General features: G+C 43.5%; 2 protein-coding genes across 2 annotated transcripts in view; one reads left to right on the top strand and one right to left on the bottom strand.

The window, feature by feature from the left end:
- Positions 1–27628: 27628 nt before the first annotated feature.
- LOC124026368 (alpha-1-syntrophin-like) lies at positions 27629–95746 on the bottom strand. The gene is made up of 8 exons (XM_046339394.1): positions 95379–95746; positions 75072–75257; positions 41292–41484; positions 34770–34959; positions 32304–32434; positions 30340–30536; positions 28917–29104; positions 27629–28460 (listed from the first exon to the last, which is right to left on the bottom strand). The coding sequence occupies exons 1-8, from the start codon at positions 95659–95661 to the stop codon at positions 28368–28370; spliced, it is 1461 nt and encodes a 486-aa protein (XP_046195350.1). The 5' UTR covers positions 95662–95746; the 3' UTR covers positions 27629–28367.
- A 20617-nt stretch (positions 95747–116363) lies between these two features.
- Positions 116364–144179, top strand: part of LOC124026358 (protein CBFA2T2-like) — an 88964-nt gene continuing 61148 nt past the window's right edge. Inside the window, 1 exon segment of the mRNA XM_046339384.1 lies at positions 116364–116746. Within this exon segment, the coding sequence (XP_046195340.1) occupies positions 116719–116746 (28 nt within the window). The 5' untranslated portion in view covers positions 116364–116718.

Genomic DNA, 144179 nt, shown 5'->3' with positions numbered 1-144179 from the left:
CCATAGTGGTTCTGATCAGTAGAGACACAGAGACCCCTAGTGGTTCTGATCAGTAGAGACACAGAGACCCCTAGTGGTTCTGATCAGTAGAGACACAGAGACCCATAGTGGTTCTGATCAGTAGAGACACAGAGACCCCTAGTGGTTCTGATCAGTAGAGACACAGAGACCCATAGTGGTTCTGATCAGTAGAGACACAGAGACCCATAGTGGTTCTGATCAGTAGAGACACAGAGACCCCTAGTGGTTCTGATCAGTAGAGACACAGAGACCCATAGTGGTTCTGATCAGTAGAGACACAGAGACCCATAGTGGTTCTGATCAGTAGAGACACAGAGACCCATAGTGGTTCTGATCAGTAGAGACACAGAGACCCCTAGTGGTTCTGATCAGTAGAGACACAGAGACCCATAGTGGTTCTGATCAGTAGAGACACAGAGACCCCTAGTGGTTCTGATCAGTAGAGACACAGAGACCCATTGTGGTTCTGATCAGTAGAGACACAGAGACCCATAGTGGTTCTGATCAGTAGAGACACAGAGACCCCTAGTGGTTCTGATCAGTAGAGACACAGAGACCCATAGTGGTACATTTCATAAACCAAAAGGGGGCATTACTAGCATTGAAGTTCTCTCTCCCTCTCTCTCTATCTCTCATCAAACACTAATACCCTCTTTGTGAGGCAACATGAATAGAGACAGAGACCCATAGTGGTACATTTCATAAACCAAAAGGGGGCATTACTAGCATTGAAGTTCTCTCTCCCTCTCTTTCTAATCAAACACATGAATAGAGACAGAGACACCTTGTGGTTCTGATCAGTAGAGACACAGAGACCCCTAGTGGTTCTAATCAGTAGAGACACAAAGATGCCTAGTGCAGGGCTCCCCAAGTGGTTCTGATCAGTAGATTTGACACAAGACCCCCCCAAGTGGTTTTGAGCAAAAAAAACAAAACATATAGTATTTTCATTGTTGGACATAAACGACTGTAAAAACACCAGTAAATCAGCTGCAAGTTATTTTTATTGAAGAAATCTGTTCCCAACTATTTCTACTCATAGTAGAGAGACACGTGATCGTATACAAATGTAAGCAAGGTTTGAGATGATTATGTTTTAGTCAAACAATGTATCTGTTTTGGCTTCTTGCTGGCAATTTGAAGTCTACGCAGCTGAATCTAGTTGATGATTCCTGCCTTAGTGGTTCTGATCAGTAGAGACGCAGAGACCCACAGTGGTACATTTCATAAACCAAAAGGGGGCATTACTAGCATTGAAGTTTTCTCACTTTATATAGTGTCGTACGTGATCATACTGTATCTATCCAATCATGAACAAATGTGTCCATAGAGGTCATTGTATCTCTACTGCACCTGTTGCAGCTGGTCAGCACTACAGTCGTAAAGATTACCAAAATAGATTCCACTGTCGGTATCACTAGTCCCTTGGTAAACATTGCCAATATTCCATCTACTCTCCATTTTCCACTTGAATCCCAAAATGATTAACCTCAGAGCACATTCACCTTTGAACCAACATTACTGAATCATGACACCTTCAGGAGGTCAACAAAGTGGCTAAACGTAAACAAAGAGAGAGCATGAGAAAACTGTCACTGACTCTGCCTCTTGGGCTTCAGACTGACCCAGTTCTGTCTAAGGTCAGCAAGACATACAATCAAATGATCAAAAGTATGTGGACACCTACTCGATGAACATCTCTTTCCAAAATCATGGGCATTAATATAGAGTTAGTACCCCTTTGCTGCTACAGTATAAAATGTGAATCAAGATCTTCCACCCCTATCTCAAAAAAACATTTCTGTATGGACCACTCTTTAGACAGTCTATTATAGACAGGTAGAGAGGTTAGTATAGACAGGATGAGAGGTTAGTATAGACAGGTAGAGAGGTTAGAATAGACAGGATGAGAGGTTAGTATAGACAGGTAGAGAGGTTAGTATAGGCAGGTAGAGAGGTTAGTATAGACAGGTAGAGAGGTTAGTATAGGCAGGTAGAGAGGTTGGTATAGACAGGTAGAGAGGTTAGTATAAACAGGATGAGAGGTTAGTATAGACAGGTAGAGAGGCTAGTGTTGACAGGTAGAGATGTCAATATAGAAAGGCAGAGAGGTTAGTATTTAGTATTGACAGGTAGAGAGACTAGTATAGACAGGTAGAGAGGTTAGTATAGGCAGGTAGAGAGGTTAGTATAGGCCGGTAGAGAGGTTAGTATAGACAGGTAGAGAGGTTAGAATAGACAGGTAGAGAGGTTAGTATAGACAGGATGAGAGGTTAGTATAGGCCGGTAGAGAGGTTAGTATAGGCAGGTAGAGAGGTTAGTATAGACAGGTAGAGAGGTTAGTATAGGCAGGTAGAGAGGTTGGTATAGACAGGTAGAGAGGTTAGTATAAACAGGATGAGAGGTTAGTATAGACAGGTAGAGAGGCTAGTGTTGACAGGTAGAGATGTCAATATAGAAAGGCAGAGAGGTTAGTATTTAGTATTGACAGGTAGAGAGACTAGTATAGACAGGTAGAGAGGTTAGTATAGGCAGGTAGAGAGGTTAGTATAGGCCGGTAGAGAGGTTAGTATAGACAGGTAGAGAGGTTAGAATAGACAGGTAGAGAGGTTAGTATAGACAGGATGAGAGGTTAGTATAGGCAGGTAGAGAGGTTAGTATAGGCAGGTAGAGAGGTTAGTATTGACAGGTAGAGAGGTTAGTATAGACAGGTAGAGAGGTTAGTATAGGCAGGTAGAGAGGTTAGTATAGGCCGGTAGAGAGGTTAGTATAGGCAGGTAGAGAGGTTGGTATTTAGTATTGACAGGTACAGAGATTAGTATAGGCAGGTAGAGAGGTTATTATAGACAGGCTGAGAGGTTATTATAGACAGGTAGAGAGGTTAGTATAGAAAGGTAGAGAGGTTAGTATAGACAGGTAGAGAGGTTAGTATAGACAGTTAGAGAGGCTAGTGTTGACAGGTAGAGATGTCAATATAGAAAGGCAGAGAGGTTAGTATTTAGTATTGACAGGTAGAGAGACTAGTATAGACAGGTAGAGAGGTTAGTATAGGCAGGTAGAGAGGTTAGTATAGGCCGGTAGAGAGGTTAGTATAGACAGGTAGAGAGGTTAGAATAGACAGGTAGAGAGGTTAGTATAGACAGGATGAGAGGTTAGTATAGGCAGGTAGAGAGGTTAGTATAGGCAGGTAGAGAGGTTAGTATTGACAGGTAGAGAGGTTAGTATAGACAGGTAGAGAGGTTAGTATAGGCAGGTAGAGAGGTTAGTATAGGCCGGTAGAGAGGTTAGTATAGGCAGGTAGAGAGGTTGGTATTTAGTATTGACAGGTACAGAGATTAGTATAGGCAGGTAGAGAGGTTATTATAGACAGGCTGAGAGGTTATTATAGACAGGTAGAGAGGTTAGTATAGAAAGGTAGAGAGGTTAGTATAGACAGGTAGAGAGGTTAGTATAGACAGGTAGAGAGGTTAGTATAGACAGGATGAGAGGTTAGTATTTAGTATTGACAGGTACAGAGGTTAGTATAGACAGGTAGAGAGGTTAGTACAGACAAGTAGAGAGGTTAGTATTTAGTATTGACAAGTAGAGAGGTTAGTATAGACAGGTAGAGAGGTTAGTATAGAAAGGTAGAGAGGTTAGTATAGACAAATAGAGGTTAGTATGGACAGGCAGAGAGGTTGGTATAGACAGGTAGAGAGGTTAGTATAGACAGGTAGAGAGGTTAGTATTTAGTATTGACAGGTAGAGAGGTTAGTATAGACAAATAGAGGTTAGTACGGACAGGTAGAGAGGTTAGTATAGACAGGTAGAGAGGTTAGTATTTAGTATTGACAGGTACAGAGGTTGGTATAGACAGGTAGAGAGGTTAGTATTTAGTATTGACAGGTACAGAGGTTAGTATAGACAGGTAGAGAGGTTAGTATTTAGTATTGACAGGTACAGAGGTTAGTATAGACAGGTAGAGAGGTTAGTATTTAGTATTGACAGGTACAGAGGTTAGTATTGACAGGTAGAGAGGTTAGTATAGACAGGTAGAGAGGTTAGTATAGAAAGGTAGAGAGGTTAGTATAGACAAATAGAGGTTAGTATGGACAGGCAGAGAGGTTGGTATAGACAGGTAGAGAGGTTAGTATAGACAGGTAGAGAGGTTAGAATAGACAGGTAGAGAGGTTAGTATAGACAGGATGAGAGGTTAGTATAGGCCGGTAGAGAGGTTAGTATAGACAGGTAGAGAGGTGAGAATAGACAGGTAGAGAGACTAGTATAGACAGGTAGAGAGGTTAGTATAGAAAGGTAGAGAGGTTAGTATAGACAAATAGAGGTTAGTATGGACAGGCAGAGAGGTTGGTATAGACAGGTAGAGAGGTTAGTATAGACAGGTAGAGAGGTTAGTATAGACAGGATGAGAGGTTAGTACAGACAAGTAGAGAGATTAGTATTTAGTATTGACAAGTAGAGAGGTTAGTATAGACAGGTAGAGAGGTTAGTATTTAGTATTGACAGGTACAGAGGTTGGTATAGACAGGTAGAGAGGTTAGTATTTAGTATTGACAGGTACAGAGGTTAGTATAGACAGGTAGAGAGGTTAGTATTTAGTATTGACAGGTACAGAGGTTAGTATAGACAGGTAGAGAGGTTAGTATTTAGTATTGACAGGTACAGAGGTTAGTATAGACAGGTAGAGAGGTTAGTATTTAGTATTGACAGGTACAGAGGTTAGTATTGACAGGTAGAGAGGTTAGTATAGACAGGTTATAGAGGTTAGTATAGAAAGGTAGAGAGGTTAGTATAGACAAATAGAGGTTAGTATGGACTGGCAGAGAGGTTGGTATAGACAGGTAGAGAGGTTAGTATAGACAGGTAGAGAGGTTAGAATAGACAGGTAGAGAGGTTAGTATAGACAGGATGAGAGGTTAGTATAGGCCGGTAGAGAGGTTAGTATAGACAGGTAGAGAGGTTAGAATAGACAGGTAGAGAGACTAGTATAGACAGGTAGAGAGGTTAGTATAGAAAGGTAGAGAGGTTAGTATAGACAAATAGAGGTTAGTACAGACAAGTAGAGAGATTAGTATTTAGTATTGACAAGTAGAGAGGTTAGTATAGACAGGTAGAGAGGTTAGTATTTAGTATTGACAGGTACAGAGGTTGGTATAGACAGGTAGAGAGGTTAGTATTTAGTATTGACAGGTACAGAGGTTAGTATAGACAGGTAGAGAGGTTAGTATTTAGTATTGACAGGTACAGAGGTTAGTATAGACAGGTAGAGAGGTTAGTATTTAGTATTGACAGGTACAGAGGTTAGTATTGTCAGGTAGAGAGGTTAGTATAGACAGGTAGAGAGGTTAGTATAGAAAGGTAGAGAGGTTAGTATAGACACATAGAGGTTAGTATGGACAGGCAGAGAGGTTGGTATAGACAGGTGGAGAGGTTAATATAGACAGGTAGAGAGGTTAGTATAGACAGGTAGAGAGGTTAGAATAGACAGGTAGAGAGGTTAGTATAGACAGGATGAGAGGTTAGTATAGACAGGTAGAGAGGTTAGTATAGACAGGTAGAGAGGTTAGTATAGACAGGTAGAGAGGTTAGTAGAGACAAGTAGAGAGGTTAGTATTTAGTATTGACAAGTAGAGAGGTTAGTATAGACAGGTAGAGAGGTTAGTATAGAAAGGTAGAGAGGTTAGTATAGACAAATAGAGATTAGTATGGACAGGCAGAGAGGTTGGTATAGACAGGTAGAGAGGTTTGTATAGACCGTTAGAGAGGTTAGTATAGAAAGGTAGAGAGGTTAGTATAGACAAATAGAGGTTAGTATGGACAGGCAGAGAGGTTGGTATAGACAGGTAGAGAGGTTAGTATAGACAGGTAGAGAGGTTAGTATAGACAGGTAGAGAGGTTAGAATAGACAGGTAGAGAGGTTAGTATAGACAGGATGAGAGGTTAGTATAGGCCGGTAGAGAGGTTAGTATAGACAGGTAGAGAGGTTAGAATAGACAGGTAGAGAGACTAGTATAGACAGGTAGAGAGGTTAGTATAGAAAGGTAGAGCGGTTAGTATAGACAAATAGAGGTTAGTATGGACAGGCAGAGAGGTTAGTATAGACAGGTAGAGAGGTTAGTATAGACAGGATGAGAGGTTAGTATAGGCCGGTAGAGAGGTTAGTATAGGCAGGTAGAGAGGTTAGTATAGACAGGTAGAGAGGTTAGTATAGGCAGGTAGAGAGGTTAGTATAGGCAGGTAGAGAGGTTGGTATAGGCAGGTAGAGAGGTTAGTATAGACAGGTAGAGAGACTAGTATAGACAGGTAGAGAGGTTAGTATAGGCAGGTAGAGAGGTTAGTATAGGCAGGTAGAGAGGTTAGTATAGACAAATAGAGAGGTTAGTATAGACAGGTAGAGAGGTTAGTATAGACAGGATGAGAGGTTAGTATAGACAGTTATAGAGGCAAGTGTTGACAGGTAGAGATGTCAATATAGAAAGGCAGAGAGGTTAGTATTTAGTATTGACAGGTAGAGAGACTAGTATAGACAGGTAGAGAGGTTAGTATAGGCAGGTAGAGAGGTTGGTATTTAGTATTGACAGGTACAGAGATTAGTATAGGCAGGTAGAGAGGTTATTATAGACAGGCTGAGAGGTTATTATAGACAGGTAGAGAGGTTAGTATAGAAAGGTAGAGAGGTTAGTATAGACAGGTAGAGAGGATAGTATAGACAGGTAGAGAGGTTAGTATAGACAGGATGAGAGGTTAGTATTTAGTATTGACAGGTACAGAGGTTAGTATAGACAGGTAGAGAGGTTAGTATTTAGTATTGACAGGTAGAGAGGTTAGTATAGACAGGTAGAGAGGTTAGTACAGACAAGTAGAGAGGTTAGTATTTAGTATTGACAAGTAGAGAGGTTAGTATAGACAGGTAGAGAGGTTAGTACAGACAAGTAGAGAGGTTAGTATTTAGTATTGACAGGTAGAGAGGTTAGTATAGACAGGTAGAGAGGTTAGTATAGAAAGGTATAGAGGTTAGTATAGACAAATAGAGGTTAGTATGGACAGGTAGAGAGGTTAGTATAGGCCGGTAGAGAGGTTAGTATAGACAGGTAGAGAGGTTAGAATAGACAGGTAGAGAGGTTAGTATAGACAGGATGAGAGGTTAGTATAGACCGGTAGAGAGGTTAGTATAGGTAGAGAGGTTAGTATAGACAGGTAGAGAGGTTAGTATAGACAGGATGAGAGGTTAGTATAGACAGGTAGAGAGGTTAGTATAGACAGTTAGAGAGGCTAGTGTTGACAGGTAGAGATGTCAATATAGAAAGGCAGAGAGGTTAGTATTTAGTATTGACAGGTAGAGAGGTTAGTATAGACAGGTAGAGAGGTTAGTATAGGCAGGTAGAGAGGTTATTATAGGCCGGAAGAGAGGTTAGTATAGACAGGTAGAGAGGTTAGAATAGACAGGTAGAGAGGTTAGTAGACAGGATGAGAGGTTAGTATAGGCAGGTAGAGAGGTTAGTATAGGCAGGTAGAGAGGTTTATTTAGTATTGACAGGTACAGAGATTAGTATTTAGAGAGGTTATTATAGACAGGTAGAGAGGTTAGTATAGACAGGTAGAGGAGGTTAGTATAGACAGGTAGAGGTTAGTATAGACAGGTAGAGAGGTTAGTATAGACAGGAGAGAGGTTACTATTTAGTATTGACAGGTACAGAGGTTAGTATAGACAGGTAGAGAGGTTAGTATTTAGTATTGACAGGTACAGAGGTTAGTATAGACAGGTAGAGAGGTTAGTATTTAGTATTGACAGGTAGAGAGTTAGTATAGACAGGTAGAGAGGTTAGTACAGACAAATAGAGGTTAGTATTTATGACAGGTAGAGAGGTTAGTATAGACAGTTAGTATAGAGTTAGAGGTTAGTATAGAAAGGTAGAGAGGTTAGTATAGACAAATAGAGGTTAGTATGGACAGGCAGAGAGGTTGGTATAGACAGGTAGAGAGGTTAGTATAGACAGGTAGAGAGGTTAGTATAGACAGGTAGAGAGGTTAGAATAGACAGGTATAGAGGTTAGTATAGACAGGATAGAGAGGTTAGTATAGGACAGGTAGAGAGGTTAGTATAGACAGGTAGAGAGGTTAGAATAGACAGGTAGAGAGACTAGTATAGACAGGTAGAGAGGTTAGTATAGAAAGGTAGAGAGGTTAGTATAGACAAATAGAGGTTAGTATGGACAGTTAGAGAGGCTAGTGTTGACAGGTAGAGATGTCAATATAGAAAGGCAGAGAGGTTAGTATTTAGTATTGACAGGTAGAGAGATTAGTATAGACAGGTAGAGAGGTTAGTATAGGCAGGTAGAGAGGTTAGTATAGGCCGGTAGAGAGGTTAGTATTTAGTATTGACAGGTACAGAGGTTAGTATAGACAGGTAGAGAGGTTAGTATAGAAAGGTAGAGAGGTTAGTATAGACAAATAAAGGTTAGTATGGACAGGTAGAGAGGTTAGAATAGACAGGTAGAGAGGTTAGTATAGACAGGATGAGAGGTTAGTATAGGCCGGTAGAGAGGTTAGTATAGGCAGGTAGAGAGGTTAGTATAGACAGGTAGAGAGGTTAGTATAGGCAGGTAGAGAGGTTAGTATAGGCAGGTAGAGAGGTTGGTATAGGCAGGTAGAGAGGTTAGTATAGACAGGTAGAGAGACTAGTATAGACAGGTAGAGAGTTTAGTATAGGCAGGTAGAGAGGTTAGTATAGGCAGGTAGAGAGGTTAGTATAGACAAGTAGAGAGGTTAGTATAGACAGGTAGAGAGGTTAGTATAGACAGGATGAGAGGTTAGTATAGACAGGTAGAGAGGTTAGTATAGACAGTTAGAGAGGCTAGTGTTGACAGGTAGAGATGTCAATATAGAAAGGCAGAGAGGTTAGTATTTAGTATTGACAGGTAGAGAGACTAGTATAGACAGGTAGAGAGGTTAGTATAGGCAGGTAGAGAGGTTAGTATAGGCCGGTAGAGAGGTTAGTATAGACAGGTAGAGAGGTTAGAATAGACAGGTAGAGAGGTTAGTATAGACAGGATGAGAGGTTAGTATAGGCAGGTAGAGAGGTTAGTATAGGCAGGTAGAGAGGTTAGTATTGACAGGTAGAGAGGTTAGTATAGGCAGGTAGAGAGGTTATTATAGACAGGCTGAGAGGTTATTATAGACAGGTAGAGAGGTTAGTATAGAAAGGTAGAGAGGTTAGTATAGACAGGTAGAGAGGTTAGAATAGACAGGTAGAGAGGTTAGTATAGGCAGGTAGAGAGGTTAGTATAGGCAGGTAGAGAGGTTAGTATAGGTCGGTAGAGAGGTTAGTATAGGCAGGTAGAGAGGTTGGTATTTAGTATTGACAGGTATAGAGATTAGTATAGGCAGGTAGAGAGGTTATTATAGACAGGCTGAGAGGTTATTATAGACAGGTAGAGAGGTTAGTATAGAAAGGTAGAGAGGTTAGTATAGACAGGTAGAGAGGATAGTATAGACAGGTAGAGAGATTAGTATAGACAGGATGAGAGGTTAGTATTTAGTATTGACAGGTACAGAGGTTAGTATAGACAGGTAGAGAGGTTAGTATTTAGTATTGACAGGTAGAGAGGTTAGTATAGACAGGTAGAGAGGTTAGTACAGACAAGTAGAGAGATAAGTATTTAGTATTGACAAGTAGAGAGGTTAGTATAGACAGGTAGAGAGGTTAGTATAGAAAGGTAGAGAGGTTAGTATAGACAAATAGAGGTTAGTATGGACAGGCAGAGAGGTTGGTATAGACAGGTAGAGAGGTTAGTATAGACAGGTAGAGAGGTTAGTATTTAGTGTTGACAGGTAGAGAGTTTAGTATAGACAGGTAGAGTGGTTAGTATTTAGTATTGACAGGTACAGAGGTTAATATAGACAGGTAGAGAGGTTAGTATTTAGTATTGACAGGTACAGAGGTTAGTATTGACAGGTAGAGAGGTTAGTATAGACATTGACAGGTACAGAGGTTAGTATAGAAAGGTAGAGAGGTTAGTATAGACAAATAGAGGTTAGTATGGACAGGCAGAGAGGTTGGTATAGACAGGTAGAGAGGTTAGTATAGACCGTTAGAGAGGTTAGTATAGACAGGTAGAGAGGTTAGTATAGACAGGTAGAGAGGTTAGTATAGAAAGGTAGAGAGGTTAGTATAGACCATTAGAGAGGTTAGTACAGACAGGTAGAGAGGTTAGTACAGACAAGTAGAGAGCTTAGTATAGACAGTTAGAGAGGTTAGTATAGACAGGTAGAGAGGTTGGTATAGACAGGTAGAGAGGTTAGTATTTAGTATTGACAGGTAGAGAGGTTAGTATAGACAGGTAGAGAGGTTAGTATAGACAGGTAGAGAGGTTAGTATAGACAGGTAGAGAGGTTAGTACAGACAAGTAGAGAGCTTAGTATAGACAGTTAGAGAGGTTAGTATAGACAGGTAAAGAGGTTAGTATAGACAAATAGAGGTTACTATGGACAGGCAGAGAGGTTACTATAGACAGGTAGAGAGGTTAAGTCGCTCTGGATAAGAGCATCTGCTAAATGACTTAAATGTAAATGTAAATGTAGTATAGACAGGATGAGAGGTTAGTATAGGCAGGTAGAGAAGTTAGCATTGACAGGTAGAGAGGTTAGTATTTAGTATAGACAGGTAGAGAGGTTCGTATAGCTTCTGCCTGGGCCTTTGAAGCCTAGCAGTGTTTGGCTGGTGGTGGACATGGCTGTACAGCTATTAGCCTGACAAGGATAGTGCATGAGTCTGTCCAACTGTCTATAGCGGCAACAGTTTCAACTCTCTACGTTATCCTCCCTTATTCAGTGTAAGGTATTTATTACATACATTTCTATATTCATCGCATGAAGAGTAGCTAATAATATCGGCAAATTAAGTGACAAATACATTGGGAGAATCTCTATAGACATAGAAATATATTAATATCAATATATCAATATCCTAATCCTTTGTCTGACTGTATTTTTTTCAAGTGCTCCAGACAACGTCTAGCTATAATTGTAAAAAGCCCGATGTGACCTTTGCTGAATACTGATGTGGATTCCACCGCTGCCACCATTTTCCTCTTCTTCTCACTCTCTTGTAAGTGGCCTCCCATTTTTTAATAAAAATATATTTACACAATCTTCCGCGGCCTTCCTTTCAGATGGCGGATCTAACGGGATGATTGGCAATTTTTCCAGCTAACCGATAGAACACTGAGGCCGCTGCCAATCTCCTAGACTCCCAGTTGCCATGGCAACCTCTCAACCACAGCTAGGGGGGCTAATATGGATTCTCCATTCTGATTTAGTCTTATATACAGTATTATTATTATTCTCTCTCTTTGTTGTGCCATGGAGCTAGTGAAGCCACTGAGACTAGATTCACTGGCATGCGCAGCCTGTCCTTCACTGACATTGTGCCATTACTGTAAAAATCTAAAAGGAGATGTTATTTGCAATACTGATTTACAATGGCAAGGGTTATTACACTTCATAGATATCCTACTGTTCCATCAGCAGTAGACTGTAAAGCCATCATGTTCGTCCTAAATGGCAATACATATCTTTACACATGGACTACTTTTGACCACTACACATCCTTACATCGTGGACTACTTTTGACCACTACACATCCTTACATCGTGGACTCCTTTTGACCACTACACATCCTTACATCGTGGACTACTTTTGACCACTACACATCCTTACATGGTGGACTACTTTTGACCACTACACATCCTTACATCGTGGACTACTTTTGACCACTACACATCCTTACATCGTGGACTACTTTTGACCACTACACATCCTTACATCGTGGACTACTTTTGACCACTACACATCCTTACATCGTGGACTACTTTTGACCACTACACATCCTTACATCGTGGACTACTTTTGACCACTACACATCCTTACATCGTGGACTACTTTTGACCACTACACATCCTTACATCGTGGACTACGTTTGACCACAGGCCTACACATACTTACATCGTGGACTACTTTTGACCACAGGCCTATAGTACACTACACATACTTACATCGTGGACTACTTTTGACCTATAGTGCACACTACATATCCTTACACCGTGGACTACTTTTGACCACAGGCCTATAGTACACTACACATACTTACATCGTGGACTACTTTTGACCACAGGCCTATAGTACACTACACATACTTACATCGTGGACTACTTTTGACCACAGGCCTATAGTACACTACACATCCTTACATCGTGGACTACTTTTGACCACAGGCCTATAGTACACTACACATACTTACATCGTGGACTACTTTTGACCACAGGCCTATATACTTACATCGTGGACTACTTTTGACCACAGGCATATAGTACACTACACATCCTTACATCGTGGACTACTTTTGACCACAGGCCTATAGTACACTACACATCCTTACATCGTGGACTACTTTTGACCACAGGCCTATAGTACACTACACATCCTTACATCGTGGACTACTTTTGACCACAGGCCTATAGTACACTACACATCCTTACATTGTGGACTACTTTTGACCACAGGCCTATAGTACACTACACATCCTTATATCGTGGACTACTTTTGACCTATAGTGCACACTACACATCCTTATATCGTGGACTACTTTTGACCTATAGTGCACACTACACATCCTTACATCGTGGACTACTTTTGACCTATAGTACACTACACATCCTTACATCGTGGACTACTTTTGACCACAGGCCTATAGTACACTACACATCCTTACATCGTGGACTACTTTTGACCTATAGTGCACACTACATATCCTTACATCGTGGACTACTTTTGACCACAGGCCTATAGTACACTACACATCCTTACATCGTGGACTACTTTTGACCACAGGCCTATAGTACACTACACATCCTTACATCGTGGACTACTTTTGACCTATAGTGCACACTACACATCCTTACATCGTGGACTACTTTTGACCTATAGTACACTACACATCCTTACATCGTGGACTACTTTTGACCACAGGCCTATAGTACACTACACATCCTTACATCGTGGACTACTTTTGACCACAGGCCTATAGTACACTACACATCCTTACATCGTGGACTACTTTTGACCTATAGTGCACACTACATATCCTTACATCGTGGACTACTTTTGACCACAGGCCTATAGTACACTACACATCCTTACATCGTGGACTACTTTTGACCTATAGTGCACACTACATATCCTTACATCGGGGACTACTTTTGACCTATAGTGCACACTACACATCCTTATATCGTGGACTACTTTTGACCACAGGCCTATAGTACACTACACATCCTTATATCGTGGACTACTTTTGACCACAGGCCTATAGTACACTACAAATCCTTACATCGTGGACTACTTTTGACCACAGGCCTATAGTACACTACACATCCTTATATCGTGGACTACTTTTGACCACAGGCCTATAGTACACTACACATCCTTACATCGTGGACTACTTTTGACCACAGGCCTATAGTACACTACACATCCTTATATCGTGGACTACGTTTGACCACAGGCCTATAGTACACTACACATCCTTACATCGTGGACTACTTTTGACCTATAGTGCACACTACATATCCTTACATAGTGGACTACATATCCTTACATAGTGCACTACATATCCTTACATAGTGAACTACATAGGGAATAGGGTGCCATTTGGAATGCAATCACCACCTTAGCTGTTGTGGCTGGGGCCAATTTGATTTGAGTTAATAAACTGTCAGACTACCCACTGGTTCTGAGACTGCACACGTCTGTTGTATAAGCAAAGCAATTTTGTGAATGTCTTTGACCGTGAAGCACAGTATTGAATTGGAAGAAGACTAAATTACTGGTGAGGAAAGGAATAAAAGAGCCTTGTCCATCCAATGAGAACTCAGTCGATCGTTACTTTGTTTGACGCCACGAGCAAATCTTGCCTATGATTTTAAGAGGATTATCCCATACAGTAAAAAGCTCTCCGTTTTGGTGATTTTGAATCAGCATTTTCACTGTTCGTTTTGGTAAACACACTGGTTTGTAGATTTGATCATAAACGTGAGATGGCGCCGACAGAGATGGTCACCTCGCTTCTGAAACTATGCAGTTATTTCTTTTTTTTGTTTCTTACATTGTTAGCCTAGAACATCTCAAGTGTTATTACATACAGCCAGGAAGAACTATTAAATATAAAAGCGATGTCAATTTACCAACATTACGACCAAGAATACGTCTTTCCTGAAGTGGATCCTCTGTTCGGACCTCCACCCTGGACATTGGATCTAATTCCAGAGGCCGACCCAAAACAACGTGGTCGCCGCAGGAGAGGCAGACGGAGCGGTCTACTGGTCAGACTCTGAAGGCGAGCACACCATCCACCGCTTCCGAGCATATTACTCGCCAATGTCCAATCTCTAGATAACAAGGTCGATGAAATTAGGGCACGGGTTACCTTCCAGAGAGACATCAGAGATTGTAACATTCTCTGTTTCACGGAAACATGGCTCACTCGGGACATGTTGTTAGAGTCGGTATAGCCACCCGGTTTATTCACGGATCGCACCGACAGAAACAAACATCTCTCTGGTAAGAATGGCGGGGGTGTATGCCTCATGATTAACGACTCATGGTGTAAGCATAACAACATACAGGAACTCAAGTCCTTTTGTTCACCTGACCTAGAATTCCTTACAAATGCTGACCGCATTATCTTCCAAGAGCAGATACCTTGTCGGCCTTAAAAGAACTTCACTGGCCTCTATGTAAACTGGAAACCATACATCCTGAGGCCGCATTTATTGTAGTTGGGGATTTTAACAAAGCTAACCTGAGAATGAGACTCCCTAAATTCTATCAGCATATCGAATGCACTACACGAGCTGGTAGCATTCTGGTTCATTGCTACTCTAACTTCCACAATGCATACAAAGCCCTCTCCTTGCACTGCCTTAGCAAATCTGACCATGACTCCATTTTGCTGCTCCCAGCCTATAGACAGAAAATAAAACAGGAAACGCCCATGCTCAGGTCTATCCAACGCTAGTCTGACCAATCAGATTCCACGCTTCAAGATTGCTTCGATCACGTGGTCTGGGATATGTTCCGGATAAACACGGACTCGGTGAGAGAGTTTATTGTCAAGTGCATCGGAGATCTCGTACCCACTGTGACTATTAAAACCTTTTCTAACCAGAAACAGTGGATTGATGACAGTATTCACACAAAACTGAAAGCACGAACCACCACTTTTAATCATGGCAAGGCAACTGGAAACATGACCGAGTACAAACAGTGCAGCTATTCCCTCCGCAAGGCAATCAAACAAGCAAAGCGTCAGTATAGAGACAAAGTAGAGTCACAATTCAACAGCTCAAACACGAGAGGTATGTGGCAGGGTCTACAGTCAATCACGGATTACAAAAAGAAAACCAGCCCCGTCGCGCACATAGACGTCTTGCTCCCAGACAAAATAAACAAATTCTTTGCTCGCTTTGAGGACAATACAGCGCCACTGTCACGGCCCGCTACCAAAGCATATGGGGTCTCGTTCTCCGTGACCAACGTGAGTAAAACGTTTAAACGTATTAACCCTTGCAAGGCTGCCAGCCCAGACGGCATCCATAGTCGCGTCCTCAGGGCATGCGCAAACCAGCTGGCTGGTGTGTTTACAGACATATTCAGTCAATCCTTATCCCAGTCTGCTGTTCCCACATGCTTCAAGATGGCCATCATTGTTCCAGTTCCCAAGAAAGCTAAGGTAACTGAACGAAATGACTATCGCCCCGTTGCACTCACTTCTGTCATCATGAAGTGCATTGAGAGACTAGTCAAGGATCATATCACCTCCACCCACATCGACGGGACAGTAGTGGAGAAAGTGTAAAGTTTTAAGTTCCTCTGCATACACATCACGGACAAACTGAAATGGTCCACCACACAGACAGCGTGGTGAAGAAGGTGCAAGAGCGCCTCTTCAACTTCAGGAGGCTGACATTTTTGGGGGCTTGACACCTAAAACACTCACAAACCTTTACAGATACACAATCGAGAGCATCCTGTTGGGCTGTATCACCGCCTGGAACGGCAACTACACGCCTGGTAACACAACGTCCTCAACCTCAAGACTCTCCAGAGGGTAGTGCGGTCTGCACAACGCATCACAGGGGGCAGGCTACCTTCCCTCCAGGACACCTACAGCACCTACAGCTTCTACCTCAAGGCTCTCCAGAGGGTAGTGCGGTGCAACGCATCCCGGGGGCAGGCTGCCTGCCCTCCAGGACACCTACAGAACCTACAGCTTCTATCTCAAGGCCATCAGACTGTTAAACAGCCACCACTAACATAGAGAGGCTACTGTCAACATACAGACTCAAATCTCTGGCCAATTTAATAAATGGACTTAATAAAGGTATCACTAGTCACTTTAAATATCGCCACTTTAATGTTTACATATCCTACATTACTCATCTCATATGTATATACTGTATTCTACCTCATTTACTGCATCTTGCCTATGCCGCACGGCTATCGCTCATACATATATTTATATGAAATCAAATCAAATCAAATTTTATTTGTCACATACACATGGTTAGCAGATGTTAATGCGAGTGTAGCGAAATGCTTGTGCTTCTAGTTCCGACAATGCAGTAATAACCAACAAGTAATCTAACTAACAACTCCAAAACTTAAGCGTCTGCTAAATGACTTAAATGTCAATGTAATGTAAATGTCTTATACAAGGATATATGAATGAGTGATGGTACAGAGCAGCATAGGCAAGATACAGTAGATGGTATCGAGTACAGTATATACATATGAGATGAGTATGTAAACAAAGTGGCATAGTTGAAGTGGCTAGTGATACATGTATTACATAAGGATGCAGTCGATGACATAGAGTACAGTATATACGTATGCATATGAGATGAATAATGTAGGGTAAGTAACATTATATAAGGTAGCATTGTTTAAAGTGGCCAGTGATATATTTACATCATTTCCCATCAATTCCCATTATTAAAGTGGCTGGAGTTGAGTCAGTGTCAGTGTCAGTGTGTTGGCAGCAGCCACTCAATGTTAGTGGTGGCTGTTTAACAGTCTGATGGCCTTGAGATAGAAGCTGTTTTTCAGTCTCTCGGTCCCAGCTTTGATGCACCTGTACTGACCTCGCCTTCTGGATGATAGCGGGGTGAACAGGCAGTGGCTCGGGTGGTTGATGTCCTTGATGATCTTAATGGCCTTCCTGTAACATCGGGTGGTGTAGGTGTCCTGGAGGGCAGGTAGTTTGCCCCCGGTGATGCGTTGTGCAGACCTCACTACCCTCTGGAGAGCCTTACGGTTGAGGGCGGAGCAGTTGCCGTACCAGGCGGTGATACAGCCCGCCAGGATGCTCTCGATTGTGCATCTGTAGAAGTTTGTGAGTGCTTTTGGTGACAAGCTAAATTTCTTCAGCCTCCCGAGGTTGAAGAGGCGCTGCTGCACCTTCTTCACGATGCTATCTGTGTGAGTGGACCAATTCAGTTTGTCTGTGATGTGTATGCCGAGGAACTTAAAACTTGCTACCCTCTCCACTACTGTTCCATCGATGTGGATAGGGGGGTGTTCCCTCTGCTGTTTCCTGAAGTCCACAATCATCTCCTTAGTTTTGTTGACATTTAGTGTGAGGTTATTTTCCTGACACCACACTCCGACATTGACTCAGAGACAGACCAAGCCCCGCTCAGGTAATACTTCCCATCCAAGCATTATCGTCGTACTGTTGTCTATATTGTACTTGTCAGTTGTAATCTTGTTCCCATTCTTTTGAACTCCTCTTTAAGATCTGCTGTTGTAAAGCTCAAAATAAAAGCCCACTGTGGGCTGCTCACCCAGTGCTTTTAGTTCAAACGTTGAATTCCATAAACTTGAATACTCCCTCGGTTTTCAAATCACATAGAAGGTTTGGGATGTTGCACGATAGCAACCAAAGCCAATGTATGAAAGTCAGTTTATAACATCCCATCATTGGTTACTCTGAGAGTTCCTATTGACATTGGCTGCAGCCTCAGGCCCTATGATGCTAACGGGGGAAAAGTCATTCCCATTTCTACTCCTTCTATTACTAATAGGGATAGACCAAATGGTGCAGTTCTATACAAGCAATATCAACCATCAGGCAGGGCCTGTTATGCAGGTGAATGAGGACCCAAAAGCAATTAACAGAAACAGAGTTTATTCCAGTCTTTAACAAAAACGATAATCCTGGATACTATCACAGGTAAAGTCAAAACAGGAAAACTGAAACCCTCTAGTCAGTAGAGGGGAACAACTGGAGATGCGACCACAGACTGCAGGTCGCTTTCCGGGAAGGCGCAGGCCGTAGCTGATATAGACACCTGCTCACACGCAGCATCTGAAGAAGGCAAAAACACGACAGGACGGAACTAGGATACAGAACAGCAAACAAGGATCCGACAAGGACAGAAGCGAAAACAGAGAGAGAAATAGGGACTTAATCAGAGGGCAAAATAGGGAACAGGTGTGAAAGAGTAAATGAGGTAGTTAGGAGAATGAGGAACAGCTGGGAGCAGGAACGGAACGATAGAGAGAGAGAGAGAGAGAGAGAGAGAGAGAGAGAGAGAGAGAGAGAGAGAGAGAGAGAGAGAGAGAGAGAGAGAGAGAGAGAGAGAGAGGGAGAGAGGGAGGGGGAGAGAGAGGGATAGAAAGAGGGAAAGAACCTAATAAGACCAGCAGGGGGAAACGAATAGAAGGGGAAGCACAGGGACAAGACATGACAATCTATGACAAAACATGACAGTACCCCCCCACTCACCGAGCGCCTCCTGGCGCACTCGAGGAGGAACCCTGGCGGCAACGGAGGAAATCATCAATCAATGAACGGTCCAGCACGTCCCGAGATGGAACCCAACTCCTCTCCTCAGGACCGTAACCCTCCCAATCCACTAAGTACTGGTGGCCACGTCCCCGAGAACGCATGTCCATGATCTTCCGTACCCTGTAAATAGGTGCGCCCTCAACAAGGACGGGGGGAGGGAAGACGAACGGGGGCGCGAAGAAAAGGCTTGACACAGGAGACATGGAAGACTGGGTGGACGCGACGAAGATGTCGCGGAAGAAGCCTGCAGAATCTCGAAGGCTGACGACATAAGGGGAAGTGGATAACGATTCTTAACCGTTATGTCATTCAGCCCTCGATAATCCACGCAGGGGCGCAGGGTACCGTCCTTCTTCTTAACAAAAAAAAACCCCGCTCCGGCGGGAGAGGAAGAAGGCACAACGGTACCGGCGTCGAGAGAAACAGACAGATAATCTTCGAGAGCCTTACGTTCGGGAGCTGACAGAGAGTATAGTCTACCCCGAGGGGGAGTGGTCCCCGGAAGGAGATCAATACAACAATCATACGACCGGTGAGGAGGAAGGGAGTTGGCTCTGGACCGACTGAAGACCGTGCGCAGATCATGATATTCCTCCGGCACTCCTGTCAAATCACCAGGTTCCTCCTGAGAAGAGGGGACAGAAGAAACAGGAGGGATAGGAGACATAAAACACTTCACATGACAAGAAACGTTCCAGGATAGGATAGAATTACTAGACCAATTAATAGAAGGATTATGACATACTAGCCAGGGATGACCCAAAACAACAGGTGTAAAAGGTGAACGAAAAATCAAAAAGGAAATGGTCTCACTGTGGTTACCAGATACTGTGAGGGTTAAAGGTAGTGTCTCACATATGATACTGGGGAGAAGACTACCATCTAAGGCGAACATGGGCGTGGGCTCCCCTAACTGTCTGAGAGGAATGTCATGTTTCCGAGCCCATGCTTCGTCCATAAAACAACCCTCAGCCCCAGAGTCTATCAAGGCACTGCAGGAAGCTGCCGAACTGGTCCAGCGTAGATGGACCGACAAGGTAGTACAGGATCTTGATGGAGAGACCTGAGTAGTAGCGCTCACCAGTAGCCCTCCGCTTACTGATGAGCTCTGGCTTTTACTGGACATGAAATGACAAAATGTCCAGCAGAACCGCAATAGAAGCAAAGGCGGTTGGTGATTCTCCGTTCCCTCTCCTTAGTCGAGATGCGAATACCTCCCAGCTGCATGGGCTCAATCTCTGAGCCAGTGGGAGGAGATGGTTGAGATGCGGAGAGGGGGAACACCGTTAACGCGAGCTCTCTTCCACGAGCTCGGTGACGAAGATCTACCCGTCGTTCTATGCGGATGGCGAGTGCAATCAAAGAATCCACGCTGGAAGGAACCTCCCGGGAGAGAATCTCATCCTTAACCTCAGCGTGGAGTCCCTCCAGAAAACGAGCGAGCAACGCCGGCTCGTTCCAGTCACTGGAGGCAGCCAGAGTGCGAAACTCTATAGAGTAATCCGTTATGGATCGATCACCTTGACATAGGGAAGCCAGGGCCCTGGAAGCCTCCCTCCCAAAAACTGAATGATCAAAAACCCGTATCATCTCCTCTTTAAAGTTCTGATACTCGTTAGTACACTCAGCCCTTGCCTCCCAGATAGCTGTGCCCCACTCCCGAGCCCGTCCAGTAAGGAGTGATATGACGTAGGCGATCTGAGCTCTCTCTCTTGAGTATGAGTTGGGCTGGAGAGAGAACACAATATCACACTGGGTGAGAAAGGAGCGGCACTCAGTGGGCTGCCCAGAGTAACATGGTGGGTTATTAACCCTAGGTTCCGGAGACTCGGAAGACCAGGAAGTAGCTGGTGGTTCGAGACGGAGACTCTGAAACTGTCTTGAGATGTCGGAGACCTGAGCGGACAGGGTCTCAACGGCATGACGAGCAGCAGACAATTCCTGCTCGTGTCTGCCGAGCATCGCTCCCTGGATCTCGACGGCTGAGTTGCGAGAATCCGTAGTCGCTGGGTCCATTCTTGGTCGGATCCTTCTGTTATGCAGGTGAATGAGGACCCAAAAGCGACTTAACAGAAACAGAGTTTATTCCAGTCTTTAACAAAAACGATAATCCTGGATACTATCACAGGTAAAGTCAAAACAGGAAAACTGAAACCCTCTAGTCAGTAGAGGGGAACAACTGGAGATGCGACCACAGACTGCAGGTCGCTTTCCGGGAAGGCGCAGGCCGTAGCTGATATAGACACCTGCTCACACGCAGCATCTGAAGAAGGCAAAAACACGACAGGACGGAACTAGGACACAGAACAGCAAACAAGGATCCGACAAGGACAGAAGCGAAAACAGAGAGAGAAATAGGGACTTAATCAGAGGGCAAAATAGGGAACAGGTGTGAAAGAGTAAATGAGGTAGTTAGGAGAATGAGGAACAGCTGGGAGCAGGAACGGAACGATAGAGAGAGAGAGAGAGAGAGAGAGGGAGAGAGGGAAGGGGAGAGAGAGGGATAGAAAGAGGGAAATAACCTAATAAGACCAGCAGGGGGAAACGAATAGAAGGGGAAGCACAGGGACAAGACATGACAATCTATGACAAAACATGACAGGGCCTGCAACCACCTATTGAACATAGCTTGTTTGAGTTGGAGACTCCATATTAGAGGTCGACCGATTAATCGGAATGGCCGATAAATTATGGCCGATTTCTTTTTTTCACTTTATTTAACTAGGCAAGTCAGTAAATTAAGAACACATTCTTATTTTCAATGACAGCCTAGGAACAGTGGGTTAAATGCCTTGTTCAGGGGCAGAACAACAGATTTTTACCTTGTCAGCTCGGGGATTCGATCTTGCAACCTTTCGGTTACAAGTCCAACCTTCTAACCACCTGCCTTACATTGCACTCCACGAGGAGCCTGAGTGGCAGGCTGACTACCTGTTACGCGAGGGCAGCAAGAAGCCAAGGTAAGTTGCAAGTAGCATTGAACTTGTCTTATAAAAACCAATCAATCTTAACATAATCACTTCACCAAATGGGTGATGATTTAACAAGCACTTTCGCGAAAAAAAGCAGTGTCGTTGCACCAATGTGTACCTAACCATAAACATCAATGCCTTTCTTTAAAATCAATACACAATAATATATTTTGAATGCAAATTAATCAGGGTTTAGTCCTGGGCATAGTACAGTACTATTACAGTGCCCACTTTAGTTGTTAATGATCTTGTCAAAGGTTTAGACACTAACAATGAAATGTTCTGCTTTGTATGTGGACCTGTCAAAAGCTTTTGATACTGTTGATCATGTTGTTTTATTGAATAAGTTGTCCTCGATAGGCCTGAGCTCTGACTCCTACTTGGTTTCACGATTATCTTAGTGACAGAACTCGGGCCATCATGATTGATGGGGTTAAGTGTACATTTCTTGAAGTACATAAAGGTGTACCAGAGGGGTTGATTTTGGGACCTGTTCTGTTCACTATTTACAAAAAAACCATTGGTAAATCTGTTTTGAATTGTAAACCTGATCTATATTCGGATGATAGTATTATGTCTGCTATTGCCCCGACTGTTGATCTGGCTGTGTCAAAACTACAGTCAGATTTTATAGCAATGCAGGAATCCCTTGCTGATTTAAAACACGTTGTTTTTAAACTCTCGTAAAAAGGTTTCAGATGAACTACATGTTCACTCATTAGATGCTTCTCCAATCTAACATGTTCCCTGCTGTCATGTGTACTACCGCTCCCCTGCTCAACGTCACCGGTCTACTATCCACCAGTCCTGGCAATCATCATTACCTTGATTACTCTCCCTTTATGTAGCCCTCAGTTATCAGGCAGTATTGGTTTTGTTCATGTTCAGTACGCTTCTCCTGTTTTGTTTATCTGCCTTTTCTTATCATTAACCTCTATTGGTGTCCCTAAACCGGAACGGTTGTTGCTAACGTGCGCTAATGTGACTAGAATGTAAAAAAGTAACAGCAAACTTTCCAGGACATAGACATGTCTTATATGGGCAGAAAACTTAAATGATTGTTAATCAACCTGCCCTGTCCAATTTACAGTAGCTATTACAGTGTGAAAATACCATGCAACTGTTTGAGGAGACTGCACAACAACAAAATGCTTTTATCACAGCAACTGGTTAATTACCTTCAGAGGTGAATGTAATCAATGTAAACATAACAGGATTCAACAACTGAGACAGACTCAACAAGTTCCACAGACATGTGACTAGCAGAAATTGAATAATGTGTCCCCGAACAAAGGGGGAGTCAAAATCAAAAGTAACAGTATCTGGTGTGGCCACCAGCTGCATTAAGTACTGCAGTGCATCTCCTCCTTATGGACTGCACCAGATTTGCCAGTTCCTGCTATGAGATGTTACCCCACTCTTCCACCAAGGCACCTGCAAGTTCCCAGACATTTCTGGGGGGAATGGCCCCAGCACTCACCCTCCGATCCAATAGGTCCCAGACGTTCTCAATAGGATTGAGATCCGGGCTCTTCGCTGGCCATGGCAGTTCACTGACATTCCTGTCTTGCAGGAAATCACACACAGAACGAGCAGTATGGCTGGTGGCATTGTCATGCTGGAAGGTCATGTCAGGATGAGCCTGCAGAAAGGGTTCCACATGAGGGAAGAGGATGTCTTCCCTGTAACACAGAGCATTGAGATTGCCTGCGATGATAACAAGCTCAGTCCGATGATGCTGTGACACACCGCCCCAGTTCATGACGGATGCTCCACCTCGATCCTGCTGTAACGCTCATTCCTTCGATGATAAACGTGAATCCGACCATCACCCCTGGTGAGACAAAACCGCGACTCGTCAGCGAAGAGCCCTTTTTGCCAGTCCTGTCTGGTCCAGCGATGGTGGGTTTGTACCCATAGGCGACGTTGTTGCTGGTGATGTCTGGTAAGGACCTGCCTTACAACAGGCCTACAAACCCTCAGTTCAGCCTCTCTCAGCCTATTGAGGACAGTCTGAGCACTGATGGAGGGATTGTGCATTCATGGTGTAACTTAGGCAGTTGTTGCCATCCTGTACCTGTCCCGTAGGTGTGCTGTTCGGATGTACCGGTCCTGTGCAGGTGTTGTGACACGTGGTCTGCCACTGTGAGGACGATCAGCTGTCCATCCTGTCTCCCTGTAGCGCTGTCTTAGGCGTCTCACAGTACAGACATTGCAATTTATTGCCCTGGCCACATCTGCAGTCCTCATGCCTTCTTGCAGCATGCCTAAAGCACGTTCATGCAGATGAGCAGGGACCCTGGGCATCTTTCCTTTGGTGTTTTTCAGAGTCAGTAGAAAGGACAATTTAGTGTCCTTAGTTTTCATAACTCTGACCTTAATTGCCCACCGTCTGTAAGCTGTTATTGTCTTATTGACCGTTCCACAAGTACATGTTTATAAATTGTTTATTGAACAAGCATGGGAAACAGTGTTTAAACCCTTTACAATGAAGATCTGTGAAGTTATTTGGATTTTTACAAATTATCTTTGAAAGACAGAATCCTGAAAAGGGGACGTTTTTTTTTTTTGTCTGTTTACTTACATTCAAAAATCTTGCTCTGATTTGTCATCCTGAGGCTCCCAGAGATAAAAGGTAGCATAGTTTTGTTTGATAAAATCAATTTTTATATTCAAATGTAGGAACTTGGTTCTACAGTTTGAAACCCTGCTGTCTCGTTGTCCTGCTGGAAGGTGAACCTTCATCCCAGTCTGAGGTCCTAAGTGCTTTGGAGCAGGTTTCTGTCAAGGAACTCTCTGTACTTTGCTCCGTTCATCTTTCCCCTCAATCCTAACTAATCTCCCAGTCCCTGCCGCTGAAAAACATCCCCACAGCATGATGCTGCCACCACCATGCTTCACCATAGGCATTGTGCCAGGATTCCTCCAGACATGACAGTTGGCATTCAGGCCAAAGTGTTCAATTTCAGTTTCATCAGACTAGAGAATCTTGTTTCTCATGGTCTGAGAGTCCTTTATGTGCCCTTTGCTGAGGAGTGGCTTCCTGTCTTGCCACTCTACCATAAAGACCTGTTTGGTGGAGTGCTGCAGAGAGGGTTCTCCTTCTGGAAGGTTCTGCCATCTCCACAGAGGAACTCTGGAGCTCTGTCAGAGCTCTTGGTCACCTCCTTGACCAAGGCCCTTCTCCCTCGGTTGCTCAGTTTGGCCAGGTGACCAGCTCTAGGAAGAGTCTTAGTGGTTCCAAACTTCTTCCATTTAAGAATGATGGAGGCCACTGTGTTCTTGGGGACCTTGAATCCTATCTCGGAGCTCTACGGACAATTCCTTTGGCCTTATGGTTTGATTTTTGCTCTGACATGCACTGTCAACTGTGGGACCTTATATAGACAGTGTGTGCCTTTCCAAATCATGTCCCATCATGCCTGGTCAATTTCCAGTCTCATATCAAAGGGTCTGAATACTTCTGTTTAATAAGGTATTTCATTTTTTTGTGTTTTTTGCAAAAATGTTAGAACAGGTTTTCACGTTGTCATTATGGGGTATTGTGTATAGATTGATGAGGAAATGATTTTATTTAATGCGTTTTAGAATAAGGCTGTAACGTAAAAAGATGTGGATGAAGTGAAGGGGTCTGAATATGTTCCGAATGTATGTATGTATGTATGTATGTATATATATATATATATATATATATATATATGTGTGTGTATGTATATTTAGGTTTTATTAAACAGTGCGCATTTGAAGAGACCTAGTTCTCAATTTGTCTTCACTGTTAAAATAAAGGTTAAATAAAAAATAATCTAAATATCTACCAATAAAGAACAGTAAAAGTTAACAAAGTTTATTACACTTTTATATACAAACAACCCTGCAAGGCACACCTTTTGTTTAAATAAGAATATACAATACATTTGTATTCGTGAAAGCAAAAAAGTTTTAGTTTTGAAATATATTAATATAGGTTTGTTTAGCATTGTAGAGAGAAGGCCACGAATTGTGGATATCCCATTGACACAAAAGAAATGGGGTCAATTGAACACATTGTCATGTAAAATATAGATGCCATTTTTGTTCATTTTCAGTTGTTTGCTATGATTTCTGTAAATACACACACTAACAAAAAGCCTAAAGCTGTATGAAAACCGCACCATTACGCCACAACAAGCTGATTTCTCTCAAATGCATCTGTGATTTTGGCTGTAGTCGTTAAGACAAATTCAACTAGCTTTGTAAGGATGGTTTCAATATATCATCTCAGTACCTGCTGCATATATTCTGAGAACTTCATTTTGAAACACTATCAATGTATTAATTGATAATGTTATACCCAGACCTAAATATATACATACAGTTCCTTCAGAAAGTACTCACACCCCTTGACTTTTTCCACATTTTGTTGTGTTACAGCCTGAATTTAAAATGGATTAAATTGAGATTTTGTGTCACTGACCTACATACAATACCCCATAATGTCAAAGTGGAATTGTTTTTAGAAATGTTCACAAATTTGTTGAAAATGAAAAGCTGAAATGTCTTGAGTCAATAAGTATTCAACCCCTTTGTGCATAATTAACAGTCACATAATAAGTTGAATGGACTCACTCTGTGTGCTGTAATAATGTTTAACATGATTTTTGAATGATGACCTCATCTCTGTACCCCACACATACAATGTATTATCTGTAAGGTCCCTCAGTCGAGCAGTGAATTTCAAAAACATATTCAACCACAAAGACCTGAGGTTTTCCAATGCCTCGCAAAGAAGGGCACCTATTGGTAGATGGGTAAAAATAAAAAGCTGAAATTTTACATCCCTTTGAGCCTGGTGAAGTTATTAATTACACTTTGGATGGTGTACAAACACCCAGTCACTACAAAGATAAAGGTTTCCTTCCTAACTCAGTTGCCGGAGAAGAAGGAAACCGCTCAGGGTTTTCACCATGAGGCCAATGGTGACTTTAAAACAGTTTCAGAGTTGAATGGCTGTGATAGGAGAAAACTGAGGATGGATCAACAACATTATAGTTACTCCACAATACTAACCTAAATGACAGAGTGAAAAGAAGGAAGCCTGTACAGAATAAAGATATTCCAAAACATGCATCCTGTTCGCAATAAGGCACTAAAGTAATACTGCAAAACACTTGGAAAATAAATTAATGTTATGTTCTATATACAAAGCGTTATGTTTGGGGCAAATACACACCTCACTGAGTACCACTTTTCACATCTTCAAGCATGGTGGTGGCTGAATTATATTATGGGTATGCTTGTCCTCTGCAATGGAGCTACTAAGCACAGGCAAAATCCTAAAGGAAACCCTGGTTCAGTCTGCTTTCCAACAGACACTGGGAGACAAATTCATCTTTCAGCAGGACAACAAAATAAAAGGCCAAATATAAACTGTTGCTGTTGAGTTGCTTAACAAGACAACATGGAATGATCCTGAGTGGCCTGGTTAAAGTTAGGTCAAGACTTGAAAATGGCTGTCTAGCAATGATCAACAACCAACTTGACAGAGCTTGTAGAATTTTAAAAATAATGATGTGCAAATACTGTACAATCCAGGTGTGCACAGCTCTTAGAGACTTTACCCAGAAAGACTCTGTAATCACTGACAAAGATGATTCTAACATATCTCATGGGTGTGAATACTTATGTAAATTAGATATTTCTGCATTTCAATTCATTTGCAAACATTTCTAAAAACATGTTTTCACTTTGTCATTATGGGGTATTGTGTGTAGATGGATGAGAAAAAAATATTTAATCCATGTTTAATGTAGGCTGTAACACAACACAATGTGGAACAAGTTTTTAAAAAATGTTATACTTTATGAAGGCACTGTAGGTTTCTAGGTCCAAACACCTACAGCTATAAGGCTATATGTATATATTGTATCGATACAAAGGCATAGTACTCTTATGCATAAGGTCATTCAAGTTAGTTGGAGAGTGGGGTTTTTGTTTAGTAATTTCACTTAACAGTGGCAATAATCCATTTAGGGGTTAAGTTTAAAATCAGCTTTATGACATATAGTTTATCTTCATGTTGATATTGGCTATGGGAAACATTTATGAATCTACTGAAGAAATGCAGGGAGCCTCAAAATGTCTCTGAATCAGCACTTGGAAAACATCCTTAATAGCAGACATAAAATAATGTTTCTCAAAATGGCGGCCAAAACAAAAAAGTAACGTACATTTAGGATGATAAAACACAAACCTCTCTGAATAATTCAATCAGTAAACAGTGCAGGTAACATTTGAAAATTCTGTAACAAATTTAGAAGCCGTCATGAATTTTGATGCTGTCTGTTGTAACCCCTTGGTGGCGGTTTAAAACAGAGTGGTGACATGTCCTCTGTAGTGATATCACATCCTCCTAATGTTAGAGTCATGGCTTCGTGTAAATACGCTTCCGTGGTTTTTCAGGGTGGGCAGAGGGGTTGCAGGTCAATCTGTTATCATGCTAACAGGCCTAGCCGCTTGACCTTAGCAGAAAGGAAGGAGTGGATAATGAACACCATGGTCTTGGGGCAGGAATGGAGGTCCAGTTGCTGCAAGGGAGGAAGAGGAAAGGAGGAAGAGAGAGGGAGAGAGGAAGGGGGAGGCAGAGGGAAGGAGGAAGAGAGAGTGAGAGGAAGGGGGAGGCAGAGGGAAGGAGGAAGAGAGAGGGAGAGGAAGGGGGAGGCAGAGGGATGTTAATTACCTTTGACATTGTTATAGTTGAGTATGTTAGCAGAGCAGTATGTTAGCATAGCAAACAATGACTACTCTGTTAAAAACACACAGAGAGAGAGAGAGAGAGAGAGAGAGAGAGAGAGAGAGAGAGAGAGAGAGAGAGAGAGAGAGAGAGAGAGAGAGAGAGAGAGAGAGAGAGAGAGAGAGAGAGAGAAGAGAAAGAGAGTAAAAGCAAGATAAAGAAAGAGTAAACAAAAGAGAAAGGAGAAAGAGAGAGAGACAAACCAACCAACCAACACCAAGCAAAACACTCAGTCAACAATCCAACTCACAATCTCCGCCTCTGGCCCTCCAAAGTCGAGGAAGATCATGTGTACACCGTCATCGGAGGACATGCGCAGACGCTCGAACGGTTGCTGGAGGAGCACCGTTTTTCTGATGCCCATCTCCTCAGTGAACAGGCTAAAGCCCTCGTCGATGTGCACTCCCAGGTTGCACTCCTTCCCGTTCCAGCTACAGGCTGCCAGGGATCACAGATATAGGCATTAGGAAGGTTGGTCATTAAGGCCCGGTTTTTCCAGACATACACTAGGCCTAAGTGCTCGACCAAAAAGCATTCTCAATGGAGATTCTCTTGCTTTTTAGTCCAGGATCAGGAAAACCAGGAAACTGCCCCTAAAGGTTCTGATTATAGGTTGCTCTGTGTTTCTGTAACACTCCATTTACAAAACTGAATACTGAAGGTATAGTAGTTGATTGACTGAGTATAGTAGTTGATTGACTGAGTATAGTAGTTGATTGACTGAGTATAGTAGTTGATTGACTGAGTATAGTAGTTGATTGACTGAGTATAGTAGTTGATTGACTGATCTGTTCCATCACAGTGAATATGAATGCAATGAGTGGCTTTTTATTGTTTTTATGGTTTAACACACCCCAACGCCAGCAGAGGGCAGTACTACCCTATATAAAACAGCCAGACCTGCATACTTGCTGAAGGTCTTTGCTGCTGCTGTCTTGCAGCCATTCATGATGATTTATTGGAGCCGTAAAATGTAACTTTTCAACATTTTTTTATTTTATTTGTATTTTATTTAACAAGGCACGTCAGTTAAGAACAAATTCTTATTTACAATGATGGCTCCGAGTCCAGCAGGGGAGGTTGCCTTGTTCAAGGGCAGAACGACAGATTTTTACCTGGTCAGCTCAGGGATTCGATCCAGCAACCGTTTGGTTACTGGCCCAACACTCTAACCACCTGCTGCCCCAAAAAGTAGTTGTGCTGCAGCAACGATTCATTGCTATAGTGACACACTCTTGTAGGTGACACCATGCACTAACTTGATTATCAATCAATTAACAATGTTTTTGAAAGTACAGGTTGACTTTTGAATGCCCTGTATGTAGTATTTGTAGCTGTTTCTTTTGATTAAGTGGGACCTGGCATATTATTTGACATTAGAGATGGGTTGAATTCCTTCTCAGGGAGGGAATTAACATTCATTGAATTAATGGAAAAGTCCACATAGACCTAATGCAAGTCCTCCAGTCTCAGACCCCTCATCACGCGAAAATGGTTCTGTATTGAAACCCTGTCAGAGACTTGAAAACTTGTGTTAGCATCCCGAGCTCATGAATTAGCTCAGGGGGCTTGGCAGAGGCTCCTCATTCCCCAACTGGAACCTTGTCTGAGATCTGAAGACTCGCATTAACTCCCCAGTGGGCTAACTTAATCTGCTACTCCTGTATCTATACCTGTGGTGACCTCCTGGATGAGCTCGGCAGCGTTGTGGCAGCCGTCCACCAGCATGTGGGTCCAGGCTGAAAGCTCCTTGGCCGAGTCCACCCGGAACAAGTGGGTCTCCACGCCCTGCTTGGTGCCGGTGCGCAGCCCAAAGGAGAGCTCCGAGTCCAGCAGGGGAGAGCTTTTCCCCGGTCCTGAGTGGACCAGTCTGGAGGAGACAGGAAGGAATAGAGGGGAAAGGTGGTAAGAGGTTGGAAGAGAGAACAGTGTGCAAAGAAGAATCTCAAATATAAAATATATTTTGTTTTAACACTTTATTGGTTAAAACATGATCCCATATGTGTTATTTCATAGTTTTGATGTCTTCACTATTATTCTACAATGTAGAAAATAGTAAAAATCTAGAAAAACCCTGGAATGAGAAGGTGTGTCTAAACTTTGGACTTGTGCTGTATATTTCCTGAGCTTTCTTATATCTCCTAGATAAAGGACAAACACTGCAAAACCTTGCTTATTATTATTTATTTTTTGACTGTCTTTTTTTCATGTTATTCAATGCTTTTCTCTGGGCTAGTAAGTAAAGGCCAAATTCAATATTTTATACCTAAAGGGGTCCTAAAATTCTAAATCAAATAGCTATATGATCCATAGTAAGACCATCTTAAAACAATTCCATATGTCAGCTAAGAACCCCACCTGCCCAACGGCTTAGACTTAAAGTTAGAAAACCTTATAGGGTTAAACCTTTCTACGTGTCTTTTCGTTAATATTTGTATGATGTATCTGCAAGTTCTGACTGCATTATTTGCACTGGAAAATCAATGGGGCGGCAGGGTAGCCTAGTGGTTAGTGCATTGGGCTAGGAACTGGAAGGTTGCAAGTTCAAATCCCTGAGCTGACAAGGTACAAATCTGTCGTTCTGCCCCTGAACAGGCAGTTAACCCACTGTTCCAAGGCCGTCATTGAAAATAAGAATTTGTTCTTAACTGACTTGCCTGGTTAAATAAAGATCAAATAAAAAATTAAACTATAGCAACCATAGCCATTTCCATTGCTCACCCCTTTAAGAGAGCATTAAAGCAGTGTTCACATTGGAAGTGATTGGAATCTGTTCTTTTTCCTGCAGCCAAATCTATGGAATCTGATATTTGAAGCCACATTTCAAACCATCTTCGTAGGTGGTTTGAAGTTAGAAACAAATCTGATTCCTGGCCGTGTGATTTGTGTCTGAACAGTCATATTTGATTTATTTGCCCTCAAGTGGTTTTTAGACTGATATTTGACATACAGTATATTGTTGCTTGCTAGCTACTCTGCTGACAGTTTTACAGGAACATGATTAGCTTGTTAATTGTTAACAAACAAATGAGTGAATGTGCTAGAAATCTGAACAGCTACCTAGCTAGCTAGTTGACTGCCTTGGCCAAAATGACTTGTTTTGAAAGTTGAATCATCTTTTCCTTTGAGGCTTTAAACGTTTTCTTACACTATGATTTTGAACATTCAATGAATGGGAAAAATCCATGACAGGCGTTGTTAGCATGCTACATAACTTCTGAGTGATAGGAAGCAGGAGCACTACCACCAATCAGCCTACACCACTGCACACACCCGATGTTACTATGACAACTAGCATAGCCATGTCAGCAAATGACTTGCTGTTTGGACAGTCCGTATTCCAAAACGGATTGGAAAAACAAAAGTGATTTGAGCATTAAGGCCTGCAGTGTGAACAAGGCTTAAGAGCTTTACGAAAAGGCTGCTTTTGGGGGACTGGGGGTGAGGTTGTATAGGCTAAAAAGCATTTAGTAGTCCAGAAATAGGTAATATTAGATATACTGCTCATTTTCATGGACTAAACTCAGCCATCAATGGAGACAGTTTTGTGAAAATGGCTATTTGACTAAATGCTTTTGAAAGATATTCAACCGCGTGGTCTAAGTGCAGTGCATCGTTTTTATTGTGTCGATCCTACCGAGTTGTGATGAGCGGGTGGCTCTTGGCTGGGCTGTTGATGCCGTCTTTACTGTCAGGAAGGGTGGGGTACAGCAGCAGGTCTCTCTCAGTCAGCAGAGCCAGCACCGGTCTCTCTGGACCCTGGGTCGCCTTGAGGGAGAGGAGGACAAACAGACAACACACACACACACACTTTTCATGACTCATATCACAACATATGTACAGATCCCTATGAATGTAATGCACACACTGTCAAATATTTAAATACCTCCTTGACAAAAGGTTAACATCAAATATTAACATCAAATATTAATTTGAATTCCATACTGAAGTACAAGCAGGGAAAATGTGTAACATAATTTCTCCTGAAGCATACCAATGGGTGTCTTGTTAGTGACTATTTGATCAGTAGGTTCACATTTGTCTCTTTTCATTCCAAAGAATGTCTATTTGTCGGAATTCACAGTGGGCAAGGACAATTAAAAACATGAACAGAAATATTTTCTTGGAAAATTCAATGTCTTGTAGGTCTATAATGATCCTGTTCCATCCATCAAAGGGTTTTAGACATTGTTGTCTTTGTTGTTGGGTTTTCAACAATATGCGTTGTACATTTGAAGTCGGAAGTTTACATACACTTAGGTTGGAGTCATTAAAACTTGTTTTTAACCACTCCATACATTTCTTGTTAACAAACTATAGTTTTGGCAATTTATTTTAGGACATTTACTTTGTGCATGACACAAGTCATTTTTCAACAATTGTTTACAGACAGATTATTTCACTTATAATTCACTGTATCACAATTCCAGTTTTGTCAGAAGTTTACATACACTAAGTTGACTGTGCATTTATACAGCTTGGAAAATTCCAGAAAATGATGTCATGGCTTTAGAAGCTTCTGATAGGCTAATTGACATCATTTGAGTCAATTGTAGGTGTAAATGTGGATGTATTTCAACAGCCGTCATACCGCTCAGGAAGCAGAAGCGTTCTGTCTCCGAGAGATGAACATACTTTGGTGCCCAAAAAGTGCAAATAAATCCCAGAACAACAACAAAGGACCTTGTGAAGATGCTGGAGGAAACAGGTACAAAAGTATCTATATCCACAGTAAAACAAGTCCTATATCGACTTAACCTAAAAGGCCGCTCAGCAAGGAAGAAGCCACTGCTCCAAAACCACCATAAAAAAGCCAGACTACGGTTTGCAACTGCACATGGGGACAAAGATCGTACTTTTTAGAGAAATGTCCTCTGGTCTGATGAAACAAAAATAGAACTGTTTGGCCATAATGACCATAATTATGTTTGGAGGAAAACAGGGGAGGCTTGCAAGCCGAACAACACCATACCAACCGTGAAGCACGAGGGTGGCAGCATCAATTTGTGGGGGTGCTTTGCTGCAGGAGGGACTGGTGCACTTCACAAAATAGATGGCATCATGAGGGAGGAAAATGATGTGGATATATTGAAGCAACATCTCAAGAATATTGCTCAAGAAAGTTGAAGCTTGGTCGCAAATGGGTCTTCCAAATGGACAATGACCTCAAGCATACTTCCTAAGTTGTGGAAAATGGCTTCAGGACAAGAAAGTCAAGGTATTGGAGTGGCCATCACAAAGCCCTAACCTCAATCCCATAGAAGATTTGTGGGCAGAACTGAAAAAGTGTGTGCGAGCAAGGAGGCCTACAAACCTGACTCAGTTATACCAGCTCTGTCAGAAGGAATGGGCCAAAATTCACCCAACATATTGTGGGAAGCTTGTGGAAGGCTAACAGAAATGTTTGACCCAAGTTAAACAATTCAAAGGCAATGCTACCAAATACTGATTGAGTGTATGTAAACTTCTGACCCACTTCAACTGTATATGTTTCATTCTTTTGCCTTTTCAAGGCACATATGACTTTCTAATTGGCAGCTCCTCAGCACAAGGCTAGCGCAAACAATCTTCTCAGAAAGTCACTTAACAGACTAAACAGACACTAGACTAGTCGCTAATGCACTTAATGCACTTAATGCACACAGTGTTTGAGTCAGACATTCTTTTGAGTCAGACATTGCTAATCTGGCCTTCGCATCACTAAAATGCCAAGATATAAACCAGATGACATTTTCAGTCACAACAACTGATGTTACAGACAATGTTTATTGGAACGCACTCAGGAGACACATTAGCTGACTAGCCAATAGAGAGGCCTGTCTTAGTTCGGTTTTTACCATTTGTCATCACTAACAAGTAAAGAAATAATTGTGCCAAGACCTGGGATCAAATACTATTTAAAATAATTTCAAATACTTTATCAGTGCTTGATTGAGTTTGTCTGTTGCGAAATGTCCCGAGAATACAAAGACCCGCCCACCTGGGACTCCAGGAAGTCTAAAGCAAATGTTCAAAGTTATTATTTGGACCCAGGGCAGGCTGCCATAAATAGAAATACATAAAGCCTAACACAAACTCACATTTGACCTTTGACTCTTTGTACCTGCTCAGTGATCCATCCCATGTGTTTGACCTCCAGGCCCGCCTGCATGGCCCTCAGCTCATCCCTGACTCGGGGCACCAGGGCCGAAACCCCGGCTTGGATGGCGTTATACCAGGACTGGGCCATGGCAGGGTCCTTGGCCCTCAGGAACACGGAGCTCTTTCTGCTGGACGAGATCACCTCAAAGTACCTGTGTGGAGGGGAGAGAGGGAGTGGAAAAGGGGGAGAGAGAGGGGACAGAAAGAGAGAGAGGGAGGGGGTGAAGTGAGAGACATGGAGAAAGAAAAGAGGTAAGGAGAGAAAGGGGAGACGCACACAAGAAAACAGTGTTAGCTGTGGTCAGGTCCCTGGAGAATGCACTAAAATCCATTTTGATGACCCTTGAAGTTGAGGAGGGTCAATTAGCTTGCCTCCTGTGACAAATACATTTACATCCTATTAAAACTCTCCTCTCCTTTACCTCTGGACAAAGCTGGTTTTAGCAGTAACCCAGTTGGTTATGACATGGATTTTGACAATGTAAGCGCAGCCTATCCAGCTGCGATGCTTCTGTTGTTATTGAGGATGTATGTAAAAACCCTGCATGTCGGCTATATGCCCAACATGCAACGAGAGATGAGATAATCCAGTGACTCTCATATTTACAAACATTTAAGTTATTTTCCTGTAACAATTTTTCTTCTCTGTTTTATTTGATTAATAAACTACCCTTACCCTACTATAATGAAGGCTGGTTCAACAGCAATGTGTTGGGTGTCTTCCTTATCCTGGCCATGCATTAACCAAGAAGCCCGTCCATAGAAGGATTCTAAATGATCTACTCATGAAGCTTTTTCCGTCATGCTTTTGCATTATTCACAATTCACATAGGTCTACCTACAGTGCATTACTACATTATTCACAATTCACATAGGCCTACCTACAGTGCATTACTACATTATTCACAATTCACATAGGCCTACCTACAGTGCATTACTACATTATTCACAATTCACATAGGCCTACCTACAGTGCATTACTACATTATTCACAATTCACATAGGCCTACCTACAGTGCATTACTACATTATTCACAATTCACATAGGTCTACCTACAGTGCATTACTACATTATTCACAATTCACATAGGTCTACCTACAGTGCATTACTACATTATTCACAATTCACATAGGTCTACCTACAGTGCATTACTACATTATTCACAATTCACATAGGTCTACCTACAGTGCATTACTACATTATTCACAATTCACATAGGTCTACCTACAGTGCATTACTACATTATTCACAATTCACATAGGTCTACCTACAGTGCATTACTACATTATTCACAATTCACATAGGTCTACCTACAGTGCATTACTACATTATTCACAACTCACATAGGCCTACCTACAGTGCATTACTACATTATTCACAATTCACATAGGTCTACCTACAGTGCATTACTACATTATTCACAATTCACATAGGTCTACCTACAGTGCATTACTACATTATTCACAATTCACATAGGTCTACCTACAGTGCATTACTACATTATTCACAATTCACATAGGTCTACCTACAGTGCATTACTACATTATTCACAACTCACATAGGTCTACCTACAGTGCATTACTACATTATTCACAACTCACATAGGTCTACCTACAGTGCATTACTACATTATTCACAACTCACATAGGTCTACCTACAGTGCATTACTACATTCACAATTCACATAGGCCTACCTACAGTGCATTACTACATTATTCACAACTCACATAGGCCTACCTACAGTGCATTACTACATTATTCACAATTCACATAGGCATTACTACATTATTCACAATTCACATAGGCCTACCTACAGTGCATTACTACATTATTCACAATTCACATAGGCCTACCTACAGTGCATTACTACATTATTCACAATTCACATAGGTCTACCTACAGTGCATTACTACATTATTCACAATTCACATAGGCCTACCTACAGTGCATTACTACATTATTCACAATTCACATAGGTCTACCTACAGTGCATTACTACATTATTCACAATTCACATAGGTCTACCTACAGTGCATTACTACATTATTCACAATTCACATAGGTCTACCTACAGTGCATTACTACATTATTCACATTATTCACATAGGTCTACCTACAGTGCATTACTACATTATTCACAATTCACATAGGTCTACCTACAGTGCATTACTACATTATTCACAATTCACATAGGTCTACCTACAGTGCATTACTACATTATTCACAATTCACATAGGCCTACCTACAGTGCATTACTACATTATTCACAACTCACATAGGCCTACCTACAGTGCATTACTACATTATTCACAATTCACATAGGCCTACCTACAGTGCATTACTACATTATTCACAATTCACATAGGTCTACCTACAGTGCATTACTACATTATTCACAATTCACATAGGTCTACCTACAGTGCATTACTACATTCACAACTCACATAGGTCTACCTACAGTGCATTACTACATGATTCACAACTCACATAGGTCTACCTACAGTGCATTACTACATGATTCACAACTCACATAGGTCTACCTACAGTGCATTACTACATGATTCACAACTCACATAGGTCTACCTACAGTGCATTACTACATGATTCACAACTCACATAGGCCTACCTACAGTGCATTACTACATGATTCACAACTCACATAGGTCTACCTACAGTGCATTACTACATTCACAATTCACATAGGCCTACCTACAGTGCATTACTACATTATTCACAACTCACATAGGCCTACCTACAGTGCATTACTACATTCACAACTCACATAGGCCTACCTACAGTGCATTACTACATTATTCACAACTCACATAGGCCTACCTACAGTGCATTACTACATTCACAACTCACATAGGTCTACCTACAGTGCATTACTACATTCACAACTCACATAGGTCTACCTACAGTGCATTACTACATTATTCACAATTCACATATGCCTACCTACAGTGCATTACTACATTATTCACAACTCACATAGGCCTACCTGCAGTCCATTACTACATTATTCACAACTCCCATAGGCCTACCTGCAGTGCATTACTACATTTGGCTTCTATCCCTCTCCATTTCCAAAAGAGCGCCAAAGACACACTCCTCCAAACATAGGCTTTTCAAAATGGTTAAAGGGAAGGTGGTTAAAATTGATGGGAAGATGGATGGAGCCAAATACAGGACCATTCTGGAAGAAAACCTGATGGAGTCTGCAAAAGACCTGAGACTGGGACGGAGATTTGTCTTCCAACAAGCCAATGATCCAAAACATAAAGCAAAATCTACAATGGAATGGTTCAAAAATAAACATATCCAGGTGTTAGAATGGCCAAGTCAAAGTCCAGACCTGAATCCAATCGAGAATATGTGGAAAGAACTGAAAACTGCTGTTCACAAATGCTCTCCATCCAACCTCACTGAGCTCGAGCTGTTTTGCAAGGAGGAATGGGAAAACATGTCAGTCTCTAAGATGTGCAAAACTGATAGAGACATACCCCAAGCGACTTACAGCTGTAATCGCAGCAAAAGGTGGTGCTACAAAGTATTAACTTAAGGGGGCTGAATAATTTTGCACGCCCAATTTTTCAGTTTTTGATTTGTTAAAAAAGTTTGAAATATCCAATAAATGTCGTTCCACTTCATGATTGTGTCCCACTTGTTGTTGATTCTTCACAAAAAAATACAGTTTTATATCTTTATGTTTGAAGCCTGAAATGTGGCAAAAGGTCGCAAAGTTCAAGGGGGCCGAATACTTTCACAAGGCACTGTATATGGGTACTCAACCAATAAAATTAGATTTTGATTTGAACCAGCGACATTTCGGTTACTGGCCCAAAGCTCTTAACTGATACAACATGTGTTGCAAGTACAGCCAACTAGCGCAAAAAATAATATTGTTATATTGTCAAACCGATACAATATATTAGTCCAAAATAATATCTCGATATGTAACTGTATCAATTTTTGCCCCCATCACTAGTCAATAACCAACAGAACTTGAGACGAACGCATGCAGTATCACTCCTACAACTTGCCTACTCATCAAAACCCAGTCATTTTGCGCCAGCGATTGCGCTCATAATAACGGCTGTGAAAATAGCAAAAATATTTCTGACACACCCCCAGACCTATAGCACTACAGCAAGTGCTTAGGTTTACCATGGCGTTGGGTCTGCTCACATAGAGCGCTAATAAAGCTCATTGTGGAGCGTACAAGGTAACCCAATACCAGTGTGCTGTAGATTCTCGTTGAAATATTTCAACGTTTTCACCTGGAACAAGCCATAAGGGGTGAAATATGAAGAGAGATGAAGCAGGACCCATACACACTATTGTTCCTGTCGTGTCTTTGGCTATGCCGGATTAAGTGACATGCTATTCTATAAAATAATTTCTCCATAATTAATATTACCTGATTGAGCTAATCATGTAAATGTAATTAACTAGAGAGTCGGGGCACCACAAAATAATATTTATAGAGCTGTTATCTTCCGAATAAACTATTAAAGACCTAGTAATATTTTATATCAATAGCAGTCAATATTAATCGGCATCTTAATTCAGTCTCATCTGAAAGTTGTAAATTCTTGGTTATCTGCACGAACCCTGGCTAACAGGTTGAATCAGCAATTCAAAATTGGGTTTAATTATTTATTTACTAAATACCCAACTAATCACACAGAATTACACGTAATTAAATCATAACTTAATTACAAATTACGTCATAAAGGAAAACGCCCCTAGCGGGCGGAACATATATGACAGCTGGTTACACAGAAGAAAAGGGCCTGGGTTTGAGTGAAAGAGCGGAAAGACTGAGGAACAAAGGGCGAAGCTGTGCTATCATAAATACAGAATCTTATGCGTTCTAAATTACCGGCCATTTGGAAAAGGAAAATGCAATAAATATTTACTCTGAGCTGCGCTTCGGTAGGTTGGTGGTAGATGGAAGGCCGTGTTGCCCAAACGAGTCCTTTGAAGAATGTCTCTGCTGGTTAATTGGATACGTTGTAGTAACGTCGTTGTCTGATAGACGCAATACTCTTGTCTGTTCCTTCCTAACCTGCGTATGCAGCTGCTGTTGCTAGGTGTCACTTCTGTAGTGAATAAGAGTTGAAAGTTCATACCATTCGCAACCAAAGCTCACGCTGATGTTGGCTTCGTTCTGTAGTTATTATCTGAACCCTTCTGACATCGGACCGTCGTCCTCACATCCTTGGAACAGGAGGTTATATTGTCGTCAATGCTTTATATAGGAAGGGAGAGGAGGGCGTGTTTGAAAAGTTTTATAGCCCATGTCCCTTCACAGGGACGGGCCACTGATTGAGCAGAGCCCTACCTTATGAAAACCCAAATCTCACATTTTAGAAGCTTAAAATCACGTTTCATCCCATCACAAATAATTTCATATTCAAACATTTAAATTGAACAACAATTCCATGTGAATCCAATAACTCTGATGTGTAGACTTTCCACTGTAGAGTTTATGTCATCTTATCATTGATAAGAATGTCTCAGATGACAACCAAACTGACATCATATTCATTAAGTACCACCACATATGTTCAATTGGTCGGATTAGCAGAATATAGTTCACCCCCCCCCCCACCTTCTGATGTTCCCAGAATCTCTATGTTAACCAAGGGTTTTGCAAATGTAACATCAGTAGGGTAGAGAGAAGAAAAAGGGGGGAAGAGGTATTTATGACTGTCATAAACCTATCCCCAGTCCAACGTCATACACGGCCTTACTTAGGATTAGCATAACAACGTTTGGTTCCAAGAGAGGACTTTGTCTGGCCATAGGCTACGAAAAGTTTAACCAGAGACAGCTGGAGCTCAAAGAGCCTCAGAGTAGGAGTGCTGATTTAGGATCAGTTTTGTATTTTAGATCATGTTGATTAAGATTACATGGACAGACCATAGATCAGTTCTCCTACTTGAAGATTCTTTGTGGATACAGGACCAGACCTTTTGTGGGTACAGGCCCAGACCTTTTGTGGGTACAGGCCCAGATCTTTCGTGGGTACAGGCCCAGATCTTTCGTGGGTACAGGCCCAGACCTTTTGTGTGTACAGGCCCAGACCTTTTGTGGGTACAGGCCCAGACCTTTTGTGGGTACAGGCCCAGACCTTTTGTGGGTACAGGCCCAGACCTTGGTGAGAAAAAGGAGTGTTACTTTGCATCAGGTAAATATTCAAATGTAGAGTGCTCGTTATATTCAAGGAGACTTGATTTAGATTCCAAAAGGAGTGCCTTGTGAGTCATCTGACTTCATGAACATCTTACTGAATTCAAGATACAAGCTATCGTACCCAGTTTCTCCCTCTCTCCGTCCGTCTCCCTCTCTCTGTCTCTCCGTCCGCCTCTCCGTCCGTCTCCCGCTCTCTCTCTCTTTTTTTCCTCTCTCTCTGTCTCGCTCTCTCTCTGATCATGTAACTCAGTTCCCCATTGAACTGGGTTCCACCCACAGTACCTGTTCTCTGTGTCCGGGGGGCACTGCTTCCTGGTCACCTGGCACATTTTCAGGGGGATGGTCCTTGCCTCCTTCAGCTCAGTAGGGGGGGCATCTGCGCCCTTCTGTGGCGTGGCATGAGGGGAGTCCCAGGGTAGGGGTGCACCGGGCAAGGTGTTCTTAAAGAAGGCTGACATCTCCTTGATGTATTTCACTGAGATAGGAAACAAGAGATGGGGAGAGTTGTATTAAGGAGGATTCATATTGAGAGGGAGAAGGAAGGTATGTAAGGTATCATATCAGGTGAATTGGAAGCAGTGAGAGTAAGAACAACTATTTCGACTTTGATACTATAAGGGTCGGTTTCCTAGACACAGATTAAGCCTGTAAACCAAGACTAAAAATCTCCATTGAGAATCATTTTTAATTCAGAACTACGCCTGATTCGTGTCCGGCAAACCACCCCTCAATGTTTAGCGAATGGAGTGTGCATTAGAAGGTTGATTAGTCAAATGAACTTGGAGTTTGGAGTATAGCCTGGTATCTTATCAATGTTGTGAACTTCATAAGTATTCTCTTTCACTGCTGTGACTTATGAAGTCACTGAGTCAAATCCTGATCCTCTGTTCACCCTGCACACCACGCATCCCTTCTCTCTTATATGGCCTCCTATTCCTACACGTGGCCTCCTATTCCTACACGTGGCCTCCTATTCCTACACGTGGCCTCCTATTCCTACACGTGGCCTCCTATTCCTACACGTGGCCTCCTATTCCTACACGTGGCCTCCTATTCCTACACGTGGCCTCCTATTCCTACACGTGGCCTCCTATTCCTACACGTGGCCTCCTATTCCTACACGTGGCCTCCTATTCCTACACGTGGCCTCCTATTCCTACACGTGGCCTCCTATTCCTACGTGGCCTCCTATTCCACACGTGGCCTCCTATTCCTACACGTGGCCTCCTATTCCACGTGGCCTCCTATTCCTACACGTGGCCTCCTATTCCTACACGTGGCCTCCTATTCCTACACGTGGCCTCCTATTCCTACACGTGGCCTCCTATTCCTACACGTGGCCTCCTATTCCTACACGTGGCCTCCTATTCCTACACGTGGCCTCCTATTCCTACACGTGGCCTCCTATTCCTACACGTGGCCTCCTATTCCTACACGTGGCCTCCTATTCCTACACGTGGCCTCCTATTCCTACACGTGGCCTCCTATTCCTACACGTGGCCTCCTATTCCTACACGTGGCCTCCTATTCCTACACGTGGCCTCCTATTCCTACACGTGGCCTCCTATTCCTACACGTGGCCTCCTATTCCTACACGTGGCCTCCTATTCCTACACGTGGCCTCCTATTCCTACACGTGGCCTCCTATTCCTACACGTGGCCTCCTATTCCTACACGTGGCCTCCTATTCCTACACGTGGCCTCCTATTCCTACACGTGGCCTCCTATTGGGCCTATTCCTACACGTGGCCTCCTATTCCTACACGTGGCCTCCTATTCCTACACGTGGCCTCCTATTCCTACACGTGGCCTCCTATTCCTACACGTGGCCTCCTATTCCTACACGTGGCCTCCTACACGTGGCCTCCTATTCCTACACGTGGCCTCCTATTCCTACACGTGGCCTCCTATTCCTACACGTGGCCTCCTATTCCTACACGTGGCCTCCTATTCCTACACGTGGCCTCCTATTCCTACACGTGGCCTCCTATTCCTACACGTGGCCTCCTATTCCTACACGTGGCCTCCTATTCCTACACGTGGCCTCCTATTCCTACACGTGGCCTCCTATTCCTACACGTGGCCTCCTATTCCTACACGTGGCCTCCTATTCCTACACATGGATTTTATAACACACTTCATGCAATTCCACACATTTTGCCATAGAGCACAGAGAAATGTTTTTAATATGATATCTGAGTGACACTAACAACAATCAGTGGACCATGATTACTAAGTTTAGATAGCTGGCCGCTAGACTAACACCAATCTAAAAAAGGTTTGCTGACATGGGCTAATTGACTGACTTTCAGTGACTGACATGATACACAACCAAATGTAGAAATTGGACCTTGTGTATTCTTCTATTCAATAGTCATTTGAGACCCCGACTGAGTTGAAAAAAATATATACAAATTGATCTGATGGCTTTCAAAAGGGAGGCCGCGGGCCGTCAGTTGCCCATCCCTGCCCCGGTCGGTCAGTCAGGGAGTCAGTCAGTGTCAGCTAGTCAGCCAGTGAGTCAGTCAGCGTCAGTGAGTCAGTCAGCGTCAGTGAGTCAGTCAGCGTCAGTGAGTCAGTCAGCGTCAGTGAGTCAGTCAGCGTCAGTGAGTCAGTCAGTGTGTCAGTGAGTCAGTCAGTGTCAGTGAGAATGAGTCAGTCAGCAAGTCAGTCAGTGAGTGATTCAGTCAGTCAGTGATTCAATCAGTCAGTGACTCAGTGTCAGCTAGTCAGCCAGTGAGTCAGTCAGTAAGTTAGTCATTCAATCAGTGAGTCAGTCTCTTACCCAGACCCCAGTCAGCATTATTCTCGCTCACTCACTCACTCACTCACTCACTCACTCACTCACTCACTCACTCACTCACTCACTCACACTCACTCACTCACTCACTCACACTCACTCACTGATGTTTGTCCATTAAGATTTGGTATAGGGTTAAAACACGTGATTCTCGGAGCCGGAGACTCCTAGTAAAACCAAGCCTACTGGATAGTAGCGGTCACCGTTGCCCCTAGTGGCTGTTTGTCAAGTCATCTCCCGACGTCCTACTTCGCAGTGGATCTTGCACGACCTGGCTGCTGTCTCTGTGGTCTCAAACACGCTGGTTTAACACCCCTCACACTTGCAAAAGCCCAAACATGGTTGACTAGGCAACACTTTCACACAACAAACTCTGACCTACATATACGCACATACACGCACACACACAAGCACCTGATAGCCCTACACTGTTTCAAACCTCAGTGACTCCTGGATACTTTGCTTCTACAGATGAAGTCGGAAGTTTCCATACACTTAGGTTGGAGTCATTAAAACTTGTTTTTCAATCAATGTTTCCAACAATTGTTAAATGACTGATTATTACACGTATAATTCATTGTATCACAATTCCAGTGGGTCAGAAGTTTACATAAACTAAGTTGACTGTGCCTTTAAACAGCTTGGAAAATTCCAGAAAATTATGTCATGGCTTTAGAAGCTTCTGATAAGCTAATTGACATCATTTGAGTCAATAGGAGGTGTACCTGTGGATGTATTTCAGGGCCTACCTTCAAACTTAATTTGCTTGACATCATGGGGAAATCAAAAGAAATCCGTCAAGACCTCACAAAAATAATTAGAGACCTCCACAAGTCTGGTTCATCCTTGGGAGCAATTTCCAAACGCCTGAAGGTACCACGTTCATCTTTACAAACAATAGTACACAGGTAAGAACACCATGGGACCACACAGCCGTCATACCACTCAGGAAGGAGACGTGTTCTGTCTCCTAGAACGTACTTGAACGTACTTTGGTGCGAAAAGTATGCAAATCAATCCCAGAACAACAGTAAAGGACCTTGTGAAGATGCTGGAGGAAAAACAGCCATAAAAAAACTGCAAATGGGGATAAAGATTATACTTTTTGGAGAAATGTCCTCTGGTCTGAGGTCGATCGATTAATCGGAATGGCCGATTAATTAGGGCTGATTTCAAGTTTTCATAACAATCGTAAACCTTTATTGAATCTTTATTTAACGAGGCAAGTCAGTTAACATCACATTCTTATTTTCAATGACTGCCTAGGAACAGTGGGTTAACTGCCTTGTTCAGGGGCAGAACGACAAATTCAATCTTGGTATTCAATCTTGCAACCTTACGGTTAACTAGTTCAAAGCTCTAACCACCTGCCTCACGAGGAGCCTGCCTGTTACGCGAATGCAGTAAGAAGCCAAGGTAAGTTGCTAGCTGGCATTAAACTTAATCAATCATAATCACTAATTATAACTACACATGGTTGATGATATTACTAGTTTATCTAGAGTGTCCTGCGTTGCATATAGTCGATGCAGTGCGCATTCACAAAAAAGGATTTTTTATTTTTTAAACCTGTATATTTAGCTAAAAGAAACCCAGGTTAGCAGGCAATATTAACCAGGTGAAAGTGTGTCACTTCTCTTGCGTTCATTGCACGCAGAGTCAGGGTATATGCAACAGTTTGGGCTGCCTGGCTCATTGCGAACCAATTTGCCAGAATTTTACATAATTATGACATAACATTGAAGGTTGTGCAATGTAACAGGAATATTTAGACTGATGGATGCCACCCGTTAGATAAAATATGGAACGGTTCTGTATTTCACTGAACGAATAAACGTCTTGTTTTCGATATGATCGTTTCCGGATTCGGCCATATTAATGACCTAAGGCTCGCTTTTCTGTGTGTTATTATGTTATAATTAAGTCTATGATTTGATAGAGCAGTCTGACTAAGCGATGGTAGGCACCAGCAGGCTCATTAGCATTCATTCAAACAGCACTTTGGTGCGTTTTGCCAGCAGCTCTGCTATTTATGACTTCAAGCCTAGATTAGGCTGGTGTAACGATGTGATGTGAAAATGGCTAGCTAGTTAGCGGGGTGCGCGCTAATAGCGTTTCAAATGTCACTCGCTCTGAGACTTGGAGAAGTTGTTCCCCTTGCTCTGCTGCTTCGAGGGTGGCTGTTGTTGTTGTGTTCCTGGTTCGAGTCCAGGTAGGAGCGAGGAGAGGGACGGAACCTATACTGTTACACTGGCAATACTAAAGTGCCTTATAAGAACATCCAATAGTCAAAGGTACATGAAATACAAATGGTATAGAGAGAAATACTCCTATAATTCCTATAATAACTACAACCTAAAACTTCTTACCTGGGAATATTTAAGAGTCATGTTAAAAGGAACCACCAACTTTCATATGTTCTGAGCAAAGAACTTAACCGTTAGCTTTCTTACATGGCACATATTGCTTTCTTCTCCAACACTTTGTTTTTGCATTATTTAAAAAAAATTGAACATGTTTCATTATTTATTTGAGGCTAAATTGATTTTATTGATGTATTATATTAAGTTAAAATAAGTGTTTGTTCAGTATTGTTGTAGTTGTCATTATTACAAAAGTCGGCCAATTAAATCGGTAGTGGCCTTTTTTGTCCTCCAATAATCGGTATCGGCGTTGAAAAACCATAAATCGGTCGACCTCTACTGTTTGGCCATAATGACCATCGTTATGTTTGGAGGAAAAAGGGGGAGGCTTGCAAGCAGATAGATAATAAACAGCAAGTAGTAACAGTGTAAAAACAAAATCAAAGGTGGGGGGGGGGTATTATATTAATTGTTCAGCATGGCTTGGTGGTAGAAGCTGTTAAGGAGCCTTTTGGACTCTGGTTTAGATTCTGGTTTAGACCAGAGGACGCTACGGAGGAACCAGAGGAGCTCCATTCTGGTTTAGACCAGAGGACGCTACGGAGGAACCAGAGGAGCTCCATTCTGGTTTAGACCAGAGGACGCTACGGAGGAACCTGAGGAGATCCATTCTGGTAGCACCACCTGGGTATCACTGTGTGGGGGGGGGGGGGGTGAAGTTGTACTCTCAGGGGACAACAGGGGCTTCCTCTGTCCCCCACAATAGACCCCCTAGTCCAGGGATGGGTAACTTGGATGGGGGTGGGGGCCACAGAAAAAATCTGACCTCATCATGAGGGGTCTGCGTACTCCCCACTCCCCAACACATTGGGAGCAAAAGGAAATTGCAACCCCCCTCTTGACAGCCAAGACATATTTTAGCTGACATGGCTAATTGAGTGACTATCAGTGACTGACATGACCAGAGAAAACTGCTGATGCACTACCACATTTTGAGACATTTTTTTATTCTACTATTCTAGCTTGCAGCAGTTGAGACCTGAACTGAGTTGAAAATTGATCCGAGGGCCTTCAAATGGGAAAACAGGAAGCAGACTTAAAAACCTTCAAAAACCTACTGTACGTAAATATTGTGTGCTATAGGCTGGAAAATTAATACATGTGTCTCGATGACAACATATTGACACTTGTTTCCAACATTAGTGCTGTTTTCTTAAAGAGTTAAATCCGCTTTGTGTTTTGTTTCCTTGCAACGATACTAATGATTATTGCGATACTGGTATTGTCAAGGCCCTATTATATACAGTATAACCCCTAGGTGCATTGTGGGTACTGAGTGAATGGACTTGCATGATAAATGAAAAGGTACGTAGAGTTACATAAGTTTAGATGATTTCCCAAAAAACTGGGAGCATTTTCTAGATTAATAATATGAGGTATTTTCAATTTCCATACATCACTAATGGCAAATATATAATTGAAAGCGAGCAGGACAAATGGAAAGGGAAGGGAGGAGGGCATTGCTGAATAGCTTGGCGCTTTAGAGAGTGAAAACATCCTGGGGTGGAACATATGACTAAGCTCGATTCAACCAGAGGCAAAAGATGTTTAACAGAATCCAGAAGTTTCCATGAATACCAGTTATCTTCCCCATTATTAATGGGGAAGATGCTATTCTCAAAGGGGGAGAAACTATAGGGGTAAACCATGTCACGCACACTTTGTGTGTCCATGTCACAATGTGTGTCCACTGGCGACTGGGGGGTGAAGACTGGTATCGTCAGTCAGCACAGTGGTGGTCATTAGTTTCACGTCCTAACTTGGCAAACACAACTCTCCGTTGCCAAGTCAAAGACAAAAATCCTCTGTGGTCAAGCCCCCCTGCTTCCTTGTTGCCGTGGGAGCGACTGGAATTCCATTTCATTAGCTACATTGGGACATTTGAAGCATGCTGTATGCCCCAGTAGCCACTGGAATGTCCCTTTACCTCCCTCGCAAAATGTTCCTGGCAGACAAAACATAATACAGTCCCTACACCCTAATACAGCCCAGGAATATACCAGAGACAGTACTATACCAGACACACGGTACTATAGCAGACACACGGTACTATAGCAGACACACGGTACTATAGCAAACACACTGTACTATACCAGACCCACGGTACTATACCAGGCCCACGGTACTATACCAGGCCCACGGTACTATACCAGACACACGGTACTATAGCAGACACACGGTACTATAGCAGACACACGGTACTATAGCAGACACACGGTACTATAGCAGACACACGGCACTATAGCAGACACACGGTACTATAGCAGACACACGGTACTATACCAGGCCCACGGTACTATACCAGGCCCACGGTACTATACCAGACACACGGTACTATACCAGACACACGGTACTATAGCAGACACACGGTACTATAGCAGACACACGGTACTATACCAGACACACGGTACTATACCAGACACACGGTACTATAGCAGACACACGGTACTATAGCAGACACACGGTACTATACCAGACACACGGTACTATAGCAGACACACGGTACTATAGCAGACACACGGTACTATAGCAGACACACGGTACTATAGCAGACACACGGTACTATAGCAGACACACGGTACTATAGCAGACACACGGTACTATACCAGACACACGGTACTATAGCAGACACACGGTACTATAGCAGACACAAGGTACTATAGCAGACACACTGTACTATACCAGACACACTGTACTATAGCAGACACACGGTAATATAGCAGACACACGGTACTATAGCAGACACACGGTACTATACCAGACACACGGTACTATAGCAGACACACGGTACTATAGCAGACACACGGTACTATAGCAGACACACGGTACTATAGCAGACACACGGTACTATAGCAGACACACGGTACTATAGCAGACACACGGTACTATACCAGAGACACGGTACTATACCAGAGACAGTGCTATACCAGACACACAGCGCTATACCAGACACACAGCGCTATACCAGACACACGGCGCTATACCAGAGACACAGCGCTACACCAGACACACAGAAGTCAAAGCCACATGTGATGTGGAGTGAGTGTATATTCCTGAACTTAATGGGGTAAGATTGATAAGAGGCAGGCCTGTAATGTGGACCGACTCACTTGGCTAGAATGGGTAAGGAAGTTAGGTATTCCCATCGCCGGATATGATTTAGAGCGAAGTGGGATAGGCCAATCATCCACACAGTCCATCTCACTACAATCATGGGCTTTGTCCTAAAGGGCATCCGATTCCTTATGTAGTGCACTACTTTTGACCAGGACTCATAGGGGTAGATAGTAGGGAATAGGGTGCCATTTGGGATGCGAACAGGGAGTAAATCATTCTTCATAACTAATTCAGATATATGACATAACTTAAAAACTTGATTGCTTTGCATAAAATGTCAAGGGGTAATTATATACATTTTCACCAAAGTAGAGAAAGTGAATTCAGCAGCAGAGGACAAAATGAAGAACTCGACCAGGTTCCACTTAATCTTCCACTTTTCCAAAAGAATCTGGCGATTCTGTCAGTCTTCCAATTTCCATTGTAGCAGTTATTTATTATTCTTTATTTATTTTTACCACAGATAACCTGTTGGAGGAAATTATAGTTGAAATGATTAATTATGTATACATTTATTTAAGAACCATTTATTTTAATACTATTATGTTATGGTATGAAATGTATGGGTTCTTGGTTAAGCTGTTACTGAAAATGTAAGTAAAACAAATTAATTGTCTGTACCTTGCGGGAAAGGGAGGAGGGCATATATATTTTCAGACAGATAAGAATGTTTGTTTGATGTTCCATTAGTGGAGAAAAGTATATATTTTAGACAGATTGGAAAGTTTGTTTTATGAGGGGAGTAGAAGACAATTTCCAGACCTGAAGACACTGCGCTATTGTGTGGATCAGAGAGGGTGTGAGAAACTGATGACGTCATTTTATGTTCTCTCTTTAAAATGTAAGGTTCTTTGTATTTTTCGGGAGTACTCTCTTGAATTAAACGCTGTTACCTGACTTTTAAGACTAGTCTCGATCTATTTCATGCATAATTAATAAATGTACAACTTATTAATGAAATAGAGAGTGCGAATTTGGTTTTGGCTACAAAACATATAGGAATTTAGAATTCCTCTAACATAACCATATCAATATTTGCCTATTGCAAGTGGCCATTGCAAGGTGTAATTTCCCGGCAAAGGAATTAAATAGTTAATTTTACTCTATTTTGCTATTCAGAACTAGACAAAGGTGATGTGAAAGGCAATGTAAATACTATCAATCTATGTAAACCCCCCCCCCCCTGGCACAATGTAAATACTATCAATCTATGTAACCCCCTGGCACAATGTAAATACTATCAATCTATGTAAACCACCCCCTGGCACAATGTAAATACTATAAATCTATGTAAATTACCCCTGGCACAATGTAAATACTATCAATCTATGTAAACTACCCCTGGCACAATGTAAATACTATCAATCTATGTAAACTACCCCTGGCACATTGTGAATACTATCAAGCTATGTAAACTACCCCTGGCACAATGTAAATACTATCAATCTATGTAAACTACCCCTGGCACAATGTAAATACTATAAATCTATGTAAATTACCCCTGGCACAATGTAAATACTATCAATCTATGTAAACTACCCCTGGCACAATGTAAATACTATAAATCTATGTAAATTACCCCTGGCACAATGTAAATACTATCAATCTATGTAAACTACCCCTGGCACAATGTAAATACTATCAATCTATGTAAACTACCCCTGGCACAATGTAAATACTATCAATCTATGTAAACTACCCCTGGCACAATGTAAATACTATCAATCTATGTAAACTACCCCTGGCACAATGTAAATACTATCAATCTATGTAAACTACCCCTGGCACATTGTGAATACTATCAAGCTATGTAAACTACCCCTGGCACAATGTAAATACTATCAATCTATGTAAACCCCCCCTGGCGCAATGTAAATACTATCAATCTATGTAAACTACCCCTGGCACAATGTAAATACTATCAATCCATGTAACCCCCCGGCACAATGTAAACACTATCAATCTATGTAAACCCCCCCGGCACAATGTAAATACTATCAATCTATGTAAACTGCCCCTGGCACAATGTAAATACTATCAATCTATGTAAACTACCCTGGCACAATGTAAATACTATCAATCTATGTAAACTACCCCTGGCACAATGTAAATACTATCAATCTATGTAAACTACCCCTGGCACAATGTAAATACTATCAATCTATGTAAACTACCCCTGGCACAATGTAAATACTATCAATCTATGTAAACTACCCCTGGCACAATGTAAATACTATCAATCTATGTAAACCACCCCTGGCACAATGTCAATACTATCAATCTATGTAAACTACCCCTGGTACAATGTCAATACTATCAATCTATGTAAACTACCCCTGGCACAATGTAAATACTATCAATCTATGTAAACTACCCCTGGCACAATGTAAATACTATCAATCTATGTAAACTACCCCTGGCACAATGTAAATACTATCAATCTATGTAAACTACCCCTGGCACAATGTAAATACTATCAATCTATGTAAACCCCCCTGGCACAATGTAAATACTATCAATCTATGTAAACTACCCCTGGCACAATGTAAATACTATCAAGCTATGTAAACTACCCCTGGCACAATGTAAATACTATCAATCTATGTAAACTACCCCTGGCACAATGTAAATACTATCAATCTATGTAAACTACCCCTGGCACAATGTAAATACTATCAATCTATGTAAACCACCCCTGGCACAATGTAAATACTATCAATCTATGTAAACCCCCCTGGTGCCAGAGGTGGTTCTTGTTGCGCCCATAGCAGGTTGCTGTGGCGACATGGCTACAGCAATGGGCCTCTTTATACTACACTACTTTCAGGACAAACTCGGTCCACGAGAGATACAGTACTTGTGTAGTGTAACGAGCAGGGATGCAAACTGCTGAGGTCACAAAAAGGTGACACTTTTTCTTTGCACTGAACCATGCAAAAAGTACCTTGCAAGGGGGAAATGCAGGTTTTAACTAATTAAAGAACAAAGAATATGATCTACATGATCAGTCTGTGTGTAAAATAAAAAGTGGTTCATGTGAACCTAACTCACACATAAAACATGTAAAGAAAGCAATCCAATGTTATTTGTTACCTAGACTTTACTGCAAATGACACTCAAGTCTTGAGGAAAAACAATACACTAATATTGTAGTTAGCCATGACAGCCTTTATAATAGAACGCTTGTGACCACACACACATCTAAATATTGCACTTGGGAAAAAAACTTATTCAAGGAGAAATAGAATGAAACAAACAGGCATTCTATTTTTGCTCTATTATAGTGGCCACTATATTAGACATGATCAAGTGCACAAGTCTACATGTTTGCAAAAACAACCCGGATCCGGGAGCGTAATCATCGCCTGACACAAATTAGCATAACGCAACGGACATAAATCTTCTTAGAAAATCTTCCTATTCATGAAAATCACAAGTGAAATATATTGGAACACAGCTTAGCCTTTTGTTAATCACCTTGTCATCTCAGAATTTCAAAATATGCTTTACATCCAATGCTAGACAAGCATTTGTGTAAGTTTATCATAGCCTAGCATAGCATTATGCCTTGCTAGCAGCAGGCAACCTTGTCATGGAAATCAGAAAAGCAATCAAATTAAATCGTTTACCTTTGATGAACTTCGGATGTTTTCGCTCACGAGACTCCCAGGTAGACAGCCAAAGTTAAATATAATTTGTGTAGGCGAAATAGCTCCGTTTGTACTTCACATTTGGCTGAGAAATCGCCCGGAAATTGCGGTCACCACAACCCGAAAAAATATTCCAAATGAGCTCCATAATATCAACAGAAACATGGCAAACGTTGTTTAGAATCGATCCTCAAGGTGTTTTTCTAATATCTATTCGATAATATATCCGTTGGGAGAATTCGTTTTTCACTAGGACCGATTGGAGTAATGGCTACGTCTGTATTTTACACGAGAATCTCTCTCGGAGCCACCATGTGAACACTTACGCAATGTGGGCGCCTACGGCTATTCTTCAACAGAAATGCGTAAAAGTACGTCACAATGCTGTAGACACCTTGGGGAATACGTAGAAAGCGTAAGCTCGTTGATGGTACATTCACAGCTGAATAGGGAGTCATTGGAACGCAGCGCTTTCAAAAACCTGGGGCACTTCCGGATTGGATTTTTCTCAGGCTTTCGCCTGCAACATCAGTTCTGTTATACTCACAGACAATATCTTTACAGTTTTGGAAACGATAGAGTGTTTTCTATCCAAAGCTGTCAATTATATGCATATTCTAGCATATTTTCCTGACAAAATATCCCGTTTAAAAACGGGAACGTTTTTTCCCCAAAAATTAAAATACTGCCCCCTAACACCAAGAGGTTTTAAAGGAGAAATAGAATGAAAAAAAAACAGGCATTCTATTTTTGCTCTATTACAGTGGCCACTATATTAGACATGATCAAGTGCACAAGGCTACATGTGTGCAAAAATAACATTCACTGAGTAAAAAAATATATAATCCCCCTCACTCACACACGTGTTACTGTCAAGTTCAACACAACAAAAACAGTATCTTTGGCTACACTGCACATTATTATGCTGTACACTTTCTGCCTGTGGACATCTTTTCTTCAATGTGCCAGCAAAAGTAAGAAAGAGGGAAAGTGTGTGGTGTTCCTTTCACCTCTATAGTGGCATCCAGCGTAAGCCAGGCCCAGCTACACTTGATCCCTGAATCCACTTCTTTAACAAGCAACGCCTCATTTTCACCTAATTCTCTCATTCTGAAAATTAACCACATACTGTAGAAGGAAAACATTTGTTAACAGATAGTGGTTAGTTCGTTAGCTAGTTAACATTACACAGAGATTGCCAGGGTAGGGTAAGCAACTAACGCATTATAACTTGAGCAACATGCTGACCAGACCGGACACATCGTGTGTTGCCAAGGTCTAAAACAGAAGTCATTTCTATTTCTGACGCAGATCACGCTGCAAGTCCTGGATCTCCCATCTCCTCATTGGTTTATAGAAGCAGGTACCCATGTGCCATCTCCTCATTGGTTATACCCACATGGGTGATTGAAAGACTAAATGTTTTGCCGGTTGTCATGGTAATACTATGAAAGTGTAGATGCCAATCACCATATAAGTTGAAAGATGAAAAGGCATGGAAGGAGGAGAGATGACGAGAAACGATTCAGTTGGTCGTTTAATATGTGGATTAATTGTCGGAGTAGAGGACCTTGTGCATTTCAGGTAAAATAACAACTCAATGTTTAAATCCCAGGACAAATTAGCTAGCAACAGCAAGCTAGCTAAATAGGACAAATTAGCTAGCAAGTGCAAGCTAACTAGCTAAATTGCCATACATGTTTAATGCTTTTCGACCGGTCCCCAAATTAATGCCATCGGTTCAGTTTGTTTTGATATTTTAACCTGCGTGTCGGGATCGCGTTTGGTGTAGGGGGACAAAATAAATGTATGCACGATGGTGCATGATGGCGCTCTCGCACAGCCGGTTTGGGTTCCGTGTAACGGCAAGGAGTTGTATACCCGTTAATACTATAGCGAATTGGTTAGGTTACTAACTTTAGCTCATCTGATGCTGTAACGTTAGCTAGCTCATGTTAGCTGTCTGACTTTATTGGCAAGCTAATTTTAACACCATGAACTCAATTATTTGATCAGATAAATTGGATAATGTTGCTCAACATTTCTCTGGCTAGCTAACAGAGAACTTGATACAGCTAGCAAGATACTTAACGCTAATACTTGTTCCACCACACTTTCTCCCTCACCTCAAACTTTCCAAAGACAGTAGTTTTTCAGTTCCAGCTCATGAAGTATGCTTCATCACCTTCTCAGCTCAGTCTCTGTGGTCAGGCTCCTCACCTAACATTACATCTCATCGTTCAGGCAAGCTGCCTTTCCAGAGCGCGCGCTGATGCTGTAACTAGTAAGTTGGTTGTCTCTTCTTTCCTCAGTCACGTTCTGCGCTGCATTCTGTTGTTATGTAAATGATTGACTGCGCCTTGGATACAGCCAGTATTCCTCCAAACGGAGCATCACTCGTTCGCTTACAGCCAGTAGTGATCCGGGGGTAGTGTGGGAGACATCTATTTTGCCCTGTTAATCAAAAAATATGTCTATAGTATTCTCTCTGGTATGCAATCTGGTTTCTGCTCAGATTATGGATGTGTCACTGCAACCTTAAAGGTCCTCAGTGATGTCACCAATGCCCTTGTTTCTAAGCAATGTTGTACTGCTATTTTTATTGACTTGCCCAAAGCTTTTGATACGGTAGACCATTCCATTCTTGTGGGCCGGCTATGGAGTGTTGGTGTCTCTGAAGTGTCTTTGGCCTGGTTTGCTAAAGACACAACAAAAACAATATCTTGTCTCTCAAAGAGTGCAGTGTATAAAGTCAGAAAATCTGGAGTCTCAGCCACTGCCTGCCACCAAGGGAGTACCCCAAGGCTCAATCCTAGAATACTTTCTGAAGGCACTGTACATGGTATATTTATAAATAACTATTTCACAAAATGTTTACATTCTGTCAAAGAGCACATGTTCAACTTTATAACAAACTTCATGTTTTCCCATTCAAGATGTTTTCCCATCTCAAGAGTTAAGGAGTTATTGTGGGGAACTAGGCCTCTGTTAAGATGTCCGCATGCTTCCCATCAAACAGTTTGCGCATATATTAAAACAACATTTTGTGATGTTTTTGCTCGTTTTGGTCTTCGGCAAGGGTTTTTTTCGTCTGTTTGCGAACATTTTTTTCTACAGCAAGCTGATGTTCGGGAAGCCGAAGTCTATGCCTCTTTGTCGATCTCATTCAACTAGAGTTAATTGCTTTTGTGCAAATTTTTTCTTAGTTAGATGCAAAATTGCACGACTAAGATCTCCTCAGCAAAAACATCAAAATTAATGACAGATTTCTTTAATTCTGACTATTTTGTGGAAGCGTATACTGGCTACGGCATCTCAAAATGGATAAACAGTACTATTGCCAATTTTTTTCTCGTTTTTCAAGCGAAAGTATAGAGCCGAAGCGAAGCATGCGGCAGGCTTTAGGGGGTCGGTTAGGGGCACTGATCTTCAGGGGGCTTTGCCTAGTTGGAGGTGGGTGTGGGGGTTCAGGGGCCCTGGAAGAGAAAAAGGGTCAGGGAGGAGTTGTGATTTAATTGAAACGTTCTCTTTTGTGGTACTAATCTCCCCTTGAGCCTGGCCAGAATGTCTTTGGGAATAGGACACACATATTTTCCTCCGGGCCGGTCGTTCAGTCAATGGAAAACACAAACTGTAGTTGAAAGCCCAAGCCATCCCAACCCCAATAAGGTTTTGGAGATAGTTATTTTTGTCAGTGGCACAACATTAGTAGAATTATGCAATGTATTTCTACAAATTATTTTTCATAAGAATTACTTTAACTCTCTGAAGCAGGTTAAGGTTATGAGAAAGAATACAGTTTCATGTTTTAGCTTGTTTTGGTGTTTTATTCCGGGGGAAAACGTGGTGCAAAGTGCAAACGCTGAGTAAATCTGCGTGTATCTCATTCAGCATTGACTTCTAAGTTTCAACTTTAGCCAACTCCTGGCCGTGTTGTAACAATACAAAAGTGTGGCTATAGCCAAAACAGACTCCAAACTAAGCCTCTGCTACATATGGCCTATATGAATAGATGCTCATTACAAATTGACATTCTGGTGTATACTCTAAGTGGACCAAAGCCCTGTTGCCCAAGACAGCTTATACTTTGTGTAAGAGTCTCAGCGAACATAGACAAATTCCAATTTCATTTATGGACTGAGTTGAAATGGCATTGACCCTCACCTTGCAAATAGCAACCAACCAACCAAACATCAGACTAAAAGGTGGCTAAGAGAAAAGTCTGGATCACTTTACAGCAAAGTAAGTCGCGTGGGGCAAGAGACGAGTCGAGACTTGAGACCCTGGAAGTTGGCGCTAAAATGGAATGTGGTACAAATAAAGAGCCAGTTATAAAAGGTAGAGGTTTGTTTATATTGAAAGTGATAATTATATTGTCATGGATGTTTTAATAAGGCGATAGATATGCGCTTTGGCACTTTGTTCTTTATTGTAGCCATTCTATTTTTCTATGCTGAGGATTGTGTTGAGTAACTTAATATTCATTTGAAATAAGGTGCTGTAGAAATACATAGACGCTGAATGGTTCCCGAGAAGGTTATTATTGATCATAACATATGTCTAGTCATAGTTGTGAAAAGTGTTATGAAATGTAATGTCATGTAAAATGTTTTATTTGATGCCTTAATGTTGCTGGACACCAGGAAGAGGAGCTGGAATGGGGATCCTTATGAAACACAACAAATACAATACACTGGAAGCGTAACGTTTGACAGTGAGAGAGCGCAAGCCACATTATCAAGTGTCAAAATCTTGAAAATAGAACCAGAGCAGTGTAAGAAATGAATAGGAGCATCTCACGGTCAGCAGAAATTACACGTCTATTGTAGCAGACCTGTTAGGCGAACTGACATTGTTCACAGGCCTTTTAAATTCACCAAGTTTGAAACAAAAGAGCCTTTGTAGCTAGGTTTCCATCCAATTTGTGATAGATTTCCATGTGAATATTCTAAAAATCTGCATAAAACAATATGCACACTTTCCCACAGAGATGTTTTTCCATCAAACTGACTTTTTGCAGATGAAAGACCATGTGTGATGAAGTAGTGCACATAAAATAACTTAAGTTAAATTCCCATGTACTGAATGAAAAATACAAGTTAAATGGGTTTCCGTTGCATTTTCAACTCTACTGAAAAATGTTATGTTATATAGTGAATGTACCCACTCTGGTCTTGGCAATATGTGCTCTAGCTAAAAGCTAGTAGATACAGTGTGTGTAGGCTACCAACATTGAGATTATTAGGGTAGGCTACCAACATTGAGATTATTAGGGTAGGCTACCTACATTGAGATTATTAGGGTAGGCTACCAACATTGAGATTATTAGGGTAGGCTACCTACATTGAGATTATTAGGGTAGGCTACCTACATTGAGATTATTAGGGTAGGCTACCAACATTGAGATTATTAGGGTAGGCTACCTACATTGAGATTATTAGGGTAGGCTACCAACATTGAGATTATTAGGGTAGGCTACCAACATTGAGATTATTAGGGTAGGCTACCAACATTGAGATTATTAGGGTAGGCTACCTACATTGAGATTATTAGGGTAGGCTACCAACATTGAGATTATTAGGGTAGGCTACCAACATTGAGATTATTAGGGTAGGCTACCAACATTGAGATTATTAGGGTAGGCTACCTACATTGAGATTATTAGGGTAGGCTACCTACATTGAGATTATTATGGATAAGAGTGATATTATTTGTATTTGTCAAATGGCAGGCAAGCATTGATCATGTCACCAGAATAAGATCCTCAATATTTATTTGAAAGGAGCATCAAGCTCATCACCTTGCACATTCACCACCCTATGAAGTTCATCATAATGTATTTCATCTCTAGCCTTAATGAACTCCATGCTTTCCGTAGTGAGGAGGACCACACAACATACCATCGTGTGACTCAGAGTTTAGGCTACATCGATATGAAGGTTATTATATCAATATTTGCACATAAAGGCGTTTCCATCGCCATTTCTCGCATAATACATTTTACAGACACAAAAAGATCCCACCCATGTCGAACAAACAATTTATCTGTTGGCATTGTACCGGCATTTCATGTTTCCATCAGCCCGGTCGTGACTTTTTTCATGCGTCAGGTAATTAATTCATCCTCATGAAATAGTTGGATGGAAACGTGGTTTGTGTTGTCATAGGTTGTTTTATGTGTACGCTGTTGAAAGACAGTTGGACATTCAAGTATTCAAGTATTAACAGCTTGGGTGCTACTAGGCATAGGTGGTCTGGACCGTCGGATCTTTAGGGCACCATCATAGGGCTAGTTCAGCATGCCTTTTCGCTTGTGCCTGCGGTTATTGGGTCTGATGACCTCTATGAGCTGTGGTTCTGGCACTTCTGTTGATGCGTCCGTTTCAGCTCTGGCTGATTGCTACGTGGTGGAAAAAGTACCCAATTCTCATACTTGAGTAAAAGTAAAGCTACCTTAATAGAAAATGACTCAAGTAAAAGTGAAAGTTACTACTAAATGTAATTGCGAAAATATACTAAAGTATCAAAAGTAAAAGTGTAAACCATTTCAAATTCCTTATATTAAGCAAACCAGACGGCATCATTTTGTTTATTTTAATTTACAGATAGCCAGGGGCTCCAACACTATACAGTCGGCACGTGCGCCCTCTACGAGAGGGTTGTATACATATAAGTGGCATGCGTTTTAGTGTTGGTGGCAGCTTGGAGTTTCTCCTTTTCAGAGCTCTTTGGTGGACATTTTGATGTTCTATGCAAGAGGTTTTGAAGTACGGGTTTTCTTTTTCCACATTTCGCCGTGTTCTGTAGGGGTGACGGCTCTACTCCAGGGTCTCATCCTCTGGTGGTGCAGTTCCTGAAAGGCGTCAGCTCCGAACAGTGTCTAAGCCTATGGCATCAACCTGGGACCTGGAGTTGGTCCTGGAGAATTTGTTGAAGCCTCCATTTGGACCATTGGAGTCTGTGGACCTGAGGGTCCTTTCCTATAAGACTGTCCTGCTCATGGCCTTGGTGACCACCAAGTGTGTTGGGGTGCTCCACACGCTATCAGTGCACCCTTCCTGTGTGGAGTTTGTGCCTGGCGACTCCAAAGTAAAGTTACGTTCTAATGCAGTTTGCTCCCAAGGTTATGCCTATGTTTTACAGGTCCCTGGCTTTCAAAGTGTTCCCTTTCTCATGGCCTGTGTCCGGTGCACGCTTTACGCGCTTATATGGATAAAAACAAGAATGTCCGTGTTTATGACCAGCTTTTTGTCTGTTTCACTAATCCAGCTTGGGGTAGTCTTTCATATTTGGATTGTGGAGGCTATTTCCCGGGCATATGACAGCAAATGACAACGGTTGCCTTATCCTGGTTACCACAGTCCCCCCCCCCACCGTGGGATTGAGCCTTGGGCTGCTTTGGTATCCGGCAGTGCACAGATTGTGCATTTATCCAGGTTACCACAGTTTCACTGTGGGTTTGAGCCTAGGGCTGCCGTGGTTCGTCGCTGATTTGGTGCGCGAGTGCACATTATCAAGTCACAGCAGGTGCCCTGTTGTTTTGGACTTGCAGTTCCTTGTGCGATTCCTGGCATTCCCGAAGCATTGGTCTATGTACGTAGGGCTCCGTGGTTGATGATAGGCAGCATTTCTCTGGGTTACCACAGTTACCTGTGGGTTAGAGCCTTGGGTTGCCATGGTTCATCGACTCTGGTTGATGCTATGCAGTGTACGTGTGCACTTTACCAAGTCAAGGCAGGTGATCTGTTGTTTTGGACCGGCGATTCCTTGTACGAATTCTGACATTTCAGGCTCGCAAGGTAAGCATCGTTCATGGAACCGTATGTTCTATGGATATGGGCTGCAGTTACATTGTGCACAGCAAAGTTGCAACAGGTTCTGGTTCCCTATATGGGGCTCTAACAGTTCAGTCCTCATGAGGTTCTGACAGTTCAGCCTTCTCGGGTAAGTATTGGGGAAAGGGTGGCTTCTGTAACCCCTTTTTGGAATTGGTAGAACCTGTGTGTGCTTGTGCTGCCATGGGCCTCCTAGTTTGGTACGCTCTGTGCTAGATGGGGCGTGATTGTCTGTCCCATAGTATGTTATACCAAGTTACCTACTGAAACGGAACATATGGTTCTGATATAACTACTGTTCCCTGAAGGAGGGAACCAGGTGTAATATATTTTGGCCCGGCGCAGTCAGGGGGTTTGGGTTCGCTCAAGAGCGGTACTGAAATTGAGGAAATGGATACGAGCACCGGTATTGTAGCCAGGAAGGCGGGGCTTAAGAGGGCGGATTTGGCATCCATTGAGCCGTTGGGCGTAATTTTAGTTTGCTTTAGGTGAATAGGATTGGTCGTTGACTCTCGATAGTATGTTATACCTCAGTCCCTTCTTCAGGGAACTTCTTCAGTAATCAGTGTGGTGTTGCCAGAGAGGAAGAGGTGAAACTAGAGGGTTTATGTCCACGAAAATAAGACCATGAAGTCAGGAATTTTTCAATCTATGAGTGCTGAATTTGGTAAACAAATGTTGTTGTTTTTTATTGCTAATTTGCTATGTGAGGCATATTTGATCGAACATACGTTTCGTAATGTTTAGATTGTTATGAATGCACTGATAAAAGTGGACACACATGGCATTTCACACGTATCTGCCCCTCTCATTGGCTAGAATGGTCCCACCTGATCTTTCGTCCTCCTGCCTGCCTTCCATCTTTGAGGACATTTGTTTCCATTGTTAGAGCGGTCACTCAACTGTCTTGCCAATATAATATAATATAATAACATCTTTGGCATTGCTTACCAGGGAGGTAACATTTCATTTGATATTTTTAACCCTTTTAGAAACAGCTCTGAAGATGGTTTTAGCAACTCTCAACCGAATTCATGTCTATGTATTCTTGCTGTTGGACCAGCCAGTTACTAAGCTTACAGTAAAGCTACAAGCCTTGCTAAGTTGCTAGGCTAACATGTTACCAAGGCTAGTCCTGCCGCACGAGAGCTTTAGGGTCAGGTTAGCTCCGGCTGCTACCTCACACATTGCTGACTGGGAAAGGCTGCGTGGGCACAAAACTGGCACCCAACTGCCAATTAATCCAAATGCACTGCCTCACTGGCAGCTTCACTGGCAACCTAAAAAGGGAGAAAAAGAAGTAGGACAGCTGCTTGTGCCAAGACAAGGAGGCTCAATTACTTTAGGAAAAACATAAATATTGTCTGTAGCTCATTTTTTATTTTACCTTTATTTAATCTAGGCAAGTCAGTTAAGAACAAATTCTTATTTTCAATGACGGCCTAGGAACAGTGGGTTCAGGGGCAGAACGACAGATTTGTACCTTGTCAGCTCGGGGGTTTGAACTTGCAACCTTCCGGTTGCTAGTCCAAGTCTCTAACCACTAGGCTACCCTGCCGCCCCTCATGTCATAAGTCCTGGGGAGTTACGCCTTTTCTTACTTCGGCCATGGGAAAGAACAGGAATTGTGGGATGAGAGGAGTTTACCACGAATCCAACAGTACTTCCCAGTTTCCTAGCCTTTCCCAATTCCAAGGCCTTGCACTTTTTTGTTTGGCCGATCTACAGATCAGCAGGGAAGGCTGGTATTGGGATATGCAGGGAAGGGGAAGTGAGATGTGGACATAGTTGCTCGCCATCACCTGTTGCTTCAGTGACGGAAGTCTGGCTCTGGCTCCAGCTGGAGAACTCTGGGAAGCGTGGCCTGCGGCTGCAGAACTCTGGGAACTCTATTGGCACATTATTCGTTGGACCAAACACAATCGGCCAGGACATATTAGCATCATTGTCATGTAGACTGAGAAATACATGCACAGACACACACAAATAAACACAGAGGGATTTTCAAGTACCTGATTAGTTCGAGGAGCACAGAGTTGTGGTTGTAATAGCTCCAGAGCTACTTGTCATTGCCTTGTCAGTGTAATGCTGAAATGGTCTACATTTCACTGCCTGCCCTACACTGTCCTCAGAGCCCTATTAGCTAAGGGGTGTTAGTTCTTACTTGAAATGCTGACAAGAAACCCTGGAGCCAATACAGGCAGAAATTAACGCCTTTAATATCCTATTTAATATCCAATATCCAACAGGCAGTTAACCCACTGTTCCTAGGCCGACATTGAAAATAAGAATTTGTTCTTAACTGACCTAGTTAAATAGAGGTAAAAAAATAATAAAAAATAAAATTTAAAAATTCCGACTCAGACATTCCTGAGTACTGACACATTTTCATGACATTCAGAAAGGATTCCCACCCCTTGACTTAGTCCACATTTTATTGTTACAGCCTGAATTTAAAAAGATTCCTTTTGGATTTGTTTGTCAGTGGCCTACACACAATACCCCATAATGTCAAAGTGGAATTATGGTTTTAGATTTTTGTTTACAAATGAAGAGCTGAAATGTTTTAAGTCAATAAGTATTCAACCCCTTTGTTATGTACGTTTAGGAGTAAAAATGTGCTTAACAAATCACATAGTAAGTTGTATGGACTCACTCCGTGTGCAATAATAGTGTTTAACATGATTTCTGAATGACTACCTCATCTCAGTACCCCACACATATAGATAATTGTAAGGTCCCTCAGTTGAGCAGTGAATTTGAAATAGATATTCAACCACAAAAGACCGGGGAGATTTTCCAATGCCTTGCAAAGAGGGGCGCCTATGGGTAGATGGGGAAAAAATAAAACGAATCCGCTCAGGGATTTCACCATGAGGCCAATGGTGACGTTAAAACAGTTTAATGGCCGTGATGGGAGAAAACTGAGGATGGACCAAGAACACTGTAATTACTCCATAATAGTAGCCTAATTGACAGAGTGAAAAGAAGGAAGCCTGTACAGAATACAAATATTACAAAACATGTATCCTGTTTGCAACACGGCACTAAAGTAATAATGCAAATAAATGAACTGTATGTCCAGAATACAAAGTGGTATGTTTGTGGAAAATCCAGTACAACACATTACTGAGTACCACTCTCAATATTTTCAAGCATAGCGGTGGCTGCATCATGTTATGGGTATGCTTGTAATCGTTAAGGTCTGGGGAGTTTTTCAGGATTAAACATAAACAGAATGGAGCTAAGCACAGGCAAAATCCTAGAGGAAAACCTGGTTTAGTCTGCTTTCCATCAGACACTGGGAGATGATTTCACCTTTCAGTAGGACAATAACCTAAAACACAAGGCCAAATCTACACTGGAGTTGCTTACCAAGTAGAAAGTAAATGTTCCTGAGTGGCCGAGTTACAGTTTTGACTAACACTACCGGTCATACCTTTTAGAAACACTTAGTCATTCAAGGCTTTTCTTTATTTTTACTATTTTCTACATTGTAGAATAATAGTGGAGATATCAAAACTATGAAATAACACATATGGAATCATGGAGTAACCAAAAAAGTGTTCAACAAATCAAAATACATTTTAGATTCTTCAAAACAGCCACCCATTGCCTTGATCACAGCTTTGCACACTCTTGGCATTCTCTCAACCAGCTTCACCTGGAATGCTTTTCCAACTATCTTGAAGGAGTTCCCACATATGCTGAACCAAACCATCTAAATTTAGTTGAGGTCAGGGGTTTGTGGATGCCAGGTAATCTGATGCAGCACTCCATCACTCTCCTTCTTGGTAAAATAGCCCTTACACAACCTGGAGGTGTGTTGAGTCATTGTCCTGTTGAAAAACAAATGATAGTGGTACTAAGCTCAAACCAGATGGGATGGCCTATCGCTGCAGAATGCTGTGGTAGCCATGCTGGTTAAGTGTTACTTGAATTCTAAATAAATCACACAGACAGTGTCACTAGCAAAGCAACCCCACACCATAGCACCTCCTCCTCCATGCTTTACAGTGGAACACACACATCATCCGTTCACCCACACCGGTGGTTGGAACCAAAAATCTCCAATTTGGACTCCAGACCAAAGGACAAATGTACACCGGTGTAATGTCCATTGCTCGTGTTTCTTGGCCCAAGCAAGTCTCTTCTTGCTATTGGTGTCCTTTAGTAGTGGTTTCTTTACAGCAATTTGACCATGAAGGCCTGATTCACACAGTCTCCTCTGAATAGTTGATGCTGAGATGTGTCTGTTACTTGAACTCCGTGAAGCATTTATTTGGGCCCCAATTTCTGAGGCTGGTAACTCCAATGAACTTATCCTCTGCATCAGAGGAAACTCTGGGTCTTCCTTTCCTGTGGCTGTCCTCATTAGAGCCAGTTTAATCATAGCGCTTGATGGTTTTTGCCACTACACTTGAAGAAACTTTCCAAGTTCTTGACATTTTCCGTATTGACTGAACTTCATGCCTTAAAGTAATGATAAGACTGTCGTTTCTCTTTGCTTATTTGAGCTGTTCTTGCCATAATTGAAATGGCAAGACTTGAAAATGGTTGTCTAGCAATGATCAATCACCCATTTGACAGAGCTTGAAGAATTTTACAAGAATGATCAGCACAAGTTGCACAATCCAGGTGTGGAAAGCTCCAGCTGTAATCGCTGCCAAAGGTGCTTCTACAAAGTATTGACTCAGGGGTGTGAATAACCATGTAAATAAGATATTTCTGTATTACATTTTTTATATATTTGCAGACATTTCTAAAAACACATTTCACTTATGGGCTATTGTGTGTAGATGGGTGAGAAAAAAAATCTATTGAATCCATTTTGAATTCAGGCTGTAAGACAACAAAATGTGGAATACTTCAAGGGTATGAAAACTTTCTGAAGGTACTTTGTGTATATGTTCAATTGTATAGACTTTTTATGGCACGGAAACAGTTCAAGTCAGGAACTGATCCCCTGTAGAAAAACCCTATAACTAAAGAGGTTGCTTAGCTCACAAAGAAGAGAAATGCAGTTGTAAGTTTGATCTTGGAATGATGCACTTCAATTTGATGTTCATCAATAGTCGTAATACATCTACTGTAACATTAAGAAGCAACAAGAGACTGACATGCTTTTACATACACCACAACCAGAAAATGCTTTAAAACATGGAGGAACCGGTAAAAAGCTAGTCCAATCAGTAATGCTTATTTTCGTTGTCTGTTTCAAACCGATTGGCTACAGTGCTCGCTACTGAACATTGACCTGATTGTCTCAGTAGTGTATTCAACAACGATACATCATAAGACCACAAAAAGTTGTCTCTGGCAATAAGAGTCTGGCAACCAGGCTACAATGTAACTACTCTAAACCCTGCAGCATCAGTGCACTATAGGGCCCTTAGCTCTGTGTGCAGGCAGGCAGGCTGGGCCGCTCTGTCAGTCGTGACCAGTGTCCCTCGTTAAATGTCTTGGCAATGGGCACCAGCACATTTCAGCCATGGATTTACTGCCGTTGGCCAGTCTCTCTCAGTAAAATTCAACCAAAAGTTAGCCTGACATTAAGAAAATACCCTTGCTTATAGTTGAGGAACGGTGCTGCAATAGCAGCACTTTCTCACACTTTCTCTCGCTACAATGTAACCTTCCCCATCTGTTGGTCTCTACTGAATACATGTAAGACTGTGTCCCACATGGCATTCTATTGCCTACATAAGACACTACTTTTGACCAGAATAGGGTACAATTAAGGAGGCAGCCCTATTCTCTCATTAGCACATACAGTAGAGTGTACTTTTCAGACGGTAGACCATGTAGATACCACATGTAGTGGAGCAAAAGATTCCTGGTGTGGTGGGGTTTAGGAAGAGCTACTTCCTGCTCATCACCTTTCCCTAGAGACCTTCCATTCTGCCCCACATCACAGCACATGGTGCACTGCCGGTACTCTTACCCCCCCAAGACACATCAAACACTGCACATACCGTATGTACACAGCGTGCATGTAAGCTGCATGTATGCTGCAAACAGAATGTATGCATGGACACAAAAACATGCTTGCACACACACTCGCACAGGCGCACACACACACACAGTTTCTCTCTCCTGTCCATGTCATGGTGTCACCTCTACTCCAACCAGCCACCCTCTGTGACACCCTGTTAGGCTTGGTTGCCCTGGGGAGCATGCTGCCACCCGGTTCCCTCTCACTGTGTGGGAATGCTGCATGTTTGGCCAGGGGCAGTGATGAGTGCAGTCTCAGGGCAGAATCCAAATGAGGTCCAGGCTGAGATATGTGTCAGCGGCAGTGTTGCCTTAACCAGGTCGAAGTTGGTCCAGTGCTTTGTGTACCTCTCCTCTAAGCCAGAGGTTAGAGGAATGAACAGGACAAACTGCTATTATACAGTATTAAAGTAAACTATAATATATAACAGTATGAATTATTCTCTATATTGTATTATGTTATATATACATCCAATATACAGTACCAGTCAAAAGTTTGCACAAACCTACTCATTCAATGGTTTTTCTTTATTTTTTTACTGTTTTCTACATTGTAGAATAATAGTGAAGACATCAAAACTATGAAATAACACATGGAATAATTTAGTAACCAAAAAATAGATTATTCAAAGTAGTAACACTTTGCTTTGATGACAGCTTTGCACACTCTTGGTATTCTCTCAACCACCTTCATGAGGTAGTCATTTCAATTAACAAGTGTGCCTTGTTAAAAGTTAATTTGTGGAATTCTTAATGTGTTTGTGCCAATCAGTTGTCTTGTGACACGGTAGGGGTGGTATACAGAAGATAGCCCTATTTGGTAAAATATCAAGTCCATATTACATCAAGAACAGCTCAAATAAGCAAAGAGAAACAACACGCCATCATTACTTTAAGACATGAAGGTCAGTCAATATGGAACATTTCAAGAACTTTGAAAGTTTTCTCAAGTGCAGTCGCAAAGAAACCACTTCTAAAGGACACCAATGAGAAGAGCCAAGAAACATGAGCAATGGACATTAGACAGGTGGAAATTTGTCCTTTGGTCTGATGAGTCCAAATTTGAGATTTTTGGTTCCAACCGCCGTGTCTTTGTGAGACGCAGAGTAGGTGAACGGATGGTCTCTGCTTGTGTGGTTACCACCGTGAAGCATGGAAGACGAAGTGTGATGGTGCTTTGCTGGTGACACAGACAGTGATTTATTTACAATTCAAGGCACACTTAACCAACATGGCTCCCACAGTATTCTGCAGCTATACGCCATCCCATCTGGTTTGCGCTTAGTGGGACTATCATTTGTTTTTCAACAGGACAATGACCCTAAACACACCTCTAGGCTGTGTAAGGGCTATTTTACCAAGAAGGAGAGTGATGGATTGTTGCAGTAGATGACATGGCCTACACAATTACCCGACCTCAACCCAATTAAAATGGTTTGGGATGAGTTGAACTGCAGAGTGAAGGAAAAGCAGCCAACAAGTGCTCAGCATGTGGGAACTCCTTCAAGACAGTTGGAAAAGCTGGTTGAGAGAAAGCTTTGCACACACTTGGCAGTCATCAAGGCAAAGGGTGGCTACTTTGAAGAATCTAAAATATATTTTGAATTCTTTAACACTTTTTTGGTTACTACATGATTCCATATGTGTTATTTATTTCAAATGATGTTTTCACCATTATTCTACAATGTAGAAAATAGTCCAAAAAATTAAGAAAAAGCCTTGAATGAGTAAGTGTGTCCAAACTTTTGACTGGTACAGACACATTATGTAAAGTATGACCATATCAGGTGCAGCCCACCTTCTCGATCTTGTTCACTCTCTCTCTCTCTCTCTCTCTCTCTCTCTCTCTCTCTCTTCTCTCTCTCTCTCTCTGTGTCACACACGCACACACAAACAGTAAGCTCAGATAAGAAATGAAAGCCTGCTGCAGTTTTACGATTTAAGCGGTGATGTTTTTCTGTTATATGTATCTGACCTTCTCAGGTGTCTGTGTCACCCAGTTGGAGATTGATTATTCCATTGGAGGGATGCCAGGAATACTGAAGAGCCTTTCCCTCTACACTCCTTAAATATGTTCATGTCCATTATGCCCTGCACTATCATTCAATATTATTATGAACATAAAGTGCAATAATCTAAAGTAACATACCACAGGCTCGAGGGATATCTGTTGTAACTTAAAGGGATAGTTCCCCCAAATTACAAAATGACTTATTGGTTTCATTACCCTGAAAGCAGTCAATCGACAAGGTATGACATGCTTTGCTTTAGTTCCCTGGCACTGTTTCCTCATGCTAAGATTTTTGCATTTGTGGCAAAAATCCCATTCAAGTCATTTTGGGTGAATTAGGCCTGGCTCGCAGCTGGCGTTACAATTCATCCCAAAGGTTTTCAATGGAGTTGAGGTCAGGGTTTTGTGCAGGCCAGTCAAGTTCTTCCACACAAATCTCAACAAACCATTTCTGTACGGACCTTGCACGGGGGCATTGTCATGCTGAAACAGGAATTGTCTAGAATGTCTATGTATGCGTTAAAATTTCCCTTCACTAGAACTAAGGAGCCAAGCCCGAAACCATGAAATACAGCCCCAAACCATTATTCCTCCTCCACCAAACTTTAGTTGTCACTATGCATTCGGACAGGTAGCATTCTCCTGGCATCCACCAAACCCAGATTCGTCCTTCAGACTGCCAGATGGTGAAGCGTAATTCATCACTCCAGAGAACGCGTTTCCACTGCTCCAGAGTCCAATGGCGGCAAGCTTTACACCACTCCAGCCGAAGTTTGGTATTGCACATGGTGATCTTAGTCTTGTGTTAGGCTGCTCAGCCATGGAAACCCATTTCATGAAACTCCCGATGAACAGTTATTGTGCTGATGTTGCTTCCAGAGGCAGTTTGGAACTCGGTAGTGAGTGTTGTAACCAAGGACAGACATTTTTACACGCTACACACTTCAGCACTTGACGGTCCCGTTCTGTGAACTTGCGTGGCCTATCACTTCAAGGCTGAGCCTTTGTTGCTCCTAGCCGATCACATACTTTTGGCCATGGCCATGTTGTGTGTCTTGAATTGGCTACCTAGTTATTTGTCTAATCTCATATTTTATAGGCCTACCTGCTGCTGCAATGTCCGAATGTCTCTCTCTTTAAGCTGGCCCCTAGCTAGAAGCTAGAACTCGGCCAGGCAAACCAAATGAGTGCTCTCGCACACTCCCTTAAAAGATTACGACTAATTTGAAGGGGTGTCCACATACTACTGTATATACAATGTACATTTGATGACTGACAGGGGGCGCTGTTTTGAAACCACACGCCTCCATCTTGCCACTCCCCCACCATTGTAACAAATACTTTGTAAGAGAAGCATTTAGAAACGTCTACATTTGTTTTTCCCACATGTATTCTATTACAGACACATTAATGCATAATTGTAAATTGTATTAAAACACACACACACTTCGGAAAGTATTCAGAACCCTTGACTTTTTCCACATTTTGTTACGTTACAGCCCAATTCTAAAATTGAATTTAAAAAATACAACTCATCAATCTACACACAATACCTCACAATGACAAAAAAAACGTTGTTTGTTTGTTTATTTTAATTTTTTTTAAATTAAAAAACAGAAATACCTTATTTACATAATTATTCAGTCCCTTTGCATTGAGACTAGAAAATTGAGCTCAGGTATATCTTATTTCCATTGATCATCCTTGAGATGTTTCTACAACTTGATTGGAGTCCACCTGTGGTAAATTCAATTGATTGGACATGATTTGGAAAGGCACACACCTGTCTATATAAGGTCACACAATTGACAGTGCAAAAACCAAGCCATGAGGTCGAAGGAATTGTCCGTAGAGCTCAGAGACCGGATTGTGACGAGGCACAGATCTGAGGAAGGGTACCAAAACATTTCTGCAGAATTGAAGGTCCCTAAGAACACAGTGGCCTCCATCATTCTTAAATGGAAGAAGTTTGGAACCACCAAGACTCTTCCAAGAGCTGGTCTCCCGGCCAAACTGAGCAATCGTGGGAGAAGGTCCTTTGTCAGGGAGGTGACCAAGAGCCCAGTGGTTACTCTGACAGAGCTCCAGAGTTACTCTGTGGAGGTGGGTGAACCTTCCAGAAGGACAACCATCTCTGCAGCCCTCCACCAATCAGGCCATTATAGTAGAGTGGCCAGATGGAAGACACTCCTCAGTAAAAGGCACGTCACAGCCCGCTTGGAGTTTGCCAAAAGGCACCTAAAGACTCTCAGACCATCTTTGGCCTGAATGCCAAGCGCCACGTCTGGAGGACTGTGAAGTATGATGGTGGCAACATGAGATTGTGGGGATGTTTTTCAGCGGCATGGACTGGGAGACTAGTCAGGACCGAGGGAAAGATGAATAGAGCAAAACATGTATATTTTTTCAATTATAGAATGAGGCAAAACATAACAAAATGTGTAAAAAGTCAAGGCTTCTGAGTAATTTCCCGAATGCACTGTGTGTATACAGTTGAAGTCGGAAGCTTACATACACTTAGGTTGGAGTCATTAAAACTCTTTTTTCAACCACTCCACAAATATCTTGTTAACAAACAAAAGTTTTGGCAAGTCAGTTAGGACATCTACTTTCATGGCTTTAGAAGCTTCTGATAGGCTAGTTGACATAATTTGAGTCAATTGGAGGTGTACCTGTGGCTGTATTTCAAGGCATACCTTCAAACTCAGTGCCTCTATGCTTGACATCATGGGAAAATCAAAAGAAATCAGCCAAGACCTCAGAAAAAAATGGTAGACCTCCACAAGTCTGTTTCATGCTTGGGAGTAATATCCAAATGCCTGAAGGTACCACGTTCATCTGTACAAACAATAGTATGCAAGTATAAACACCATGGGACCACACAGCCGTCATACCGCTCAGGAAGGAAACGCGTTCGGTCTCCTAGAGATGAACATACTTTGGTGAGAAAAGTGCAAATCAATCCCAGAACAACAGTAAAGGACCCTGTGAAGATGCTGGGGGAAACAGGTACAAAAGTATCTTTATCCACAGTAAAATTGAGTCCTATATGGACATAACCTGAAAGGCCGCTCAGCAAGGAAGAAGCCACTGCTCTAAAAACTGCCTTAAAGCCAGACTACGGTTTGCCAGACGACTACGGTTTGCAACTGCACATGGGGACAAAAGATGGTACTGGTCCTCTGATCTGATGAAACAAAAATAGAACTGTTTGGCCATAATGACCATAGTCATGTTTGGAGGAAAAAGAGGGAGGCTTGCAAGCCAAAAAACACCATCCCATCCGTGAAGCACGGGGGTGGCAGCATCATGTTGTGGGGGTGCTTGCTGCAGGAGGGACTGTTGCACTTCACAAAATAGATGGCATCATGAGGAATGAAAATGACAAAATTAATTAATTATAAAATTATAAGCAACATCTGAAGTCATCAGTCAGGAAGTTAAAGCTTGGTTGCAAATGGGTCTTCCAAATGGACAATGACCCCAAGCATACTTCCAAAGTTGTGGCAAAATGGCATAAGGACAACAAAGTCAAGGTAATGGAGTGGCCATCACAAAGCCCACAAATCCTATAGAAAATGTGTGGGTAGAACTAGAAAAAAAGTGTCTGCGAGCAAGGAGATCTACAAACCTGACTCAGTTACACCAGCTCTGTCAGGAGCAATGGGCCAAAATTCACCCAACTTACTGTGGGACGCTTTTGGAAGGCTACCCAAAACATTTGACCCAAGTTAAACAATTTAAAGGCAATGCTAATAAATACATATTGAGTGTATGTAAACTTCTGACCCACTGGGAATGTGATAAAAGAAATAAAAGCTGAAATAAATAATTCTCTCTACTATTATTCTGACATTTCACATTATTAAAATAAAGTGGTCATCCTAACTGACCTAAAACATGGAATTTTTACTAGGATTAAATGTCAGGAATTGAGTTTAAACCTATTTGGCTAAGGTGTATGTAAACTTCCGACTTCAACTGTGTGTGTGTGTGTAGATATATATATATATATTATTATTATTATTATATATATTAGGAAGTACTAATGTTATTGTCCCCACCACAATCAAAAAATACTTCAATACATGTAATTTTTTCCTTCAAACATTTCAATAAAATACTGTAGAATTCCATTCATTCCTATGGAAGACTGCTTTTCTGAAGAGCGCCAACATGGCTGACTGGTGGATTCAAAGCGTCTCAATACATAACATCAACAATCCAGGGTTTATATACATCATTGGCTGCACTCTCGTCTTTCTCGTTGAATGACAGCAAACACTTCATTGAAGAATCCCGTCCATATTTCCCACCCCTACTGTTAACCAATCACTGATGAAGGGGCGTAGACTTTGGCTACCGAACTTCGACTTGCCTCAAGAAAAATGTTGTGTGTGCAATGGAAGACAACACATAAAGATTCAAAATGCAATCAATTTTTAATAGAAAATAAAGAAAAATACTCACACATCTTCAACTAAGTTGCTAAGACAGGAGCACAGAGACAGTGTGAGACTACTTCTCTTTTCCAAGTTCTGGAAGTCATAAGGTTATCACAGGTGTTACTATGGACAAAGTAGTGAATACAATGCCATGTTGCCTTGAGATCAGACAACCAAACTACCTCAGGCTTAGCGCGGTTGTTTATAAACTGTTGGAGCAACTCCTAGACACAACAGAAGCCTCTCAATAACCTCCCCCTCAGCAAAGTCCCAAAGCCTCTCAACTTTTTTCCTGCCAAATCCACTCCTCAGGATGAGTAACCCATGAAATGATTTCTGACATTATGGATCACAGGTCTGTTGGATGAGCTGCCTGATCCTTTTCTGCTCCGGTGTTGACAGGGCAGAGGGATTTAGAGGGATTTCCCTTGCCTAGCTGGCTGTGGAGCGCTGTGGAGTTGTGTGCCAGCAAGCTAACCCGCCTCACATTAATAAACTTGTGTATCCGTCTACTGTATGCATGTCTCAGAGGACCATCTGGACAGTACTGGAGAAGTTGGTGGTCAACAGCCTAACTTAATTCTACAGAAATTCACTGTGGATATGTGCTTCCTTCTAGAGCACAGCATAAGTCCCTTTTGTAGAGGGTAGAATAACAGACCGGATTGTGCTTCCTTCTAGAGCACAGCATAAGTCCCTTTTGTAGAGGGTAGAATAACAGACCGGATTGTGCTTCCTTCTAGAGCACAGCATAAGTCCCTTTTGTAGAGGGTAGAATAACAGACCGGATTGTGCTTCCTTCTAGAGCACAGCATAAGTCCCTTTTGTAGAGGGTAGAATAACAGACCGGATTGTGCTTCCTTCTAGAGCACAGCATAAGTCCCTTTTGTAGAGGGTAGAATAACAGACCGGTCCAATGATGTGCACATTCATTACGCACATAAAATATTGGGAGTCACAGAACACCTGTGATGCAATCGATGGACAACATGCAAGCCTTCTATTGATCTCAGTTAAAGACCTCGTCTCCAATTCAACACTGTCCGTTTCCCTTCGCCTGCTGCTGGAGCTGCCTGGCTGACAGACAGAGAGCAGTGAGCCTACATGACCACCTCCAAGACTTTCTCCACATTGATCCCCTGCAGTGCCAACCGGCAGCCCAGAAGTTCTCATTTGAGCTATTTTCAATGGGGCGTTTGATGGGTTCTGATGGGATTTGCTGCAGCCATTATTTTTGGTTAAATAGGATCGACTCTGTTACAGATGTAGGATTTTAATTTGAGCCATTTTGCTGCTGCAGGAAATTAATCCTGCAGCAACAGAAAATGTGAATTATTATGTGGATTATAATTCATGGACATTTTTATAGGGGTTGATAAATATGACATTTACAAACTTCAGAAGCCTTTTAAAACCTCAAATACACTACAAAATGTAACACTACAAGTCATCCTGCAACAAACAGGGTGATCAAATGAAGATCCTACATCTGTAACCCCCCCTCTGCAGCCCCGGCTCGATCTCAGTGTGCTAAGAGGCTTTTCCTCGAGGTGAGACATTTTTATTTCTTGGCAGTTGTTCGCTACTTCTATCCAAAGTTACTTACTGTTCACTTACTCACAGTTCATCTTGCTTCTAATCCACTGAAGGAGAAGCAATCTACCTCATGGCATGCAATGCTGGGTTTGAACCTCTACACCAGCGACCTTTTGGTCGATAATCGACTTGGTCATGCTAGAACATTTCTTGGAACCCCGGCCTGGCAGAAATGTCCTGGTGGTGCTTACCCTCTAGGATGACCTCCTTGCCCGTCTTCTTTAGAGCCTGCACGGCATCATCGTGTGTGGCCTCCCGGAGGTCAGAGCCGTTGACCGAAAGGATGGCGTCACCCACGTACAGGGCCTCCGTCTGGTCAGCAGCCAACCCTTTGAAGATCTTCGAGATGAGAATAGGCATTTTATTCTCTTTCCCACCTGCAAAGTAAAGCATATGGCATCGGTTCAGTTCATCTTAAAGGAACCTGGTGCGCTTCTCATACAAAGTATAAACCAGATGGTTACCAGTCTAAGTGTGTGCCCCTCTCTTAATGGAGAAGGGATGTGAATATGAAATATGGTGGTCTACAGGAATACCGTACATATGCTTTTTCCTAGGGCTTAAAAAGTTGACATTAAAAGTTTTTTTGCTGTTTTTCCAAACCTTTCATTATACAACAGCTAAATATATCATCAAATGATCTGCAATAATATGTTGGTAAGGTTAGATTTTGTATCCTTGATATAACACTAAAGAAGGGAACCAGTCAACATCCTCCTTTGGAATGCTTGGAAATGATGTCATTTGAGGGCATTGTGAAAATTCCATAATTTGATTTTAGTGCACAATTTCACATCTCTGAGCTCACATGCTCGATATTGTACAGTGGAGAACACAATCAGAACTCTATTTCCCGTTTTACATTTGATCCAGCTATTCCAGTCAGGAAAAAAAACCCGGTGCCGGGATTTCAAAGTAGTTTTCATGTTTCACTGATGCTCCACTGTGACAGTAGGTGGTCTGTCAGATTTATGCTGCAGAACAGGAAAGTAAGACGCTGATCTCCTTCTAGCTACCTATAATAAATCGCTTGAGACTACATTACTGTTTACAGGGATCTGTATTTATGGACAGTTCAAAGTGGTATGAATATTTGTGATTGAGAAAATGCTTTTCATATGTACCGAACCATCCAGTGATGGGATTTATAAATACATTATCTGGGCTCCCAATAAGGACAATTACCTGGGCTCCCAAAAAGGACTGATCTGATGGAACAGAATATGGAGAAATATGACCTTGGCATCCTGTAATTCCAACCATCAACGTATGCATTTTAAGTTTGTTCACAGACTGTATTTAACAGCAAGTAAACATTTTACGATTAAATTGGCCCCTACTCCCAACTGTTGACTGTGTCTGCTAAATAAGGTAGGCACATTCCTTCATATGACGTGGGATGCCCTGCAGTTAAATGCTTCTAACACAAAGTGTTCAAAATGAATTTCAATGTGCATGAATGTAAATATTCAAATGCTTTGCATCTACTATGTTATTTAACCTCTTGGTCCTATCTAGACATCAGGCGTCCCATCTAGACATCTGGAAATGCAAATGCGCTACGCTAAATGCTAATAGTACTAGTTAAAACTCAAACGTTCATTAAAATACACATGCAGGGTATTGAATTAAAGCTACACGGGTTGTGAATCCAGGCAACGAGTCAGATTTTTAAATTGCTTTTCGGCGGAAGCATGAGAAGCTATTATCTGATAGCATGTAACACCCCAAAAGACCCGCAGGGGACGTAAACAAAATAATTAGCATAGTCGTCGCTACACAAACCGCACAAATAAAATATAAAACATTCATTACCTTTGACCATCTTCTTTGTTGGCACTCCTAGATGTCCCATAATCACTATTGGGTCTTTTTTTAAATAAAAAAAGTTGACGATAAACTTTCACAAAACACTTCGAAATACTTTTGTAATGCAACTTTAGGTATCATTAAACGTTAATAAGTGATCAAATGGATCACGAGGCGAAGTATATTCTTTAGCTGTCCGTCTGAAATAATGTCCGGGTAATTCTCAATCAAAATATCCGGTCGGAGACCGGAAGAAATGCGTTGCCTTGAGTCTGTTTGACCAAGAAACAAAGCCTAGGCAAGTGACAAGACTCTAGACAACGTGTGGAAGCTGTAGGTATTGCAACCTCAGCCCCATTTAAATGTGGTTCACCTTTATCAATGGGTTCAAGTCGCGCATGGATATATATTTCCATTTTCAGTGATCAGATTTTCCTGCGCTTTTCGATGAAACGCACGTTCTGTTATAGTCACAGCCGTGATTTAACCAGTTTTATAAACGTCTGAGTGTTTTCTATCCACACATACTAATCATATGCATATACTATATTCCTGGCATGAGTAGCAGGGCGCTGAAATGTTGCGCGATTTTTAACAGAATGTTCGAAAAAGTAGGGGGTAGGATTAACAGGTTAATGATGATTACTACTGGCAGCACCGCTGCAGAAAAGATGTTGGACACCCGACTCTCTCCCAATACTCCAGTGGATACACTTCCTGTTCAAAGTTATACCATCATACTAATAATATATACTGTGCCCTCCTGAAATATTGGCACCATAGGTAAATACAGAATGAACAAAAAAGGCTGTGAAAAAATGTAATCTTTCAAATTGTTAAAATAAATGATTGGCAACCTAGAAATTCTTATGAACAAAATCTAATTGATGTATATTCTGATTCATATTTTACTTTTTAAAGTTCATCTGAGTATTAGGAAATCTTAAGTGGTAATCCATGACTTCCTGTTTCACTGGGGTATAAATATGAGGTGACACACTAAACTCTCTTAGTCATCCATCAACATGGGAACACACAAGTGAAAGGAGACAAAATGTTGTTGACCTTCACAAATCAGGCAATGGCTATATAGGAGATAGCAACACGCCTGAAAATACCCATCTCCACTATGAGGAAAATAATGAAGACATTTAAAACAACTGGACCTGTGATGAAGCAAGAGTATTTTGCCTCCATGCACAATGAGAAGGATGGTTCAAGTGGCAAAACAAATCTCCAAAGATCACAGTTGGAGAATTGTATAAGTTGATTACATCTTGGGGTCACCAAGTCTCCAAAACTACTGACCCTATAATCTAGCTTTTGCAATGGCCATCCCAGTCCCCTGACCTAAACCCCATTGAAAATGTGCGGGGTAAGCTTAAGAGGAGTCCACAAGTGAGTATATGATTTATTTATTTCACCTTTATTTAACCAGGTAAGCCAGTTGAGAACAAGTTCTCATTTACAACTGCGACCTGGCCAAGATAAAGCAAAGCAGTGTGTCACAAACAAAACAGAGTTACACATTGAATAAACAAACACACAGTCCATAATACAATAGAAAAAGTTTATATACAGTGTGGGAATGAGGTAGGATAAGGGAGGTAAGGCAATAAATAGGCCATAGTGGCAGAATAATTCAAATATAGCAATTAAATAAGAGTGATAGATGTGCAGAAGATTATTGTGCAAGTAAAGATACTGGGGTGCAAAGGAGCAACATAAATAACAGTATGGGGATGAGGTAGTTGGATGGTTGGATGGGCTATGAACATGTGCAATGATCTGTGAGCTGCTCTGACGCCTGGTGCTTAAAGTTCGTGAGGGAGATATGAGTCTCCAGCTTCAGTGATTTTTGCAGTTCGTTCCAGTCATTGGCAGCAGAGAACTGGAAGGAAAAGTGGCCAAAAAAGGAATTGGCTTTTGGGGGTGACCTGTGAAATATACCTGCTGTAGTGCGTGCTACAGGTGGGTGCTGGTATGGTGACCAGTGAGCTGAGATAAGGCGGGGCTTTACCAAGCAAAGACTTATAGATGACCTGGAGCCAGTGGGTTTGGCGATGAATATGAAGTGAGGGCCAGCCAACAAGAGCATTCAAGTCACAGTGGTGGGTAGTATATGGAGCTTTGGTGAAAAAACAGATGGCACTGTAATAGATAGACTACATTCAGTTTGCTGAGAAGAGTGTTGGAGGCTATTTTGTAAATCGCCGAAGTCAAGGATCGGGAGGATAGTCAGTTTTACGAGAGTGTATGGCAGCATGAGTGAAGGATGCTTTGTTGCGAAATAGGAAGCCGACTCTAGATTTAATTTTGGATTGGAGATGCTTAATGTGACTCTGGAAGGAGAGTTTACAGTCTAACCAGACACCTAGGTATTTGTAGTTGTCCACATATTCTAAGTCAGAACTGTCCAGGGTAGTGATGCTGGACAGCCGGGCAGGTGTGGGCAGCGATCGGTTGAAGAGCATGCATTTAGTTTTACTTGCATTTAAGAGCAGTTGGAGGCCACGGAAGGAGAGTTGTATGGCATTGAAGCTCGTCTGGAGGTTAGTTAGCACAGTGTCCAAAGGAGGGCCAGAGGTATACAGAATGGTGTCATCTGCGTAGAGGTGGACCAGAGAATCACCAGCAGCAAGAGCGACATCATTGATGTATACAGAGAAGAGAGTCGGCCCGAGAATTGAACCCTGTGACACCCCCATAGAGACTGCCAGAGGTCCGGACAACAGGCCCTCTGATTTGACACACTGAACTCTATCAGAGAAGTAGTTGGTGAACCAGGCGAGGCAGTCATTTGAAAGCTAGGCTGTTGAGTCTGCCGATAAGAATGTGGTGATTGATAAAATCGAAAGCCTTGGCCAGGTCGATGAATACAGCTGCACAGTATTGTCTCTTATCGATGGCAGTTATGATACCGTTTACAACCTTGAGCGTGGCTGATGACCAGCTCAGAAACCAGATTGCATAGCGGAGAAGGTACGGTGGGATTCGAAATGGTCGGTAATCGGTGATGATGTCATGGCTTTAGAAGCTTCTGATAGGCAAATTGACATCATTTGAGTCAATTTGAGGTGTCACTGTGGATGTATTTCAAGGCCTACCTTCGAACTCAGTGCCTCTTTGCTTGACATCATGGGAAAATTCAACCTTCCCAAGTTCTCTCACGTCACCCCGCTCCTCCGCTCTCTCCACTGGCTTCCAGTTGAAGCTCGCATCCGCTACAAGACCATGGTGCTTGCCTACGGAGCTGTGAGGGGAACGGCACCTCAGTACCTCCAGGCTCTGATCAGGCCCTACACCCAAATAAGGGCACTGCGTTCATCCACCTCTGGCCTGCTCGCCTCCCTACCACTGAGGAAGTACAGTTCCCGCTCAGCCCAGTCAAAACTGTTCGCTGCTCTGGCTCCCCAATGGTGGAACAAACATCTGACCGTGAGAAGAGTTACGCCCTCGTCTCATGCCTCACCGGGAGAGCTCTGGAATGGGCCAGCGCTGTGTGTAGTAGGGAGGATGCGGCGCTGGACCATTTTGAGGAGTTCCCCCGCCAATTCCGGATAGTATTCGATCACCCACCTGAAGGCAAAGCGGCGGGTGAGCTTCTCTATCATCTGAGGCAGGAGACGAGGAGTGCACAGGATTTTGCTTTGGAGTTTAGGACCTTGGCTGCCGGCGCTGGATGGAGCGACAGGGCCCTGATCGACCATTACCGTTGTAGTCTACGCGAGGACGTCCATCGGGAGCTGGCCTGTAGAGACACCACCCTCACCTTCGACCAGCTGGTGGACATGTCCATCAAGCTGGACAACATGCTGGCTACTCGTGGACGTCTAGATTGGGGTCTGGTTGTTCCATCCTCCCGCACCCTCTCTCCCGAACCTATGGAATTGGGAGGGATGGTGCGCAGGGAGAACGGAGGGGGTTCCCGCTCGAGCACCATTCAAGGTCGCAGAGAGCACACTGCTGGTCGGTGCCAGGTTGGTTCCTCTGGGAATAGAGAGGGCAGGCAGGGCATTCTGGTGTCACCCCAGGTAAGTAGGCACCATTCTCATCCAGAGCCCTCTGCTGCACTAATGTTTGTCTCTGTCTCTTTTCCTGATTTTTCACTGCATTCCCAGTATAAGGCGCTAGTAGATTCAGGTGCGGCTGGGAATTTCATTAATAAAAGTCTAGCTCATAGTTTAGGGATCCCTATTGTTCCTGTGGATATGCCTTTCCCTATTCATGCCTTAGATAGTCAACCATTAGGGTCAGGGTTTATCAGGGAGGTAACCACACCTTTGTGTATGATAACGCAGGAGGGTCACAAGGAGAAGATGAGGCTTTTTCTTATTGATTCTCCTGCGTATTCTGTGGTGCTAGGCCTACCCTGGTTAGTTTGTCATAACCCCACTGTTTCTTGGCCACAGAGGGCTCTCACGGGGTGGTCGCGAGAATGCTCAGGTAGGTGTTTAGGGGTTTCCGTTGGTGCTACTACGGTGGAAAGTCCAGACCAGGTCTCCACCGTGCGCATTCCCCCCGAATATGCCGATTTGGCTCTCGCCTTCTGTAAAAAGAAGGCGACTCAATTACCACCCCATCGACGGGGGGATTGTGCGATAGATCTCCTGGTAGACGCTGCATATCCCAAGAGTCACGTGTATCCCCTGTCGCAAGCGGATACGGAGGCTATGGAGACATATGTATCTGAATCCCTGCATCAGGGGTTCATTCAGCCATCCATTTCACCCGTCTCTTCGAGTTTCTTTTTTGTGAAAAAAAGGATGGCGGTTTACGCCCGTGCGTTGATTATCGAGGTCTTAATAAAATCACAGTGAAATATAGTTACCCGCTACCTCTGATCAATACGGTTATTGAGTTAATGCACGGGGCACGTTTTTTCAAAAAAATGGATCTCAGGAGTGCGTACAATCTGGTGCGTATTAAGAAGGGTGATGAGTGGAAGACGGCATTTAGCACCACCTCAGGTCATTATGAGTACCTGGTCATGCCATATGGGTTGATGAATGCTCCATCAGTTTTCCAATCATTTGTAGATGAGATATTCAGGGACCTGCACGGGCAGGGTGTAGTGGTGTATATCGATGATATTCTGATATACTCTGCTACACTCGCCGAGCATGTGTCCCTGGTACGCAGGGTGCTTGGTCGCCTGTTGGAGCATGATCTATATGTCAAGTCTAAGAAATGCTTGTTTTTCCAACAATCCATCTCCTTCCTAGGGCATCGGATTTCCACTTCAGGAGTGGAGATGGAGAGCGACCGCATTACAGCCGTGCGTAATTGGCCGACTCCAACCACGGTAAAGGAGTTGCAGCGTTTTTGGGGGTTTTCCAATTACTACCGGAGGTTTATCTGGGGTTTTGGTCAGGTGGCAGCTCCCATTACCACACTGCTAAAGGGGGGCCCGGTGTGCTTGCAGTGGTCGGCTGAGGCGAACAGGGCTTTTGAGCACCTGAAGACTCTGTTTACCTCGGTGCCTGTGCTGGCTCATCCGGATCCCTCTTTGCCATTTATAGTGGAGGTGGACGCATCCGAAGCTGGGATAGGAGCAGTGCTCTCTCAGCGTTCGGGTACGCCACTGAAGCTCAGCCCGGCGGAGCGAAACTATGATGTGGGGAACCAAGAGCTGTTAGCTGTCGTAGAAGCTTTGAAGGTGTGGAGGCATTGGCTAGAGGGGGCTAAACACCCTTTTCTCATCTGGACTGACCACCGCAATCTGGAGTATATCCGGCAGGCGAAGAGATTGAATCCTCGCCAGGCAAGGTGGGCCATGTTTTTCACTCGTTTTGTGTTTACTCTTTCTTACAGACCAGGCTCCCAGAACGTTAAGGAAGACGCATTGTCTCGGCTGTATGACACAGAGGAGCGGTCCATGGATCCCACTCCCATACTCCCAGCTTCGTGTCCGGTGGCGCCTGTAGTGTGGGAGCTGGACGTGGACTTTGAGCGGGCGTCACATGCAGAGCCTTCTCCCCCTGAGTGTCCAGCTGGTCTTGACGGGAGATACTGGTGGCCCACTTTAGCTAAGGACGTGAGGATTTATGTTTCTTCCTGCTCGGTGTGCGCCCAGTGCAAGGCTCCTAGACACCTGCCCAGAGGTAAGCTACAACCTCTACCCGTTCCTCAACGGTCGTGGTCACACCTGTCGGTGGATTTTTTGACTGATCTTCCACCTTCACAGGGTTACACCATGATCCTGGTCGTTGTGGATCGGTTTTCAAAGTCCTGTATTCTCCTCCCTTTGCCAGGTCTCATAACGGCCTTACAAACTGCAGAGGCCCTGTTTACACACGTTTTCCGGCACTATGGGATGCCTGAGGATATAGTGTCTGATCGGGGTCCCCAGTTCACATCAAGGGTCTGGAAGGCGTTCATGGAGCGTCTGGGGATCTCGGTTAGTCTTACCTCAGGTTTTCACCCCGAGAGTAATGGGCAGGTGGAGAGAGTTAACGAGGATGTGGGTAGGTTTCAACGGTCTTAGTGCCAAGATTGGCCGGGGGAGTGGGCGAAGTTCGTGCCCTGGGCAGAGATGGCTCAGAACTCGCTACGTCACTCCTCCACTAACCTTACTCCCTTTCAATGTGTATTAGGGTATCAGCCGGTTCTGGCTCCTTGGCATCAGAGCCAGACCGAGGCCCCTGCGGTGGACAATTGGTTTCGGCACACTGAGGAGACCTGGGAGGCAGCCCACGTCCACCTTCAGCGTGCCATAAGGCGCCAGAAAATTGGCGCAGACCGTCGCCGCAGTGAGGCCCCAGTGTTCGCACCAGGGGACTGGGTCTGGCTCTCGACCCGAAACCTGCCCCTTCGACGCGTGCGTAATGTTCCTCCGCCTCCTCTAGACATCGAGGGGGTTCCGGCGTACTCTGTTCGATCCATTTTGGATTTGAGACGTCGGGCGAGGGGCCTTCAGTACCTCGTGGACTGGTAAGGGGTACGGGCCGGAGGAGAGATGCTGGGTTCCGGTGGAGGACGTGTTAGATCCTTCCATGTTATCAGAATTCCGTCGTCTCCATCCGGATCGCCCTGCACCTCGCCCTCCGGGTCTTCCCTGAGGCCGGTGTCGACGCAGGGGGGGGGTTGTTGCCTCTCTTTGTTCGGGCGGTGCTCGGTGCTCGGCGTTCGACGTCACCGGTCTTCTAGCCATCATTGATCCTTTTTTCATTTTCCATTGGTTTTGTCTCGTCTTCCCACACACCTGTTTTCAATCCCATTCATTACCTGTTGTGTATTTAACCCTCTGTTTCCCCTCATGTCTTTGTCAGAGATTGTTTTATTGTCAGTGTAGTGTGATTGTTGTATAGGTGCGCGTCGGGTCCTCGTACCCATGTTTGTTTGTTTGTTTATGTACATTTAGTGTTATGGAACACACTCTGTGGACTTTATTAAAAGACTCCATTTTACACTCCATTTGACTCTCCTGCGCCTTACTTCCCTGCCACCTATTACACCTATGCATGACAAACGGTGCCAATAATTCAGGTGGGCACTTCAGAAACTATTCACACCCCTTGACTAATTCCACATTTTGTTGTGTTACAGCCTGAATTTAAAATGGATTAAATATATATTTTTTGGTCACTGGCCTGTACCCAATACCCCATAATGTCAAAGGGGAATTATGTTTTTCTAAATATTTACAAATTCATTAAAAATGAAAAGCTGAAATGTCTTGAGTCAAGTATTCAACCCCGTTCTTATGGCAAGACTAAATAAGTTCAGGAGAAAAACATGTGCTTAACAAGTCACAAGTTGCATTGACTCACTGTGTGCAATAAGTGTTTAACATGATTTTTGAATGACTACCTCATCTCAATTATCTTTGAGGTCCCTCAGTAGAGCAGTGAATTTCAAACACAGATTCAACCACAAAGACCAGGGAGGTTTTCCAATGCCTCGCAAAGAAGGGCACCTATTGGTAGATGGGTAAAAATAAAATTAACAGACATTGAATATCCCTTTGAGCATGGTGAAGTTATTCATTACACTTTGGATGGTGTATCAATACACCCAGTCACTAAAACAATACAGGCGTTCTTCCTAACTCAGTTGCCAGAGAGAAACAAACATATTGAGTTGACATTTATTCAATTTTGAGTTTGCATCCCACTATTACACTTTGCATACATCACATAAGACTGAAATATAACAAAACTGTTTGACATAGAAATACCACAATTTCATCAGGTTTTCTAAATCATCTTTAATTATTACATTCAGATAAATATAAATAACATTCCACCCAAAAGGCCAAAGAGGCTTTTGCTCATTGACTGCTTGAAAAACTATGGCAAGATCTGAAAATGACTGTCTAGCGATGATCAACAACCAATTTAACAGAGATTGAAGAGTTTTGAAAATAATAAATGGGAAAATGTTGCACAATACAGGTGTGGAAAGCTCTTAGGGACATATCCAGAAAAACTCACAGCTGTAATCTCCGCTGAAGGTGCTTCTACAAAGCATTGACTCAGGGGTGGGAGTACTTATGTAAATTAGATATAATAAATTTGCAAACATTTCTAAAAACATGTTTTCACTTTGTCATTATGGGGTATTGTTTGTAGATGGGTGGGCAAAAAAATATATTTCATCCATTTTGAATTCGGTCTGTAACACAACAAAATGTGGATTTAGTCAAGGGGTTTGAATACTTTCTGAAGGCAAAGCCGTGCTCAAGCAGTTCTTTCGAAAAGCTGAGCAAGGGATAAGTTCCCCATTAAGACTGCAGTTTTAGAACATACGAGGACACCAGTCATCCACTTTGCCCTGCTGCAGTCTCTTCTCTCTAACAGGATAATGAAGCTCAGTTCATAGACTGATGAATCTGCTACTTCCAAGGGGCCCTTTCTTGGTAAATATTGTCAAGGCCAGTTAGGTCTCGTCCTTAAAACGGCTGAGAAATGTACAGAAAGAGGATTAAATCAAATTCATTCAGAATATATCTTTCACAGGTTGGCTCATACGTGCGATTCCACAGATTTACATTGTGCATCATCTTTCTGAGACTAGAGCCAGGTGCCTTCAATAAAAAATGCCCATGCATCTCAATCCCAGTGGTATAGACGGTGACTCCCTCCGCTGTCAACATGATCTATGCCTTTTATGTCTGTCTAGGTCTAGCGGTGCACGCTAGAGTGACATTTGATGTTTGTTTGTTTGGTGATTGAGGTGCAGAAATAATGCCCACCAAGTTGAGATTCTGCCCTCTGATGAATTGTGTGAGAGGCATTTGAGGCGAGAGACAGCAGGAAAAAATATCCTCAGTGATTCAACTGATAAAAACAGAAATTGCAGAAAAATGTATCCAGACTAATATCACCAGGTGATCAAATAGAAATCACCAAGGAACAAACTCCAAATAGACTTTTAGATTAGATCATGAACCAATCATAAGCTTCTGGGGCAATATTTCATTGACTACATTCTTGGCAATCAAGTTGAATGTGAAATTCTAAACAAAGAAATCACACTGAATATTGCGCAATACTTAAATAGCAAGAATTCATACCCCAAGGAGTTTATTAAATGTGATTTTCACCAAAGAAATATAATCAGATGTCATTGTTCTGATTTTAACATAATTTCCACGCTATTTATTTGACCATGCGTCATATTAGTTATAAGGGAAAATAATCACACTTAAAAGGACATCTTACATGTTTTTTGAATTACAACACCTGGAGCAGGACTTGACGTGTGTGATGTTTGGAATTCAGCCTTTGTTAGGAATTCGGCTCCTGAGGCCTACATTAACTCAGATCTTTGTAATGCTGAGGCCTACATTAACTCAGATCTTTGTAATGCTGAGGCCTACATTAACTCAGATCTTTGTAATTCTGAGGCCTACATTAACTCAGATCTTTTGTAATGCTGAGACCTACATTAACTCAGATCTTTTGTAATGCTGAGACCTACATTAACTCAGATCTTTTGTAATGCTGAGGCCTACATTAACTCAGATCTTTGTAATGCTGAGGCCTACATTAACTCAGATCTTTTTAATGCTGAGGCCTACATTAACTCAGATCTTTGTAATGCTGAGGCCTACATTAACTCAGATCTTTGTAATGCTGAGGCCTACATTAACTCAAATCTTTTGTAATGCTGAGGCCTACATTAACTCAGATCTTTTGTAATGCTGAGGCCTACATTAACTCAGATCTTTTGTAATGCTGAGGCCTACATTAACTCAGATCTTTTGTAATGCTGAGGCCTACATTAACTCAGATCTTTTGTAATGCTGAGGCCTACATTAACTCAGATCTTTTGTAATGCTGAGGCCTACATTAACTCAGATCTTTTTAATGCTGAGGCCTACATTAACTCAGATCTTTGTAATGCTGAGGCCTACATTAACTCAGATCTTTTTAATGCTGAGGCCTACATTAACTCAGATCTTTGTAATGCTGAGGCCTACATTAACTCAGATCTTTGTAATGCTGAGGCCTACATTAACTCAAATCTTTTGTAATGCTGAGGCCTACATTAACTCAGATCTTTTGTAATGCTGAGGCCTACATTAACTCAGATCTTTTGTAATGCTGAGGCCTACATTAACTCAGATCTTTTGTAATGCTGAGGCCTACATTAACTCAGATCTTTTGTAATGCTGAGGCCTACATTAACTCAGATCTTTTGTAATGCTGAGGCCTACATTAACTCAGTTCTTTTGTAATGCTGAGGCCTACATTAACTCAGATCTTTGTAATGCTGAGGCCTACATTAACTCAGATCTTTGTAATGCTGAGGCCTACATTAACTCAGATCTTTGTAATGCTGAGGCCTACATTAACTCAGATCTTTGTAATGCTGAGGCCTACATTAACATAGATCTTTTGTAAAGCTTGCATGTGAGAGTGTAGAGGACAATAAGTGTCTGAATATTTTATGCACAGACTTGAGCCACCTCTTAACCGTATAAGTCTCAAAGGTCCAAGGGCCCACACCGTGAATCTTAAAATAATATCTTAAGCTTTTTCATTGAGCATTTGTACCAGAGAAACTATAGCCAATTATCACGTAAGCTTCTTTCACTGTAATTACACAAAACACTCTGGACCTCTTACCCTGCCCCCAGGACAGTGCAAATACAAGCCATTGGATGCCAATAATCACCCCAGGACCTGGTCAGTACACTTTCACCCATATAATGCTTAACTGGCTGGGACAGCTGCCAAAACCCCTGGACGGACACGCTAACATACTACAGTATATCATCTGCATAGTACAGTATAGACCACCAGACGAGTGCTCTTCAGAATTCCCCTTAAGTCAGCTGTAGAGTCTGGTCCCTGTATCTGGGCAAACTACAACCTTTCAGGAGGACATCACTCCTTTGTTCCCACAGTGTGAATAGACGGTTTGACTAACAATTCAATGAGGAACGCAAAACACTTTATTGATTCTGACTATATTCTTATTAAATACTTTTTTCTTTACATAGTTGAATGTGTTGACAACAAAATCACACAAAAATGATCAATGGAAATCAAATTTATCAACCCATGGAGGTCTGGGTTTGGAGTCACACTCAAAATTAAAGTGGAAAACCACACTACAGGCTGATCCAACTTTGATGTAATGTCCTTAAAACAAGTCAAAATGAGGCTCAGTAGTGTGTGTGGCCTCCACGTGCCTGTATGACTTCCCTACAATACCTGAGCATGCTCCTGATGAGGTGGCGGATGGTCTCCTGAGGGATCTCCTCCCAGACCTGGACTAAAGCATCCGCCAACTCCTGGACAGTCAGTGGTGCAACGTGGCGTTGGTGGATGGAGTGAGACATGATTTCCCAGATGTGCTCAATTGGATTCAGGTCTGGGGAACGGGCGGGCCAGTCCATAGCATCAATGCCTTCATCTTGCAGGAACTGCTGACACACTCCAGCCACATGAGGTCTAGCATTGTCTTGCATTAGGAGGAACCCAGGGCCAACCGCATCAGCATATGGTCTCACAAGGGGTCTGAGGCTCTCATCTCGGTACCTAATGGCAGTCAGGCTACCTCTGGCGAGCACAAGGAGGGCTGTGCGGCCCCCCAAAGAAATGCCACCCTACACCATGACTGACCCACCGCCAAACCAGTTATGCTGGAGGATGTTGCAGGCAGCAGAACGTTCTCCACAGCGTCTACAGACTCTGTCACGTCTGTCAGATGTACTCAGTGTGAACCTGCTTTCATCTGTGAAGAGCACAGGGCGCCAGTGGCGAATTTGCCAATCTTGGTGTTCTCTGGCAAATGCCAAACGTCCTGCACGGTGTTGGGCTGTAAGCTCAACACCCACCTGTGGACGTCAGGCCCTCATACCACCCTCATGGAGTCTGTTTCTGACCGTTTGAGCAGACACATGCACATGTATGTGGAAAGGTCAAGGGGTCTGAATACTTTGCGAATGCACTGTACAGGGAGTACTAGTACCAGATAAATGTGCAGAGGTACGAAGTATTTGAGGTATATACAGTTGAAGTTGAAAGTTTACATAACTCGTTTTTCAACCACTCCACAAATTTCTCGTCAACAAACTATAGTTTTGGCAAGTCAGTTAGGACATCTACTTTGTGCATGACACAAGTAAGTTTTCCAACAATTGTTTACAGACAGATTATTTCACTGTATCACAATTCCAGTGGGTCAGAGGTTTAAATACACTAAGTTGACTGTGCCTTTAAACAGCTTGGAAAATTCCAGAAAATGATGTTGTGGCTTTAGAAGCTCCTGATAGACTAATTGACATAATTTGAGTCAATTGGAGGTGTACCTGTGGATGTATTTCAAGGCCTACCTTCAAACTCAGTGCCTCTTTGCTTGGCATCATGGGAAAATCAAAAGAAATCAGCCAAGACCTCCACAAGTCTGCTTCATCCTTGGGAGCAATTTCCAAACGCCTGAAGGTACCACGTTCATCTGTACAAACAATAGTACGCAAGTATAAACCCCATGGGAAAAAGCAGCTGTCATACCACTCAGGAAGGAGACGCGCTCTGTCTCTTAGAGATGAACGAACTTTGGTGCAAAAAGTGCAAATCAATCCCAGAACAACAGCAAAGGACCTTGTGAAGATGCTGGAGGAAACAGGTACAAAAGTATCTACATCCACAGTAAAATGAGTCCTGGAAGGGCTCATTGAGATTTTAAATCTCTTTTTTAAGAGCGTCCAAGATAGGCAGCACCAAGTCATTACAACAATTACAGACAAACATGAAAAACTACAAGTAATCTAGTCAACACCATAGAATTCACAAGAGTATAACAAAATCAAACACAGCAAATTAAAAACATTGACAGGTCAGGGAATCAGTCCCAAGATCATTCATCAGTGATTTAAAAACACCAATCGGGACAAGTTCTTCCAGTTTAAAAGTATTTTGTAAGGTGTTCCAAGACGATAGCTCAGAGTACATAAAAGCCCTTTTACCAAATTCAGTTCGGACATTTGGAACAGTTAGCAGGATAAAGTCCAGCGAACGAAGAGAGTACCCACCACATCTCTGAACAATAAAAATGCCCAAATAAAAAGGTAGTAAACCCCAAATGGCTTTTTAAAGAAAAGTATACCAGTGCCTGAGCCTACGAGTGACTAGAGAAGGCCAGCCAACCCTGGTATACAAAGTGCAGTGTTGGTAAGGGTTTTGCAGTTTAAAATAAATCTCAAAGTGCCATGGTAAAGGGTGCCAATTGATCTCAAACACTGAGCGGAAGCATTCATATATAAAATATCCCCATAGTCTAGTAAAGGCATAAATGTAGCTGATACTAGCCTCCTTCTGGCTTCAAAAGAAAAACAGGCCTTATTGTAAAATGAAATCCCAATTTCAGCTTCAATTTTTTTGTAAGTTGTTGAATATGCAATTGAAAAGAGAGGCCTTCATCAATTAAAATGCCAAGATATTTATATGAGGTTACAACCTCAATCTCCTTGCCCTGACAGGTAGTTAAAGGTGAAAGGTTGAGGTATATTTCTTGCTTTAGAAAACACCATTAGTTTAGTTGTCAGTATTGAGGATAAGCTTCAATTGACACAAGGTATGTTGAACAGTATAAAAAGCAGTTTGCATGTTCTGGAAAGCTTTTGTAAGAGACGAGGCACAACAGTAAATAACAGTATCATCAGCATAAAAATGAAGTTGCGCATTTTGGAAATGTTTGTCAAAATAATTTATATACATTGTAAATAAGAGAGGACCAAGTACAGAGCAGAGCCTTGGGGCACACCATTAAAGACAGCCAATTTAACAGACATAAGCCCATCAAATTGAGTGCACTGAGTTCTATCAAAACAGATAGTTAGCAAACCATGCAACTGCATGCTCTGAAAGACCTACACTCTCTGCCTTAGTATAGCACGATCAACTGTATCAAAAGCCTTAGCGAGATCAATAAAAAGTGAGACACAGTGATGTTTTTTGTCAAGGGCTTCAGTGGTATCATTTAAAACCTTCATGGCTGCTGTAATTGTGCTATGCTTCTTCCTGAACCCCGATTGGTACATTGATAAAATATAGTTACTAAATAAAAACTCTTTTAGCTGTTCACTCACAAGGGTTTCAAGTATTTTCACCAGGGGTGATAGCTTTGAGATTGGCCTATAATTATTTAAAATAGTTTGATCTCCCCCTTTTAAAAATTGGTAGGACAAATGCTGATTTCCCGATGTTCAGAAATTCCTTACATTCCAGGGTTAGATTGAACAGATATGTAAGTGGTCCTATATTGACATAACCTGAAAGGCCACTCAGCAAGGAAGAAGCCACTGCTCCAAAACTGCCATAAAAAAGCCAGACTACGGTTTGAACAGTTTTGATGCGATAACAAAGATTGTACTTTTTGGAGAAATGTCCTTTCACCCAAATTATTGTGGGAAGCTTGTGGAAGGCTACCCGAAACATTTGACCCAAGTTGAACAATTTAAAGGCAATGCTACCAAATACTAATTGAGTGTATGTAAACTTCTGAAACACTGGGAATGTGATTATTCTGACATTTCACATTCTTAAAATAAAGTGGTGATCCTAACTGACCTAAGACAGGGAATTTCTACTAGGATTAAATGTCAGGAATTGTGAAAAATTTAATTTAAATTTATTTGGCTAAGGTGTATGTAAACTTCAACTGTATGTACTGTGCCTTCAGAAAGTATTCACACCCCTTGACTTTTTCCACATTTTGTTGTGTTACTAAGTGGGATTAAAATGTATTTAATTGTCTTTTTTTGTGTGAATTATCTACACAAAATACTCTATCAAAGTGGAAGAAAAATTCTAACATTTTTTTTATTAATAAAAAATAAACCACTAATATACAGTATCTTGATTAGAGAAGTATTCAACCCCCAGAATCAATACATGTTAAAATCATCTTCGGCAGTGATTACAGCTGTGACTCTTTCTGGGTAAGTCTCTAAGAGCTTTCCACACCTGGATTGTACAATATGTTCCCATTATTATTTAAACAGATTCTTCAAGCTCTGTCAAGATGGTTGTTGATTATTGTTAGAAAGACATTTTCAAGTCTTTTGGGCAGTGTCAATTTAGTGTCTATATATAGTCTAGTGAGTGTGTGTAGGGTCAGTGCAGATCATTCCGGTACCATTAATTGACTACTTAGCAGTCTGGCTATTTAGCTGTCTTATGGCTTAGGGGTAGAAGCTGTCTCTGAGCCTGTTGGTCTAAGAGCCAATGCTCTGGTACCGTTTTTGAGACGGTAGCAGAGCGAACAGTCTATGGATTGGATGGCTGGAGTCTTTGGTCATTTTTTGTCTCTTCCTCTGACACCACCTGATAGAGGTCCTGGATGACAGTAGTTTAAAGAATTAAAAAAATATATATATATAAAATAAACTGTGGTGCAAATGAATGTTATAAACTTTTCATTCTATTTGCAGTTATCGCATCAATTCAGGTCATTTATCGCAATATGGATTTCTGCACATATCGCCCAGCTCCCTGCCATAGCGTCTCTCCATGATAAGCATTATTCACAACAGTCATGATAAACAAAGCCATTGATGTTTGATGACGGTGCCTTATTTTATATGATAGAAGTTAATACAATTTTAAAAACATTACAATACATTTGCAGATTTCACAACACACTGTGTGCCCTCAGGCCCCTACTCTACCACATATCTACAGTACTAAATCCATGTGTATGTGTGTGTATAGTGCATATGTTCATGTGTGTGTCATTGACTAGACTGAGAGGTATTTTACTAACCAGCTCTGCTGCCGTTTTAAACATCAAAAGGAATGCGAGGCTATAGGCCACCACACCATGTTGGGAGATCTGAGTGACAGCATGTTGGGAGACCTGAGTGACAGCTGAGGCTATAGCCCACCACACCATGTTGGGAGATCTGAGTGACAGCATGTTGGGAGATCTGAGTGACAGCTGAGGCTATAGCCCACCACACCATGTTGGGAGATCTGAGTGACAGCTGAGGCTATAGCCCACCACACCATGTTGGGAGATCTGAGTGACAGTTGAGGCTATAGCCCACCACACCATGTTGGGAGATCTGAGTGACAGCTGAGGCTATAGCCCACCACACCATGTTGGGAGATCTGAGTGACAGCTGAGGCTATAGCCCACCACACCATTGTTGGGAGATCTGAGTGACAGCTGAGGCTATAGCCCACCACACCATGTTGGGAGATCTGAGTGACAGCTGAGGCTATAGGCCACCACACCATGTTGGGAGATCTGAGTGACAGCTGAGGCTATAGGCCCCACACCATGTTGGCAGATCTGAGTGACAGCTGAGGCTATAGGCCACCACACCATGTTGGGAGATCTGAGTGACAGCTGAGGCTATAGCCCACCACACCATGTTGGGAGATCTGAGTGACAGCTGAGGCTATAGCCCACGACACCATGTTGGGAGATCTGAGTGACAGCTGAGGCTATAGCCCACCACACCATGTTGGGAGATCTGAGTGACAGCTGAGGCTATAGGCCATCACACCATGTTGGGAGATCTGAGTGACAGCTGAGGCTATAGGCCATCACACCATGTTGGGAGATCTGAGTGACAGCTGAGGCTATAGGCCACCACACCATGTTGGGAGATCTGAGTGACAGCTGAGGCTATAGGCCACCACACCATGTTGGGAGATTTGAGTGACAGCTGAGGCTATAGGCCACCACACCATGTTGGGAGATCTGAGACACCATGTTGGGAGATCTGAGTGGCAGCTGCCTGTTCTTACAGGTGGGCAGAAGCTTGTGGAGGAAAATAGTTTATCAGCCTGGGCGCTACTAAACATAACTGAGCACAGGAATGTTATTCTCTTGATCAAGTGATTTTGAAGAGGTTGAACTCCCCTCACCCCCTTCACACACACACACACACACACACACACACACACACACACACACACACACACACACACACACACACACACACACACACACACACACACACACACACACACACACACACACACACACACACACACACACACACCCTCTCAAGCTCAAACAAGAGTAGAGTAGTATTCTTAGAAATACTGTATTTTCTGCTTGAGACCTGAAAAGTCTTGCTCTTCCTACAAGCATGTTTCTTCAATGCATCCAATTGCATGTGCACGCTACAGTTAAAACATATATATATATATATATATATATATATATATACAGATGTTTTATTAACTTGTATTGAATCAAGGGGAGCCCAATTGAGAGCAGGATCTCATTTCCAATGGTGCGCTGGGTGGTGTACAATAGATGATCCAGTAGCCTACATGAAAAGGGTGTCTCAAATGTTTTTATTTATTTCCTTTTCGATTTCGATGACGCAGTAAGCAGGTAGATCATTGCCTCCCAATCACATGTTTGAGCCATAACTTTGATTGAGGAATACTTGAAAAAGACAATGGACTATTCTGAGACATTTTGATGTTGGGAGTAATAACTTGTAAACACAGTATTTGAAAGAAAAATCATGTAATAAATAGATGTTCTAATTCAATATGACATATGGACCTTAGCCTACTTGTTTGATGTAGTAGACTGCCATATCATCTTAAATGTCAGCTTTTGGTATGGATTTCAGACTATGGCTCCAAATCCCCACAGGACTACATTAGACATTTCACTCCCATGACATCATGGAACTGTTTCACAGCGGTGCTTGCATAACATCAGCTTTTATTTCTATATGAAGAGTTTACTATATGCCATGACTGCATGGCAGATAGACTAGCTTTCACTAAAAGTTACCATTACAACCTTACCAACTTCGAACGTTCCTAGTCGTCGATCTTTACCCTGTCATATAACGTGTTTACAGAGAGAAGAATCAGGTCATCAAAATAAAATGTCTGAATAAATAGTTGCTTGCAACGTTGCACGGGTTATTGGGATACTTTCATGATGAACTGATATGGCTGGTCTTGGTGAGAATAGTTTGTGAGGTGTTCTTTCAATAGGTTTCTGCTGTTAGAACTTTGATAAATAGGCGTAGTCTATCTAGTGCAATTACATACAGCACGAAAACCTTCAACCCAATGACTGACCTTTGAAGAGTTGAAGTCTTCGGTGAGGGATAATTTTAGTAGGCTACTTTCAGCATTTACTTTTAGGTCATTCTAATCCAAGTGTCGGGTAGTTTACATAGTTACATTTAGGAAAGGGACCAAATACACTTTTTAGAGTGTTGTTTATTAGCGCCATGTTGGACTTACCTTTAATACTAATTCCAAGTCCTCCCACATCTTGCTTTGTAACTCTCACCGTGCGCTTAACGTTGGTGATCGTTTCTGGGACGGGAAAGGAGCTGAGGTTGGCTGGGTCTCCATTAATGTCACCGGCGGGAGTTGGGTTGGGTTTCACTGGTTCTTCGGCGACCTCTCCGGGGCTCACGGTTAAAGTCTCCTCCGTAAGTGTGGCTAATACACGAATCCAACGGTCCACGGTAACTCGAAGTTCCAACAGTCCAGTTTTCTGTGCCTTCATCGCGGCAGCCATGTTCAACACATTCCTGGAATAACTCTATAGACGGGTTGGCAGTCGTGTAAAGAGATAGGGGTAAGGCAGGAGACCCAGCCCCCTCCTCCAACTCTCTCTCCTATTCCAAGATGTTTTGCAATATCATACTCGAAAGTTAATTGAGCACAATTATTTTCATTAATGAACAAAGTTGGTGCAGTGGGGCCAACATTTTTTTTTGACGATGAAAATAGTTAATTGGTCCTGGACTTTCATATTTCTTCATAAAAATCACAATAAAGTGTAGAAATCATTCTATTGACAGACATCCCGATTTAACATGAATCAAAGGCTGCAGTAGCCTACCAAATCAAACTACTCTTTACGATGTTTTTGATGGGTCAAATATTTTAATCTTATATTTTAATATTATTGACCATGGTTTAGGTTTGATGTTTTCTCTGATAAAAAAAAATATTGATATTGTAGCGAATTCGGGGTAGCCACAACCTGGACTCAGACACCAGTCCAGCAATTGTGGCTCCCGAGTGGCGCAGGCGTCGGTAAGGCACTGCATCTCAGTGCTAGAGGCATCACTATAAACCCTGGTTTGATTCCATGCTGTATCACAGCCGGCCGTGACTGGGAGACCCATAGTCGTTAGGGTTTGGCCGGGATAGGCCGTCATTGTAAATAAAAATTTGTTCTTAACTGACTTGACTAGTGAAATAAAAATGGTCAGCCAACACCTTAACCATTATGCCCAAACCATTTGATGAGGTTGCTAGGTTATATAATATCCCCTTCCTTCAGGAGAGTGTGTCCTCATGCTTCTCTTTACCGAGTCGCTCACCATGCTCCTCCGATGGCCTCAGGTGCCATCCCACTTCTGACACCAGTGTAGGGAATTCAGGGGGGGTAGTCCCAAACGGAACTCAAACCCAGGTCCAGCAACTGTCAAACCAACACCTTAACCAGCCACTAGGTGTTGGGTTAAGGTCACCACAATTTATTTTGTATTTTTTTTTAATATAACTAGGCAAGTCAGTTAAGAACAAATTCTTATTTACAATAACGGCCTACACCGGCCAAACCCTGTTGACACTGGGCCAATTGTGCACCACCCTATGGGACTCCAAATCACGGCCGGTTGCGATACAGTCTGGATTCAAACCAGGGTGTCTGTAGTGACGCCTCAAGCACTGAAATGCAGTGACTTAGACCGCTGTGCCACTCGGGAGCCACAATATCATGTTGTAACTTGTTCTTTACACTTGTATGAAACATACACAATTTGTATGATGTTGCATTGTATCTAATGGTGGTAGATCTAAATATCCCAATTTCATTAGCCAAAATGTATTACAGTACAATCCCTCTTTAGTGATGATATTGAATTCTACCAGAGGGAAACTCTAAATGATTAATTTACATTATAGCCTAATAGTCCACTACAGTTTTGCACCTCAAAAGGTTAAAGGAAAGACGATATGTATCCCTTTTGTTTTAGTATATAAAAAACACATTCAATGAAGAAAGGTGAAACATAGGCCTACTTTATAAAAGTGCTGAGAAATAGCAACTCAGTCCACTTTGAGATTAAAATTGCCAGTGTAATAGGATCATCAATAACCTATAAACTGTTTTATAGGAGACAACCATCCCAACCGTCTCACTAGGCCAGAAACAGTACTCTTTTCACTATTAGACCACTATGGGCCCTGGTCAACAGGAGTGCACTATATAGGGAATAGGGAGCCATTTGGGATACAAACTATATTGACCTCGTTCTTGGGCTCTTAGCATATGGCCCTTCCTCTAAAGAAGTTAACACCATGCTGTAGGTGAGGATGCAGTATGGGGCTCTGAAACTTAATCAATAACAACCCTATCTGCCAATTACTCCGAAGAGCCTGAGGCAGACAAAATGTGAATTCCTGAGGGGTAAGGGGAGTGTGCTCTTAGTACAGAGACCAGAGGGTCCATACCAAATGGCACCCTATTCCCTGCACTTTTGGTCAGGGCCCTATAGGTTTCTGGTTGCTCTGGTCAAAAGTAGTGCATTATACATGCAGGTTGACGTTTATTGTCATGAGTCTTGTGCTGGAGGCAGAACTGCGCGATTTCCCCTTAGGTAGGCCAGCTGCAAAGTCAAAATTGACAATATTGTTAAAATTCATGAAAACAAAAATGTGCTTTTTAGTCTTAATTTAAGGTTTGGGTTATAGGCATTAGTCTTAGTAGTGTGGTTGAGTTTATGGTTCTGATTGTATGTATGACTTAGTGGCTGTGCCAGCTTGTGACTACGCTGCAGAGCTTCCTCCAGAACAAGCTTCATGACGAAAAACGCTAACCTGCGCACCACATACGGAATAGGGTTGCAATTTGTAACACAACAAGGTAGTCGCGAGAAAGGAATGTCTGTCACGCTATAGTCTAGCTGTAAATGCGCTGCATCTGTTACTAGGCAGCAGGTGAAACAGCACAGCAGTTACCCCGATTTAGAACGCGGAGCTTCAACCCGCATGTCTTTCCCTCTCTCTCTAGTTAATGTAGTTTTTGTACTGCTTTACACCCCTTACAAGGATACAGGAAGGAACTACACTAATGGAGTCCCTTCAAGTTGAATGCAGTCTACCTTTAAGCCACGATACACATCGTGAGGAAAGTTTTCCGTAAAATAACTCCAATAGAACATCTGTCAGTGCAAAACACTTAGAAGCGTATTCTGTATATGGTTTCACCTATACAGTTTTGGAAGGCTAATAATTTATACTTTGTGCTCACTGGCCCATAGCTCGTGATCTGTGGGAAATAGAAAATAAAAAGTAAGAAAGACACTGGGAAATACTTAGCTTTTTAGATCCTATTTCTTGGGTTTTTCAAGCCTTTGCCACCCTCTGGTGGTTGAACCTACCTATCGCGTGTGTCTCCACATAAGTTTATGGTGTCTTTACATATGAGACTTGTATTTGCAATGTAAAGGTGAATGGGGAGGTTCCACCATGGTATTTTTAAATCAGTAAAGGGAATTGAACAAGTGCACACTTTGGGAGGAAGAAGAGAAAATTCAGAAGTAGCCAGGAAAAGCTCAATGTAGCCATGTGGGCTGACCTCTGACCTCAGCTACAACTACAATACTTTACATTTAAAAAGATGTTGATGTTTTTTTAATGCAATACTGAAATGGGGAGACAGATTAAAGAATATGTGGATAAGGGTGTCCCCACCGCTAGGTCTGGAGTCGACAAAACTTGGGCCCATATTCATAAAAGATAGTTGATTATGAACGCCGATCTAGGAGCAGTTTTGCCTTTTACACACACACACACACACACACACACACACACACACACACACACACACACACACACACACACACACACACACACACACACACACACACACACACACACACACACACACACACACACACACACACACACACACACACACACAGACATGAAATCAAAGCACAGATATATACAGTTGAAGTCGGAAATTTACATACACTTAGGTTGGAGTGATTAAAACTCGTTTTTCAACCACTCCACACATTTCTTGTTAACAAACTATAGTTTGGTCAATTCGGTTTAGCGCATCTTTGTGCATGACACAAGTAAGTTTTTCAACAATTGTTTACAGACAGAATATTTCACTTATAATTCACTGTATCACAATTCCAGTGGGTCAGAAGTTTACATACACTAAGTTGACTGTGTCTTTAAACAGCTTGGAAAATGGTGTTGGGGCTTTAGAAGCTTCTGATAGGCTAATTGACATAAGTTGAGTCAATTGGAGGGTTACCTGTAGATGTATTTCAAGGCCTACCTTCAAACTCTGTGTCTCTTTGCTTGACATCATGGGAAAATCAAATGAAATCAGCCAAGACCTCAGAAAAAAAATGGTAGACCTCCACAAGTCTGGTTCATCCTTCGGGACAATTTCCAAATGCCTGAAGGTACCACGTTCACCTGTACAAACAATAGTGTGCAAGTATAAACACCATGGGACCATGCAGCCGTCATACCACTCAGGAAGGAAATGCGTTCTGTCTCCTAGAGATTAACGTACTTTGGTGCGAAAAGTGCAAATCAATCACAGAACAACAACAAAGGACCTTGTGAAGATGCTGGAGGAAACAGGTACAAAATTATCTATATCCACAGTAAAACAAGTCCTATATCGACATAACCTGAAAGGCTGCTCAGCAAGGAAGAAGCCACTGCTCCAAAACTGCCATAAAAAAAACAGACTACGGTTTGCAACTGCACATGGGGACAAATATTGTACTTTTTGGAGAAATGTCCTCTGGTCTGCTGAAACAAAAATAGAACTGTTTGGCCATAATGACCATTGTTATGTTTGGAGGAAAAAGGGGGATGCTTCCAAGCCGAAGAACACCATTCCAACAGTGAAGCACGAGGGCGACAGCATCATGTTGTGGGGGTGCTTTTCTGCAGGACTGGTGCACTTCAAAATAGATGGCATCATGAGGGAGGAAAATTACGTGGATATATTGAAAGAATATCTTGAGACATTCGTCAGGAAGTTAAAGCTTGGTCGCAAATGGGTCTTCCAAATGTACAATGGCCCCAAGCATACTTCCTAAGTTGTGGCAAAATGGCTAAAGGACCACATAGTCAAGGTATTGGAGTGGCCATCACAAAGCCCTGACCTCAACCCTGTAGAAAATCTGTGGGCAGAATTGAAAAGGCGTGGGTGAGCAAGGAGACCTACAAACCTGACTCAGTTACACCAGCTCTGTCAGGAGGAATGGGCCAAAATTCACCCAACTTATTGTGGGAAGCTTGTGGAAGGTTAAAGGCAACGCTAGCAAATACTATTTGAGTGTATGTAAACTTCTGACCCACTGGGAATGTGATGAAAGAAATAAAAGCTGAAATCAATCATTATTTATATTTTTATTCTGACATTTCACTTTCTTAAAATAAAGTGGTGATCCTAATTGACCTAAAACAGGGATTTTTTACTCTGATTAAATGTCAGGAATTGTGAAAAAAACTAGTTTAAATTTATTTGGCTAAGGTGTATGTAAACCTCTGACTTCAACTGTACACCTAATCTCCAAAGGTAATTTAAATTCATCTGTTAGACGTGTAGATAGATCGATCTTCTTAAAACAGACAGACAGACAGACAGACAGACAGACAGACAGACAGACAGACAGACAGACAGACAGACAGACAGACAGACAGACAGACAGACAGACAGACAGACAGACAGACAGACAGACAGACAGACAGACAGACAGACAGACAGACAGACAGACAGACAGACAGACAGACCCACCCACCCACCCACCCACCCACCCACCCACCCCAGACCCACACATAACCCTCCAAAGTGGCGCAGCACTGCATCTCAGTACTAGGGGCATCACTATAGACACCCTGGTTGGAATCCAGGCTGTATCCCCGCCAGCTGTGATTGGGAGTTCCATAGGGCGGTGCACAATTGGCCCAGTGTCGTCCAGGTTTGGCCAGTGTAGGCCGTCTTGTAAATAAGAATTTGTTCTTAACTGACTCGCCTAGTTAATTAAATGTATGAAGCCTTTTTTGAGTTGTAGTTTTTTATAAAGTGAGACCCCACAATAATCTTCCCAGTTCTGACAATACAATTGACTGCTGCAGATCTGATATGTGATAACAAATCATTTTTCACAGTGTTTTATTTGAAAGACCTTGTGCGATGTCATCTCTCGTGGAAAGACTACAAGTCTGACCAAATTACGCAAGATTTTAGTTCTGGGTTAACCAGCATTATGTGCAGGTGAAAATAGATTGACTAATAGTTACAGACAAGTACAGTAGAACATAAACTCAGCAAAGAAAGAAATGTCCTCTCACCGTCAACTGCGTTTATGTTCAGCAAACTTAACATCTGTAAATATTTCTATCAACATAACAGGATTCAACAACTGAGACATAAACCAGAAATGGAATAATGTGTTCCTGTACAAAGGGGGGATCGAAATCAAAAGTAACAGTCAGTATCTGGTGTGGCCACCAGCTGCATTAAGTACTGCAGTGCATTTCCTCCTCATGGACTCCACCAGATTTGCCAGATCTTGCTGTGAGATGTTACCTTTTTCAATTCAATTCAATTCAAATTTATTTATATAGCCCTTTGTACATCAGCCGATATCTTAAAGTGCTGTACAGAAACCCAGCCTAAAACCCCAAACAGCAAGCAATGCAGGTGTAGAAGCACGGTGGCTAGGAAAAACTCCCAAGAAAGGCCAAAACCTAGGAAGAAACCTAGAGAGGAACCAGGCTGTGTGGGGTGGCCAGTCCTCTTCTGGCTGTGCCGGGTGGAGATTATAACAGAACATGGCCAAGATGTTCAAATGTTCATAAATTACCAGCATGGTCCAATAATAATAAGGCAGAACAGTTGAAACTGGAGCAGCAGCACAGCCAGGTGGACTGGGGACAGCATGAAGTCATCATGTCAGGTAGTCCTGAGGCATGGTCCTAGGGCTCAGGTCCTCCGAGAGAGAGAAAGAAAGAGAGAAAGAGAGAATTAGAGAGAGCACACATAAATTCACACAGGACACCGAATAGGACAGGAGAAGTACTCCAGATATAACAAACTGACCCTAGCCCCCCGACACATAAACTACTGCAGCATAAATACTGGAGGCTGAGACAGGAGGGGTCAGGAGACACTGTGGCCCCATCCGAGGACACCCCCGGACAGGGCCAAACAGAAAGGATATAACCCCACCCACTTTGCCAGAGGACAGCCCCCACACCACTAGAGGGATATCTTCAACCACCAACTTACCATCCTGAGACAATGCAGAGTATAGCCCACAAAGACCTCCGCCAAGGCACAACGCAAGGGGGGGCGCCAACCCAGACAGGAAGATCACATCAGTGACTCAACCCACTCAAGTGACGCACCCCTCCTAGGGACGGTATGAAAGAGCCCCAGTAAGCCAGTGACTCAGCCCCTGTAATAGGGTTAGAGGCAGAGAATCCCAGTGGAAAGAGGGGAACCGGCCAGGCAGAGACAGCAAAGGCGGTTCGTTGCTCCAGAGCCTTTCCGTTCACCTTCCCACTCCTGGGCCAGACTACACTCAATCATATGACCCACTGAAGAGATGAGTCTTCAGTAAAGACTTAAAGGTTGAGACCGAGTTTGCGTCTCTTACATGGGTTGGCAGACCATTCCATAAAAATGGAGCTCTATAGGAGAAAGAACTGCCTCCAGCTGTTTGCTTAGAAATTCTAGGGACAATTAGGAGGCCTGCGTCTTGTGACCGTAGCGTACGTGTAGGTATGTACGGCAGGACCAAATCAGAGAGATAGGTAGGAGCAAGCCCATATAATGCTTTGTAGGTTAGCAGTAAAACATTGAAATCAGCCCTTGCCTTGACAGGAAGCCAGTGTAGGGAGACTAGCACTGGATTAATATGATCAAATGTTTTGGTTCTAGTCAGGATTCTAGCAGCCGTATTTAGCACTAACTGAAGTTTATTTAGTGCTTTATCCGGGTAGCCGGAAAGTAGAGCATTGCAGTACTCTAACCTAGAAGTGACAAAAGCATGGATACATTTTTCTGCATCATTTTTGGACAGAAAGTTTCTGATTTTTGCAATGTTACGTAGATGGAAAAAGCTGTCCTTGAAATGGTCTTGATATGTTCTTCAAAAGAGAGATCAGGGTCCAGAGTAACGCCGAGGTCTTTCACAGTTTTATTTGAGACGACTGTACAACCATTAAGATTAATTGTCAGATTCAACAGAAGATCTCTTTGTTTCTTGGGACCTAGAACAAGCATCTCTCTTTTGTCCGAGTTTAAAAGTAGAAAGTTTGCAGCCATCCACTTCCTTATGTCTAAAACACATGCTTCTAGCGAGGGCAATTTTGGGGCTTCACCATGTTTCATTGAAATGTACAGCTGTGTGTCATCCACATAGCAGTGAAAGTTAACATTATGTTTTCGAATGACAGCCCCAAGAGGTAAAATATATAGTGAAAACAATAGTGGTCTGTTAGTGGAATTTTAAATTCCTATATGTTTTGTAGCCAAAACCAAATTCTCACTCATTCTAATTCATTAATGAGTTGTAAGTTCATTAATTATGCATGAAGTAGATTTGAGACCAGTCTTAAAAGCCAGGTAACAGTGTTTAATTCAAGAGAGTACTCCCACATACACAAATTTCCACAGGTTATAAACTGAAAATGACGTCAGCGTTTTCTAAACGTTCACCAGTAGATGCCCTCTAGCTCTCGAGCCTTCGCTCTACGCCTGAAGTCAAGGTCAGTCAGTATAAATCAACATTCTAGACAGTCTGGAGATAGGCCGTTCCTGCCACCTGGAGATTGTACAAATGAATGAACTAAGGAACAGACCTTCATTGTTACTAGCGTCTGATAAAAGCGTCTGCTAAATGGCATATATTACTAAACTCCTGACTACATTATATACAATTGGGAATGGGAGCAAGAGAGAAAATTCATATGTACAGTACATTATAGCATTTGGACTAGTCAGTTCTGATTGTAATGTATACATAATTAGTCACTTCAACCATAATTTCCTCTAACATGGTCCTAAAACAGAACCTTGAGGAACACCGAAATTTACAGTTGATTTGTCAGAGGACAAACCATTCACAGAGACAAACTGATATCTTTCCTACAGATAAGATCTAAACCAGGCCAGAACTTGTCCGTGTAGACCAATATGGGTTTCCAATCTCTCCAAAAGAATGTGGTGATCGATGGTATCAAAAGCAGCACTAAGGTCTAGGAGCACGAGGACAGATGCAGAGCCTCGGTCTGATGCCATTAAAAGGTCATTTACCACCTTCACAAGTGCAGTCTCGGTGCAATGATAGGGTCTAAAACCAGACTGAAGCATTTCGTATACATTGTTTGCCTACAGGAAGGCAGTGAGTTGCTGCGCAACAGCCTTTTCTAACATTTTTGAGAGCAATGGAAGATTCGATATAGGCCGATAGTTTTGGATATTTTCTGGGTCAAGGTTTGGCTTTATTACTGCCACTTTTAGTGATTTTGGTACACATCCGGTGGATAGAGAGCCGTTTATTATGTTCAACATAGGAGGGCCAAGCACAGGAAGCAGCTCTTTCAGTAGTTTAGTTGGAATAGGGTCCAGTATGCAGCTTGAAGGTTTAGAGGCCATGATTATTTTCATCATTGTGTCAAGAGATATAGTACTAAAACACTTGAGCGTCTCTCTTGATCCTTGGTCCTGGCAGAGTTGTGCAGACTCAGGACAACTGAGCTTTGAAGGATTATGCAGATTTAAAGAGGAGTCCGTAATTTGCTTTCTAATAATCATGAACTTTTCCTCAAAGAAGTTCATGAATTTATCACTGCTGAAGTGAAAGCCATCCTCTCTTGGGGAATGCTGCTTTTTAGTTAGCTTTGCGACAGTATCAAAAAGGAATTTCGGATTGTTCTTATTTTCCTCAATTAAGTTAGAAAAATAGGATGATCGAGCAGCAGTAAGGGCTCTTCGGTACTGCACCGTACTCACTCTTCCGACAAGGTACCTGCAAGTTCCCGGACATTTCTGGGGGGGGGATGGCCCTAGCACTCACCCTCCAATCCAACAGGTCCCAGACTTGCTCAATGGGATTGAGATCCGGGCTCTTCACTGGCCATGACAGAACACTGACATTCCTGTCTTGTGGGAAATCACACACAGAACGAGCTGTATGGCTGGTGGCATTGTCAGGCTGGAGGGTCATGTCAGGATGAGCCTGCAGGAAGAGTTCCACATGAGGGAGGAGGATGTCTTCCCTGTAATGCACAACGTTGGGATTGCCTGCAATGAAAACAAGCTCAGTCCGATGATGCTGTGACACACTGCCCTAGACCGTGATGGACCCTCCACTTCCAAATCGATCCTGCTCCAGATTACAGGCCTCTATGTAACGCTCATTCTTTCGACGATAAATTATGAGTACCTCGTCATGCTGTACAGGTTGATGCATGCTCCATCAGTCTTCCAATCCTTTGTAGACAAGATTTTCAGGGACCTACACATGTAGGGTGTAGTGGTGTATATCGATGACATTCTCATATAGTGCCGAGCATGTGTCCTTGGTGCGCAGGGTACTTGGACGACTGTTCTTTCAGCAGGCCGTCTCCTTCCTAGGGTATTGCATTTCCACATCAGAGGTGGAGATGGAAAGTGACCGCATTTCATCCGTGCTTAATTGGCCGACTCCCACCACGGTAAAGGAGGTGCAGCGGTTTTCAGGGTTTGCCAATTACTACCAGAGATTTATCTGGGGTTTTGGGCAGGTGGCTGCTCCTATTACCTCACTGCTGAAGGGGGGTCCTGTACGTTTGCAGTGATAGACTGAGGCAGACAGGGCTTTTGGGCACCTAAGGGCTCTGTTTACCTCGGCTCCCGTGCTGGCCCATCCATATCCCTCTTTGGCATTCATAGTGGAGCTGGACGCATCCGAGACTGGGATAGGAGCTGTGCTCTCTCAGCGCTCGGGTATGCCACCGAAGCTTCGCCCCTGTGCTTTCTTCTCGAAGAAACTCAGCCCGACGGAGAGGAACTATGATTTGGGGGACCTGGCGCTGTTGGCTGTGGTTAAAGCTTTGAAGGTGTGGAGACATTGGCTTGAGGGGGCTAAACACCCTTTCCTCATCTGGACTGACCACCGCAACCTGGAGTACATCCGGGCAGCGAGAAGACTGAATCCTCGTCAGGCAAGGTGGGCCATGTTCTTTACCCATTTTGTGTTAACCCTGTCCTACAGACCCGGTTGCCAAAATGTGAAAGCAGACGCACTGTCCTGGCTGTATGACACAGAGGAGCGGCCCATGGATCAGACTCCCCTACTCCCGGCCTCCTGCCTGGTAGCGCCGGTCGTGTGGGAGCTGGACCCGGACATTGAGCAGGCGTTACATATAGAGCCCACTCCCCTTCAGTGTCCCGCGTGCATCTGTACGTTCCCATCTGCTGTCCGTGACCAGTTGATCTATTGGGCCCACACGTCACCCTCCTCTGGTCATCCGGGGATCGGTCGGATGGTGTGCTGTCTGAGTGGGAAAAACTGGTAGCCTACCTTGGCAAAGGATGTGAGGGTTTATGTTTCCTCCTGCTCGGTGTGCGCCCAGTGTGAGGCTCCTAGACACCTGCCCAGAGGTAAGCTACATCCCTTCCACAACGGCCTTGGTCACACCTGTCGGTCGATTTTCTGACCGATCTTCCTCTCTCACAGGGAAACACCATGATCCTGGTCGTTGTGGATTGTTTCTCGAAGTCCTGTTGTCTCCTCCCTTTGCCCGGTATCCCTACGGCCCTACAGACTGCGGAGGCCTTATTTACGCAAGTCTTCCGGGCACTACGGGGTGCCTGAGGATATAGTGTCTGATCGAGGTCCCCAGTTCACTTCGAGAGTCTGGAGAGCGTTCATGGAACGTCTGGGGGTCTCGATCAGCCTCACTTCAGGTTCTCATCCCGAGAGTAACGGGCAGGAAGAGAGAGTCAACCAGGATGTGGGCAGGTTTCTGCGGTCTTATTGCCAGGACCGGACGGGGAAGTGGGCGGCGTTCATGACCTGGGCCGTGATGGCACAGAACTCACTCCGCCACTCCTCCACTAACCTCTCCCCCTTTCCGTGCGTATTGGGGTACCAGCCTGTTCTGGCACCATGGCATCAGAGTCAAACCGAGGCTCCTGCGGTGGACGACTGGTTCAGGCGCGCAGAGGAGACATGGAAAGCCGCCCATGTCCACCTCCAGCGGGCTGCGCTGCGACAAAAAACCAGCGCCGCAGTGAGGCCCGGTGCGAACCGGGTCTGGCTCTTGACCCGAAACTTGCCCCTCCACCTGCCCTACCGGAAGCTTGGCCCACGGTTTGCAGGGTCATTCAAAGTCCTGAGGAGAGTGAACGAGGTGTGTTACAGGTTACAGCTTCCCCCCGATTACCGTATTAACCCTTCGTTCCATGTGTCTCTCCTCAGGCCGGTGGTGGTTGGTCCGCTCCAGGAGTCTGAGGTAAGGAAGGTTCCTCCGCCCCCTCTGGACATCGAGAGGGTGTCCTGGCGTACTCCGTTCGTCCCATCCTGGATTCGAGGTGTCGGGATTCGAGGCGTCGGGCCTTCTGTACCTCGTGGAGTGGGAGGGGTACAGTCCGGAGGAGAGGTGGTGGGTTCCGGTGGTGGACGTGTTGGACCCTGAAATGCTGCAGGAGTTCCACCGCTTCCGGCCCGATCGCCCTACGCCTCGCCCTCCGGGTCTTCCCCGAGGCCGGTGTCATCGCGTGGCTCCAAGGAGGGTACTGGCACCACTTCCGCCAAAGTTGTACCCTCTCCTTGTTCGGGCGGCATTCGGCGGTCGACGTCACTGGTCTTCTAGCCATTGCTGCTCCATTTTTCATTGTTCTATTTGTTTTGTCTTGTTCCCCGCACACCTGATTTACATTCCCTAATCACAGTCTTTGTTTTGTGTTTATTGTATCGCACCAGTCTGGTTTTTTTCACCCTGGGCATTGCTTGTACCCTATTGGGGAAGTTTTGGTGAAACTTATGGTTGTATTCTTGATGGTATTTTGCGCTTGTCACTTTTGCCACCCCAAGCCATTCTAAAGGATACAATCTAATATTCCTAAAAGCTGCAATGAATGGAATACCTGCAGGGTTCATAAGACTCGTAGACACAACAAAGTGTGTAGATACAAACACACACTTGAGTGTTAACTGTATTGATCCATACAAACACACACGCACATCAGTTGACTGTGATTTTGTGTGTGTTGCATTGGTGGTGGTAGTAGTAGTGAGGTGGTAGTGGTAGAGGACAGTTGGGGATGGTCTGCTGATTCATTTCAAATCCCCCTCCACCCTCTCCAGATATGCCATATGGGGGCCAGTGTGTCCATTTGAGGGGACGGCTGGCAGCCTGGCCTGCTACCCCCATCCCCAGCAGCCTGTCAGGGAGGGTGGTGGCTGGAGGGTGGAGGGGGCTTCGGCCTGCCTGATTCATACAGGGTTACACAGATCCAATTTCCGATTAATACCGTCCCTATACTGTATATAGTGCTTACATTACATTATTTTTTTTGTATTTTTTAAAGTCTTTTTTTAAATTGAACCTTAAGAACATTTTTGTTTTTAAAGGACAGCCTACCCTATGGGATTCCCAATCACAGACAGATGTGATACAGCCTGGATTCGAACCAGGGACTGTAGTGATACCTCTTGCACTGAGATGCAGTGCCTTAGACCACTGCACCATTCAGGAGCCCTTTACAGTACATTGCAGTACCTTATGTTACTTTACAGTACTTTACATTTGTTAACATTATTTTATATTGCTTTACAGGACTGTAAATTACTTTACATTTCAATTAGTTGTAACAAATTGGGGTGGGCAGGTTAGGGCCGACTCACCCCATCCACTTACCAATATGTACTTACCCACCCGGTTGACTCGAGTCGTGAGTGAAACTTTGGGTGAGAACGAGGGTGTCAAGTGACAGCGCGAGGTCAGGGCGGCTGCACCTTCTGCTGTATAACTCTGTCCTCTATTGTCTCCGCGGTGTTCGGTTGATCTCATTATTTCCTCTGTCTTTTTCTTCCTGAATAATGTAAAGGTATATATATGCATGAGGATAGAGGGAGGAGCTACATAATGGGCTATCTCTCTCTCTGTCTGGGCCATGGATTTTGTAATCCCTACTGTCTGTCTGTCTGGGGGTCCCTCTCCCCCCTACTAATGATATGGATGCTCTCTGCACTTTCTCATACTGATGGGGTACTTGCGGGATTTGGTGTGTGTTTCCACATGCATGTTTAAGGGTAGGGATGTTTGTGTGTATGTCAAGACTGATGGTGTGTGTGTGAGCGTGATGTCAGTGCTGGTGTGTGTGTGTGTGTGTGTGTGTGTGTGTGTGTGTGTGTGTGTGTGTGTGTGTGTTGAAGGTCGTGGGGGGCTTTACTCTAGAGAATGAACACAGCGTCTGCCGCGTGACCCCTCTTACACCGACTGTTTCCTGAGCTCAGCTGATAAGCGTGCCGCCGTGTGGCCCCAACAAGCAAAGGGAAAAGAAAGAGGTGGAGGAAGACCAGTAAAAGACAAGTGGACAGCAGGCTCAGGGTCACTGAATGACGACCACATTAACTATTACAATGGCCTTCCAAACCCCCTAAACCATAGCCTTGGCCCTAACCCCACAGAATCGGCCCTGGGTCGGCCCGGGTTAAGAGTCACCGGGCCAGGGCCGGCCAGTCAGTCAGCTGTCAGTAGGAGCAGGAAGTGTGGCAGGGTGAACAGTTATTTTCAGGGCGTGCGATCTGCCAGGTCACCCACAGCTCAGTGGCAGGCTGCAGCAGACCTGCTGGTGTGTGATTAAGGGAACGGTGACAAAGATGCAGAGGCCAGCTGTCACACACAGGGCAATAATGACGGGCAAATCCCGGCCGTCTGACACTGCTCTCTTAGCTTCACTCTTGGACTCTAACCAGCTTTTGTTAACGTGTCACAAACTTGTTTTACTAGGGATTTTAGGTACTGTTTAGTTACTCTACTGAAACTTGTTTTACTAGGGGTTTTAGGTACTGTTTAGTTACTCTACTGAAACATGTTTTACTAGGGGTTTTAGGTACTGTTTAGTTACTCTACTAAAACATGTTTTACTAGGGGTTATAGGTACTTTTTAGTTACTCTACTGAAACATGTTTTACTAGGGATTTTACGTACTGTTTGGGAGAATATGATTTGGGAGAATATAATTAGAAAACTCTTAAACTGCTTGTTTATTTTCAGAGTGGCTAGACAGTGTCTACAACAAGCAGTGTGCTCTTGTGCTCGGATGTTGAACTTGTAAACAATATATCATCCCTTCATTCAACCCATTGATTAGTATTTTCAGTGGTGTAAAGTACTTTGGTAAATATATTTTAAAGTACTACTTAAAAGATTTTTTGGGGTGTATCTGTACTTTTTATATATAGTACTTTAACACCTAAAATACTTATTACATTTTGAATGCTTAGCAGGACATGAAAATGGTCCAATTCAAGCACTTATGAAGAGAACATCCCTGGTCACCCCCCCCCCCTGATCTGGCGGACTCACTAAACACAAATGCTTTGTTTTTAAATTGTCTGAGTGTTGTAGTGTGCCCCTGGCTATCCCTCAATTTAAAAAAAAAAGAAAATCGTGCCATCCTGTTTGCCTATTATAAGGAAATTATTTAAACTTTGACTTTTGATACTTAAGTATATTTAAAACCAAATAATTCTAGTATTTTACTCAAGTAGAATTTTACTGGGTGATTTTCACTTTTATTGAGTCATTTTCTATTAAGGTATCTTTACATTTACTCAAGTATGACAATTGGGTACTTTTTCCAAAACGGACTATTTTTGTGTTATGATACTCTGCTTTCACATGGTTTGGTGACATGTAATTCCGACATAGTGTGATAATTTGAACTATCAAACCCCAATTTTGAACTTCATACATCATAGTTTTTCTTAATCTGTTCCCTAGTCATCTCTTAATCTGTTCCCTAGTCATCTCTTCATCTGTTCCCTAGTCATCTCTTCATCTGTTCCCTAGTCATCTCTTCATCTGTTTCCTAGTCATCTCTTCATCTGTTCCCTAGTCATCTCTTCATCTGTTCCCTAGTCATCTCCTCAGCTGTTCCCTAGTCATCTCTTCATCTGTTATATAGTCATCTCTTCATCTGTTCCCTAGTCATCTCTTCATCTGTTCCCTAGTCATCTCTTAATCTGTTTCCTAGTCATCTCTTCATCTGTTCCCTAGTCATCTCTTCATCTGTTCCCTAGTCATCTCTTCATCTGTTCTATAGTCATCTCTTCATCTGTTATATAGTCATCTCTTCATCTGTTATATAGTCATCTCTTCATCTGTTCTATAGTCATCTCTTCATCTGTTCCCTAGTCATCTCTTCAGCTGTTCACTAGTCATCTCTTCATCTGTTCCCTAGTCATCTCTTCATCTGTTCCCTAGTCATCTCTTCATCTGTTCCCTAGTCATCTCTTAATCTGTTCCCTAGTCATCTCTTCATCTGTTCCCTAGTCATCTCTTCATCTGTTCCCTAGTCATCTCTTCATCTGTTCCCTAGTCATCTCTTCATCTGTTCTATAGTCATCTCTTCATCTGTTCCCTAGTCATCTCTTCATCTGTTCTATAGTCATCTCTTCATCTGTTCCCTAGTCATCTCTTCATCTGTTTCCTAGTCATCTCTTCATCTGTTCTATAGTCATCTCTTCTATAGTCATCTCTTCATCTGTTTCCTAGTCATCTCTTCATCTGTTCCCTAGTCATCTCTTCATCTGTTCTATAGTCATCTCTTCATCTGTTCCCTAGTCATCTCTTCATCTGTTTCCTAGTCATCTCTTCATCTGTTCCCTAGTCATCTCTTCATCTGTTCTATAGTCATCTCTTCATCTGTTCCCTAGTCATCTCTTCATCTGTTCTATAGTCATCTCTTCATCTGTTCCGTAGTCATCTCTTCATCTGTTCCCTAGTCATCTCTTCATCTGTTCTATAGTCATCTCTTCATCTGTTTCCTAGTCATCTCTTCATCTGTTCCCTAGTCATCTCTTCATCTGTTCCCTAGTCATCTCTTCATCTGTTCTATAGTCATCTCTTCATCTGTTATATAGTCATCTCTTCATCTGTTATATAGTCATCTCTTCATCTGTTCTATAGTCATCTCTTCATCTGTTCCCTAGTCATCTCTTCAGCTGTTCACTAGTCATCTCTTCATCTGTTCCATAGTCATCTCTTCATCTGTTCCCTAGTCATCTCTTCATCTGTTCCCTAGTCATCTCTTCATCTGTTCCCTAGTCATCTCTTAATCTGTTTCCTAGTCATCTCTTCATCTGTTCCCTAGTCATCTCTTCATCTGTTTCCTAGTCATCTCTTCATCTGTTCTATAGTCATCTCTTCATCTGTTATATAGTCATCTCTTCATCTGTTATATAGTCATCTCTTCATCTGTTCTATAGTCATCTCTTCATCTGTTCCCTAGTCATCTCTTCAGCTGTTCACTAGTCATCTCTTCATCTGTTCCCTAGTCATCTCTTCATCTGTTCCCTAGTCATCTCTTCATCTGTTCCCTAGTCATCATCTGTTTAATCTGTTCCCTAGTCATCTCTTCATCTGTTCCCTAGTCATCTCTTCATCTGTTCCCTAGTCATCTCTTCATCTGTTCCCTAGTCATCTCTTCATCTGTTCTATAGTCATCTCTTCATCTGTTCCCTAGTCATCTCTTCATCTGTTCTATAGTCATCTCTTCATCTGTTCCCTAGTCATCTCTTCATCTGTTTCCTAGTCATCTCTTCATCTGTTCTATAGTCATCTCTTCTATAGTCATCTCTTCATCTGTTCCCTAGTCATCTCTTCATCTGTTCTATAGTCATCTCTTCTATAGTCATCTCTTCATCTGTTTCCTAGTCATCTCTTCATCTGTTCCCTAGTCATCTCTTCATCTGTTCTATAGTCATCTCTTCATCTGTTCCCTAGTCATCTCTTCATCTGTTCCGTAGTCATCTCTTCATCTGTTCCCTAGTCATCTCTTCATCTGTTCTATAGTCATCTCTTCATCTGTTCCCTAGTCATCTCTTCAGCTGTTCCCTAGTCATCTCTTCATCTGTTCCCTAGTCATCTCTTCATCTGTTCCCTAGTCATCTCTTCATCTGTTCCCTAGTCATCTCTTCATCTGTTTCCTAGTCATCTCTTCATCTGTTCCCTAGTCATCTCTTCATCTGTTCCCTAGTCATCTCTTCATCTGTTCTATAGTCATCTCTTCATCTGTTCCCTAGTCATCTCTTCATCTGTTCCCTAGTCATCTCTTCATCTGTTCCCTAGTCATCTCTTCATCTGTTCCCTAGTCATCTCTTAATCTGTTCCCTAGTCATCTCTTCAGCTGTTCACTAGTCATCTCTTCATCTGTTCCCTAGTCATCTCTTCATCTGTTCCCTAGTCATCTCTTCATCTGTTCCCTAGGCATCTCTTAATCTGTTCCCTAGTCATCTCTTCATCTGTTCCCTAGTCATCTCTTCATCTGTTCCCTAGAATAGTATAGGCTATGTGCTGTTGATGTAGATGATGAAGATAGATCTGGAGATTGAGGGGATGCCTGTTCCCTTCTAGAAGATTTAAAGATAAGCATATAAATGCAGTTGTGACAACCTCTCTTTCTCTCTCTTGCTCTCTTCCACTCTCTCACTCTCTCTCTCTCCATCTTTCTCCCTCTTTCACCCTCTTTTTCCCTCTCTCTCTCTCCCTCTCTTTCTCCATCTCTTTCTCAAAGCAATTCAATAAACTTTATTGACACGGAAAGTTAAATCACTTACATTGTCCAAGTAAACATACTGTATAATAAATATGGTTGAATACGACCATAATATCTCCCGCCCCCTCTCTCACTCCTGCTCCAAACACACTCTCTAAGAGATCAGTTATATGTAGTAGAAAGAGCAGATACAAAGATGACATCCTCTCTCTCCCTCTCTCCTTATTACAAGCCACACTCTGATAGGTGAAGGATCCTGTGGGGTTGATGGACTGCAGCCTGCAGTAGGTCCCCGGTTAGGGTTGATGGACTGGAGCCTGCAGTAGGTCCCCGGTTAGGGTTGATGGACTGGAGCCTGCAGTAGGTCCCCGGTTAGCGTTGATGGACTGGAGCCTGCAGGAGGTCCCAGGTTAGGGTTGATGGACTGGAGCCTGCAGTAGGTCCCCGGTTAGGGTTGATGGACTGGAGCCTGCAGTAGGTCCCCGGTTAGGGTTGATGGACTGGAGCCTGCAGTAGGTCCCCGGTTAGCGTTGATGGACTGGAGTCTGCAGGAGGTCCCCGGTTAGGGTTGATGGACTGCAGCCTGCAGTAGGTCCCCGGTTAGGCTTGATGGACTGGAGCCTGCAGTAGGTCCCCGGTTAGGGTTGATGGACTGGAGCCTGCAGTAGGTCCCCGGTTAGCGTTGATGGACTGGAGCCTGCAGGAGGTCCCCGGTTAGGGTTGATGGACTGCAGCCTGCAGTAGGTCCCCGGTTAGGGTTGATGGACTGGAGCCTGCAGTAGGTCCCCGGTTAGCGTTGATGGACTGGAGCCTGCAGGAGGTCCCCGGTTAGGGTTGATGGACTGCAGCCTGCAGTAGGTCCCTGGTTGGGATTGATGGACAGCAGCCTGCAGTAGGTCCCCGGTTAGGGTTGATGGACTGGAGCCTGCAGGAGGTCCCCGGTTAGGGTTGATGGACAGCAGCCTGCAGTAGGTCCCCGGTTAGGGTTGATGGACTGCAGCCTGCAGGAGGTCCCCGGTTAGGGTTGATGGACTGCAGCCTGCAGGAGGTCCCCGGTTAGGGTTGATGGACTGCAGCCTGCTGTAGGTCCCCGGTTAGGGTTGATGGACTGCAGCCTGCAGTAGGTCCCCGGTTAGGGTTGATGGACTGCAGCCTGCAGTAGGTCCCCGGTTAGGGTTGATGGACTGCAGCCTGCAGTAGGTTCCCGGTTAGGGTTGATGGACTGGAGCCTGCAGGAGGTCCCCAGTTAGGGTTGATGGACTGCAGCCTGCAGGAGGTCCCCGGTTAGGGTTGATGGACTGGAGCCTGCAGGAGGTCCCCGGTTAGGGTTGATGGACTGCAGCCTGCAGGAGGTCCCCGGTTAAGGTTGATGGACTGCAGCCTGCTGTAGGTCCCCGGTTAGGGTTGATGGACTGCAGCCTGCAGTAGGTTCCCGGTTAGGGTTTATGGACAGCAGCCTGCAGTAGGTCCCCGGTTAGGGTTGATGCTGCAGCCTGCTGTAGGTCCCCGGTTAGGGTTGATGGACTGCAGCCTGCAGTAGGTCCCCGGTTAGGGTTGATGGACTGCAGCCTGCAGTAGGTCCCCGGTTAGGGTTGATGGACTGCAGCCTGCAGTAGGTCCCTGGTTAGGGTGGATGGGTTACAGCCTGCAGTAGGTCCCTGGTTGGGATTGATGGGCTACAGCCTGCAGTAGGTCCCCGGTGGGGACCACAAACAGTAGGTAATGGCCGGGCCACGGTGGGTGTTAATTTGTTATTGTAACTCAGCAGCTGTGCGGCATGCTCCGAGAGCAGGTGGCAGCCTCCGCAGGGGTGGTGGATGGGGGAGGAGAAGAGGGGGAGGGAGACAGGAGCATGTGGCATGTGTGTGTGTGTGTGTGTGTGTGTGGGGGGGGGGGGTAGCTCTCAGCAAGCAAATTATATATCCTGTTTCCATGAGAAACAACATATGAGGGCCTGGATGGGTTCCAATACTAATCATTCCTTGCCTTCAGTAGGTTGTTGTGTTGCAGAGAGGCAAGAAAGCAACACCACTGTATAGATGGCAAAAGGATGAATCAAATAAATAGATGTGGATGTGCTCTAGACCTACCTCTCTCTCTCTCAAATATACATTATTATTATATTATCAAATAGAACATTCTTGATCATTCTTGAAATAGCCTACAACATGACACAAATACAACATTGAATCAATCTAAACATTACCTGAATATTCACAACAAAGATAAAATGTTCATAAGAAATTACTGTCTGCTCCTTCTTGTGACTTCCGTAGGATATGGCCAAATGCATTGCAGACTATTGGTAGCCAAAAACATAATATGTATCTTTTTTTTAAAGACATTTTGTCAACACACCGTTGACATGCAAACAAGTAGTGGTCTGTTGGGCGGAAGGCGGCGTTAGGAGGTTAGGAGAGTTGTAACCGAAAGGTCGCTGGTTAAAACCCAGAGCAGACTAATAATTATTATTGTCGTATTTCCCATAATCTAATTTAGCGTCCGTAAAAGATATGTCCCTGCTGTTAACGACGGTGTAACAACGCAGCAGAGTTTTGGCTTTTTCTCGAAAGGATTACAATTTGTCCCGCCCACTCAGATATTCAGTGCAATGTTGCTACAGTAGCAGCCTATGCCCCTGATACCTGATGCTGCAGTGTCACGGATCACTGTGTCTATTATCTTGATATAAAAACAAGTCAGTGGCTGATATCAGTTGACTCGATAAGCGTAATATTTTGGTTATAGTAGGCTGTATCTTGAAACGTGCACACTGCCATTCAAAGTGTGAAGAGCATGGTCGGGATCACGGGCGCTTTGCAATGTAAGTAACTAACCTATCTATGTTTTAGTGCTGTAAAATACATGTGAAAACGTTTTTATGACCATTTCGAGTATTATTATTTTGACATTATCCTATGGCTATTTGTTTGGATGAGATGCGCTGCTATAAATAAAAGGGACAGCGTCAAATATCTACTGGTCGCGCGCGCTCAGGAAAGGACTCAAAAATGCGGAAACTGTTTGCATGGAAGGCTGGTCGATTTTCCCCATAATATATCCACAACAGTAGACGTGTCTTTTGTCCTGGGTACTTCGTTGCCTAGTGTAATGTTATGACGTTTAGTAGGCAGACATTTTTTATTTGACCTCAATAATTGGACAAGAGTGCAAACATTCAATGGGACATTCACACATAGCCCAAGCAGGCCTACATCAATAAAATATAATTATGTTCACAGTCAATTAAAATGTGTCTCATCATAAATACTATTTTTTTTGCATTACCTTTGTTAACGTTAGATTATTATATTAGTAACCTAACTGTAGGCTATAATAACATGCATATAATGATGTTGTGAGCTTTGCCCTCGTATAGCTGGTAATATCCTGATATTATTTACATTTACATTTAAGTCATTTAGCAGACGCTCTTATGCTGCGAAGGCCGTCCCTCTAAATGTGTCTTTTCAGTGGATGATTTGGAATTAGTCCACCAGGCAAAGTTTTGCACCATCTGGAGCTTTACAGCTTTTCAAGACAATAACACCAGGCGGTCTAAAGACTGCCAATAGAGAACTCCCACTTGTCTATTTAGCCTGTGGGACAAAGGCACAGTCATGCAATGCAAGTGGGGTCGCCAGACCTAGCCACAGCCTCAAGGCACAACTGTATTTGTGTGTTTGACCCGGGAGAAATAATTCGTCTCCCTTTTGTCCAGATGTCGGAATAACAAACGATGGCTCGACAAAGACGAGACAGTAGTCCTAATGATGAAACATTGTTTGTTACAGTAACCAGCAGAGAGCAGCAGAGCTCCTCTGGCATCCATGATGGAACTGTAATCGTGATTGATCTTCCGTTTTATGGTTCTTAATGTTCTTGGATTTTGGTCCAAAATGTTGACCTGAACGAATACATGTTGAAATATACAGCTTAGTTTCAATGTAGTTGTTTTTTCAATGGTATAACTTGAATAGTTTTACAGTATATTTTACAGTTGTCTTGCTAGGAGATAGTGTGCTAGGAGATAGTGTGCTAGGAGAAAGTGTGCAAGGAGATAGTTGTACGATGACAGACATGCCAAAGAGAACACAACAACGCTCACGTTCTTTCTCAATCACTGTTTTGTCCCTTGATTCAATTAAATCCACTTGAAAACATGTGGGCAAGTTGGACACAACTACAAATTTCCCCATTTTCCATATTTTTTTCTCAATTTTTTTGTGATTCCATTCCCCTGACTTTTTAAAGGGAAATAAATAAATTACAAAAGGGTCCTGCAGGTTTGCATTAGGCTCCTAATTGGTTTTGGCTTGAGTGGCTCCTCCGGGTTGCCAGATCTGGCGCCTTTATGTTGTGTTGTCATGTGGGAGAATTTCCCTGGCACTGTGGAGAGAGAGGTGCCTGTAGCTGGGAGTGAGTCAGCCCAGCATCCTCATCTCCTCTCATCGCCTCTCATGTACGGCTCTCTCTGGTCTCTGAGTGGGTCTTTTCCACCAGTAACACCTGTTAATGCTTTACTGGGCCCCATGGCGCTGCTCTCATCCAGCTCCGTAGTCAGGCCCATCAGATTGTAGGTTTGCTCTAAGCCTGGCCCCCATTAATAACTATCAGAGGATGAATCTGAGTTTGATTCAGAAACACAGATGATTTGAGTGAAGTGGAGCAGTGTGGAATTGAATAGTTTTTTTTGTTGAGGTGAACTAAGTTTGACTCATCACTGATTGGTGATTACATTTTGTGTGCACAGGCAGATCATACATAGTCATTTATAAAGTGTGGTTATGACTGGAAACAACTTGAGCAGACTTTCATGCTTGGTGTGGAGTTAGATCGGGGTGCCTCGCTTTTCCGTGACCTCATCAATTAGAGCCACAATAAAAACAATCGCAAAAATATTCTGTTCCCATGTCTTCTATTCATTAATGAGGCTCATAAACTACTAAAATACCAACTCCAAAAGTCTAAATGAAAACCGACCTTTTACTCTAATAAATCAGTCTATTCCCTTTGGTGAGAGGAAATCACAAACATCCATCTCTCCTATCCATTTAGAAGTCTACCCTAAATCTCCCCCACAAGGGTTAACACGAGTCAGAACCCAGCAACCCAGAGTTTGTGTGTTAGAATCTCTTCATGGATAACTTTAGCATTTTCGCTACTTTGCAACTACTTAGCATGTTATTTAATCTTAACCCTTTAACCTAACTCCTAAACCTTTTAACTACTTAGCTAGCATGTTAACTAGTCCTAACTTTAACCCGTAACCTAACACTAACCTTAACTCCTAGCCTCACTAAAGTTAGCCACCTAGCTAGCCTATCTAACGTTAACCACAACAAATTGGAGTTTGTGTAATGTACACGAATGCATTATGAAGGAAGAAAACTGTGTAATGAAAATGGTGTAATACACACAAAAAGTGAACTTTTTTTCGTGTGCCTGTCACAAATTTTGAATGAGCAATTTGTGTCTATTTCACAATAAGATGTGATAGTGTGTTGCGAGCCACTGACTCAATAAATCTCCCTTGACAGGCCCTGTCATGTAGGAGTGTTTTTGTGAGCTCGTCGCCGTCCGTCCTTATTTCACATAACCCTATTATTTCAGCCTGTGAGGCAACCTGAAACGAAGGAGAGAGAGGGAGAGAGACAGAAAAGTGACAGAGAGAGACGGAGGGAGGAAGAAGAAAAGGGAGAGGAACTGATTAACTGTCAGGAGAATGTGAGGCTAATTGACGCCAGGTTCGCACAGCTGTTTCTTGTTGCTGCGCACTGCACGGACCGGGTGGGAGGATTGGATCCAGATGTGGGCCCTGCTCTTCGGATCGCCCGCCAATAACAATCCTCTGGAATGCCAGTCTACAGGAGACAAAACCTATTAGTGGGCCTGGGGCGTGCTCCGCTCCGTTCCTCTCTCCATCTCAACCCCTATTTTTGTGGACGGTCAAGACTATCACTTCTTAGATACTTTTTGTTATGCTGTTGAGTTGACTACAGGGCTCAGTATGCAGAGCTGTCATTTTGTTTAACTAGCCTCATAATGTTGGTACTGTGTCATTGTATCTGCATTACACATTGATATCATATGACACATTTAAGGCTTGAAACCAGCTATGGGGTTCAAAATGTGTTTAGCATATTTCAGAGGGCTTTCGAAAGTCCCCCAAAATGGATTAATTCCTTTGTGTCCTGCTGTGAAAAGTGTTTCTTTCAAAACCTTCCTTGAAAATGCATGTATCCTTTCTACCCCTCTGTGTTGGCGGGCATTCGACTGGTGGGACGTGGGGGCCTTATTGTCTGCAGGAATTGATTAAGTCTCCTACTTTAAGCAGAGGACATTGACAGAGAACAAAAGTACTAATCACCCAGTAGTAAATTAGAGCGGTCACAGTGGAAAAGACAAGTGAAAGAACCGTATCACCACATGATGCTTTTTTAATACCCGTTCTTCCCTGCTCCAGTCCAGACAAAGCCTCGTTAGGATTGGTTCCCCTTATTCTCCACAGCTTTCGGGATATTCTACCCCTCTCACCCTCTTTCTTTCGCACTCTCTCTCCTGGTCAATGGGGATGGGGAGTCCAGCTGCAGTGGGCTTGTCAGCACCCAGAGGAGAGTTCAAATCTATGCCTGTATGAGTTTCCCATTGAAGACTGATAGCACAATATGGACGGGCTTTCAAATGAGAAACTCAGTTGTCAGTTATTTTGGGAGACCCCCCCCCCCAAAAAAGACTTCTCAGAATTTCCCCCCAAACTTTTCAAGAGTTTCAAGAGTTTCAAATGCAAACCTTCTCTCGCAAGGCATTCTTTACATTGTCATAACTGTTTACATTCTTTACATTGTCATAACTGTTTACATTCTTTACCTTGTCATAACTGTTTACATTCTTTACATTGTCATAACTATTTACATTCTTTACATTGTCATAACTGTTTACATTCTTTACATTGTCATAACTGTTTACATTCTTTACATTGTCATAACTGTTTACATTCTTTACATTGTCATAACTATTTACATTCTTTACATTGTCATAACTGTTTACATTCTTTACATTGTCATAACTGTTTACATTCTTTACATTGTCATAACTGTTTACATTCTTTACATTGTCATAACTGTTTACATTCTTTACATTGTCATAACTATTTACATTCTTTACATTGTCATAACTGTTTACATTCTTTACATTGTCATAACTGTTTACATTCTTTACATTGTCATAACTGTTTACATTCTTTACATTGTCATAACTGTTTACATTCATTACATTGTCATAATTGTTTACATTCTTTACATTGTCATAACTGTTTACATTCTTTACATTGTCATAACTGTTTACATTCTTTACATTGTCATAACTGTTTACATTCGTTACATTGTCATAACTGTTTACATTCTTTACATTGTCATAACTGTTTACATTCTTTACATTGTCATAACTGTTTACATTCTTTACATTGTCATAACTGTTTACATTCTTTACATTGTCATAACTGTTTACATTCTTTACATTGTCATAACTGTTTACATTCTTTACATTGTCATAACTGTTTACATTCTTTACATTGTCATAACTGTTTACATTCATTACATTGTCATAACTGTTTACATTCTTTACATTGTCATAACTGTTTACATTCTTTACACTGACATGACATAACCGTGACGTGACACATCATCAGCTATTTAAAATCATGTGTAAAACTGTCCCAAGTCTGTCTCGTTGTATGCTTTAGCGCACGTGTCAAACTCAATCCATTGAGGGGCGGGTGTCTGCGGGTTTTCGCTTGTCCCTTGTATTTCATTTATTAATTAAGGTCTCTAATTAGTAAGGAGCTCCCCTCACCTGATTGTCTAGGTCTTAATTGAAAGGAAAACCAGCAGGCACTAGGTCCTCCATGGAAGGAGTTTGACACTCCTGCTTAAGCGATGACATTTCTTCTGGCTAACCAGCTGACCTAAATCACGGATGATGGACGGTTCAGACAAAGTCTTCCCATGTGTCTGTTGTACGAGCGCTTTATGCCTCCTGATGCTGCCTCATCAAACTGCACCCCATTTATCACAGCTATGTTTCCAGTCCTGCTGAGCTTCAGCGTCACCCATGGAAGGGGGTCTGTTCAGGATCTGTAGTCATAAAGTGCTGATCTTGGATCAGTTTTGCCTTTTAAAATCATCGGCTGAGTACAATTATTAGCGTCAGGGGGAACCTGATCCTAGATCAGCACTTCCACTCTGAGATGCTTTATGAAAAGGGGCCCAATTGTAGTGAAATGGAACCTGTTGTCATTCCGTTATTCCCCTGTCTCCAACTTTCCAGACACTATTCAACGATGCTTGCTCTTTTTTGTTGGAATGTAATCTTATCAGCAGACCTGTACCATGACGTTCATGTGTCTTTCCTTTGGTGGTGTCTTTTGCTTGTTGGCTTTGTGTCTTGTGACATCAGAGGATCAGTGGTGTTATTATGCCCTTAGTTTGAAATAACCATCAAGGAGAGGGCCAACCCTAACACTATTACACCCTTAGTTTGAAATAACCATCAAGGAGAGGGCCAACCCTAACACTATTATGCCCTTAGTTTGAAATAACCATCAAGGAGAGGGCCAACCCTAACACTATTACGCCCTTAGTTTGAAATAACCATCAAGGAGAGGGCCAACCCTAACACTATTATGCCCTTAGTTTGAAATAACCATCAAGGAGAGGGCCAACCCTAACACTATTACGCCCTTAGTTTGAAATAACCATCAAGGAGAGGGCCAACCCTAACACTATTATGCCCTTAGTTTGAAATAACCATCAAGGAGAGGGCCAACCCTAACACTATTACGCCCTTAGTTTGAAATAACCATCAAGGAGAGGGCCAACCCTAACACTATTATGCCCTTAGTTTGAAATAACCATCAAGGAGAGGGCCAACCCTAACACTATTATGCCCTTAGTTTGAAATAACCATCAAGGAGAGGGCCAACCCTAACACTATTATGTCCTTAGTTTGAAATAACCATCAAGGAGAGGGCCAACCCTAACACTATTATGTCCTTAGTTTGAAATAACCATCAAGGAGAGGGCCAACCCTAACACTATTATGTCCTTAGTTTGAAATAACCATCAAGGAGAGGGCCAACCCTAACACTATTACGCCCTAAGTTTGAAATAACCATCAAGGAGAGGGCCAACCCTAACACTATTATGCCCTTAGTTTGAAATAACCATCAAGGAGAGGGCCAACCCTAACACTATTATGCCCTTAGTTTGAAATAACCATCAAGGAGAGGGCCAACCCTAACACTATTATGTCCTTAGTTTGAAATAACCATCAAGGAGAGGGACAACCCTAACACTATTACGCCCTTAGTTTGAAATAACCATCAAGGAGAGGGCCAACCCTAACACTATTATGCCCTTAGTTTGAAATAACCATCAAGGAGAGGGACAACCCTAACACTATTATGTCCTTAGTTTGAAATAACCATCAAGGAGAGGGCCAACCCTAACACTATTATGTCCTTAGTTTGAAATAACCATCAAGGAGAGGGCCAACCCTAACACTATTATGTCCTTAGTTTGAAATAACCATCAAGGAGAGGGCCAACCCTAACACTATTATGCCCTTAGTTTGAAATAACCATCAAGGAGAGGGCCAACCCTAACACTATTATGCCCTTAGTTTGAAATAACCATCAAGGAGAGGGCCAACCCTAACACTATTATGTCCTTAGTTTGAAATAACCATCAAGGAGAGGGACAACCCTAACACTATTATGCCCTTAGTTTGAAATAACCATCAAGGAGAGGGACAACCCTAACACTATTATGCCCTTAGTTTGAAATAACCATCAAGGAGAGGGCCAACCCTAACACTATTACGCCCTTAGTTGAAATAACCATCAAGGAGAGGGCCAACCCTAACACTATTACGCCCTAAGTTTGAAATAACCATCAAGGAGAGGGCCAACCCTAACACTATTATGCCCTTAGTTTGAAATAACCATCAAGGAGAGGGCCAACCCTAACACTATTATGCCCTTAGTTTGAAATAACCATCAAGGAGAGGGCCAACCCTAACACTATTACGCCCTTAGTTTGAAATAACCATCAAGGAGAGAGCCAACCCTAACACTATTACGCCCTTAGTTTGAAATAACCATCAAGGAGAGGGCCAACCCTAACACTATTACGCCCTTAGTTTGAAATAACCATCAAGGAGAGGGCCAACCCTAACACTATTATGCCCTTAGTTTGAAATAACCATCAAGGAGAGGGCCAACCCTAACACTATTATGCCCTTAGTTTGAAATAACCATCAAGGAGAGGGCCAACCCTAACACTATTATGCCCTTAGTTTGAAATAACCATCAAGGAGAGGGCCAACCCTAACACTATTATGCCCTTAGTTTGAAATAACCATCAAGGAGAGGGACAACCCTAACACTATTATGTCCTTAGTTTGAAATAACCATCAAGGAGAGGGCCAACCCTAACACTATTATGTCCTTAGTTTGAAATAACCATCAAGGAGAGGGCCAACCCTAACACTATTACGCCCTTAGTTTGAAATAACCATCAAGGAGAGGGCCAACCCTAACACTATTACGCCCTTAGTTTGAAATAACCATCAAGGAGAGGGCCAACCCTAACACTATTACGCCCTTAGTTTGAAATAACCATCAAGGAGAGGGCCAACCCTAACACTATTATGCCCTTAGTTTGAAATAACCATCAAGGAGAGGGCCAACCCTAACACTATTATGCCCTTAGTTTGAAATAACCATCAAGGAGAGGGCCAACCCTAACACTATTATGCCCTTAGTTTGAAATAACCATCAAGGAGAGGGCCAACCCTAACACTATTATGCCCTTAGTTTGAAATAACCATCAAGGAGAGGGCCAACCCTAACACTATTATGCCCTTAGTTTGAAATAACCATCAAGGAGAGGGCCAACCCTAACACTATTATGCCCTTAGTTTGAAATAACCATCAAGGAGAGGGCCAACCCTAACACTATTATGCCCTTAGTTTGAAATAACCATCAAGGAGAGGGCCAACCCTAACACTATTATGCCCTTAGTTTGAAATAACCATCAAGGAGAGGGACAACCCTAACACTATTATGTCCTTAGTTTGAAATAACCATCAAGGAGAGGGCCAACCCTAACACTATTATGTCCTTAGTTTGAAATAACCATCAAGGAGAGGGCCAACCCTAACACTATTATGCCCTTAGTTTGAAATAACCATCAAGGAGAGGGCCAACCCTAACACTATTATGCCCTTAGTTTGAAATAACCATCAAGGAGAGGGCCAACCCTAACACTATTATGTCCTTAGTTTGCAATAACCATCAAGGAGAGGGCCAACACTTACACTATTATGCCCTTAGTTTGAAATAACCATCAAGGAGAGGGCCAACCCTAACACTATTATGCCCTTAGTTTGAAATAACCATCAAGGAGAGGGCCAACCCTAACACTATTACGCCCTTAGTTTGAAATAACCATCAAGGAGAGGGACAACCCTAACACTATTATGCCCTTAGTTTGAAATAACCATCAAGGAGAGGGCCAACCCTAACACTATTATGTCCTTAGTTTGAAATAACCATCAAGGAGAGGGCCAACCCTAACACTATTATGCCCTTAGTTTGAAATAACCATCAAGGAGAGGGCCAACCCTAACACTATTAGAGAGAGAGAGAGAGAGAGAGAGAGAGAGAGAGAGAGAGAGAGAGAGAGAGAGAGAGAGAGAGAGAGAGAGAGAGAGAGAGAGAGAGAGAGAGAGAGAGAGAGAGAGAGAGAGAGAGAGAGAGAGAGAGAGAGAGAGAGAGACTTGTATCAGTTTTAGACAACAACAACAAAGAGAAACACACAACTTGTCTGTTTGTTTTGTTAGTGTGAGAGTCTCTCTCACACACACACACACACACACACACACACACACACACACACACACACACACACACACACACACACACACACACACACACACACACACACACACACACACACACACACACACACACACACACACACACACACACACACACACACACACACACACACACACACACACACAGAAACACACCTTCCAGGGGAGCGCACTTCTGACAAGTCTAAACATCCCTGCGGCTGAACCCTGAGTAAGGCAAAGGCATGCCTATGTGTGTCTGCCCGGATTCCTCAGAGTTCTTATCTAGCTGAGCTTGTAAAACCGTCTTTGCACTGGCAAGTGATTCAAATCACATTTTTTGCATATCCGGTTCAAATTTGATCTTTTTCCTGCAGTCTGAACCACCAAAAAGCACATGGAATCGGATATATTATGCCACATTACGCCACATGATTCCTCAAATCAAATTCTATTTGTCACATGCAGTGAATACAGGTGTATACCTTACCATGAAACGCTTACTTACAAGTTCTTTGTGGGAGGTTTTGAATCAGATAATAATCTGATTCCTCGCCATGTGTCTGAACGGTCAAATCGTATTTATTTAGTTTGTAGACTGTTATTGGGCATATCTTGTTACTTGTCAAACTGTCAACAGAGTAGTAAGAACATGTTTAGCTAATTAGCCTGATAATTGTTTACAAACAAATGAGTGAATGTGCTAGAAATCTGAACAGCTACCTAGCCAGCTAGTTGACTGCCTTGGCCAAAATTACTTGTTTTGAAAGTTGAATAATCTTTTCCTTTGAGGCTTTAAAAGTTTTCCTACACTATGATTTTGAACAGAAATTGCGAGACATCTATGACAGGCATTGTTAACTTGCTACACAACACCTTTGGAGTGAGAGGAAGCACCAATCAGCCTATACCCCTATGTGCACACCCGTTGTTACTATGACAACTAGCATAGCCATGTCAGCAAATGACTGCTGTCTGAACACACACATCCGATTCGGTCACTTGTAACTTGCTGTTTGGACAATCAGTAGTCCAAAACGGATTTGAAAAACAAAACTGATTTGAACATTAAGGCCTGCAGTGTGAACAAGGCTTAATTGAGCACTTCACAAATCCCCCAGCAGGCTCTGTCTCTGCCTGGTCAGGTGTTCCCAACACTGCTCTCCAGATGAGCCACCTGCAAAACACAGGTGTGGCCGTCGCTAGACAATAGCACAACACAGCTGCTCTTGCCCGGAGGATAACGAGAAGGTTATAATAGGATCAACTGCAGGTAGAGGAAGGAACACACACGCACGGTCACAGTAACCGTACACCCTGATGAGATGAGGTCTACACCCTGATGAGATGAGGTCTACACCCTGATGAGATGAGGTCTACACCCTGATGAGATGAGGTCTACACCCTGATGAGATGAGGTCTACACCCTGATGAGATGAGGTCTACACCCTGATGAGATGAGGTCTCTGGCTGGCCATGTCAAAGTGCGTCTTTGAGTCGCAACGACGAGGACTTTCCCGGGCCACCGTGTTGATGTATGTTTAATTTCACCTGCCTATTGTTACGTCTCTGACATGACAGGAAAAGTACAGTTCATTGTGGGTCAGATTGTGGCACTATTGTCAGGTCCTTCCTGTAAGCACAACGGGCGACACAACCAACCACCACCATCGAATGAAAATCAGGTTAAACCATTTAATAGGAAGAGAAATGCAGTTTGGGCTCTTACTTTTTTTGTTTGTTTCTACTCTCACCTGTCCTACTGCTCAGACATGCCTCTTGTGAAATGTCTGCTCTCTTTAAAATCTGTTTTACAAGGTGACTGTTAAGTATACTGAACAAAAATATAAATGCAACATGCAACAATTTCAAAGATTTTGCTGAGTTACAATTCATATAAGGAAATCAGTCAATTGAAATAAATAAATTAGGCCCAAATCTATGGATTTCACTTGACTGGGCAGAGGGGGGGGTCCACCCACTGGGGAACCAGGCCCAACCAATGAGAATGAGTTTTTCCCCATAAAAAATACTTCTCAGAACCCACCCTCCCCCCGCAGGTGAAGAAGCCGGATGTGGAGGTGCTTACACGTGGTCTGCGGTTTGGAGCCTGGTTGGACATACTGACAAATTCTATAAAACGACATTGGAGGTGATTTATGGTAGAGATATGAGCATTAAATTCTCTGGCAACAGTTCTGGTGGACATTCCTGCAGTCAGAATGCCAATCGCTTCCTCAACTTGAGACACATGTGGCTTTGTGTTATGTGACAAAACACCACCTTTTAGAGTGGCCTTTTAGTGTCCCCAGCACAAGGTGTGTCTGTGTAATGATCCTGCTTTTTAATCAGCTTCTTGCTATGCCAGTCCTGTCAGGTGGATAGATTTTCTTGACAAAGGATAAATTGCTTACTAACAGAGATGTAAACAAATAAACGTGTGCACAAAATGTTAAAGAAATACGTTTTTGCGCATATGGAACATATGGAAACATTGGACCAACACTTTACATGTTCTGTTTATATTTTTGTTCAATGTACAATAATGCACTATGCTTATGTTAATCATGGACTTCAAATGGATTACAGTATATATTGCATGTTTCGGCTATAAGAAGATAAGAATGCCGTATGCATATTGCATATGGTATATGTTACTATGCTATACTATATTTTTAAAAGGCTTCAGGCCTGCGTACTGTAGGTATGAAAACAACAGTAGGGCCATAGAAAGTCGACTGTCGGTCTAGCATGTTTGTGTTTCTAATCAGTAGTTTAGAACTCTTGTTTGCTGAAAATGTTCTATGGTTGGCAGAGGAGGACAAACTTCAGACAAGCTCTTACTGCATGGTGCATTTAGTGATTATAATACTGGAAGTGGGAGCATGTAAGGATTTAACTATATATGCCATGGATAGCTCAGTAGGTTTATCTGGTGCTCGGTTTAAATGGAGAGAGAAGGAGAAGGTGGTTATTGAATATCGTTTAACAGAGTTATTGGAGAAAAGGTTTGGAGTCGGTCTGTGCACTTGGCCTTCCTCTGTGGAAACTTCAGGAAGATGCAGCCAAGTGAGCGTGTGACCCACCTCTCGTAAATTCTATGCGCGTGCACACACACACACACACACACACACACACACACACACACACACACACACACACACACACACACACACACACACACACACACACACACACACACACACACACACACACACACACACACACACACACACACACATGAGCTCTTTCATATACACACACACACATCAACACACACATACACATCAACACACACGCACACACATGCGCTCTCTTTCATACACATACACACACATATACACACACATACACATCAACACACACATACACAAATGCTCTCTCTTTCTCTTTCACCACCACACACACATCATCATACACACACATCAACACATACATACACAATGCACACACAGTCCTCCCCTTCTCCAACCCAAAGTGTAACAAGAGATCTGACGTTTTTCCATGGGTGAGTAGGCGGGTCAGGCCTTACTTAAACTAATCGCTCCCAGCAGTGTTGAACAGCCAGACACTCTGGAGCCGTGGGCTGAGGTTTTGGAATGCCACTGCCTGCTCAATACATGCCTTTCATCGAGAGTGAGGGAGAGAGAGAGGGAATGAGAAGGGGGAGAGAGAGAGAGAGAGAGAGAGAGAGAGAGAGAGAGAGAGAGAGAGAGAGAGAGAGAGAGAGAGAGAGAGAGAGAGGGAATGAGAAGGGGGGAGAGGGAATGAGAAGGGGGGGAATGAGAAGGGGGGAGAGAGGGAATGAGAAGGGGGAATGAGAAGGGGGAGGGAATGAGAAGGGGGGAGAGAGAGGGAATGAGAAGGGGGAGAGGGAATGAGAAGGGGGGGGAAGAGAGAGAGAGAGGGAATGAGAAGGGGGGAATGAGAAGGGGGAATGAGAAGGGGGGGGGGATGAGAAGGGGGGGAGAGAGAGAGAGAGAGAGAGAGGGAATGAGAAGGGGGGAATGAGAAGGGGGAGGGAATGAGAAGGGGGTGAATGAGAAGGGGGAGAGAGAGAAAGAGGGAATGCGAAGGGGGGAATGAGAAGGGGGGATTAGAAGGGGGGAGAGAGAGAGAGAGAGGGAATGAGAAGGGGGGAGAGGGAATGAGAAGGGAGGAGAGAGAGAGAGGGGGGAATGAGAAGGGGGAGAGAGAGAAAGAGGGAATGAGAAGGGGGAAGAGAGAGGGAATGAGAAGGGGGGAAGAGAGAGGGAATGAGAAGGGAGAGAGAGAGAGAGAGAGGGAATGAGAAGGGGGAGAGAGAGAGGGAATGAGAAGGGGGTGAGAGAGAGGGATTGAGAAGGGGGAGAGAGAGAGGGAATGAGAAGGGGGAGAGAGAGAGAGGGAATGAGAAGGGGGAGAGAGAGAGGGAATGAGAAGGGGGAGAGAGAGAGAGAGAGGGAATGAGAAGGGGGAGAGAGAGAGAGAGAGAGAGAGGGAATGAGAAGGGGGGAGAGGGAATGAGAAGGGGGGGATGAGAAGGGGGGAGAGAGAGAGGGAATGAGAAGGGGGAGAGAGAGAGAGAGAGAGAGAGAGAGAGAGAGAGAGAGAGAGGGAATGAGAAGGGGGGATGAGAAGGGGGAGAGGGAATGAGAAGGGGGGAGAGAGAGAGAGAGAGAGAGGGAATGAGAAGGGGGGGATGAGAACGGGGGAGAGAGAGAAAGAGGGAATGCGAAGGGGGGAGAGAGAGGGAATGAGAAGGGGGGAGAGAGAGAGAGAGAGGGAATGAGAAGGGGGGAGAGGGAATGAGAAGGGAGGAGAGAGAGAGAGAGAGGGGGGGAGAGAGAAAGAGGGAATGAGAAGGGGGAAGAGAGAGGGAATGAGAAGGGGGGAAGAGGGGGAATGAGAAGGGGGAGAGAGAGAAAGAGGGAATGAGAAGGGGGAAGAGAGAGGGAATGAGAAGGGAGAGAGAGAGAGAGAGGGAATGAGAAGGGGGAGAGAGAGAGGGAATGAGAAGGGGTGAGAGAGAGAGGGAATGAGAATGGGGAGAGAGAGAAAGAGGGAATGAGAATGGGGAGAGAGAGAGAAAGAGGGAATGAGAAGGGGGTGAGGGAGAGAGAGAGGGAATGAGAAGGGGGGAGAGAGAGGGAATGTGAAAGGGGAGAGTTAGAGAGGGAATGAGAAGGGGTAGAGAGAGGGAATGAGAAGGGGGAGAGAGAGGGAATGAGAAGGGGGAGAGAGGGGGAATGAGAAGGGGGAGAGAGGGAATGAGAAGTGGGGAGAGGGAATGAGAAGGGGGGTGAGGGAATGAGAAGGGGGAGAGAGAGAGTGAATGAGAAGGGGGAGAGAGAGAGAGGGAATGAGAAGGGGGAGAGAGAGAGGGAATGAGAAGGGGGAGAGAGAGAGAGAGAGAGGGAATGAGAAGGGGGAGAGAGAGAGAGAGAGAGAGAGAGAGAGAGAGAGAGAGAGAGAGAGAGGGAATGAGAAGGGGGGAGAGGGAAAGAGGGAATGAGAATGGGGAGAGAGAGAGAAAGAGGGAATGAGAAGGGGGTGAGGGAGAGAGAGAGGGAATGAGAAGGGGGGAGAGAGAGAGGGAATGTGAAAGGGGAGAGTTAGAGAGGGAATGAGAAGGGGGAGAGAGAGGGAATGAGAAGGGGGGAGAGAGGGGGAATGAGAAGGGGGAGAGAGGGAATGAGAAGTGGGGAGAGGGAATGAGAAGGGGGTGAGGGAATGAGAAGGGGGAGAGAGAGAGTGAATGAGAAGGGGGAGAGAGAGAGAGGGAATGAGAAGGGGGAGAGAGAGAGGGAATGAGAAGGGGGGAGAGAGAGAGAGAGGGAATGAGAAGGGGGGAGAGAGAGAGAGAGAGAGAGAGAGGGAATGAGAAGGGGGAGAGGGAATGAGAAGGGGGGATGAGAAGGGGGGGGAGAGAGAGAGGGAATGAGAAGGGGGGAGAGAGAGAGAGAGAGAGAGGGAATGAGAAGGGGGATGAGAAGGGGGAGAGGGAATGAGAAGGGGGGATGAGAAGGGGGGAGAGAGAGAGAGAGAGGGAATGAGAAGGGGGGATGAGAACGGGGGAGAGAGAGAAAGAGGGAATGCGAAGGGGGGAGAGAGAGGGAATGAGAAGGGGGGAGAGAGAGAGAGAGGGAATGAGAAGGGTGGAATGAGAAGGGGGAGAGGGAATGAGAAGGGAGGAGAGAGAGAGAGGGGGGAATGAGAAGGGGGAGAGAGAGAAAGAGGGAATGAGAAGGGGGGAAGAGAGAGGGAATGAGAAGGGGGAAGAGGGGGAATGAGAAGGGGGAGAGAGAGAAAGAGGGAATGAGAAGGGGGAAGAGAGAGGGAATGAGAAGGGGGGAAGAGAGAGGGAATGAGAAGGGAGAGAGAGAGAGAGGGAATGAGAAGGGGGAGAGAGAGAGGGAATGAGAAGGGGGGATGAGAAGGGGGAGAGAGAGAGGGAATGAGAAGGGGGGAGAGAGAGGGAATGAGAAGGGGGATGAGAAGGGGGGAGAGGGAATGAGAAGGGGGGATGAGAAGGGGGGGAGAGAGAGAGAGAGAGGGAATGAGAAGGGGGGATGAGAACGGGGGAGAGAGAGAAAGAGGGAATGCGAAGGGGGGGGAGAGAGGGAATGAGAAGGGGGGAGAGAGAGAGAGAGGGAATGAGAAGGGGGAATGAGAAGGGGGGAGAGGGAGAGAGAGAGAGAGAGGGGGAATGAGAAGGGGGAGAGAGAGAAAGAGGGAATGAGAAGGGGGAAGAGAGAGGGAATGAGAAGGGGGGAAGAGGGGGAATGAGAAGGGGGAGAGAGAGAAAGAGGGAATGAGAAGGGGGAAGAGAGAGGGAATGAGAAGGGGGGAAGAGAGAGGGAATGAGAAGGGAGAGAGAGAGAGAGGGAATGAGAAGGGGGAGAGAGAGAGGGAATGAGAAGGGGTGAGAGAGAGAGGGAATGAGAATGGGGAGAGAGAGAAAGAGGGAATGAGAATGGGGAGAGAGAGAGAAAGAGGGAATGAGAAGGGGGGTGAGGGAGAGAGAGAGGGAATGAGAAGGGGGGGAGAGAGAGGGAATGTGAAAGGGGGAGAGTTAGAGAGGGAATGAGAAGGGGGAGAGAGAGGGAATGAGAAGGGGGAGAGAGAGGGAATGAGAAGGGGGAGAGAGGGGGAATGAGAAGGGGGAGAGAGGGAATGAGAAGTGGGGAGAGGGAATGAGAAGGGGGGTGAGGGAATGAGAAGGGGAGAGAGATAGTGAATGAGAAGGGGGAGAGAGAGAGAGGGGGAATGAGAAGGGGGAGAGAGAGAGAGGGAATGAGAAGGAGGGGGAGAGAGGGAATGAGAAGGGGGGAGAGGGAATGAGTAGGGGGAGAGAGAGAGGGAATGAGAAGGGGGCAGGGAGAGGAAATGAGAAGGGGGAGAGAGAGAGGGAATGAGAAGGGGGAGAGAGGGAATGAGAAGGGGGAGAGGGAATGAGAAGGGGGGTGAGGGAATGAGATGGGGGAGAGAGAGAGGGAATGAGAAGGGGGAGAGAGAGAGGGAATGAGAAGAGGGGAGGGAGAGGGAATGAGAAGGGGGGAGAGAGAGATGGAGAGAGGGAATGAGAAGGGGGGTGAGAGAGAGAGAGAGAGGGAATGAGAAGGGGGAGAGGGAATGAGAAGGGGGGAGAGAGAGAGAGAGGGGGATGAGAAGGGGGAGAGAGAGAAAGAGGGAATGAGAAGGGGGAAGAGAGAGGGAATGAGAAGGGGGGAAGAGAGAGGGAATGAGAAGGGAGAGAGAGAGAGAGAGGGAATGAGAAGGGGGAGAGAGAGAGGGGTGAGAGAGAGGGATTGAGAAGGGGGAGAGAGAGAGGGAATGAGAAGGGGGAGAGAGAGAGGGAATGAGAAGGGGGAGAGAGAGGGGGAATGAGAAGGGGGAGAGAGAGAGAGAGAGAGAGAGAGAGAGAGAGAGAGAGAGAGAGAGAGAGAGAGAGAGGGAATGAGAAGGGGGAGAGAGAGGGAATGAGAAGGGGGAAGAGAGAGGGAATGAGAAGGGAGAGAGAGAGAGAGAGGGAATGAGAAGGGGGAGAGAGAGAGGGGTGAGAGAGAGGGATTGAGAAGGGGGAGAGAGAGAGGGAATGAGAAGGGGGAGAGAGAGAGGGAATGAGAAGGGGGAGAGAGAGGGGGAATGAGAAGGGGGGGGAGAGAGAGAGAGAGAGAGAGAGAGAGAGAGAGAGGGAATGAGAAGGGGGGATGAGAAGGGGGAGAGGGAATGAGAAGGGGGGATGAGAAGGGGGAGAGAGAGAGGGAATGAGAAGGAGGGAGAGAGAGAGAGAGAGGGAATGAGAAGGGGGAGAGGGAATGAGAAGGGGGATTAGAAGGGGGGAATGAGAAGGGGGAGAGGGAATGAGAAGGGGGAGAGAGAGAGAGAGAGGGAATGAGAAGGGGGAGAGAGAGAAAGAGGGAATGAGAAGGGGGAAGAGAGAGGGAATGAGAAGGGGGAAGAGAGAGGGAATGAGAAGGGAGAGAGAGAGAGAGAGGGAATGAGAAGGGGGATAGAGAGAGGGAATGAGAAGGGGGTGAGAGAGAGGGATTGAGAAGGGGGAGAGAGAGAGGGAATGAGAAGGGGGAGAGAGAGAGAGGGAATGAGAAGGGGGAGAGAGAGAGGGAATGAGAATGGGGAGAGAGAGAGAAAGAGGGAATGAGAATGGGGAGAGAGAGAGAAAGAGGGAATGAGAAGGGGGGTGAGGGAGAGAGAGTGGGAATGAGAAGGGGGAGAGAGAGAGAGGGAATGTGAAAGGGGAGAGTGAGAGAGGGAATGAGAAGGGGGAGAGAGAGGGAATGAGAAGGGGGAGAGAGAGGGAATGAGAAGGGGGGAGAGAGGGGGAGAGAGGGAATGAGAAGTGGGGAGAGGGAATGAGAAGGGGGGTGAGGGAATGAGAAGGGGGAGAGAGAGAGTGAATGAGAAGGGGGGAGAGAGAGAGGGGGAATGAGAAGGAGGGGAGAGAGAGAGAGGGAATGAGAAGGAGGGGGAGAGAGGGAATGAGAAGGGGGAGAGGGAATGAGTAGGGGGAGAGAGAGAGGGAATGAGAAGGGGGCAGGGAGAGGGAATGAGAAGGGGGAGAGAGAGAGGGAATGAGAAGGGGGGAGAGAGGGAATGAGAAGGGGGAGAGGGAATGAGAAGGGGGGAGAGAGGGAATGAGAAGGGGGATGAGGGAGAGAGAGGGAATAAGAAGGGGGATGAGAGAGAGAAGGAAAGAGACCGGGGGTGAGGGAGAGAGAGGGAATAAGAAGGGGGATGAGGGAGAGAGAGAAGGAATGAGACCGGGAGATGAGGGAGAGAGGGAATAAGAAGGGAGAGAGGGAATGAGAAGGGGGATGAGGGAGAGAGAGAGGGAATAAGAAGGGGGTGAGGGAGAGAGAGAGGGAATGAGAAGTGGGGATGAGGGAGAGAGAGGGAATGAGCAGGGGGAGAGAGAGAGAGAGGGAATAAGAAGGGGGATGAGAGAGGGAGAGGGAATAATAAGGGAGGATGAGGGAGAGAGAGGGAATAATAAGGGGGATGAGGGAGAGAGAGAAGGAATGAGACCGGGGGGGGTGAGGGAGAGAGAGGGAATAAGAAGGGGGCAAGGGAGAGAGGGAGAGGGAATGAGAAGGGGGGTGAGGGAGAGAGAAAGGGAATGAGAAGGGGGATGAGGTGGAGAGAGGGAATGAGAAGGTGGAATGAGGGAGAGAGAAAAGGAATGAGAAGGGGGATGAGGGAGGGAGAGGGAATAATAAGGGGGATGAGGGAGAGAGAGGGAATAATAAGGGGGGATGAGGGAGAGAGAGGGAATAATAAGGGGGATGAGGGAGAGAGAGGGAATAATAAGGGGGATGAGGGAGAGAGAGGGAATAATAAGGGGGATGAGGGAGAGAGAGGGAATAATAAGGGGGATGAGGGGAGAGAGGGAATAATAAGGGGGATGAGGGAGAGAGAGGGAATAATAAAGGGGATGAGGGGAGAGAGGGAATAATGAGGGGGATGAGGGAGGGAGAGAATGAATGAGACCGGGGGTGAGGGAGAGAGAGGGAATATGAAGGGGGCGAGGGAGAGAGAGAGGGAATGAGAAGGGGGGTGAGGGAGAGAGAGAGAGAATGAGAAGGGGGATGAGGGAGAGAGAAAAAAATAGGGGACCCATTTGGGTGATATAGGTGGGGTGTCTGAAAAGTAGGGTAGAGGAGTAGCTTGTCGGGGGGGGGGGGATTTTGGGGGCATTTTTGCTCAAAGTGCCTCCCTCCACTGCAACATTTGTTTTTATAATCCCCGTGATGAGCTACAAACAATCCTTTGAGTGAATCCATAGCTTTGAATTGAGTCTTCTTGGGGACGAGGCCTAGAGAGAACACCCCCACCCCAACCGCCCTCCCCATCCATAGGACTTCACATGGCCTGTTTGATATCATTATTGTGCCAAGCATACAGTGGAGGAAATAGTCCCTCGCTTTAGCGTGTGACCAGACCACTGCCAAGCATCATATTTATTTTACATTTTTTCCTTCACCCTAAATGATCCTAGCAGACATGGAGAAAATCATTATGTCTCCTGTCAGGTTGTCCCCACACCAGATGTAATGGAAAAGAGGGCATTAAAAGATCAGACGGGACTCCTGCGGTTTCCTCCTCCGATAAACTAAAGCAGAAGTCGGCAAAGAGAAGGGGAGAGTTAGAGAGGGAGAATTGGAAAGAGACAATGGTTAAGGTGTGAAGTCATCTCTTCGTCTGTCTCTCTACCTCTGTCTATTATTAGCACAGGCCAATGGACAGAAAAATAAGCACATTTCCCCCCCAAAAGGCCAGTTCCTGCAGAATGCACACAGAGTCCATTGAGTTCCTTGCAGTAGTGTGGAGGTATAGAGGAGCTGGAGCAGAGGAGAGCAAAGATGTGTTCCCTTCATAGTGCACTATTTTTGAGAGAAAGAGAGAGACACACACACAACGATTAAGGTGCATTGTGCCTTCATTGATTCCAAGGGAACCCCTGTGGCCTGAGGTATGGTGGGTGGGAGGCAAGCCAAGGAATGGTCTGTTTTGGCTGGTTCTCAAGCCTGTGAATGTTCAAAGACATGCTTGGCCTTCAAGAGACAATAAAACACACACACACACACACACACTCTCTTGTGTCTACTTGAACCGAGGGGGGGGGGGGGATCGGTGCTTTACGGCTGGAGAAAAAATTCACTTACCAGCATCTGTGTTTTTTGTTTGCTTCCTGCATGGAGCCCTATTCTCATGTTGTTAGCAAAATAGCATGTTGGCTAGCGTCAGCATATTTGCGCAGCATTAGCAGTCATTATTGCAAATGAAGGTAATGAATGTTTTCAGTTATTTTAAATGTATTTACTAACGTAAGACTCAAGCTGCCTCAAAGGCTTTTTCTCATTTGGTAAAATGTTGTCCTCCTCCTTGACCCGGAAACCAATAAGTAGTAGAGTGGTCGAGGAGGATTTAAATTTGTTAGTAGGCAAATAGAAAACGGTCCTCCCCTCCCCAATAGCCTCCTTTTGGTGAGGAAGTACAAGTGTATGCTACTTGAGTAGTTCACGGAAGAGTTTTGAAATCGGTAGGGCTGACCCCATTTAGTTGACTGGTCGATAGGCTGTTGGTCGACTGAGATGTTTATAGTCGAGCAGTGGCAAATATATATTTAAAAAAATGTATGGCACACAAGACACCTGTCTGATTCATGCCTGTCTCAGTGGACTAATCCATTGTGGAGGCTGCGGGGGTGGCACACCAGTATCACCAGTAGTACATTTACCGTTGATTCCAATGATTTATCATCTACAATGTTTGTTTGGTTACGGTATTTTCTGTTCATGTATTCAATATATTACTACAGTCTTACCATTGTCATTGTAGGAGTGGGCACGTTGTTTGCAGAGCGCACAACCGAGGCTAAAATACATATTTACGAATAGACAACTCTCGGTCGACAAATCTTTTTTTTAGTCAGGGACGGCCCTGCCACACACAAAGCATCCAAACATTTAAAAAATGACATGCTTTTTACTATATAATACCTTGCATAACTAGCTAAATTAGTTTCTATCACTTTGTACACTCATTTTGGGAGTCCACCCTGTAAACGTAATTTGCATGATTGGAGGAGAGTCTCATTTATACGAGCACATTTTCAGCCACTTTCCCTCTCCTTGCCGCCTCTCCTCGATTACCAGAGAGGGCACTGGAGTTGAGCAAATCCAATTGACCAAAGGCTGTAGTTTTCTGTCTGTTTCTTTACTTCCTGAGTAGGCTTCCATGTTTGTCTGTCATTAGCTTGTTTGCTAAGTATTAGCAGTCATTTTGCCATTATCACCAGTGAAATTCGCAGTAAATGCTGCTCCCTCCCTGCTTGCTTCGCAAACATTCATCACCTAAAACTTTCTCAAATGGCTTCGTATGCTAATGCAGCCCAACATTTGACCTAAGCCGTCAGAGATGTAAGCCAAACGTAGCGCTAAGGCTAATACATTAGCCGTAGCATTCAGATCATGCGTGCGTTGCCGTAGCAATAATGGGGCTCCTGTTGCGTTGTGGTGGTTGGTGGCTTTCTCTGCACAGAGAAGAGGGGGCCCACAGCACCGCCGGGCTCGACCCAGCTGTGTTGCCCTCTGGGGCTTGTTAAAAAAGCCTGTGGATAATTCCCATTTCAGAAACTAAGCTCTTTTACCCCAGCCCCCTTTGAGATGGAGCCTCCCATCAGCAGCCACCACAGCCATTCATGGGGCATTGGAGCCACCACAAGGCTGCATGGCCACCTTTTGTGATGATAATGTCACCTTTCAGTAGTCAACTCAGCTGACCGAGGGCCTCTGTGTTTTCCTAGCACAAGCTGGTGTGTGTAAAGGCTTTTGGGTTCGCTCCAAGAGGGGAGCAGTTTGTGCCTGGGTCTTTTGCTGAAGAAGAATGTTTTTTTTGAGACCACATGACATGCCCTATCCCTGTCAGAGTAGGCTACCGTTGGCACTATTCAATGTCAATGTACTGTACAGGGTAATGAATGCATCTGAGAGTTGGTTATTCAAAATACGTTATCACTTACCGAGGTGTGACCACACTTTGGTTGAGGCTGTGTGTGAACACACACACTCTTTGGTTGAGGCTGTGTGTGAACACACACACTCTTTGGTTGAGGCTGTGTGTGAACACACACACTCTTTGGTTGAGGCTGTGTGTGAACACACACACTCTTTGGTTGAGGCTGTGTGTGAACACACACACTCTTTGGTTGAGGCTGTGTGTGAACACACACACTCTTTGGTTGAGGCTGTGTGTGAACACACACACTCTTTGGTTGAGGCTGTGTGTGAACACACACACTCTTTGGTTGAGGCTGTGTGTGAACACACACACTCTTTGGCCCAGCACAGCTGTATCCATTGAATCAGTAGCTATATCATTTGAGCTCATTGTGGACTCAAGGCCACCACCATCCCCCTATTGTGTTCTTGACTTTACATTTGTTTATGTGTAACTCTGTGTTGTTGTTTTTGTCGCACTGCTTTGTTTTATCTTGGCCAGGTCGCAGTTGGAAATGAGAACTTGTTCTCAACTGGCCTACCTGGTTAAATAAAGGTTCAATTAAAAATATATATTTTTAAAAATTGCCTTCGCTCGCACAACAAACCATCCAACACAAGGCAAATTGAGTAATTGAGTGAGGTAATGTTGTTATGTTTCCCTCTCCTTCTGACCCTCCCAACGTCCATACTCCTAGTTCCTCCAAGCTGTGGACTGGAGGAGAGTGCTGGTGCTGTCGTTTAAGCTCTGTTTATGTTTCTAAAAGTAGATGTTCGGAGAGCGTGTGAACACAACCAGATGCTCAAGGTTCACTGGGATATCTCATTTTGTAGGCAGCTAGCAACAGACCCTTTTCTTTTTCAATCTCGGGCCACACAGCCCAGCACAATGGTTAACAGCTGTGGGAGACTGCATGAAGAAGGAGCTAAAGCAATTCCATACCACATTCAGTGTTGACTTTCCTCATTAAAAAATGATGACATAAGTGTATGCTGTCCTTCCTCCCCTCTATTATGGGCCAACCATAGATGGTTCACCCAGTGTGGCAAAGAAAACGAAAGGGTAAGAGTGGTTGGTTGGTGTGGGTTATCTGATATGAGGTGCTAGTTAGCGTGGACACACTAACCTGTAGGGCTAGCGAGCGTAGCGTCTGGGTTAGCATCTGCAGAGCACCCGCTGTCAGTGCTGCGCCTCCTGTTCCCCCTACCAAGGCGCTCTGGTCCTCTTTCCCATGGCCAGATGCACTCTTTATCAGTCCAAGGATATCAGCGAAAGCTGTGCTGTGCTGTGTGTGTGTGTGTGTGTGTGTGTGTGTGTGTGTGTGTGTGTGTGTGTGTGTGTGTGTGTGTGTGTGTGTGTGTGTGTGTGTGTGTGTGTGTGTGTGTGTGTGTGTGTGTGTGTGTGTGTGTGTGTGTGTGTGTGTGTGTGTGTGTGTGTGTATCAGCTGAACCTTGGGAAGCCATTGGGATGTGTGTGTGTGTCTGTGTGTGTGCTATATCACCTTCTTAATGAACTGCTTGTGTTTTGCTACTGTTTGTTTGTTGTTGTTTTGAGCATGTGTGTGTGTGTGTGTTATTTTAGAGTATCCCTGTCTAGAACTTTGAAAAGCCTTGATTATGTGTACCGTGGTTTGATTGTGTACCGTGGTTTGATTATGTGTACCGTGGTTTGATTATGTGTACCATGGTTTGATTATGTGTACTGTGGTTTGATTATGTGTACCGTGGTTTGACTATGTGTACCGTGGTTTGACTATGTGTACCGTGGTTTGATTATGTGTACCGTGGTTTGATTATGTGTACCGTGGTTTGACTATGTGTACCGTGGTTTTATTATGTGTACCGTGGTTTGACTATGTGTACCGTGGTTTTATTATGTGTACCGTGGCTTGACTATGTGTACCGTGGTTTGACTATGTGTACCGTGGTTTGATTATGTGTACCGTGGTTTGATTATGTGTACCGTGGTTTGACTATGTGTACCGTGGTTTGATTATGTGTACCGTGGTTTGATTATGTGTACCGTGGTTTGACTATGTGTACCGTGGTTTGACTATGTGTACCGTGGTTTGATTATGTGTACCGTGGTTTTATTATGTGTACCGTGGTTTGATTATGTGTACTATGGTTTGACTATGTGTACCGTGGTTTGATTATGTGTACCGTGGTTTGATTATGTGTACCGTGGTTTGATTATGTGTACCGTGGTTTGATTATGTGTACCGTGGTTTGACTATGTGTACCGTGGTTTGATTATGTGTACCGTGGTTTGACTATGTGTACCGTGGTTTGCAAGTGGTCAATTATAAAGCCTAATAATTGACTCACCACTGAATTAAAATGGAAATCGGTCATGACAATCTAAAGTCAGCACAAAAACAATATTTTTAGAGGCTTCTATGTCCCAAACATTTTGGTGGAAAGCAAAACCATCCGTCTTTCTCTCTTACTTTTAATTCAGTGAAGCTTGAGGACAAGAGGTTGCATTCAACTCCCCACACTGCATTCAATGGTCTACCAGACTGCATTAAGTTGGTAAAACAAAAACAAAAAGGACCACTCTTGAAGGGGTTTAAAAGTGGAAAGCAAAACGTCCCCTGACCCCCCCTCCCCAAAGGAAAGAGGTAATAACCCCCTGACCCCCCCTCCCCAAAGGAAAGTAATGCCCCTGACCCCCCTCCCCAAAGGAAAGTAATAACCCCTGACCCACCCCTCCCCAAAGGAAAGTAATGCCCCCTGACCCCCTCCCAAAAGGAAAGTAATAACCACCTGACCCCCCACCCCAAAAGGAAAGTAATAACCCCTTACCCCTCCACCCCAAAAGGAAAGTAATAACCACCTGACCCCCCACCCCAAAAGGAAAGTAATAACCACCTGACCCCCCACCCAAAAAGGAAAGTAATAACCCCCTTACCCCTCCACCCCAAAAGGAAAGTAATAACCACCTGACCCCCCACCCCAAAAGGAAAGTAATAACCACCTGACCCCCCCCCCCCACCCCACCCCAAAAGGAAAGTAATAACCACCTGACCCCCCCACCCCAAAAGGAAAGTAATAACCACCTGACCCCCCACCCCAAAAGGAAAGTAATAACCACCTGACCCCCCCACCCCAAAAGGAAAGTAATAACCACCTGACCCCCCACCCCAAAAGGAAAGTAATAACCACCTGACCCCCCCCCACCCCAAAAGGAAAGTAATAACCACCTGACCCCCCACCCCAAAAGGAAAGTAATAACCACCTGACCCCCCCACCCCAAAAGGAAAGTAATAACCACCTGACCCCCCACCCCAAAAGGAAAGTAATAACCACCTGACCCCCACCCCCCCCCCTGTTGGCTCTGTTTAGTCTGTAGGTGCCAGGACAATTAGTTCTGTTTATTACGAGGCCTGTCGGTAAATACACTAAATAGATTAGTGCCGCATTGACTGAGCTCCACCGAGGGGGGGGCATGGCCTCATCAGTGACATCAGCACAGCAACCTGCCCCTGGAAACAGAGAAGAGAGTGTGTGGGAAAAAGGGGGGAGGAGTCAGAGAGAGAGAAAGAGAGGGAGAGAGGTAGAGAGTGAACACACTGTGTGTGTGTGTGTGTGTGTGTGACAGACAGAGCAGTGTGTGTGTGTGACAGAGAGAGCAGTGTGTGTGTGTGTGTGTGTGTGTGAGAGAGAGAGAGAGAGAGAGAGAGAGAGAGAGAGAGAGAGAGAGAGAGAGAGAGAGAGAGAGAGAGAGAGAGAGAGAGAGAGAGAGAGAGAGAGAGAGAGAGAGAGAGAGAGAGAGAACAGCAGAAGGAGTACTGGACTGGACTGCCTGGATATCCTCTTCCATCTGGGAGCCATCTGTGTTCCTCTGGCTCTGGGCTCCTCCACACTGGGGCTCACATATGTGGGAACACAAACACATGCCTGACATATGAAGGAGTGGAGAGAGAGACAAAAAACAGAGGAAAGAGAAGGATAAGAAAGCAAAGTCACCACAGCTGAATTAGGACAAGAGCCGACTAATAGGGTGGAGGTAAAACACTTCTTAGTTGTATTTCACATTTTCTCTGTTGCGTGTTCAAGTGATCAGTCTTTCTTTAAATTGTGTGTGTATTTTGTGTGGTTTGTCTAGCCTAATTCCTGGCTGTACAGATGGTGCATGATCCCCTCTGTAATCTTCTCCTCATCTCTTTATCCTTGTCTGTTGAGGGAAGACAGGGATGCACATGGCTAACAGTTAGCTTAACACTGGAAAACTGTTGCCTTTTGAGATCAATTCTGTCAACTCAGTATTGGAAATGAGTTTGTTGTGGCATTGGGTCTGGTTTTGAATTGGAACATTCACTGACACTGTAAATGTAGGACGACCTACTACTCGAACGTTGCTTCTTAGTTGCTTCTTCCATGTGGAAACATCTTTTAAGGTTAACAAAATGGATGCTTATATTGAGGTGAGGCTCAAGTTACTATACCGAGTCAGTGAAGCTTAAAGAAGGATATTGCTATCTTTCATGTTTTCCTTATGCGTTAAAGTTTACCTGGCAACACATTGTTAAGAATAATATCCAGATGATGCTCTTATTGCTAACACTGTGTGCAAGCCTCACACTGTTCCATAGTACATACGTAGTATCTAACACTGTGTGCAAGCCTCACACTGTTCCATAGTACATACGTAGTATCTAACACTGTGTGCAAGCCTCACACTGTTCCATAGTACATACGTAGTATCTAACACTGTGTGCAAGCCTCACACTGTTCCATAGTACATACGTAGTATCTAACACTGTGTGCAAGCCTCACACTGTTCCATAGTACATACGTAGTATCTAACACTGTGTGCAAGCCTCACACTGTTCCATAGTACATACGTAGTATCTAACACTGTGTGCAAGCCTCACACTGTTCCATAGTACATACGTAGTATCTAACACTGTGTGCAAGCCTCACACTGTTCCATAGTACATACGTAGTATCTAACACTGTGTGCAAGCCTCACACTGTTCCATAGTACATACGTAGTATCTAACACTGTGTGCAAGTCACACTGTTCCATACACATGTAGTATCTAACACTGTGTGCAAGCCTCACACTGTTCCATAGTACATACGTAGTATCTAACACTGTGTGCAAGCCTCACACTGTTCCATAGTACATATGTAGTATCTAACACTAGTATCTAACACTGTGTGCAAGCCTCACACTGTTCCATAGTACACGTAGTATCTAACACTGTGTAGTCACACTGTTCCATACGTAGTATCTAACACTGTGTGCAAGCCTCACACTGTTCCATAGTACATACGTAGTATCTAACACTGTGTGCAAACACTGTTCCATAGTACATACGTAGTAT

Source organism: Oncorhynchus gorbuscha, linkage group LG03 (assembly GCF_021184085.1).
Source record: "Oncorhynchus gorbuscha isolate QuinsamMale2020 ecotype Even-year linkage group LG03, OgorEven_v1.0, whole genome shotgun sequence".
NCBI lineage: Eukaryota > Metazoa > Chordata > Actinopteri > Salmoniformes > Salmonidae > Oncorhynchus > Oncorhynchus gorbuscha.
Note: the sequence above shows the minus strand (reverse complement) of the source record. Positions and strands in the feature narration are given on the sequence as shown.

What these genes read in the sequence shown, in the direction of transcription:
- LOC124026368 (XM_046339394.1), bottom strand. Translation starts at nt 95,661, where the DNA reads ATGGCTGCCGCGATGAAGGCACAGAAAACTGGACTGTTGGAACTTCGA. An exon ending in TGGGATGGATCACTGAGCAG is followed by an intron (nt 32,435 to 34,769) that starts GTACAAAGAGTC and finishes CTCTCCCTCAAG; the next exon opens with GCGACCCAGGGTCCAGAGAG. An exon ending in CATCCAGGAGGTCACCACAG is followed by an intron (nt 29,105 to 30,339) that starts GTATAGATACAG and finishes GATCCCTGGCAG; the next exon opens with CCTGTAGCTGGAACGGGAAG.